Source organism: Rattus rattus, chromosome 1 (assembly GCF_011064425.1).
Source record: "Rattus rattus isolate New Zealand chromosome 1, Rrattus_CSIRO_v1, whole genome shotgun sequence".
Classification (NCBI taxonomy): Eukaryota; Metazoa; Chordata; class Mammalia; order Rodentia; family Muridae; genus Rattus; species Rattus rattus.
The window spans coordinates 209,693,455-209,836,832 of NC_046154.1; the positions used below are offsets into that span (position 1 = coordinate 209,693,455).

The window sequence follows — 143,378 nt, forward strand, 5'->3', positions numbered from 1 at the left end:
TGCGAGAACGTGCTGCAGCCTGGCGATTTTCCCCTCCTCCCTCTCCTCGGAGAACTCCTGGTCATCTGCCTGCTCGAACCTCTTCCTCTTGCTTTTCATAAAGAGCTCACACACCAACTGCAAGGCTGGAGTATTTGACAGGTCCTTAAAGCTTAAAGTCAAATCCCCACTCTTCTCCTCAGAGCCCTGCTGACTCTCCAAGACACCCGAAGCAGTGCCCACTCTCACTCCAGCGCTGGGATGGGCCACCTGCATTTCATCGTCAGTCTCTGACTGGGAGCCTTGCTCCTGGAGAGTGGGCAGCCTTCTCAACCTCCCAGGATGCTTTGGTTGTCTTACCAGGTCCCCAACTGTGGGGGTCCCCCTATGTTTTTGAAGTTCTTGGAAAGAGCCCTCTTGGTCAGAGAGGAAGTCTTCGGACTTGTCCCAGCTAAGTGAGCAAAAGCCACTGTCTTCAGGTGTTGACAGACTGTCTCTCACTTCCGCCGAAGAAGCAAGGGTTTGGCTTCCATGAAATTTGATTTTTGCTATGAGACTACTTACCGGAGTGACAGATGTGGTCACGTCTGCGCCATAGGTTGTTTGACTACCAGATGAGCCCAGAAGTTCAGGACATGTATTCTCATCACTAGCACTTAAACCACTGTCACTAAAGTGTGTGACAGAATCTTTAAAATCATTGCCTTCTATTGGAGACAGACATTCCACTTCAAATAAGCCACAGTCGTCTTTGGAATCATCAATGGTGGAAGTCTTGTGCTGAGAAAAATGTAGCCTTGAGTTCTGACTGCTGGAAATCGCATCCTCGGTTTTTACTGTGCTGGTGACCAATGGGCTAAAGTTGTCGTCCTTTGGGAAACCTGAAGTGCTGTCTCGCAAACGTTTTTCTAGGCTAAGACTGTGGCTTATATTACTTTCCAGAGAACTGCTTTGTGAATCAGAATCCCCCTTCAGAAGAGTCAAAGTCAAGTCTAGCCGCCTGCGTAGTGTGCATTTTTTCCTTCTGAGTTTAGGAGTCTCGCAAAGTTCTGGGCTTTTCTCCCTTTCCTTCCTTAGGGACACAGACTTCTTTCTTGGACTGGGAGATACTGCAGGATTAGGGAAACCTAGACGTGGAGTTTCCAGATGCTCACAGGTTAGCATTGGGTCTTTTTCTTTCTTACTAAAGCTGCAAGACTCTGACAGCTCGTGAGGGCCCCTATGCTTAAAGGAGGATGTGGGGCCGAAGTCTGGAAGGCTGGGACACCTGACTGTGACAGCAGAGGACCCCATGTTGCTTCCTGCTCTGTGGCTGGCTGAGTGCTTTTGGGGCATCTTCAAGCTCTCTGTTTTTACAAAGTAGACACAAGTTTATTCCTCCTTTGTGATGTGCATCCAAGCAGCTTATAACAAAATATATAATTTGTGTTAAATATAAATAGGAAATTATATGACTTTTTCAAGTTACTTAAAAATAAATCTTCATAATTAACTGTCCTATATTCCCTACTTAAAACACCACCTTGCTATAAACCATATTATATTCTGATTACTTGACAACCATAGGCTAAGCACCATGCACAAGTATTTTCTTGAACTGTTCTTAACAAAAACATAACAGCCTTATTTTCAGATTATTTTGTTACAGTATAATTTTAACTCGCGAGTGTACATTCGGTTGTAACGTTCTGGTGTCTTTGTGTTTGGGTTATTTCTTTTCAAAGCTCACTAGGTGAGGCTGGACTGTGGCTCAGAGGTTAAGAGCTTTTGTACGGCTCTCACCAGACTCCCATGCTCACAGTTGCCTTTAGCTCAGGCTCCACACGCCCTCTTTTATGGGCACCTGCACGTTCATAGTGTCTCTGTGTATGTCTCTATGGGCACTGTACTCATGCACATACAGAGACATACGTAATTAAAAACAGATCAGAAAAAAACACTATGTTTTTTCCTTTTTGCACATTTCTTTGTGGGTGGGTGATACAGGCAGACAGACACGCCATAGTACACTGTGGGATTCAAAGGACAGCTCCCGAGAGTCAGTTCTGTCTTTAGACCATATGGATTTGGTCATCTATGGTATGTAAGTTAAATGAGTAAAAAAGCACATTACAAAAATCTTGCTATGATAAACACAAGATCAGAGGCTCACTATTATAACACAAAGTGATTTTTAAACCTCTACAGCTTTGGGGCAGTTTTGACTTCTGATCCCCTGTGCTGTGGCTAACTTCTGCCTGGGAGGACAAGAGGATTCAATTCTGCTTTCTGCAAATTACACTATACTTTAAAACCACTTTGAGTTCCAAATATGGGTTACAATGTTTCCTCTCATAAATTACTTTCTCCTGAAAAAAAATTAAATTCAATCAATTTGTGAAAGTTGGAGCAAGAGCTTTTATTGTATTTTGTATTTGTATTGTATTGTATTCCAATGTGGTCAGTGACCTTCTAAAAGTTCTGCCACTTCACCACTAGGTGCCTCACCAGCATAGGATTTGGGAAATGGAAGCTAAAACCGTTGGGAATAAAATGCGAGCCCAGACACACGCTCCCTCGGAAAAACCACTGGCTCTGTCAGCTGTCATCCTCATCTTGCCTGTACACCAAAATGCCTGCTTCAGGCTGATGAATCAAACAAAGCTTTCGATTTAAAAAAAAAAAAAAGTTCTGATAAATCGCTCAGAACTGCTATCTACAAAGACTTAGGCCCAATATAAGTCAGAGAACTGCTTGGTTCTTGATATCTTACCACCAGTCAACCTTGAGTTCTTAAGACATGTCAAAGTAAGATAGGCTTCCAAATAACAAAATCTGTCATCTTTGCCTTTAAAGTCCATGCCAAGGAACCACCACTTAAGAGAAAAACCTCAATAATGAACGGAGCCCCCAGCAGCGCCCCGACTGCTACTGGAAGGGCAGCGGCGGCGTGCAGGGAAGGTCAAGTCGCTCGGAATCTCTCCGCCCCGCGGCAGCCGCACTCCGGGACTCTCTCCAGCTAGTCTTGGACGTGGGGGAACCGGAGCCACCCCCGGAGCTGCCGCGCCGTCTGCTGCGTGCGGGACTAACGGTCGTCACCCGGACGAGCGGGCGGGTGTGCGGGCGGGAGGCGCCGCTGGGAGGAGGGCGGAGCGGCTGCGGGCGAGCGGGCGGGCGCACCTGCGCCGCACCGCCCACCTGAGCCCCGAGTCTCCGCAGAGCCCGCCCCTGCTACCCTCCCGGGCCCGTGGACACCGCCCTCTCCACCTTCGGTCCGCGCGGCTCGCCCAGCTCCACGCCCTCATCCCTCCGCAGCCCCGCCCTGCCCCAGCGATCGGCCCCTCCCTGCATCACTGAGTGTGCCCAGGAGGAGGGCGGCGTCGGTTAGAAAACCTGAAGTGCCAGGCACCATCACTGGAAGCTTTCGCCCGATGTTCAGAGTTAAAGCATCCTGCCAACAGTTTTGGATGGTAAAGGCGTAAGTGTTCACAAAAGGTAACCATAAGAACTGAGAGGTATGGTTGACCTCCTTACTATTTGATTTGGGAGTAAGAGACAGGCAGTGGTCTCAGGGAGTCCAAGCTGGCCTGAACCTTGAACCTGTTCGATAGTCAAGGATGTTCTGGAATATCCTCCTGCCTTCGTCTTCCAAGTGCTAGTATATTCATTCTCTCTCTCTCTCTCTCTCTCTCTCTCTCTCTCTCTCTCTCTCTCTCTCTCTTCTCTCTCTCTCTCTCACACACACACACACACACACACACACACACACACACACACAGTTTTGTTTCGTTTGTGTCTTTAAGACCGTGTCACATGAAGTCCAGGCTGTACTTGAACTCCTGTTCCTTCCTCTTCATTCTACCTTCCAAGTTCTGGCACGTGCCACCGCACCTAGTTAATGAATTTTAAAAATAGTTTGTTTTTGCCCTTGTTTCTACATTGAACAAATATATAAATTTTGTAAATAGACCGAAAAGAAAAGTTGTGAGTCACACCCCCGTGTCTCTGCAGTCAGGAGGCAGAGGATTCCACAGAGACCATACCAAGTTTCAGGTCAGCCTGAGCTACATCGCCTCTGTCTTGAAAAAAAAAAACAAACCAAAAAACAACTAAACAAAAGTTATGCGTACATGAGTGACTGTTTATTGTTTTCAGACATTTCTTTTTTAGGGGTTGTACACATCTTGATTTTCATTCAGTGTTCCCTGAATGCATAATGTAGGTCAGACATAGACCTGACCCCTGTCAACTGTCTAACTGGTCTTCTCTGAGCAGAGACTCCTTTCTTCCTGGGACCACTGCAATGAGACATTTCAGCTAGGCGGTCTTCATGGTTTACCTTCCCCAGGTTAACATAGTTCTCATTCAGAACCTAGCTGCCACCTTTAAACCAGCAACAACCACTCCTACCCTCTTCTCTGAGGGTGTCTCTCTGCCTGGGTGCCCCTTAGGCATTGAAAAATAGGTTTAAAATATCCAAACTCAAATATTAAGCTCAAACTACATGCTAGTTATTTATACAAAGACGAATAGGGCACAGTGTATTAGTGAGGCTTGCTTGTAAACAGGTGAGAGTGCCCTTGCTCCCTAGGCGCTGGGCAGGTGTTAGCCATTAAGCTCAGCTGTTAAGAGCACTTGCTGCTCTTTCCTGAGTTTGGTTCCCAGCACCCTTACCACACTGCTTACAACCGCCCAGACCTGCAAGGCACCTGAACACACGTGGCATATACTCACAAAGATACACGTTTTAAAATGTTTTAAACCACTGTGTTTGTGTAAGCTCTGACTGTGAGCACTCCTCGTGTTCGTTTTCCTGTAGACAAAGATGGCGAAGGAGGCGACTTGACCCCTAGTTAGAAGCTACTGCACTCTCCCTTGCTGCCCTGATTGATGTCGTGTCTGTGCCAGCATCTACATACCCACCCCAGCAAGGCGCCTCGTTCACTACTATTTCTAGGGTTTTTTTTTTTGTTTGTTTTTGTTTTTCTTCTTTTTTTTTTTTTTTCGGAGCTGGGACCGAACCCAGGGCCTTGCGCTTTACTAGGCAAGTGCTTTACCGCTGAGCTAAATCCCCAACCCCATTTCTAGGGTTTTTTTTTTTTTTTCTACACCTTTTGCTATCCCAAGCCTTCGTGAACTTTCAGTGGCCCTCAAACCACTTCCATTTAAGTCAGAGGAGTAGCACTTCCTCCAGTGACCCAGCAGAGACTCATTTGACTGGGTCTAAAAGCGCAGTACTGTGTTGACAGAACCCACCCTCCTCTGGCCATATGAGCAGGCTATTTTATTTTATTTGGTGAGTTGCCTAGGAAACACTCTGCTGTGATGCTCTCCTGCTCTTGCAGTGGGCATAAGCTCAATAAATGTCCTCTTGTCTGCTTCTAATTTTTATTCATTTATTTTTATTATTTTTTTGATTGCGTGAGTGTGTATGTCGGCATGCACACATGTGCGCATTGGACAGTCATTGGAAAACCCAATAGTGTTTGTTCTCTTTTGGTTGTGTGGGTCGCAGGGACTAGGCTTGGCTTGTTAAGCCTGGTGATAAGCACCTGTACCTACTGAGCCATCCCACCCCTCCCTTGCCCACTTTGAGTAATGCAGCTGACAGGAGGAAAGCAACATGAAGCAAGAAGCAGCAGAGATAGCAGAGGCACCACAGCAGCCTGGCAAGGTGGCTGGCTGCTTGGTGGTTACAGAGCGGTCGGTCGGCTGAAGCGCTCCAGAGTACAGCAGGGGCAGAACAACACGGGTGGGGGGTAGAGAAGGGGAGAGCAGAGGCTGGACCGACATAGTAAGGCTGTGCAGGCCCCGGTGGCTGAAGAGTTCTAGAGAGCTGTCAGGATTTTAGGGGAAGGGTCTCAGATCCTGGATCCTGAGAATTGTTAACACTGGACACCTATCGGGGGGTGGGGTGGAGGGCTAAGGAGTTCAGACTCCCACTCCCTAGGCCCAAGTGGAATATTCATGGCCTGGTACCCTGGGCTACAAGAGAGCCATAGAGCAACCGGTGAGGCTACCCAAGGCCTGCAGGAGAACTAACACTAGATGGCGCCAAGGAGAACTAACACTAGATGGCGCTGCTTTTCCTGGCCCGCAGGCTGTTGCTCAAATCAGTTGGGCAGTGAGTGTTTAAGAGCACTGACTGCTCTTCCAGAGATCCCGAGTTCACGTCCCAGCAACTACAAGGTAGCTTACAACCACCCGTAGTGGAATCCGATGTCCTCTTCTCTTCTGGTGTGTCTTAAGACAACGACAGTGTACAGTATACTTACATAAAACAAATGAGTCTTTAAAAGAAAAACAAAGCAAAGCAGCAATGGCCAGCCCTCGACAAGCTGGTGCTGCTTATAGTTTCTATCTGGTAGAGAGGGTACGGCAGCCATCCACCTGGTAACAGGACAGGGCAATACTATAATGGTACAAAGAGGTGTCTAAGCCCTTAGAGGAGAGACAGTGCTGACTTGTAAGCTCCACAAGGTAAGGTGGATTTTGATGGGTGCATAGCAATTAAAGGGGAGACAACAGGGAACCCCAAACTAAACATGCAAGGACAGGAAGCTGTCAGCCACTCGTTGCAGACACTGTTGTTTCCTGCTCCTTTCCTCTGGGGCTCTCAGGAATCTGAATGACACTGATGGCATGTCACAGGCCGAGTGTGACAAATGCAGAAGAAGTTAAGCTCCTGGATACCCGGCTGGAAGAGAATGACGTCCCATTCACCTACAGCCACATCAACAAGTGACCGGGGCAACAGAACAGATAAACAGAGCAGACAGGGATGCTGGACCCCAAAGCAAGGCCAAGTGGGGTTCCCGGAATCAGTTGAAAGGCACTTCCAAGAAAGGGATACGAGCAATGGCATCAACAAAGTCAGAGCTAAAGGTAGGACATGGAATATGAACGACTTGACTTTATTGCCAGCCATGCATAGTGCCCTGGGTTTTTTTTCTTCTGATACTAAAGGAAAGGATTACCGTTCTCCTTTAGTAAAATTTATCTGAATCAATCAAAAGCTCATTTATTGCTCAAAAAATAATCTTAACCAGGAGTGGTGGTGCACACCTTTAATCCAGGTGTTTGGGAGGCAGAGGCAGCACAGACAGATCTCTTGTGAATTTGAGGCCAGCCTAATCTACACAGTGAGTTCCAGGTCAGCCATAGCTATATATTGAATTTATATAGATGTGGATGCTAGTGGTTGTGGTGGTGGTGGTGGTGGTGGTGATGCACCTGGAAAACAGGGTATTAGTAGAAAGGGCTGGTGAAAAACGCTCTTAAGAAGAGACAGATTAGTCTCAAGGGTTGTGGATGAATGTTAAGACTGAGTTTTATCCTGTGGGCAATGCAGAACATCTTAGAGAAAGGGATGTATAGAATGGAGGGGAGAATGGAAAGAAGTGAGGGTGGTGGCATGGAGACCAAGAGAGAGAGAGAGAGACAGAGAGACAGAGAGACAGAGAGACAGAGACAGAGAGACAGAGGCACTGACTTGAGACTGTGTTACTGGAAGATAACTAGGGGGTAAGGAAAACCTGGACCAACATGCTCAGTCAGCAGGATCAACAGCAGGGGGCAGGGGAGGTAACAACTGTCTTTGGAGGAAATATGGCACTCCTGAAAATTTTAGAAGGTACTTGTATAACCTAAAGAGCCAATGAACTCCACTAACACCTGTAGCACTTGTCTGACACTCCCACATACAATAAATGGTACTCTCTGATCTTCTCAAATAAGGCTTTGTTAAAGTCATTTCATCCCACCTTGGTCAGCAACGGCAATCCTCCCCTCTGCAGCATCTCCCCTGTGTATTTTCTTCTAAAATTCACTGTTATCTAGATAGGGACGGAGCTCTGCTAGTGGAATGTCTAGCTTGTATGAAGTGCTGGGATTAACATAAGCCCGGCATGGTGGCAACACTGTTGTAATCTCAGCATCTGGGAAGTGGAGGCAAAGGGACCAGAAGTTCAAGGACATCAGCTAGATATATTTGAGGTCAGTTTAGGATGAGTGAGAAGCCCACGCAAACAAATATGATGATACACTTAACCTGGCTTATACACTAACCTGGCGGAGGAGTTGCTCTAATCATGAAGATGGTTTTCCCGGGAAGAGCCTCATCCTCTCCATTCCAGATGTGCTGGCACCAGCAATTTCCCCAAATGTGGGAAACTAAACTGCATAATTCACGGTAGCAGAGGACTGCATCACAGTCTCCTTTGAAATATAAGGAATCCAATCTACTTAGTTTAGTTTTCCCCACACCAGTGTAAACAGGGAATAGCATTTTGCATATGGCTACAAATAATCCATAACCACTGTATTGCCATGCTCTCAGATTAAAAATACTTGTTTTTCAGGAGACTTTTTTTTTATATGTAAGGGGGAAGCATACCAGAAGCAGACATGATAGCTCTTTTAATCCTCAGAATGTGGAAGGTGGAGGAAGAAGGATGGGAAACACAAGGCCATTTTTGGCTACATAGCAAGTTTTTCTTTTTTAAAGATTTATGTATTTACTTTATGTACAGCATTCTGTCTGCATATGTGACAGAAGAGGGCACCAGATCTCATTACAGATGGTTGTGAGCCACCATGTGGTTGCTGGGAATTGAACTCATGACCTCTGGAAGAGCAGTCAGTGCTCTTAACCACTGAGCCATCTCTCCAGCCCTACATAGCAAGTTTGGAGGCGTGCCTTTACTCACTGATCTATCTTGCTGGCCCTGTCTTTTGCTTATCAGCCACAGTCTTTTGCTTCTTTGCTTTTCTTGGATCAAGCTCCCATGATAGAACTCTAAAACTTATTTAATTCCCATAATGTCTCGTTTTCTTTTGGGGCCTGTTCAGTAAAACATAATGACTCTTCCTCAATGACCTTGGCATTCAGGCTATTCGGAAGTTGTTATCACAAACATAAAAGAAACCCAGAAGAGTCAAGAAAAAAATGGCAACATGTTTCATCATAACCATCATATAAAGAGTTAAAGGCCTCAGGATGGCATCAGCCTGCACTGGGACAGTGATAACAGTGATTTCTGTCATGGGGTGGATGTTCATGAAGTTAGCTTCATGTTGTTTTTGATAATGGATTATGTCACATGGTGATTCTCCAGTTACTGCTAATAGAAAAGGGGTGGGCACTAGCACCAGTATGAACCCCTATGGAAATACTGGATCTTTTACTGTGACTAGGCATTACACCACTATCCTGTAGAATCCCAGGGTACATTTAATATCTACATGTGATGATCCATTCTAACCTTTATACATGTTTTGTGATAGAAAATTTGGTACTTGAACAGATTTAGAATCTAGTAAAAAGTTATGATTTTAAAAGTTACTCGTTATTTCAGCACTGGGAGACAGGAGGATCTATGAATTCCAGGCTAGCCTAGTCTACATAGCAAGACTCTGAGAAAAAAAAATACAAGACCTGGAAAGAAAGCTCAGCATTTAAGAGCACTTGCTGTTCTTGCAGAGAACCAAGGTCAGTGCCCAACTTCTAGGTGGGGCAGTGTATAGTAGTCTGTAGTTCCAGTCCAGGGGATCCAACTGTCACTTCTGATCCCTACTGATACTCACACATAACTCAAAATAATAAAATCTTAAGATCCAAGATGTCTTGCAGTATGAAATCCTTTTACGGTAGCCATGGGTTTAACCTAGTATTTATTGTACAGATGTACAGATGTCTAGTGTACAAACTTGTTTACCTCTTCCCCTTTGTTGAGAAGAAGTACTTTGTAACATGGCTGCAGGTCAAAATATGCTGTTAATCTGTATGTAGAGGAAGAAGCTGGAAAGTACTGTTGAAATCAGAAATTATTTCCTTTTGAAAGAAATTACCACTGTGAGCCCATGCGTGCTAAGCAAGCATTTTACTACTGAGTTAAGCCAACAATTCTTAAAAAAAAAAAAAAAAGGCATCTAGGAAGACTGGAATCTCTCAAGCTGGTCTGTGAATATTACAGATTTGAACTAGACATGAAACGCAAAGCCCAAAGTTGTTCTTTTGGTGAATGGAGAATGGAGAGAGTACAGTTTACTAAGATACCAGGATGCACACTGGGAGAGAAGCCATCACTTTAATAGTTAACGGTTTTCACTTGAATCCCTGAATCCCTTCACGTTTTCCACTCTATTTTTAAAATAAATGGTGCGAAATAATTGAGTGTAAATGTCCTGAACCCAACAGATTTTTACTGAGTTAAGTTTGATCTGTGAGAACACATACCACCTGTACTCTACTGAATTGGTCAAACACAGGAGGGAGAATACTACGAGAAAAGCTAAAGCCACCAACTAGTGGAAGTAATTGATGGAGTCCTTGTCCTTGTGAAAACCTTAGTTGTAAAAACCTTGGCTTCAAAAAGGAAGATGGCAGGCGTTGTGATTTGTGCAATTAATTTCAGCACTGAGGCGGCGAAGATAAGAGAACTGCGCCGGTTTAAGAGCAGGCTCGGCATGGGCTACATAGACTATCAAGCCTCGGGCTTCCCCTATCATTCCATTCCCCAACCTAAAATAGAAGAGAGGTGACAAGAGACTAAGAGAACTGGAAATTGAAAACAACAAACAAGCAAACAAAAACCTGCATGGGTATTGAACAATTTGAAAACCGTGATATTGGGAAGTGAAGTGTTGGTAGGGTAGCCTGCTGGTGTTCGCCCAAGCAATGGCTCGGTTAAGATTCCAGCAGCACCTGTTTGGCTTCCTGCTCTATCTGCCGTTACACAAGCACAGACTCTCGAATGCCGAGCTGTGGGAATGTTTTGCTACCCTGGAGAGAGGGGCAAATCAAAACAAAACCCTACAGGAATTAAGGAGAGAAACACTATAAACCAGTCCCAAAAATAAGCGCCCTAGTTCTTCGGTACTGCCAGGCAAAAAGGGAGGAGCTTCTTGCGTCATAAGTCAGCGCCGGAAGTTGGCGAAGCAGCGCCGGTAGTGTCTCTTGCTTCTAAGAGCCGGAGAAAGCGTTTGCGTGCTCAGAGAAGGGACGCTTTCTGGAGCTGCGGAGGTAAGGGATCGGCGGGTGATTTGGGAGGTAAATTGGAGGCAAAACCAGGAGAGACACCTGGCTTTAAAATATCCCTGGACGACCGAGAGCGGTAGCACACGCCTGCCATCTGAGCGCTTGGGAAGCAGAGGTAGGAGAATTCTGCCATCAACAAGCACCTTGACTTTGAATCTAAGGCTACAAAGTGAGTTCTCGGCTAACCTGAATTACAAAGTGAAGACTCTCAAAGCCTTCTTAAAGAACCAAATGCGTAAATAAAGATCCCCGGTGGAGTTAATGTTGAGACAAGCTTTGACGGAGCTACTGCTCCCAGCTCAAATCGGAATTCCTTTGCGGAGTGATACTGGACAAACCAACCTGTCCTTAGCCTCCGTTTCTTCGTTTGTAATACCCTCTAGGATCCTGAAGAGTAATAAACATTCATAATGTATTTACTATTGTTGAAAATGTGTTGTATCCTTCAGACCCAGCCCACATCACAGTTTAGGGGAAGTATATAGATAATTACTTTTTTTTTTTTTTAATTTCCCCTTCCGTAATATTGGGTACTGATTCTTGGGCCTCTGCATGCTAGGCAAACATTCTACTGAGTTTTTCTCTTTGGTCGGAAAATCAGAACCTTTTATAGCTTCTGAGAAAAAGATAAATAAAATGGGCATGTTTTGTGCGAAGGCCCTGTTACTCAGTCTTTGGCTCTCATTTCAGGCACGAACAATGGACACCCAGAAAGATGTTCAACCACCAAAGCAGCAGCCAATGATATATATTTGTGGAGGTAAGGTTAACATTTAAATAATGCTTTACTTAGGAACGCCCTCTCCCCCCCCCCATTAAAAAGCATCCTTCCATACATGAGTACAAATCTTTAAAATTATAACGTGGAGCACTTTAGCGATTGTTAATTTTAAAATCCCTCTACCTTATTAAGATTTCTTTCTTTTATCTGGAAAAGATGTACTGCCTACAGCTCTTCTTTCTCCTTGGTCTGTTCAGTAATAAGCATGTACTTGGATGTTTTGGTGCCCTGGTTTCCTCCTGTTGAAATATGTTGTTAATGTTTGCTTCTCTGGAGTGTTTCTCTTTCAGGCTTTGAATAAATGTGCTTTCTTTCCCAGAGTGTCACACCGAAAATGAAATAAAATCCAGGGATCCAATCAGATGCAGAGAATGTGGATACAGAATAATGTACAAGAAAAGGACTAAGAGATGTATCCTTTTAAGTATACTTTCTAAATGTGAAGAGGAAGTAACTAATACTTGGGTTGATAAAGACTAAGATCTGGGGCTGGAGAGATGGCTCAGTGGTTAAGAGCACTGACTGCTCTTACAGAGGTCCTGAGTTCAAATCCCAGCAACCACATGGTGGCTCGACCACCTGGTAATGGGATTTGATTCCTTCTGGTGTGTCTGAAGACAGTGACAGTGTACTCACATACATGAAATAAATAAACCTTAAAAAAAAAAACAAAAACAAAAAACTAAGATCTGATCCAAGTAGTAATAACTTTTGGGTTATTTTTTAAGCAGAGTGCATGTGGACTTACTAAGATTGAGAACTGAAAGAGTGGAGCCTCCACAGGAGGTATATCCAGATTAATTATTTTAATAGGATTTATTTTTCCCAAAACTTGAGGGGGTAGAGACAGGCGGCTCCTTGTGAATTCCAGGCCAGCCTGGTCTACACTTAGGATTCCAGGCCAGCTAGAGCTAGCTACTTAGTGAGACCCAGTCTCAAAGGACCAACTAGGGGCCTGAGAGCTGGATCTGCAGGCAGGAGCATTGCTGCTTTTTCAGAGGGCCTTAGAACCAACATGATTGCTCACAATCACAGGTGGTCGGATAGACCGACCTCTGACCTACCAGTGCGAGGGACCCAAATGGTACATATATGCATACAGGCAAAAGCACTTGTGCATAAAATAAACCTGAATAAAACAAATTTTAAACCCACTAAATACATTTTTAATTCATTTATTAAGGTTATCACTGACCTTCCTAAACCTCTGTGGCCTTATACTGGCTAGTTTTGAGGGTCAACTTGACACAGGCTGGAGTTATCACAGAAAAGGAGCCTCGGTTGTGGAAATGCCTTCAGGAGACCCAGCTGTAAGGCATCTTCTCAACTAGTGATCAAGGAGGGAAGACCAAGCCCATTGTGGGTAGTGCCATCCCTGGGCTGGTGGTCTTGGGTTCTATAAGAAATCCAGCTGAGCAAGCCAGGGGAAGCAAGCCAGTAAGTAACATCCTTCCATGGCCTCTGCATCAGCTCCTGCTTCCTGACCTGCTTGAGTTCCAGTCCTGACTTCCTTTGGTGATGAAACAGCAACATGGAAGTGTAAGCTGAATAAACCCTTTCTTCCCCAACTTGCTTTGTGTCATGATGTTTGTGCAGGAATAGAAACCCTGACTAAGACAGGCCTCAAACTCAGAGATCCACCTATCCCCCCACCACCACCTCTACCCCCCAAATCCGGGATTAAAGACATGTACTACCAAGGCCTGGCAGAGGTTTTTATATAAAGTAAATGTGATTAGCATTTTCATGTACCATTCATTATGGGCTTTCAGTAATATAAAAACTAGTTGATAAGTCTTTTTTACTTTTCAGGAAATCTTTGTTTTTAGTAATAGTCATTGTTGGTTATTAGTTTATGAACAATATAAAGTACGGAAGAAGAGATTAATAACTTAGTGGAAAATAGTGAGGCCTACAAATTGTTTCATGGTAACGGACACAAACTCTTAAAAATCATCAGTTGTTTCAGTGAGTTTTTTAAATTTATGTTTATTTTTTAATATTATTTATATTAATATATGTTATATTATTAATTTATATTATCTTGTATCCAAAAAAGTAAGCTACTGAACATGTAAGTAGTGTACGTTATTTTTTTAGATAATCTCTGATGGTCACAGTGAACTTCATTCTTTTGTTCATTTTATATTCAATTGCAAGCTTGGTGCAGGGAGTGACTTGGAAGCCTTAGTCTTACACAATTTTAAGTACTGTTTAAAATCCTTAACTCAATTCAACAGTGGTGGTTTTTGATGCTCGATGAAACGGGGGAGTTGAGGAACGTCTTCAGACATTTGCCTCGTTGATGTTTCTCTTTAATGTATAGCATTTAACTTAGCTTACTTAATGACTACAACTGTATACCTATGATTTCATTTTAGAAATGCCAATTATATTTTAATACTCTGTATAAAAGAAATTTCGGGTCAACATATGACTTAATTTATTGCTCTTGTAATTCCTCATACAGTGAAGATTAAAAGTGTTTCTCCAAACCATTTCAATTCAGTGTCTTGTTAAAAGGCGTCAAGCCAGGTGATTTGTGTTCAATGGGTCTGTCCTCTGACCTCCACGGGCACACGGAGGCTCGGGCATGTGCTTGTGGCGCACCCACAGAGATAATTAACTAAAATAGAACATTGAAAATTCTGAATGCAGCTTTTTAGAACCCTTTTCTAAAGGTCTGAAGAGATATGTCCCTTGGGAACGACTGTACTTTGTCAACAGCTCTAAACTCTCCAGAGTGCCACTGTACTTGCTGTCTGTAGAATTGTAAAAAGCCGAAAGGAAATAGACTTGGGCAGCGGGCAGAGGACCGGCTCAGCACTGAGAGCACTTGCTGTACTTCCCAGGCGTCTGGCTCCGTTTTCAAGCACCCGTTGTGTATATCCCAACAGACTGGAACTCCAGTGTCGGAACTGACACTGCCTTCTGGGTGTGTGCACGGTCCACACAGACCCACACACAGACTTTGGTATAGAAAGTGTTTCCTCAGTTATGCAGGTACACATGTTCCTCAGACCACAGAGTTCTGCGAGTTGGGTGTAGTGGAGCCTGTCTAATCCCAGTGCTTGGGAGGTGGAGGCAGGAGGATTCAGAAGGTATTCAAGGTTGTCTCTGGCTACGTAACTAGTTTGAGGCTAAGAGTGATTGACTACTAGAGCAGCCGGTGCTCTCCCATGGTGCTCTACTCTGTTGCTTTACTGTATGTCTAGGTTGGCTGTTTGAAGACCAGTCTTGACTCTGCAATCCTCCTGCTTCTGTCTCCTGTGCAACTGGGAGTGCAGGCCTACACTATGAGGCACAGCTTGAAGTACTTTTGCTGTTCAAGAGCTCTGTAAATTGAATAAACCTTGGCACCCCTTGTGAGCTAGCTGTGTAACCCTTACTAGGCCTTTCTTTACATATCTGTTTATTGGTTGCAATACTTTTTTTTTTTTCTTTTATGAGGACAGATATATTTTCCTTGCCCACAGTCTTCTTCAAGATTATTTTGACCTTTTTTCAGTTCAGCATAAATTGTATAGCCAGAAGAAAACATGAAGTGTGACAAAATTACGAACCCCATGGCATGACAGCCATTCTCGAGATTGTTACAGTTTTTCTCTGCAGGAAATCAGTGTTGTGGGAGTTCAGGTGGTTGCTTGAGACTCACTTTGCTGTCTGGAGTGAGCACCTGGAGCATACGATGCTGTTTCCACATAAGTGGGACAGCCTAAGGACTATCCTAAAGCTTGGGTCTTCATCCACAAATACACAGTTTAGCGTTCTCCCAACGTCAAGCCCTAAGTAAGTATATAAATGTAATAGCGTGATCATTGGGACTGGTAGCAGTGGCCCCTGCCCGCAGACTCGTCGAGACATAGACAAAAATAATTTACTGGATTCCCGTTTTGGACTGAGCACATACCAGCTGCTTTGTGCATCTACTTTACCAACTCTGAAATGTATTTAAAACGGAAGTAAATTTCTCCACAAAACGACCTCTGCTGCTTTATTCATCTGAATTGCTTCTATCAATCATTTGTATCTCCAGCACCTTGTTCCTCACCAACCTCTCAAGACTGCCTGAAAAGAGGAAAATGTGCCTTTCATTTATTCTTGTTCAAAGGACAGTAGATAAGTAAGCCTAGTGTGTAACACAGAGTCTGATGTTTCAGTGACGTAAATTTCAGTTATGTAGAACTAGACACCACTTTCCTTAGGAGTACTGCAGTCTATTGATAGCGTTTTAAGCGGGGTGTTGGAGGCACACACCTTTAATCTGAGCACTCGGGAGGTAGAGGCAGGCGAATCTACAGAGGGAATTCCAGGACAGCCAAGGCTACGCGTAGAAACCCTGTCACGGAAAATCAAAGCAGAAAGAAACAGCGTTTCACTTGCTGTAAAACAGACTGAAACCCAAAGGAGGGGTTTCGCTCTGGTTCTGGTCTGGGTGATGGCCGGAGTGGGCTGCGGCCTGTGAGGCCAATCAGCGGTGGCAGTTGGAGTAGCCAATCGCCGGGCAGCGAGCTTAGTCTCCGCCCAGTCGTGTTAAGCACCGGCTCCCGGTCTCGGGTCGCTCTCCGCTGGTCACAGTCAGAGACCCCGGTGAGCACCCGCGGGGCGTGGAGGAAGCGGGCCGCACACGCACACTATCGATGAACGTCCTTTCTGGTCTGGAAAGGTGATTGGAACTTCCCACCGCTGTGGTTCGCACGGGAGTGGAAATTGGGGTGGAGTTGCCGCACTGCGGTTTCCTGGGACAGCCATCTGCTTCAGCCCGGGGAACCTCAGCCCAGGCCAGAGGAACGACTCCCGACTCCACGGCTTGCAGGTTGGCCCTAGAGCTAGCTCCCGGGCTCGTCCCAGACACTTTCCCTGGGTCTGGCGGTGCCTGGAAACCGTTGCCATAGCTGGGGCATGCCACTTCCGTTTCTGGCTGCAGAGGGCGCTGGCCGCCTGGGTAGGAGAAGCCAGGTTTTCATGTTACTAGGGTTACCACGAAACGCTACAGCAATGTGCACAGGAGATATTACTAATACACTGATTAGGAAATATGGGAAATGAATCAAACTCGGCCAAGACCAAGGTTTTATATAGAAAGACTGAAAAGAAATACGGAAAAATTCTCTAGAGAACAAACCACCCTTTAGAAGCTGAGACTTAACTTTGAGGTATGTATGGAGGCGGGGGCTGGGGGAGGTGTCTCATAGAGCTCAAGCTGACAGAGTTAGTTATGTTTCTGAGGATGATCTTGAATTTATGTCCAGCCCCCAAGTGCTAGCTAGCATTATGCCACGCCAAGCTAACATGCAGCGACATTAAGAAAATGTATCCTGGGGCTGGGGACTTAGCTCAGTGGTAGAGCATTAAGAAAAGCTCCGAAAAAAAGAACCAAAAAAAAAAAAAAAAAAAAAAAAAAAAAAAAAAAGAAAAATGTATCCTGTAGAAGAAAAAAGCATAAAAGATTCAACATCGGGCAGTGCACAACTGTCTGTAACTCTAGCTCCTGTAATACAAATAAAGAGTAGAATTCTTCGGGTTTTCTCCCAATTCCTTTCAAACTTTCAGATTATGCTTTTGATCGAAAGCAGTCTTCACTCTCAGCCTAGAGGTATGTTTTGAAAGCTGTAGTCTAATTCCCTGGCTGCATCCTGTTCCAAAGTCGAACTTTTAACCTTTTATACCCAAGGCAAAGCCAGCAGCAATCTGCAGAAGCCTGCCTCCTTCTCCTTACATCACACTGCCAGAGAGCAATGGCCCTGAAACAAATGTGTCTGTGAATTAGACCTCTGCTACCTTTGTTTTTAAAATGACCAATAGTAGGTTTAAGTGAAGTGGCTTTTAAAAAGGAAGGAAGAAAGGAAAGAATGAACCAGTGAGCTTTGCCAGTGCTGCCTGGCATTCCTGAGAAATGTGTTCTCTTTGCAAATATGCATTTATATATGTAGATGTGAAATAGATGAGGCCCCACACTTTGCAAGTGCTGTGGTGCTGAGCTGTATTATGTGCTCTCTCTCTCTCTCTCTCTCTCTCTCCTGAGACAGTTTACTACTAGTAGAATTTTCTTTTCTTTTCTTTTTTTTCTTTTTAAGTTTTAATGACGAAAACAAAAATAGATCTAAGAGCTTCTGGAAAAAACATTTGTTCTTCCCTGTCTTGTATCGTTCCTCAAACTTGACCTTGGCCTTGCATCTCAGCGCTGGGTCTCTGAACACATCCTTGTGGGCAACAGTTTTCTGAAGAGTGCCTAAATAAACCACAAAAATGTTTCATCCAAATATGTCTGATGGTTCAGATGTCCTTCAGAATTAGTGGCTGGCGTGTGATGGGTCCTCTGTTCAGGCCGGCCTCTGCTGGATGAACTGAGTATGAACAGTCCAGCTGTATCAGGAAAGCAAACATAAATTCGAGGAGAGTTCCAGCCATTGCTGAATGAGGCTGAATGGTTCCTACCAGACCAATGATCAGTTCATTGCTCTCATCAATGCCCTGTACAGTTTACCTCCCAGTACGAAAGCTACCATTTCTAATCGCCACAGGTTTAAGGATGTTATTCAGTAGAATAAAAAAGAAAGAAATATTTCAGGAGAACTTGCAAAAGTCTGTGAATCGGGATTAATGTGCTTTTATTGCATGGCGTGAACATGTTTGTAATACGTGCTTTTTGTGCTTTTTCTTTTTAATTGTCAGCTTGACACAAAGGGGGGCATCCGGCAAAAGGGAATTAAAACTGAGGAATTGCCCCTATCAGATTGGCAAATCTGTGGGGTATTGTCTTGAGTAGTGATTGACATTGGGGGACCCAGCCGCTGTGGGTGTTCCTGGGCAAGGGGGGGGGTCAGTGAGAAAGGAGGCTGACCTGGAGCCTCGGGAAGCAGGCCAGTGAGCAGCACTCTCCATGGCCTCCGCTTCAGCTCCTGCCCCCAGGTTCCTGCCTGGAGTTTCTGCCCTGACTTCCCTCAGTGATGAACTGTAATCTGTGAGGTGGAATAAATCTGCCGCTTCCCAAGTGGCTTTTGGTCTCGGTGTTTGTCACAGCAACAGAAAGAAAGCTGGGTTTTGTTTTGTTCTCCCAAACCTATGTTTGGGAGTTTTCATGACAGAATAGACAGGTTTTATAAATCTGAAAGCTTTTTACAAGATGGGTTTTGTTTGTTTATCTCACTATGTATCCTTGACTGGCCAAGACTTGATGTGAAGACCAAGCTGGCCTAGAACTCAGGGATCCACCTGCTCCCAAACTCTGGTTAAAGGCACCTGGCCCTGCCTTGTGCTTTTGTTTAATTCCTTAGCTTTTGTAAGTTTGAGGAAAGCCATTAAGAATGTTCTAGAATAGGCTATTTTATCCTATGAGGGTTTGCCCGCATGTGGGTCTGTGCATCACACACATCTGTGTCTACAGAGCCAGAAAGCTTCAGATGACCTGGAAGAGAAAGGACATTCGGGCTGTGAGTCAGACCCAGGTGGTCTCCTCAGTCCCACGCTTAGCGACCATTGACCATTGTGTGCCAAGCTGTAGAGATGCTGGAGGCATTGTAGAGATCTCAGGAGGCGTTGTCCCGAGTCTGTGCAGGAGGACTTAACTTCCTGGTACCTACCACCAGCTTCACTTCACGTCAGAAGCCTGTGGCTCTGCTTCATCAAGAAAGCCCTCAAACTTGGTTTTATACAACCTGTAGTTTTTGCCCCATAACCTGTTTTGTCATTCTGTCAGGCCTTGGGTAAGGTGAAGTCTGAGATAACACAAGATGACAAATAGTTTGAGTCAGTTAATGTTGAGAGAGAAAGTTCAAAACAGACAGCCTTCCTCGTTGGAGAAAAAGAACACTCTATCCATTTACCTCTAAGAGTACTCAGGGCTACCTAGATTGAGCTAAATTAGTATATATAATATATAATTACATATAATATGTTATACATGATAATATAAAATATATTGTGATATAAAATATATATAATTGAGCTAATTAGGTTCACATCTTTTTTTTTCTATTATGTTTCAGCCATGACTGCTAAGGTTAAGGACCATCCACCACTGTGGGGCTTTGGAACAACAAAAACATTTAAAATTCCCATCGAACATTTGGATTTCAAGTATATTGAAAACTGTTCAGATGTGAAACAGCTGGAAAAAATTCTTTGTGTGCTAAGGTAAGCATTTGAAAAATGACTTCATGCTTTGATACGTCAGTTCTAATCCTCCATTGCCTTCAGGGAGGCAAATGAACAGTGGAAGTATTGGAGAGTTTTCAAATGTTGAAGCCAAGACATAGGTTCCTTGTTGGTTTGATTCTGTGGTTCTGGGCCACATGAGACATGGCTGACTAGGATCCAAGTGGGTACCCTGCTGGCCTCCACTGTGCTGTACACAGAGGTAAAACCCTGTATCAGATTTTCTTTTTTCTTTTTTTCTTTTTTTTTTTTCCGGAGCTGGGGACCGAACCCAGGGCCTTGCGCTTGCTAGGCAAGTGCTCTACCACTGAGCTAAATCCCCAACCCGAGGTAAAACCCTGTGAACGCAGCAGCGGTTGGGGAAGGCCCACTCTTTGGTTCTCTGAGAGCAAAGGGTGACTCACTGCTGCCAGATCCCAGGGAAGACAGTGGGGAGGCCTGAAGCAGGAAGTTATCAGAGCCCGGTGTTGATGATGTCAAACCTTATATGTGTATCCAGATGTAGTTGTTTAAAATGCAGGTTGAGTGCCTTGTTCCCAGTCTTTGTACTTCAGAAAGCCTGAGGGGGACGTGAGTGCAGTCGACTGTTAGGAATTTTAAGTCCCTGCCCCGTGGGGTGCCAGCCTGGGACATCAGTTGGGTTTCCTGAGAGGTGAGAGTTGAACTTGTGGCTCCTGAGCCAGCAGCCTTCCCAGGGTGCAGTCAGGATTTCTGACTCTTCTCTAGACCTTGCTTCTATTTTCTCTGACCCTTGAAAAAGCTCATGTATGTATATATGTATGTACGTGCAGCACATGTGTGCCAGTACCCACGGAGGCCTGCAGAGTTCAGAACTTCATCTAGCTTTCTAGGGGAGAAATTGTTTCTTGAGTGGTTCACTTTAAGGGTGTTTTGTCTAAGCTGTTTCTCGGCCACTTTCTCCTCATACATTAAAAACAAACAGCGAGGGACAAGGGCTGGGGATGTTTTAGAATGTTTGCCTAGCATTCACGAGACCCTGCGTTTGATTCACATCAGTGGAATTTGGTGGCAAATGTTTGCAGTCCCAGCATGAGGAGTACGAGCTCAGAAGGATTAGAAGTTCATGGTCATCCTAAACTACAGGATGTAGAAATCAGCCTGGGCTACAAGAGACCTTGACTGAAAATGAGATTTTTTTTTTTTAAACAGAAACTCTGTGAAATGGGAGCCTACATTATCTGTCAGCTTGTCGCTGATACTGAATTTCCAACATACATTTTGAAATTGCTCTGTACATGAAATGAACATATATATGTTAGGAGAGAAAATATTACTTATTCAAATTAAAAATTTATTATTTTATGCACATGGTTGTTGAGCCCGAATGTATGTCTGTGTGCATCCAGTGGCCACAAAGGCCAGAAGACGTTGGGTGGAGGGTGTCAATAACCTGGAACTGGACTTACAGAAGTGAGCTGCCACGTGGGAATGAGGCTCAGGTCCTCTGGAAGAGCAGCCAGTGCTCTTAACTGCCAGGCTGCCCCCCCCCGCCCCCCATGTGTTCAACCTTTAATGTGTATGATGCACGTTGTTTTCTTTGGAGTCTGCTGTAGATTTGCTAATAGGAATGGCCAATGTTCTGGCTGAGCCAGCATCCCCGCTCCAGCCTTACACAACCCTTGATATGAGCCCTGGGGTCCCAGGGAATCCAGTTTGCAAACCACCAGCCTAGAGGACCTCTAAGTAAGATGCTGGCTCTAAAATTGTAACTGCTTTTTAAGGTCTGGTGAAGAAGGCTATTATCCTGAACTCACAGAATTTTGCGAGAAGCGCCTCACCGGCTTGGCTCCCAGAAGTCGAGCTCTGAGGAAGGACAAGCCTGCAGCCACAGCCTCCAGCTTCCCAGCAGAAGAGTGGGAAAAAATCGACAGCGATCTAAAGGTAGAGCGAGCACCCACCCATCCCTGGCAGCGTGCTAGCTCTGAGCATCCGCTTAGCTCACCTGAAACCCTGGCCTTCCAGCCTGTCACTGACCAGCTCTTAGTGGTGACTACTTCCAAAGGAGTGGTGGCTTTTTAATTCTAGTCACGTATTGTGAATTTGTGGGTGTGAAGACTTTCTAAATTTCTGTATCATGTTCAACCACAACCAAGCCATCTGTATCTTTCCATGAGGATACGTGGGGCTGGTGCAGTGGTGTCACCTGTAATCCTGGCATTGGGGAGGCAGAGGCAGAGGGTCAGAAAGAGTTAACCCAGGTCACACAGTGAATTGGAGGCCATTCTTGTCTACACAAGACTCGGTCACAAAAACAAAACCAGAAATACTTGATACTTGGCTGTGGTTGTTTGTTTTGGATTTTCTTGATGATATCTCCTGAGTAAATTATGAGAATTCAAGTCATTTGAGCAAACAATTTAAAAATATTTTGTTTTAGGCTTTTTTGAGAGTGCGTGTCATGACTGGTCTTGGATGGCTCTGAGTTCCTAACCTGCTTCTACTTTCTAAGAGCTGGGATTACAGGCCGTGTCGCACGTGGATTCTTTGTCTATATGGCAGTATTTTTATAGAAAATCTTGGCATCAGGTAGTGAAACCTTAGCCCTGTGTTCTTAGTTAGGGTGACTGGTGCTGTGATGCAAACCCACCAGGGAAAGGGAGGGAAGGGTGTGGCTTACGCTGCCATAGTGCTGTTCATTACAGAAGGAAGTCAGGACAGGAAGTCAGACAGGATCGTGAGGCAGGAGCTGGTGCAGAGGCCATGGAGGGGTGCTGCTTACTGGCTTGCTCCCCATGGCTTGCTCAGCTTGCTTTCTTATAAAACTCAGGACCACCAGCCCAGGGATGGCACTACCCACTATGGCATGGGTCCCATCAATCACTGATTAAGAAAAACCCCTTAGAGCTGGATCTTATGGAGGCATTTTCTCCACCGAGCTCCCCTCCTCTCAGATAACTCTAGCTTGTGTCGAGTTCACATAAAACGAGGCAGCACACCTGTTCTTTTCGTGAGTTGGTTTGATTCGTTTAGGTGTATACAATAGTGTAGTTTTTATACACTAATGTGCTTATGTTTGGATTGAGACTGTATTGAATTCTTAGCTATTTTTATTATTGACACTGTATTACAGCCCAGGTAGGCCTCAGATGGCCAGTTCTCTTACCTATGTGTTTCAAGTGCTAGGATTACCGGCTGCCACATTTGCTTGGTGAATCAGTTTCAGAAGAACTAACAAGAACTAACATCTTTTTGGTTTTTCTTGAGACAGGGTCTCTCTATGTATCTCTAACTGTCTTGAAACAAACTAGGCTGGCCTTGAACTCACAGAGATCCAGCTGATTCCCACGTTCTGGAACTAAAGGCATGCACCACCACACCTCTCTATGAACTGCAATCTTAACAATATTGAGGCTTCCATTCATAAACATTGTATATTTTTCCATTCATTTAGCTCTGTATAAATGTGCTGGCTGGTACAACTTGACACTAGCTAGAGTCATCAGAGAGGAATGAGGGGAGAAGGGAGAGAAGAGAGATTGGGGGGAAGGCAGGGGACAGGAAGACGGGAGGGAGAGAGAGGAGGAGCTGAGAGTTCTACATCTTCATCTGAAGGCTGCTAGAGGAATACTGACTTCTAGGTAGTTAGGATGAGGGTCTTAAAGCCCACACCCACAGTGACACACCTACTCCAACAGGGCCACACCTTTTTTTTTTTTTCTTTTTTTTTTCGGAGCTGGGGACCAAACCCAGGGCCTTGTGCTTCCTAGGCAAGCGCTCTACCACTGAGCTAAATCCCCAACCCCAGGGCCACACCTTCTAATAGTGCCACTCCCTTGGCCAAGCATATTCAAACCATGACAGTAAAATAGGCAACATCATGAAAATTCTTTAAAAAATTCTTAATCTATCTACCTGTCTGTCTATCCATCCATCTCTCTCTCTCTCTCTCTCTCTCTCTCTCTCTCTCTCTCTCTCTCTCTCTGTGTGTGTGTGTGTGTGTGTGTGTGTGTGTGTGTGTGTGTGTGTCTATGTGTGCATGTGCAGCATGAGATCAGAGGACAACTTTAGGAGCCAGTTACCGTCTTTCATTCACATCCTGGGAATTGAACTTGGGTCATCAATCTTGGTGGCAAGCACCTTTGCCCACTGTCTCATATATTATTTTTGTATTTTCATTACACTCAGAGAGAGACAGAGACAGCAGAATGTTCATGTATGGGGTAGAGGTCAGAGAAGAACTTGTGAGAGCCAGTTTTTCCTTCAGTTATGTGTCCCGAGGTTGAACTCAAGTTCTTCAGGCTTGGCAGCCTTAATAGCTGAGCCATCTCATGCCCTCTCCCAAATATTCTTAGTGAGACTTGACTCTACAGTAAAGATAGCTAATAAAGCAAACCTGTGTTGTGGAAATTTATAACAAGGAAGGAAGGAGCCCCCAGAGAGGACATCGACCTGGACTCTGAAAGTTGCTGTGCGGTCCTTCCTAATGTGTGGTCAGTGACTTCCATCTCTACTGCTGTCCCCTTCTGCTCCATCCTTCTCAGAGTTGGGTATCAGAAATCAAAAGAGAGGAAGACACACGACACTTCCATGACCCTGAAAAACATCCGGGAGTGGAAGATCCTCTGCCCCCTGTTCGTGGCTCCAACAGCTGTCCTCACGGCGGCAAGGTAGGCCTTTCTGGAATAGGGGGAGCGGGACTGCAAGGCCTAGGAGGGGTCTCACAGGGATTCCGCTGTATGATCATGGACACCAGGGTGACAGAAGGACGTGTAACTCACCCTCTTCTCTTTTCCTTTCTCTCTCCCTCCTCCCCACTGGGGTATAGTACTAGAACTTGAACCTGGGAGCTCACACTAGACAAGACCTGTACCCCTGACCTATGGCTCCAGACCTATGTAACTTTTTATTTCAAGACAGTGCCTCCCTCAGTGTTCTAGGCTGGCCTTGAACTTGTGAGCCTCCTTTCTTAGCTTCCCAAAAGCTGGGATTACAGGACTGTGCCATCAGGCCCAGCTGCCCCTCGTATAAGCTGTATCTGATCAAATACTTCATACATTAAGTTACCTGCAGCATTCTGGAACTTTTAACATCTCTGAACAGTATGAAACAAGTTTTGAGGTTCATCTGCAAGCTGGTTTGGGTCAGGGGGGAAATGGCAGCAGTTACACTAAAGGAGCATGGGGCACGTTCCTGTCGATCCATGTAAAGACACCTGTGAACATGGATGGCACAGACTCGTCAGCTGCAGCCACCTCTGCAAATGTATGCACTCCTTCCATGGTCAGGGATAGTTCTGCAGTCATTTTTCTCAAGCACTGAAGATTTAAGACCTAATCAAAGGATAAGCCTGAACTTTAAATATGAGACTTTTTTTTGTTGTTGTTGTTCTTTTTTTCGGAGCTGGGGACCGAACCCAGGGCCTTGCGCTTCCTAGGCAAGCGCTCTACCACTGAGCTAAATCCCCAACCCCTAAATATGAGACATTTATATAGTTAATTTCTTTTTTTTTTTTTCTTTTTTTCGGAGCTGAAGACTGAACCCAGGGCCTTTAGGCAAGCGCTCTACCACTGAGCTAAATCCCCAACCCGGTTAATTTCTAAGTATTATACTTTTAATGAAGATTCACCATTATAGGCTTAGATCTCCCATTGAAAATGTTTAACATTGTGCAGAGACTGATTGGTAATTATACCTGAACAAGTGATAAGTTGCATACTTGATATTCTTGCGGACACTGTAATGAAATAGTAAAATATGTCATTATTGCTTCATTGGACTGAGACACCTAAGAGGCAACCGCAGTGCTCAACGGTGAAAACAACCTCAGTGCACCAGAGAGCCACTCAATGTCCTCCGTGTGCTAGGAACTAAGTGTTCTCCACATTATCCATGCCGCTGGCATCCACCTGGATTTCAGGTCCCTCACAGAAAGGAGAAGGAACGCAGTGGCTGACGGTGGGACACAAACAGTTCTGGCGACTCTCCCCTCAGGAGCTCCAGTTGCTCCCCTTGGGATATATGTGGTTGTTCAGGCATCCAGTCCTATATCCTATCATATGTTAGGCCGTTCACTCCAAACTCCTTCAGTTTCCTTCTGTTTGCAGGATCACTGGTATCTTCACCCCAGCAGGATATGACCAATCCTTTAGTTTTGGCCTCTTGGACGTCCGATGGGTTTCTAAGGAGGTCTTCAGTATGGGCATTTATCCCCAAAATATTTTCAAACTGTGCAAAGCTCATTGCAATGGGTGTTGTCCGAGATTTGAGTTCCATGAGTTAAGGGTAAATAGCAGAGTTTCCTTGGGTCAAAAATAATATGGGATATTTGTTTTGCCTCTGCCGAATCATTGTTCAAATGTCTGCATCAAATGAAGAAAATGCTATTCTTCTCTTTCCAGAATTTTCTAAAACAGTTTTAAAATTATATCCAAAAACACATTCATATCAAAATATGTCGATAAGTTGCCGTCCCATACTCCATCCTGTGTTGTGGTATGTATCTACCCATCCCCCATCACCATCATTTTCTTCAAGGATAGCCTCCAATTCATCCGAATACTCCATCTGTTTATACCGTTTGTGGCATGGAACAATTTTGGTTACCACAAACTGTTTCCCTATTGGTAGATAAGCTTTCACTTTCAATTCTTCCTGTGTAGCCCTCTTCTGGGTTGATTACACCTGTTTCCTTAAATTTTGATTCCTTGAGGACCAGGGTCAGGTACTCAGTCACTTCCAGAGCCTTTCCGTTCACCGTGTTAATCACATTCTGCATCCTGGGCTGGAGCAGCGATGGGGCACTGACAGTCCAGGCCAGGGAGTCAAAAACTGCCCTGAACTTATCCTGACTGGCATCGAACCCACCCCGCAGTGGCACTGGCTTGGCTGGGGGGTGGGACGGAGTTCCGGCTCAGGGGACTGAGGGAGAGATGGCTGCACGCGCCCAGCCCCCGCCTTCTTGAAGCTGTCTTTCGTCCCCAAACTATACTTAAACCCCTTCCTCTTCTCATACTCTCCCAATAGCCCCGCTGCCACCTAGGCCTCAGGTGACTCTGGTCTTTATCTGGAACTGGAATTAGAAACAGTTGTGAGCTGCTATGTGGGTGCTGGGACTTGAACCTGGGTCCTCTGGAAAAGCAGCATATATCTATCTCTCTAGCCCCGTGACGCAGTTTTAAAATGGCTTATAATCCATTAGTATAGACAGTTGTTGAGCAGCACCGTGATTCTCAGATTGCATCCCAGGGAATCCTACAAGTTAATGTTTGTTTTCCTGTGAAATAGAGTCGAATGATCACCCTGCCTCGGCCTCCCGAGCCACTGGGAAAGTAGATGGACACCACTGCATCAGCAGTGCTGATGGAAAACAGTATTAATACCTCACCTTCCCCTGTGTCTTCACATCACCACCAAGAATAAAACTGCTGTGCCTGGGCTTGAGTCAAGGCTGGGTGGGGCGCAAACCACCAGCACACACGGTGGAAAAACAAAACAAAACCAATTAACGTGATGCTACCTGTGGTGCAACGGCAAATTATTATTTTGTCTAATATTGCACCTTGAAGTCATGTGCTTTCAGTATTTTATGTGACAGGCTAAGCGAGAGCTGCCTACTGAATGGGAAACCCTATTTTACTTCGAATCTCAACAAAATTACTCGAGAGCCAATGAGATGGTAAAGGTGTCTGCCACCAATCCTGATAGCACGAGTTGATTCCAGAGGCCACATGGTGGAAGGAGATTTTGTGGTTGTTGGCTTTTAGATTTTTAAATTTTATTTTATGTGTACAGCGTTTGCCTGCATGTATCCATGTGTGTTGTGTGCATGCATGATGCCTGCAGAGGTCACAAAAGAGTATCAGATCCTCTGGAACTGGAGTTAGCTACTGTGGGGGTGCTGGGAACTGAACTCGGGCAGTTTGGAAAAACAACTAGTGCTCCTAACATTTGAGGCATCTCTCCAAATCCAAGAGAGAACCATCTCTCTTTGTTGTCCTTTGATCTACACACACACACACACACACACACACACACACATACACACACACATACACACACACACACCATATATTATTATCCTCTAAGTGGAATGCATTTTTCACATAGGGATATTAAAGAACTACACAAGAATTTCAGTATTCCCAGTTTCTTTCTTTAAAAATATTTTTATATTTAGTTACTTTACATGTTTTGCCTACATGCATGTATGTGCACCATGTGCATGTATGGTGACTGAGGAGGTCAGAAAAGGGTGTGAGACCCTCTAAATGCAAGTTACCAGTGTCTGCGGGCCAGCATCCAGGTGCTGAACTGAACCTAGGTCCTCGGCCAGAGCAGCCAGAGCTCTCACCTGCTGACCATCACTCCGGCCCCAGTACCCCACTGTCTTCTCAGCTCCTTTAACCACTAAGCAGTGTATTAGTTTTCTGACAAACTGGTTGGCTTTAAACAAGAGGAATGTGTCTTACAGTTCCAGAGGCAAGAGGCTGACAGCCAGGGTGTTGGAGGGGTCATGGTCCTTTGAAACCTCTAGGGGAAGCCCCTCTTTGCTTTTCTGGTTCTTGGTATTGCTGGCCATCCTCAGCTATGACAACTGAACCCTTTCCCTACCTTCATCTTCAGAGTCCCCTGACGCTTGGTCCATTCCTCAGGAATGTATGACGTGTTCTGTGAAATCAAGTACTCCTCTGTCTAACGGCTGTCATGCCTTCCTCCTGATTTCTCTGGGTACAGAACCTGCCCTGTTTTACATCGTCAATCAGCAGGTCTAGGACCTGGTCTGGAACACTGCACCCCTGCCAGCTCACTAGGGCCCTTTCCTGCAGTCTCTCTAAGGCGGGAAGGCAGGGGCACTCTTTAGCTCTCTCTGATGAGGCCTTTGTGGTTATGTCTCCTGCCACCCGGGGAAAGCACACAGCCATCAGTAAGAGGAACCAGCAGGCAGGGAATGCAGGATGTCTGAGAGAGCAAAGGTGGGAAGTCCTCCCTGCAGCACCCAGTCCCCGCCAGTGTGGCTTTTGTTGTTGCTCTTACTGTTTTGGGTTTTGATTTTTTGTGTTTTTGGAATTAGTCCAAGTTGGGTGTCTATCCTGACAAACAAAACAACCCTTACTAATCCAACAGAGTCATTATTGTTTCTCTAAATGCCTTGACGCTACAGGAATAAATGGGTTTAGTACTATTTTTATTTTAAGAAACCATCAATGACATATATGAGTTTTCATGTATGTCCTTAAAAGCCTATGACACTTTCCTTGGGATTAACTACACCATGACACTGGAGTTCTTCTAACCCCACAGGACCTGTTTTTCTGTTCCGTTCCATTTGTGTATCTTACAGCAGTGGTTCACAGTGCATTTATAATAAATCCTGGTGAGCTGAGGTTGAAGGAATCTGATCAAGTATGATTTATTCTTTCAGGAAACATCTTCTAAAAGTAAGACAGCTAAGAAGAGGATTCCAAGGGATTATGCAGAGTGGGATAAGTATGTTTTATATTTCTTTATTTAAAAGTTGTCTCTGAAAAACTCCCTACTATTAAACACTATGCTAATTTATAACATTATAAATGTTATAATACAATGATACAAGTGTCTCCAATTAACTTAGTAAAGTTACCATTTTACCCAACACTCCCCGGCCCCTTTCTTGTTTCTTTTGAGACAGGATCTCCCATGTAACCCTGTCTGTCCTCCCCGCCCCTAGCTGCTATGACTCTTAGCACTCACTACCACATCCGGTCATCTAAGCTGTTTTAATTCCATTTTTTCCATTAAAGCTGACTTTTCTGAATCCTTTTGTTATGAAACCAACCAGAAAAAAAGGTTATATTTAAGTCCATTGTTTTTGAGACAGGGTTTCTCTGTGTAGCCCTGGCCATCCTGGAACTCCCTTTGTAGACCAGGCTAGCCTCCAACTCATGGATCTGCCTGCCTCTGCCTCTTGAGTGCTGGGATTAAAGGCATATACCTCCAACATCCAATAAAACAGGTTATATTTAAAAGAAAAAGAAACTTTTTCTTACATTGCCTCTTACTGTGTAACTCTGGCTGGCCTGGAATCCCCTCCGTAAACCAGGCTGGCCTAGAACCCACAGAGATCCACCTGCCTCTTCGTCCCAGTGCTGGGCTTAAGAGTGGGTGCCTTGGTGCCAGGCAGTTGCTTAAGAAGGAACGCAGATGAGGAGAAACCCACGGCGAGTGTTTGGACACCCAGGACAAGTTGAGCATTGGAAATCTGAAAACCAAAGTCCAAAAATGTCCTCAAGTCTGAAGCTCTTTGAGCACTGACAGGTCAGTGCCAACGGATAATTTTACACCGTAAAATTATTGTTTCATTCATAAAATTACTTAAACTATTCTATGGGACTGTGCTTGGGTTACACGTATGTGAAGCAGGCATGAGTGTCACGTTTTAACCTGTGGGTTCCCCATAGATCTCATTTGGCATCTGCAAATATTTGCCAACACCAGAGAAAAGAATTTCAGCCAGGCAGTGTTTGTGCACACCTTTAATCCCAGCACTCGGGAAGCAGAGGCAGGTGCTGTCTGTGAGTTCAAAGGCCAGCCTGGTCTACAGAGTGAGTTCCAGGACAAGGCAGCATTCTGAGACGAGTCCTAAGAGTTTGTCCCAGACATTCCATCTGCAGACTCTGTGTGAGCCTTAAAGGCAAGGAGAACAGTGCTAAGGTCTGTTTTTGCTTGTATTGTACTAGTCTTCTGTTGTTATTTCAGATTTGATGTGGAAAAAGAGTGTTCAAAGATTGATGAGGATTACAAAGAGAAGACTGTCATAAACAACAAAGCTCATTTGTCTAAAATTGAGACGAAAATAGACACAGCAGGTAATAAGAGGAAAGGGGGGTTGGTCCTCTTCCAACCTTTTAATTACAGGAAACATGTCAGCCGAGGACATATTGTCCTTGAGCACTACTGATTTCCATGAATGTTTGTAGGCTTCGGCCAGAGTGGACCGCTCCTAACAAGTTTATTTCTAGTGAACTCACCATAGCTTGAGCTCGGACTTCTGATCCTCCTGCCTCCGTTATGTAAGTGCTCCGGTTAGAGGTGTGCACCACCGTGCCTGGCTTTAATAATGATGTTTGTTAGACTTTAAATAGAAACATACTTCTCTTAGAATATTCTTTTGTTTTCCATTTCCTTTTTCCAACCCTCTTTAGGAAACATTCTCATCTTTTTGCATCAAACAAAATGAGACACCTTTTCATCTGAAGTCCATACAAGCCCTCTAAAGTAATAGTTAAACCAGCTGTAAGAAAACCAACCCTAAAAACAAACGTAGCTAGAGGAGAAGAAATAGCCCCAAACTCGAGAGCTTGTATTTTGTTTGTTTAACCCATGGCTTTCTTCATTAATATAATTATTCTTGGATATGGCAGTATCGCTCGGTGGTGGAACACTTGTTGGCCTTGTCTGAGGCCCTAGGTTCTAGTTCCAGAGCCACCCTAAAATCAAAGCACTCAAGCATTCAAACATTGAGAGAAGTGTCTTAGGCAGTGTGCTTTCATGTGAGTTTATTTCTAGGTCTGACTGAGAAGGAAAAGAATTTTCTTGCCAACCGTGAAAAGGGGAAAGGGAACGAGGCGTTCTACTCAGGAGACTACGAAGAGGCTGTGATGTATTACACCAGGTCAGTGGGTTCTCCTCCCCTGTGGCTTAGTTCTGCCCTCCCCTCCCCTCATAGGGACTCAGCAAGCACAGGGGCTGCTCTTCCGGAAGAACCAGGTTCAGTCCTTGCATCCACAGGGCAGCTCTCAACCTGCTGTAATTCCAGCTCCAGGGGATCCAACCAGGCACCAAGCACACATGCGGTTGTAGATGTTTGCCAGCAAGACATCCACATGGGTGAAGTTAAAGTGATGGTTTAGTTAAAACCACATAAATAAACTGGATAGACTGTGTTGTTCACTCAGGGATTGTACCTGTGATGTCATGAGTTCACCCAGAGGTGGCCCCTGTGGCTGTCTCCCTCCCCACACCATCTGTTGAGTCTACCTTACCTTTTGTGACATAGCCCATGTCTTCAGTTCTTTAGAGGACTCTTCCCTGATCCCCCCATCCAAGTTACTGTACCCTGTACCACAGCACACCATCTTCTGGTTAGCAGGCTCTTTTAGTGCCTTACAGGCCTTCATAGCTCCTCTCATGAGTACAGTTCAGATTTCTGTATCTGGCAGCCACGGTGTCATAAGCTCCCGAGGGCAGAGCACACTTGCTCAGTTGCCTGATGCCATCTCCCCTCACCACCCAGTGAAGGGCTCGGCTCATAGCAGGTCTTCATCAGGACCTGCGGACTCTTGAAGTTACGCTGTTGTCCAGGAAGCATTCGTGAACCCCAAAAGACCACTAGGGAGCAATGCAATCACACTGGGGGTCTCTTTATTACAATCTCCGGCTTGGACTCTGTCCTCCAGCCCAACCCTGACGGAGCAGGACAGGAAGGCAAAGCAGCTGGAACCCTCAGCAGGACAAGGTTTTGTAAGAAAAGGGAGCAAGTGAGAGGGGTTGTAGACCGGCAAGCATCTGATAGGATGACTGTTGTAAGCCAACAGTGGGTGCTCTGAGGCAAGACCGGATACAATCACAGTCTGAAGGAACATCTGGAACAATCAAACTGATCTTTGCTTCACTATTGCTAGGAAGTAGCTAGAGAGTAATTCTGGGTGTGGGCCAAGGACAAGCCCTGGAGTCCTTCCTGGTAGTGGGTGCAGATTGGGTTCAGCTGCAGGCCAAGTTCTCAAGTCTTTTTTTTTTTTTTTTTTTTTTTTTCTTTTAATCTGGAGGCTGGTCCCAAGATGGAGTAGGTTTGGGTTCATGCAATGTCATTGCCAGGTTTCTAAAGTCACCAGTGCCAGCAACCACAGTGGCACACACTTTTGACCCCTTTGACCCTAGCACTGGGGAGGCAGAGGCAAGAGGATCTCTGAGGTCAGCCCAGTCTGCATAGTAAGCTCCAGTGCTACCTTAAGACAGGGCGTCTTAAACTCACAATTAAGCTGTATACAGCCTTCCCGCCTCCTTTGTAAGGAAGACTGTAAAGTTTATTTTTGTTTGTTTTTTGAGGTAGTACCCCATATATCAAGCTAACCTCAGAATGACCTTGGATTTCTGGTCCTCCTGCCTCCACTCTGATTACAGATGTTTGCTACCTTTGTGAGCCTAGGTGTTTCTTCTTTGATGGAGCCTGTATTCAGCTAACTGGAAGTAGCAAGGATACTCATGGGTACAGTGCAGCCTCCCATGTTCAGTCTGCAGACACCAGCCTGCCAGACTCATTCTCCCTCCCTCTCCCTCACTCCTTTTCTCATAGTTTTATGAGCCCAAGTTGGCCTTGAACCGCTGATCCTCCTCCTGCCATGTCTCAGGTGCTGGGATTATAAGCACCACTGTCTCCCAACTGTGTTTGCTTGTTTGGTTGGCTCGGGATGTGTGCGTGTTGTGAATTTCCCCTAGTGGACCCTGTCTGTTACCAGGAATGACGTTTTCTTTACCTTCCTTGTTGAGGGGTCAGCTAGTTGAAGAATTTTGGATTAGAGAACTGCAGTCTGCTGCCATCTAGACTAAGGCAGATGCCTCACCTTGGTCTAGGTGTGGCCCTTGCAGTTCCTGGGTGGATGTGGCTGTTGGCATACCTTAGATTCCTCACTGCGTGCACTCTCTCCTCTTCAGTGGGCAGAGTGGTGAGACTCCCCTGGGGTGGCCCATGTAAGGAGGATGACATGATCTGAGTGGGAGCACTCAGTGCCTGCAGTGCTGTGCTATGTGGTCTGTGTCATCTGAGAGGAGGGGCCTCCAGAAGATCTGGCTCTAGGCAAGCCTGCAGGGCATTTTCTCAATTAGTGATTGATGGGGGAGGGCCCAGCCATGGTGCATGATGCCATCCCTGGGCTGGTGGTCCTGGGTTCTATTAGAAAGCAGGCTAAGCAAGCCATGGGGAGCAAACCAGTAAGCAGCGTTCCTCCATGGCCTCTGCATCGGCTCCTGCCTCTAGGTTCCTGCTTGTTTGAGTTCCTGCCCTGACTTCCCCTAACGATGAATTATGAATCCTTTCCTTTCCTAGTTGTTGTTGGTCACGGTGTTTCATCCCAGCAATAGAAGCCCTAACGGAGACAGTAAGACAGCTGCTCATTGCCCATGCTCAGTGCCCTACAGACACTGGCCTAGCCTGGTCTCTACCAAGTCTTGGAATTCCTCTGTGTGCACCTTTCATGATCTGAATACATTGACCCTGTTTATGACTTTTCCCTCTATACAACCTCTGTGTTTAGTAAATCCTATATCTGGTACAGGTTATTGCATTTCATTCCAAATCACTTTTAAAGCAGCAGAAAGGAAGAGTTCCCAGTCCTCATTTTACTTGTTATTTTGTGCTGTATCTAATCTGTCAACCTTTGTGGCTTCCTCTGTAGTCCTCTTCCTTCTCATATTCTCTCCTGTTTCTTTCGGTTAAATTTCTTTGACTAAATAATTTTATGATGATTTCCTTATAATTAAACTTACTTTTAATTATAAACAAACTCATTATTGTCAGCACAATAGGAACTGACTACTAATAGGATATTAATTGTGATTGAGAACTTCACTTTTTTGTACTAGGAAACAATTCTCCAGGAGTTGAAAATGTTTTTTAATTTTTAAAACAGAGATCCAGCAGTGCTTACCTTTCTGTCCCCTCTCTAAAGGGTAAACTGGCTTCCAGCCTTTTACTGAGTGGTTAAGACTGTCTCGATGGGGGTTGGGGATTTAGCTAAGTGGTAGAGCGCTTGCCTAGGAAGCGCAAAGGCCCTGGGTTCGGACCCCAGCCCCGAAAAAAAAAAAACCAAAAAAAAAAAAAAGACTGTCTCGATGGACATGTCATGCACAGAACTGTGTTTCTGTACTTTCATGGCAAATGTTATCACAAAATACCACAGACCTAGTGGCCTGAACAAGATGTTTACCTCACATCTGAAGGTTGGAAGTCTAAGTGTAAGGTGAAGGCAGGGCTGGTTGCTTTAGAGGGGCTGACTTAGGCTGGCGGGTGTCTGTTCTGTCTTCTTCCTGTTGGCTCACAGCGTATGCCTGTCACTCATATCTGCCTCTCATCTCTTCCTTTTATAAGGATATCAGTTTTGTCAGACTAGAATACACACACTGTGGACCTCATTAACTTAATTACCTTTCTAAAACGTTTTTTTGGTGGTGGTTGTAATGACTAGTATTGTTTGTAACCTGGAAGAATCTATAATCCCCTGGAAGCTGGGCCCATGGGCCTGCCTGTGGGGGGTTATTATCTTGATTGTGTTGAGTTGGGACAACCCACCCACTATGGGTGCTACCATTCCCTGCCAAGGATCCTAGCTTGTATAAACAGAACGGGCACTTAAACAGCAGGGCACATCCATGCCTGTCTCTGCCCCCTGCTTGTGCGTATGGTGATTTTTCCCACCATGACGGACTGTATTTGAATGTGAACCAAAGTAAATCTTTCTACCTCCAGTTGTCAGGATGGGGTGTTTTATCATAGCAACAGGAAAAGAACCTGAGACAGCGGCACTGGGGATTGAACCCAGCAAGCGCCGAGCCATGTGTATCCTTGGCCTAGGTATCTCTAAAGCCCTCCACGCAGACATATTCATATTCTGAGACATCGTAGGTTTAGGATTTCAACATATAAATTTTAAGGGACACAGTTCAGCTCTTATACGGTCTAGATTTGCTTTACTTATAGTTTGTACCAGTTACTTGTGCATGGCTATGCCCTAAATACCTGAAAACAGCGCTTTACGGAGGGAAGGATTTACTTTGGCCCACTGTTTCTGAGGGCTGAACTCAAGTCTGGTGGTTTGGCTGGCTCTGTTACCTTGGGTCTGAAGTAAGGCTGAACAACTTGATGGCAGGAATAAGCTATTTACTTCATGGTGGACCTGACAGTGGAACATAGGAAGGAACCGGGTCAGGGATATCCACGTAGCGGGACTTTTTAGCTACACTGATTTGTGCTCCCTGAGGGTCGCACACTTCCAGCCACCCCCCTCCCCCAAAGGAACTCTTTGAATTCATGAATGGAACACACACACACACACACACACACACACACACACACACACACACACACATATACACACTAGCTTATTTTTGAAAAGCCTTAGCTACCTCAAAGGCTGGGCACTCCTAAACCTTCCACTGCTACCCCAGGCCCAATCAGGGAAGTGGCCAGTGGCCACCCACCCACATTCTCACTTGTCTGGTTGGCTTTCTCTCCTGCAGCTCCTGCATCCCATCCTTCTCCCCAACTCATGGAAATCTCTTCTCCCTCTCTCCCTGTGTCCAAACCTGTGCAACTCTACGGGTCCCGTCCCATGCCTAACCATTGGCCATTGGCATCTTTACTGATTGATCAAAACCAACTGGGGTCAAGGACCTTTAGCATTTGGACACAGAGATTGAATCAAAACATTAGAACCAGTCTCCAATACATCCACACACTGGGGCAAAGGGAGAGAAGCCAAGGACGTGATCCCTGCGACCTCCTTCCTTCTGTAGGCTCAGCCCCTGGTGTTTCCAGAGCCCCTGTCTCATCACTGTGTCACCAGCCTGTCAGGACATTTCCTGTTCAAACTACAACATGATCTCAGCTGAGCTCCTCTGTCTCTGAGCTCCCCGTTGCCGACTTGTGTTTCTTCTGTAGGAGCTTATCCGCTCTTCCCACTGCGACTGCCTACAACAATCGTGCTCAGGCGGAAATCAAGCTGCAGAGATGGAGCAGTGCTCTTGAAGACTGCGAGAAGGCCTTGGAGCTGGAGCCTGGAAACATAAAAGGTAACGAGGCAGCAAGTACCTTGTCTCGGGTCCAGCAGCCCACCTGAGGTACTTTGTGATGCCACTTCTTTCAGGAGAAGAAATAGTAGTTGTGGTTTGAATGTTTGACCCAAGGCAAGTGGCACTATTAGGAGGTGTGGCCTTGGAGTGGGTGTGGCCTTGTTGGAGGAAGTGTGTCACTGTGGGGATGGGCTTTGAGGAACTGTGCATAAGCTCCACCCAGAACAAAAGAAAGCCTCCTCCTGTGGCGGAGCCTGTGGAGGACAGTCTCCTGCTGCCTTAGCATCAAGATGTAGAACTCTCAGCTCCTTCTCCAGTACTGTCTTGGCCTGTGCACTACCATGCTTCCTGCCATGATGATAATGACTGAACACATGAAACTGTAAGCCAGAGCCAATTAGATGTTTGCTTTTACAAGAGTTGTCTTGGGCACAGTGTCTCTTCACAGCAATGGAAACCCTAAGGCAGTAGTGGAGAACTATGTAAGCTGCAGCTGTTACCTAGTCCTAGCATGGGTGACAGTCCTCTGAGCAGTCAGCTACCTAGTAACTACCTAATAACAAACCTGAAACCTGTAATTTTGTTGAGTTGCCAATATATACAACACAGTATGTTCTTTTTTTTTTTTTTTGGAGCTGGGGACCGAACCCAGGGCCTTGCGCTTCCTAGGCAAGCGCTCTACCACTGAGCTAAATCCCCAACCCCCACAGTATGTTCTTTATAAGGCTAAAACTAAGTTCTATAATGAGGGGCTTAATTTCCAGCTATTGATAGCATATTAAAACATTTGACACACTGTTTCTTACATTTTAGAATCATTGAGCCTGACTTTTTTCTCAATATACCATTTTACTATGTAAAGTTCTCTCATATAAGGGACCAAGGGACTAGAATGGTACACTGTTAGTGTTAAATGGTTTAAAATTATAAATTGAAATGTACAAAAAAATACTAACACAAAGTGCCAGAGTGCTCTGTTCCTGACCCCAGCTGATATGGTCACTAGGACCACATCATGGCTCTTCTTCATGCTAAGTTAACTTTGGGCTGTTTTGGTTTAGTTTCCGTGTTTGTTTTGTGTTTGTTTGTTTGTTTGTTTGTTTGAGACAGGCCCTTACTATATAACTCAGGCCAGCCCAGACTTCCAATGCTCCCACCTCACCCGCATGAAAGCTGGGATTTAGGCCTTTCTTACTGCCACAGCCAGCTCTGATTATTGTAGGATTAGCTGTACAGAGCTGGGTGACATGGCCCATGCCTGTTAATGCATGACAGGTAGGCTCAGGGGGACCAGAGTTTAAAGGTCATCCTTGGCTATACAGTGAGTTCAAAAGCAGCCTATGCTATGAGACCCGAAACACTAAACCAAATCAAGCCAAACACATGACCCTTCTCACCACCACCAAACAAAAGTAACCGGCTAATGTGTTTCATCTATCCTTGGCCAGTCAGTGCCTTCAAAATGTCTACAAGCAATCTCCTAAGTTTCCAGAAAATAATGAGCCATGAGCAGTGGTGACTGAAGGAATCCAAGCATTACTGTCCAGTGAGTGAGCAGTTCCCTGCTGTGGCACAGGGCAAGCATGGGGCAGGGCATGGGAAAGGGGCAGAGCCCAGTGGCAGGTCCAGACCGTGAGTAGCCTCAGTTGTTACTGCTGAGGGAGGTCAGTTCTCTTCAGATGCAGCCCCCGAGAGGAGACCCGTGTGATTGCTATTCTTTGCTGTGATAACACCATGACCAAGGCAGCATAACAGAGAAGGAGTTTGTTTGAGACCATCATGGCAGAGAGACCTGGCAGAAGGATCAAGCAGCGAAGTGCCCACAGCATTAACTGCAAGCAGTAGAGAGAGCCAGGTGGACATAGGATGAGGCTTTCTCTCTCACAGTCCCACCGTCGTCCACCAGGAAGGCTGCTGCACCTCGTAAACCTCCCCAAATAGCCCCACCAACTGGACCAAGTAGTCAAATGCCAATGCCCCCAGGGACATTTGTCCTTCAGACCACCATGTTGCTCCTGCATCAGTCCCTAGCCCGACACCCACCCACATTCCGACAGCACTAGGTGGACTGTGGGTTTTTGTTTTTTAAAAAGGTGCACATGGAATTGGAAGTGAGAAGCTGTTGGAGGAAAGAGTCGGAGGGAAGGGGGGAAAGGGTGGATTTGACCACAGCATGATACTCGTGTATGGAAGTCTAAAGGAATTTAAAAGGCAGGCTGGTACCCAATGAAGCCCTTCTGCGCACGGACCTGCTAGTGTCTCGTGCTGCTTACACTTTGCCTCTTGCTGGGAACGTGTTCGAACTATGTGACGCTACCATGGTCCATGTTAAACTACCGAGCATTTACCTTGGCACACTTTCAGCTCTCCTGAGACGCGCCACCACATATAAACATCAAAACAAGTTCCTGGAGGCCGTGGACGACCTGAGAAAGGTGCTGCAGGCGGAGCCTGACAACGACCTGGCCAAGGTAAGGATGGACAATGGTTTTTAAAACCTAACTCTGTAGTTTTCCGTTTCTGGTTTTCCTTATTTATTTTGGGGTTTTAAGACAGGGTTTCAGCATGTCACTGTAGTAGGTCTGTAGCACCCTGTAAAGACCAGGCTGGCAGTAAACTTACAGAGGCTTACTTACCTCTGCCTCCCAGGCGCTCGGATTAAGAGTGTATTGGGGGGGGGGGTAGAAAGATGGCTCAGTGGTTAAGAGCATTGACTGCTCTTCCAGAGGTCCTGAGTTCAATTCCCAGCAACCACATGGTGGCTCACAACCATCTGTAATGAGATCAGATGCCCTCTTCTGGTTGGTGTACTCATATATAAAGTAAATAAATCTTTTTTTTTTTTTTATGGCACCAGTCTTGTTGAATAAATGGTGCTGGGAGTGAAGCCACACCTTTCACAAACAAATGAAAAACTCTATAAAGTGTTGATATCTCCTTGAGGTAGGAGAGAGCAGGCTGTGAAAGGAAGCATGGCTCTGAGCCTGAAGAAGAACTTTCAAGACCAGGAAAGATGCGCTAATTCACTCTATTTGCAAATTAATAACATGGCTGGCTGATCGCACATACAAGGTATCTGCTTCATTGCTGTGAAGAGACACCATGACCAGGCAACTGAGAAAGAAGGCATTTCCCTGGGTCTTGCTTCCAGCTGCAGAGAGTGAGTCCATGACTGTCATGGGGAGCATGGCAGCAGGCAGGATGGGGCTGGATCAGTAGTTGAGAATGTACACCTTTGGTTTTTAAAGACAGGGCTTCTCTGTGTGGCCCTGGCTGGCCTGGAACTCACTCCGTAGACCAGGCTGGCCTCAAACTCAGATCTACCTGCTTTGGCTTCCCAAGTGCTGGGATTAAAGGTGTGGGCAGAGAGAGAGAGAGAGAGAGAGAGAGAGAGAGAGAGAGAGAGAGAACTAGCTTATATCTTGTCTACAACCAGCAGCAGAGGAAGATAGAAATCTCAACGCTAACTCCTACTGACAAACCTCTTCTTTTTTTTTAAGTATGATTTTTATTTATTTATTTTTATTGTTTTTTTGAATGTACATTTCAAATGTTATCCCCTTTCCCGGTTTCCCATCTGTAAACCCCAATCCCATCACCCCTCCCCCTGCTTTTATGAAGGTGCTCCCCCACCGACCACCAACCCACTCCTGCCTCCCCGCTCTGACATTCACCTACACTGGGGCCTCGAGCTTTGGCAGGACTAAAGGCTTCTCCTCCCATTGGTGCCCAACAGGGCCGTCCTCTGCTACATATGCAGCTGGAGCCATGGGTCTGTCCATGTGTACGCTTTGAATGGTGGGTTAGCCCCTGGGAGCCACTCTGTTCAATGGTGGTTGTTCTTATTGTCCTATTCTAACAGAGTTATCACACTCCCTGTCAAGCCCTTCAGTGGCTGTATATATATATGGGCTCCTTCAGGCCTTTCTCTGAAACTTCTCCATATCCTCCTATAAATATTTTTTTTGTTCCCCTTCTAAGAAGGACTGATCCACACTTTGGTCCACTCTCAGTTCAATGGTTGGCTGTGAGCATCCACCTCTGTACTTGTCCTATTCTAACAGAGCCTCTCATAGTGGAGCACGTGTCCTTGTTATTTGTTGGGGCATCTTTTGGGTATACGCCCAAGAGAGGTATAGCTGGGTCCTCAGGTAGTTCAATGTCCAATTTTCTGAGGAACCTCCAGACTGATTTCCAGAGTGGTTGTACCAGCTTGTAATCCTACCAGCAATGGAGGAGTGTCTCTTTCTCCACATCCTCTCCAGCATCTGTTGTTTAACTCTGTACCCTATTTTTTAATAGGGTTATTTGATTCTCTAGAATCTAACTTCTTGAGTTCTTTGCATATTTTGGATGTTAGCCCTCTATCAAATGTAGGATTGGTAAAGATCTTTTCCCAATCTGTTGATTGCCATTTTGTCCTGAAGACAGTGTCCTTTGCCTTACAGAAGCTTTGCAACTTTATTAAGTCCCATTTGTCAATTCTTGATCTTAGAGCATAAGCTATTGGTATTCTGTTCAGGAAATTTTCCCCTATGCCCATGTATTCATGGCGCTTCCCCACTTTTTCTCCTATTAGTTTTGGTGTATCTGGTTTTACGTGGAGGTCCTTAATCCACTTGGACTTGAGCTTTGTACAGGGCAATAAGAATAGATCAATTTGCATTCTTCTCCATGCTGACCTCCAGTTGAACCAGCACCATTGGTTGAAAATGCTGACTTTTTTCCACTGGATGGTTTTAGCTCCCTTGTCAAAGATAAGTGACCATAGGTGTGTGGGTTCATTTCTGGGTCTTCAGTTCTATTCCATTGCTCTATCTGCCTGTCTCTGTACCAATACCATACAGTTTTTTTTTATCACTATTGCTCTGTGATACTGCTTGGGATGGTGATTCTCCCAGAAGTTCTTTTATTGTTGAGGATAGTTTTCTATATCCTGGATTTTTGTTATTCCAAATGAGTTTGCAAATTGCTCTTTCTAACTCTATGAAGAATTGAGTTTGCAATGGAATCTGTAGATCGCTTTTGGTAGGATGGCCATTTTTACAATATTAATCCTGCCAATTCATGAGCATAGGAGATTTTTCCATCTTCTGAGATCTTCTTTGATTTCTTTCTTCCAAGACTTGAAGTTCTTGTCATACAGATCTTTCACTTACTTGGTTAGAGTCATACCGAATAATTTTATATTATATTATTATTAATAAGTATTATATATTTTATTAATATATTTTATATTATTATTACATTTTATATTATTTGTGACTATTGTGAAGGGTGTCATTTCCCTAATTTCTTTCTCAGCCTGTTTATCCTTTGAGTAGAGGAAGGCTACTGATTTCTTTGAGTTAATTTTATATCCAGGTACTTTGCTAAAATTGTTTATCAACTGTAGGAGTTCGCTGGTGGAATTTTTGGGGTCACTTAAATATACTATCATATCATCTGCAAATAGTGATATTTTGACTTCTTCCTTTCCAGTCTGCATCCCTTTGACCTCCTTTTGTTGTCTGATTGCCCTAGCTAGGACTTCAAGAATTATATTGAATAAGTAGAGAGAGAGTGGGCAGCCTTATCCACACCCAGATTTAAGAAGGGTTGCTTCAAGTTTCTCTCCATTTAGTTTGATATTGGCTACTGGTTTGCTGTAATTGTTTTTACTGTGTTTAGGTATGGGCCTTGAATTCCTGATCTTTCCAATACTTTTATCATGAAGGGGTGTTGAATTTTGTTACATGCTTTCTCAGCATCTAATGACATGATCATGTGGTGTTTATTTAAATAGTGGATTATATTGATGGATTTCCATATATTCAACCATCCCTGCGTCTCTGGGATGAAGCTTACCTGATCATGGTGCATGATCATTTTGATGTGTTCTTGGATTTGGTTTGTGAGAATTTTATTGAGTATTTTTGCATGGTTATTCATAAGGGAAATTGGTCTGAAGTTTTCTTTTCTTGTTGGGTCTTTGTGTGGTTTAGGTATAAGCATAATTGTGGTTTCATAAAAGGAATTGGGTAGTGTTCCTTCTGTTTCTATTTTGTGGAATAGTTTGGACAGTACTGGTATTAGTTCTTCTATGAAGGTCTGATAGAATTCTGCGCTAAACCCATCTGGTCCTGGACGTTTTTGGTTAGGAGACTTTTAATGACTGCTTCTATTTCTTTAGAAGTTATGGGACTGTCTAGATGGTTTATTTGATCCTGATTTAACTTTGATACCTGGTATCTGTCTAGAAAATTGTCCATTTCATCAAGATTTTCCAGTTTAGTTCAGTATAGGCTTTTGTAGTAGGATCTGATGATGTTTTGAATTTCCTCAGTTTCTGTTGTTATGTCTCCCTTTTCATTTCTGATTTTGTTAATTTGGACAAATTCTCTGTGCCCTCTGGTTAGTCTGACTAAGGGTTTATCTATCTTGGTGACTTTTTTCAAAGAACCAACTCCTGGTTTTGTTGATTCTTTGTATGGTTCTTTTTGTTTTTGCTTGGTTGATTTCGGCCCTGAGTTTCATTATTTCCTGCCATCTACTTCTCTTGGCTGTATTTACTTCTTTTTGTTCTAGAGCTTTTAGGTGTACTGTCAAGCTGTTAGTGTATGCTTTCTCCAGTTTCTTTTTGGAGGCACTCAGAGGTATGAGTTTTCCTCTTAGCACTGCTTTCTTTCTGTCCCATAAGTTTGGGTATGTTGTGACTTAATTTTCATTAAATTCTAAAAAGTCTTTAATTTCTTTCTTTATTTCTTCCTTGACCAAGTTGTCATTGAGTAGAGCGTCGTTCAGCTTCTACGTGTATGTGGGCTTTCTGTCATCTTTGTTGTTATTGAAGATCAGCCTTAGTCCATGGTGATCTGATAGAATGCATGGAATTATTTCAATCTTCTTGTATCTGTTGAGGTCTGCTTTGTGACCCATTATATGGTCAATTTTTGGGAAGGTACCATGAGGTGCTGGGAAGAAGGTATATTCTTTTATGCTAGGATGAAATGTTTTATAGCTATCTGTTAAATTCATTTGGTTTATAACTTCTGTTAGTTTCACTGTCTTTGTTGAGTTTCTGTTTCCATGATCTGTCCATTGATGAGAGTGGGGTGTTAAAGTCTCCCACTATTGTTGTGTGAGATGTAATATATACTTTGAGTTTTAGTAAGATTTCTTTTATGAATATACGTGCCCTTGCATTTGGAGCATAGATATTCAGAATTGAGAGTTCATTTTAGTGGATTTTTCCTTTGATGAATATGAAATGTCCTTCCTTATCTTTTTTGATAACTTTTGGTTGAAATTCCATTTTATTGGATATTAGAATGGCTACTCCAGCTTGTGTGTTGGGACCATTTGCTTGGAAAATTGTTTTACAGCCTTTTACTCTGAGGTGGTGTCTGTCTTTGTCATTGAGGTGTGTTTCTTGCATGCAGCAAAATGCTAGGTCTTCTACATATTCAGTCTGTTAATCTAAGTCTTTTTATTGGGGGAATTGAGTCCGTTGATGTTAAGAGATATTAAGAAATAGTGATTGTTGTTTCCTGTTTTTTGTTGTTGTTGTTGTTAGAGGTGGAAATATGTTTGTGTGGCTCTCTTCTTTAGGGTTTGTTGCAAGATCACTTTCTTGCTTTTTCTAGGATGTAGTTTCCTTCCTTGTGTTGGAGTTTTCCATCTATTACCCTTTGTAGGGGTGGATTTGTGGAAAGATATTGTATAAATTTTGTTTTGTCATGGAATATCTTGGTTTCTCCATCTATGGTAATTGAGAGTTTTGCTGGATGTAGTAGCCTAGGCTGGCACTTGTGTTCTCTTAGAGTTTGTATGACATCTGCCCAGGATCTTCTGGCTTTCATTGTCTCTGTCTGGAATGATTCTGACAGGTCTGCCTTTGTATGTCACTTGACTTTTTCCCTTACTGCTTTTAATATTCTTTCTTTGTTTTGTGAATTTGGTGTTTTGACTATTATGTGATGGGAGGAATTTCTTTTCTGGTCCAATCTATTCGGAGTTCTGTAGGCTCCTTGTATGTTTATGGGCATCTCTCTCTTTTTTTTTTAAGGTTAGGGAAGTTTTTTATAATTTTGTTGAAGATATTTACTGGCCCTTTATGTTGGGAATCTTTGCTCTCTTCTATACCTATTATTCTTAGTTTGATCTTCTCATTGTGTCCTGGAGTTCCTGTATTTTTGAGTTAGGAGCTTTTTGCATTTTGCATTTTCTTTGTTCTGTCAATGTTTTCTATATTATCTTCTGCACCTGAGGTTCTCTCTTGTATCTCTTGCATTCTGTTGGTAATGCCTGCGTCTATGACTCCTGATCTCTTTCCTAGCTTTTCTATTTCCCAGTTTGTCCCCCTTTGTGATTTCTTTATTGTTTCTATTTTTGTTTTTAGATCCTGGATGGTTTTATTCTATTCCTTCACCTGTTCAATTTTCGTGTTTCCTCTTTAAGGGCTTCTACTTGTTTACCTGGGTTGTCCTGTATTATTTTAAGGGAGTTATTTATGTCTTTCTTAATGCCCTCTATAATGATCATGAGTTGTGATTTTAAGTCAGAATCTTCCTTTTCTGGTGTGTTGGGGTATCCAGGGCTTGCTGTGGTGAGAGAACTGGGTTTTGATGATGCCGAGTGGCCTTGGTTTCTGTTGCTTAGGTTCCTGTGCTTGCCTCTCACCATATGCTTGCTTCTGGTGTTAGCTGGTTTTGCTGTCTCTAACAGTGGCTTGACCCTCCTGTAAATCTGTGTGTCAGCACTCCTGGGAGACCAGCTCTCTCCCTGCAGGATTTGGGTACAGAGAGCTGTGGCACAGGGTCAGCTCAGGGCACAGACATAAACCAGAAGTATCCTGTTCCAGACTGTTCCTCCATTCCTGTGTCTTGAAGGCTCCAGGCAGGTTCCTCTTGGGCCAGGAATGTGAGCAGAAATGGTAGTCTCACTTGTGGTCTCAGATGCGTCAGCACTTCTGAGAAACCAGCTTTCTCCCAGCAGGATCTGGGTTTAGAGTTGTGGCAAAGGGTCAGCTCTGGATGCAGGTAGAAATCAGAAGGGACACAACTGTTCTAATAAAGTTTAACCTCCTAATCCTTCCCAAAACAGATCCACCAATGAGGGGCTAAGTATTCCAATATGAGTTTATGGGGACCATTCTTATTCAAACCACTACAGTATCTTCAGTCAGACAGGAGGGGCTTTTACCCACAGTCAACAAAGCTCCTCTTATTCCCAAGTCCCACGCTGATTATACAGAGTAACCTGTTTTAGTGCTGATGAATGTGTGTGGTGACTGAAGAACCAAATTTTTAGGATACCAACCGTGTACGCACACACATGCACACACATGCACACACACACACACACACACACACGCACACATGCACACACACACATGCACACACACACACACGCACACATGCACGCACACACATGCACATGCACACAGCAATAATGTTAATAATTTTTAGAGGCTGAGAGATGATTCAGCAGTGTAGTCAGTAACATTTGCTGATCTTCCAGGGGACCCAAGCTAGGTTCTCAGCGCCCCCCTCAGACAGACTACCACCACCTGTAACTTCAGCTTCAGGGGATCGACACCCTCTTCTGACCTATGCAGACCCCAGCATGTGTGTTGTGTACACTTGTACAAGTAAAATAATTTTTAATATTTAATGGGAAGGATCAATATAAACGTCTTTCTTTCTAGATGGCATAAGCTATCTCAGAACCTTGAACACTGTCCTTCACAGCGCGTGTTTGTCTGTATAAACTGCCCATCTGTGTGCGTGTCTGTACACAGAAATCCCTGAGAGCTCTCCAGCAGTCAGCAGGGTTAAGTGAGGGCGAGGAGTTTGGGCGACTTGTTTTCTTCCTCTTTTTTAAATGTGTTTTATGTGTATTGGTGTTTTGCTGTATGTCTGCACCACAGACATGCTCGGTGCCTCAGGAATCAGAAGGAGAGCATCATCTCCCAGGGCAGGAGTTACAGACAGTTGTGAGTTGAGCCCAGGTCCTCTGCAAGAGCAGCCAGTACCCTGAACCCCTGAGCTGTCTGACCAGCCTGTTTCGTATCTATTTTATGTTGTTATCCACTTGTATGTTTGCTTATTTTATAGTGACATAAGCATTTTAATCAGACAAAACAGTGAAATTGTTATAAAGATGGCTGTTTTTAAGTTTATTCATTTTAAAGTAGCTTCATATTCTTACCAGAAAGAATGATTGTTTTATTAAAAGAAAAACATTTAATTATGTTGCAGAAAACCTTATCAGAGGTTGAAAGAGAGCTGAAGAATTCAGAGCCTGCCTCTGAGCTCCAAACCAAAGGGAAGAGGATGGTTATTGAGGAAGTCGAAAACTCGGGAGATGAAGGTGGGAAGGGAGACGGAGATGATCATGAAAATGACAGCGTGGATATGGGTGAGGCATCTTTCATTCTGGTTATGCAAACTGTGTTTTCATCACAAGGCTTCGGTGGGGTGGGGGTGGGGGTGGGGGCTCTGTTGTTATGGAAACCTTAGTTTGCCAAACTTGCTGTAGCTTTACCTTAAAGTCTACAGTCAAGTTTAAGCGCTGCTTTTCTTTTCTTTTTTTTTTTTTTATTGGTTCTTTTTTTCGAGCTGGGGACCAACCCAGGGCCTTGCACTTGCTAGGCAAGCGCTCTACCACTGAGCTAAATCCCCAATCCCACTGCTTTTCTTTTTAAATTAATTTTTACATTTATTTTATGTGCTGGGTAGGGACACATGTAACACATATGTGAGGGACAGAAGACAGCTTGTCAGAGCCAGTTCTCTCTTTAGTACATGAGTCCTGGGATCCTGGGATTGAATTCAGTGCCTCAGACCTGCTGGCCTTTACCTTTACCTGCTGGCCATTCTCCCCTCCTCTTCCTCCTCCACTTTCTCCTCCTCTTCCTCCTCTTCCTCCTCCTTCCTCCTCCTCCTCTTCCCTCCTCCTCCTTCCTCCTCCTCCTCTTCCTCCTCCCTCCTTCCTCCTCTTCCTCCCTCCTCCTCCACTTTCCTCCTCCTCTTTCCTCCTCCACCTCCTCCTTCTCCTCCCTCCTCCTCCACTTTCTCCTCCTCCTCTTCCTCCTCCTCCACCTCCTCCTCCTCCTCTTCCTCCTCCACTTTCTCCTCCTCCTTCTCTTCCTCCTCCTCTTCTTCCTCTCCTCCTCTCCCTCCTCCTCCTCCACTTTCTCCTCCTCCTCCTCATTATTATTATTGCTGTTGTTGTTGTTATTCAGGGTCTCACTGTTCTGGAACTCACAGAGATTCACCTGTCTCTGCCTCCAAAGTGCTGGGATTAGAGGCCATGCCTGGTCACCATCTTTTCTTAATACAGTTTAGTATTGTACTAGTTAGGGTTCTCTAGAGTAACAGAACTTATAGAATGTGTCTCTCTGTATATAGAAAGGGGATTTATTAAAATGACTTTCAGGCTGAGATCCAGCTAGCCCAAACAATGTCTTCCTATGAATGGAAGGTCCAAGAATCCAGTAGTTGTTCAGTCCATGAGGCTGACTGTCTCAACTGGTGTTTAGTACATGCTGAAATCCTGAAGAAATAGTCCCCAGTACTGGTGAAGGAGTGGGCTTTGCTAGTGACACGAGGGCAGGCAGCAAAGAGCAGCACCTTCCTGCTTCCGAGTTGGTATGGGTTGCCAGCAGAAGGAGTGGCCCAGAACAAAGGTGGGTCTTCCCACCCCAAAATTTAGAAGTGATTCTTCCCACTTCAAATTAAGCAAAAACCCCTCATTCGTATGCCCCATTTTAAAAATTTTAGTTAATTTCAGATGTAATCAACTTAGTTGACAACCAAGAAAAGCCATCACAAATATAATCTCCAAAATTTATTTTTCCCTTGTATTCAGAGTTCTTGGCATCCATTTACTCTAAGTGGCTGTGCCTACGTGATGCCAGCCATTTGCAACCCAACTTTGAATCTGCTCTGTGTCCTGAAGCTGGGATCACACGCATGCACTACTGTGCTCAGTGTCCCATGGACGTTTAAATGGGTCCCTTACCTAACTGCTGTGTAGTAGAAAGTCACCCGCACTGCGGCCCCTTCTGACCCATCCTCTGAGGTGGCAGACACCTCAAGTGTGCTGCCAAGCCTGGGCCTTATCCAAGTCTCACCCACAGGGTTTTCCCATCCATGTCGCAGGCTTTATTATTGCAACAGCAAGTGTCTTCCACAGCACAAAGGTTTTTAATCTTGTTGAAGTTACATTTACTCAATTTTAGAACATAATTGTCAATGTCTTATCTGTGAACCCTGTGCCTAGTCCAAACGTATGAAGATTTTTCTTCTGTGTTTCCTTCAAAGTTTTTGTGGATGTTGTCGTTAAGACAGCATCGCACTGAGTAGCACTGGATGGCCTGGAACTCCCTTTAAACTCAAGTATGTCTGCCTGTTTCTGCCTCTATCCCTTCCAAGGCTGGGATCAAAGGTCTGGGCCACCACACCTAGCCTGCTTTTCTAAGATTCTAAATCACCTGTTGAAAACTGTCCTTACTATTCGAATCGCCTTTACTCCATGTCAAAGAGCTAATTGGTCAATCTCGTGGACAGCAGCATTGTGGGAGTCACTGTGTTTAACTGACCCACGTGTCTGTCCTCCCTGTACGTGTTGTCTTAACCGGCTTCACAGTCACCTCTTCAAGCCATGACATGCTGGTGTGTGCTCCACCCTTGTCATGAGACCGGTGGCCTTTGCTCCCTCACCAGCACACGCGATGTCAGTGTCGCAGGCTTTTCTTTGTCTTTTTACTTCTTTTCGTTGGTATCGTTTTGAGACAGGACCTTACCCTGTAGCCCAGCCTGGCCTGGGACTGATGTCAATCCTCCTGCTGTAGGCTCCTGAAGGCTGGGGTTACAGACATGGGACACTATGTTCAGTGTTCCGCCCATTCCTCATTCCTGGTGACTTTTGAGTTCCTGGTGGCTCGCTTCCACCTCCCAAATTCAGGACTGCAGAAACCTGTCATGGTGCCTGGGACGTTTCTTCACCGAAAGATGGCGTTTTAAGGGTGGTTATGAGGTTTTTAAAGGCGGACAGTTCTTAGGGGGAAACCAGTGATGTTGTTCTTTGTTTACTTTGTTCTGTTTTGTTCTATTTTTTATCTTAACTGGAACATCGCTTACCCTGCGCCACCCCCACCCCGTGTGTGTGTGTGTGTGTGTGTGTGTGTGTGTGTTTATGAGAGAAAGAGCAGACAGTTGAACTAGTGATGTGCTTCACAATATTAATTACTTTCTGAGGAAACTGCAATTATAATTTCATATGCCTTTTTCGTCTTGTTTTGCCTTGCTTCGTTTGAGATAGGGTCCTTGATACATAGTACAGGCTGGCCTTGAACTCATAGCTGTCCCACCGCCTCTGCCTTCTGAGTGTCGGGATTACAGTTGTTTGCTACTCTGCCTATCTGTCTTACAGATCATACAGTGGGATTTAGGAAGATGAAGTTGTCCCATTGGTACAGTTCTGGGTCAGATGGCTGGAATGTAGCCCCGTGTCTCTGTGAGTTCCGTCTGTATACTGTAGTGGTTGGTAGGGGCAAACTGTATGCAAAGAAGTTTCACTAAACAATGCTAAACACCACCAGGCTCTGTGTGTGTGTGTGTGTGTGTGTGTGTGTGTGTGTGTGTGTGTGTGTGTGTGTGTGTGTGTGTGTGTGTGTGTGTGTGTATGTGTGTATGTGTGTGTGTGTGTGTGTGTGTGTGTGTGTGTGTGTGTGTGTGTGTGTGTGTGTGTGTGTGTGTGTATGTGTGTGTGTGTGTGTATGTGTGTGTGTGTGTGTATGTGTGTGTGTGTGTGTGTGTGTGTGTGTGTGTGTGTGTGTGCTGTGCTGACTTTATACTACTGTGAGTAGAGATCCAAACCAGGATGGTTGTGGCATGTTACAGACCAGGTCTCTGCCCTGTGAGAACCATTTCTGATCCTGACACTTGGTCCCCTTATCGAGATTATCTGTAGATTAGGGGATGAGTGAAGTAAGATTCAGAAAAGAGAAAAAAGTCCTGGCAGAAAACCAGAAACATTAAGAGTTTCCTTTTATCAGCCATCAGAACAAAGGCAACACAGAGCAGCCAGACCTCGAGGAGTCCGTTCTCGCTAGGAAGGAATTAACACAACTGGGGGCTTGTGCTGGCCGCAGCCACAAGATCCGACTGATAACATTGGAAAAGAGGTCCCTGAGCCTTGGACATGAGACGAGCATCTAAGCTGCTTTTAGGAAAATAATGTTCTATTACAGTCTAGAAGGGTAGTAGCAAGCTCGAATCTTTGCATGTCTGATATCAAGACAGTCTAACAAAGAATTCCTCATCATTACAGTTTATGTTCCAGGGAACTTCGGGGAGCATGGAAAAAATGGAGCAGGAAGTGTTTTATCCTTGGCCAGGGCAGCTGCTTGGTTACAGATTCCACGTAGAGTGGCCTGGCCCAGCTCTTTAGTGTTATTTCTTCCTTGAAGAGCTCATCCATGTATACAGTGTTATCTCAATAGACCGTGCTCCCCACAACCAGCTCTGTCCCAGGACTCCCTGTCATGTCTCCCTCCCAACCTCTCACTCCACTTCTCTGTTTTCTTTTCTATGTATTTAAACCACCAAGTCCAGTTGGTGTTGCCATAAGCATTTGGACATGGGGAGGCAACCAATGGTAAAACTCAAGAAAGTGGCTCTTCCTCCCCCAGCAGCCTTCTGGGATGGTGTGGGGAGCACCTACCTTGCTAGGGCTGGGACATGGGGAGCCCCTCCCTTATCCACCCTGGAATTTTTAACTGGCTTGATCTTGTTCAGGTCTAGTTTAGGTAAGCATGGCTGCTGTGAGTTCATGTACAGCAGCCATGGAGTGACCAAAGGACAGCATTTCATAGCCATTGCTGGCATCCTGTTCTCTCTGCACCTGAACTGTGGGTGTAGGTGTGCTGACATACGTCCCCTCTGTGGCCGAGCACTCACGGTCACTTTTGCTTTTAAAAAGTAATGCGCAGTTGAATTAACTGCTACCCAGCACAGTAAGAACTTTCTCTGAGAAGCAAAAATCTATGACTATAAACAGATATTTAGGAGGTACTCTAACAACATGAATATTTATAGGAAGAAATCAGTCCAGTCTCCTGAGAGCCTGGATTTCCTAATCAGTAGTCTTTACCCTACACCACGAGCAGACTTCCTGCTGTGGGCCCCACAGTTTCCCACCATTTCGTCAGAGAGCAATCTTTGCGTGCAGGTTGGTGTTACAGCATGCATCGCCCAGCACGGGGTGAGACCACTGTCTTTTCTCCCCTAGCATCCAGGCTAGCACCTTTCAGCAATGTGAGGGCCAGCCTACAAGGAAGATTTCCTGGTCGCAGCTAGTGCGAGGGTCTCACCGTCTAGTTGTGGTAGGCACAAGAGCAATGGCAGTGGCCTGCACGGTTCTGGGGGCCTTGGGGGCCTCTGGTCAGTATCTCACTCACTGGGGATTGACCTGTCAGACCCAGTTCATCCCGATGGAAGGTGCACAGAGGCCACACAAGTGACAGTTGCTGAGCCCCTGTGCTGTGGTGGAAGCTGAGACTGCACAGTCAGCAGACTCTCTTACCAGTCCTCCTGCCTCTGCTTCACAGAATTTGTATTAAGAACTTGTGCCAGCTGGCCAGAGTGCCTGCTCTCGCTCAGAGCGTCCATCCATTTGTCTCTCTTCTTCCCTAGCAGGACGGTGGGAAGTGTTTGCTGCTGTGGCTTTGGTGTTTCTTCTCTTAGACAGTCTGAAAAGCAATCAGACTCAAAGAGCATCTGAGCCTGGCATAGTAGCTTATGTCTACAATGCCAGCATTTGGGAGGTGGATGAAGAAGATCAGAAGAAGTCACCCTTGTCTACATCGCAAGTTCAAGGCCAGCTTGGGCTCCATAAGCCCAGTCTCAAAAACCAAACACACAAGTGAACATCTAGTTTCTTACACTGCTGTTGTTACTTAAAGTGAATTATAAGAAAGGTAAAGTCACTCACAAACAGAAAAATAACATAAATATTTCTTTTCTTTTGCCCTAAAATTCCACAGGATGTGGAAGTATAAGATAGATATTTCTAAGAGTTGCAACAATATACAAAATCATAAAGACCAAGATAAACCTCATTTGCATAAACATGATGACACCACTCATTTCTTTTGAGTGCACAGGAACCACTGAAGGTGAACTCCAAACTAGGACAGCAAAGGGTCAGGCGAGCTTCCGATATGAACGGGTCACACGAGTATCACAGAACGCACAGGCACGTTAGTACACAATACTAGGGGATTACTAGTATAATCAGTTATTGTTATGAAAATTAAATGCATTTTTTCTATCAAAGTGGCCAAGATAGAGGAAGAAAGTAACTTTACTGTAACTTAAAATGTTTTTGAAAATACTGATACACATTTTTGACTATAATATATTTAAATATCTTCTAATCTACATGACTGTGGGAAAGGCACAGTCAGAGATGGTCTCTCTCTCTTCTCTGTCCTCTCTCCTCTCTCTTCTCTCTCTCCTCTTTCTCTCTCCTCTCTTTTCTTCCTTCTCTCTGTCTCTCTGTTTCTCTCTTCTCTCTCTCCTCTTTTCTCTCTCTTCTCTCTGTTTCTTTCTTTTCTTCCTTCTCTCTCTCTCTTCTCTGTTTCTCTCTTTTCTCCCTCTTCTCTCTCTCCTCTCTTTTCTTCCTTCTCTCTGTCTCTCTGTTTCCCTCTTTTTCTCCTTTCTTTACAGGCTCTCTATGTAGTCCTGGCTGTTCTTGAAGCTCCACTCTCCGAGGCTCTGAAGCTGGGGTGGATGGAGTGGGGGTGGTGGCATTATATTCGGGACACTTGCCAGGGGAACCATCAGAGAGAAGCACCTTATGAGTCTGTTTAGTAATATAGGACGGCCATCCTGCTCCGGGCATTTGCCTAGAATAAATGAGACCCTGGCTTTCATACAGCCATAGACTTACACCCATACACACACACCACACACATAGACATACACGCACGACAGACATAGAAACACTGTACACACACCTGTCACATACATACAGGCATGCACAGACACAAACACACATACAGAGACACGGTACACACAGAGACACACAGAGGCATACCCCACAGGCAGATACAACACTTGGTTACATTTTCAACCATTCCTCTCCTGCTTGTGTATATTTGGGAAGAAGGGCTTTTGGTTTAAGAAGCAATCAGTCACATGCTGCTGCTCCTCAACATAATTTTCAAATTTGGCTGATTTTGGCTAATTTGGGGACTTTCTATCACCCCTCAAAGCTGTCTCATCCCATTAGCAGGAACCCCACCATCCATGGCTCCATCTGCCCACCTCCAATCACTAGTCTTTACTTTTTTGTTTCATACCAATGTAAACATACAATGTAGCTTTTGGTCTTACTTTTTGCAACAGGTCTTACTATGTAGACCCAGCTGACCTGGAACTTGAGATCTCCCACCTCTGCCTTCTGAGTGCTTGTGTGCACCACTTTTGAGATTGATTGATTGACTTTTTAACATTGTTACAGTTTTCTTCTTCTTCTGTTTTTAAAGATTTATTTATTTTGTATATGAGTACACTGTAGTTGTTTTCAGACACACCAGAAGAGGGCATCAGATCCTATTACAGATGGTTGTGAGCCACCATGTGGTTGCTAGGAATTGAACTCAGGACCTCTGGAAGAGCATTCAGTGCTCTTAACCCCTGAGCCATCTCTCCAGCCTCTCCTTCTTCCTCTTCCTCCTCTTCCTCCTCCTCCTTCTCCTCCTCCTAGCTTTATTTTGTTTTATGTATGCAAGTGTCATATTTGCATGTATGTAATTATACCACACGCATACCTGGTGCTCTCAAAGCCCGTCAGACTGTCCTGGAAATGGAATTACAGATGATTGTGAAGCACAATGTGAGTGCTGGGATTTGAACTCAGATCCTCTGCAAGAGCAGCCAGTGCTCTTAACCTCTGAGCCACCTCTACATTTTCATTCTTTAGCGACATCCCTCTTGGTCACAGTGTGTGTCCTTCAGACAATTAGTGTCTTCCTCAGATTTTCTCTTTTTACCTCTTCCTTATCTCACTCCTAGCCACTCCTCCTTATTCATTCACTATTGTTCACTATTGCCAGTCCCTTCCCCCCAGGTGCTCTCCACAAGAGACTCTGTGGGTTATCCTTTAGGTGGATTCTACAGGGATCCCTCAGGGACCTGGGGATCTCACCTACACCCACCTTCTGATAATCCTGTTTGTGTTTGATGAACCTTTTTTTGTTTGTTTGTCTGTTTTGATTCATTTGTTTTTGATTCTCAGCAAGCAGGCGTGCCCATCCCCCTCCCTCCCTCGCCGCCCCCCCTCTGTCTGCTGCAGCTTGTGCCTGCACCCAGGGGCCTCCCCTGAGGGCTGGAGTAGTAGCTGCCAGTGAAAACTGGAGCTTTGCTCTGTGGTCCTACTGGATCCAGTCTTGTGATTTATTTCCATTATCAAAAATCTTTTCTACTGTTACAATAATTGAGCCTCTTTTGCTTAGTCATTCAAATTCGGTATGTTTTATGAACCTTGCATTTGAGCATAGTGGCTCACTCCTGTAATCTCTAACACTTGGAAGGCTGAGGCAAGAGAGTCATCATGAGTATGGGCCAGTCTGGGCTATGTATGAGATCTGTATTGGCAGCCCTCAGGCTCAGTGCCCGTGGTCAGTGTCAGTCACAGTGAGTTTTCAGGAGATAATGTGGTTCTCTCTGCTCTCTCAGACCTTCCCACTTATGAAAGAGGATGGAAAGCACAGCCAGGAAAAGTCAGACTAGAAATTGTTTAAAAGAACGCTTGGGAACATGGGTATTTGTGAGCTTTTGTTTGTTTGAGATGAAGTCTCAGTGGGCAGCCATGGCTGTCTTCCGGCTCTGCCTGTCTCTGCCTCCATTTCACCACCAGTCTTTAAAATCTTTTTTAAAAAAGCATTGCTTTCTCTGTGAGTTCAAGGCCAGCCTGGTTTACAGAGTGAGTTCTAGGGCTTCACAGAGAAACCCTGTCTTGAAAAAAAAAAAGAAACCAAAACGAAGAACAAGCCTTCATTTGAGGTACTCGGTCACTCTGCTTCAAATACTGACAAAATACACAGATACCAAAACAAACAAACAAAAACCCATGCCTGAAACTTGCAATTGAATTAAAAGATCTTCAGTTTGAATAAGGCATCTGAATAGAAAATTCGAGGCTTTGTTTTCATTTTTTGAGATGGCCTTATGTAGACAATGCAGGCCTGGAACTGGTCATACATATCCTCCAGGAGCCGTGATTGTAGACATGCGTCACCACATACAGTTATGAATGGAAAGTTTACCATTTTAAAGGCCTCATTAAGCTTACATACTCTTTATGATTTTGCTGAATTCACTTTGAAATGAATTGAAGACTTTATCTTTCAAATGACCATTTTCTCCCAGTTCGTTCACATAAGGAAGATGGTGCCCTGAACTTGGGCATATAGTCATCACGGTGTGAATCAAGTTGTAGTGACTTCATTCATTCCTGAATTGGGAATAAATGCAAGCTCTACCTGGACAGATGTCGTCTGTGTAGGAGATGGCTTTGAAAGGCCAGCAGCTCCCAGGCGCTTGCTCTCCAGAGGTTAAGGGGTTAATCTCCGCTCGCTCAGGGCAGATGGACGCTGGACCCGGTCCTGGGGTTCCTGGGGCAGGCCGAACTGGACGCCCACTCGGGGTGGCGGGTAGCTGGGACTCCGCCCGCGGGGTGGCGCCGCCCGCACCCTCCCGGCTGAATCGCGGGACCGGGATACACTCACCTCCCGTGCGCCCTTCCCTACAGCGGCCATGGGCAACATCCAGAAGAAGCTGATGGTCCGGAGCGAGGGTGGCAGGCGGTCGCGGCGGGCCCGGACACCGGTGCCCCGAGCGGAGCAGCAGGGAGGCCAGCCAGAGACAGCGACGGCCAGTATCAGCGACAACCACGACCCGGAGCAGCGGCGAGCCGCAGACAGTCCCGGCGACCTCAAGAGCCGCGGCAATGAGCTGTTCCGCGGTGGGCAATTCTCGGAGGCAGCCGCGCAGTACTCAGCGGCGATAGCGCAGCTGGAACCCACAGGTAGGGGAGCCGCGGTGACAGGCGCTGGCCCCGCATTCCTTCCCGCTGACTAAGGGCACGGTGAGCAATACCTCGGATTGCGGAGCCTGTGCCGGCCAAGCAGGTTTGCACGGGTCTCTGTCCTACCTTCCTGGTGTGGCGGGTGCAGGTAGGTTCCTGGGAGCTCTGCAGGATGAGCAAGCTGTAGGTCTGACTGCAGTGCTGCTGAGACTGCAGTCCTATCGTTTTTTGGACAACTGTGATAATGCTAATGGGTTTTAACTGTGTTTAATTAAATGTGGTTTTAGGAAGTGAAAATGCTGACGAGCTAAGCATCTTGTATTCAAATAGAGCGGCATGCTACCTCAAAGAAGGAAACTGCAGGGGCTGCATCCAGGACTGTGACAGGTAAACCTGCTCCAGGTTTGTCGAGAGGCCATGTGAAGAGGGCAATGTTTAATATCCCAAGTTTTCTATGTAAGAGCCTAGCTTCCTAAGACTAGTCATAAGGTGTGAGGAGAATGTAAACCCCCCCCACACACACACATACACACACATACACACACACTATTGAGAATTATATAAACTTTTTCTCTCCCCTTCTCCTGCCACAATCAGTGCCTTTTCCCTCTCTTTGGATCATGGGAGATAACTTGCTCCTGGCCACTTGCCGCCAGGGTAACTTCTACTGGATTTTGCTCAGATTGTCTCCAGCAAGTATTCAGGCTCAGTATTGCCCTCCAGATCAACTTCCTTGGCACCACCTGCTCCCCAAACTGGACCACTTCCTCCCTCCCACCGCCCTGTGTTCAAGGCCTTTTCCCACCTTATTCTACGTAAGGATCATACACTCAGCTCTGCTCAGCTGCTGGCCTACATGGTGGGTTTCTCCAGGCGCCCTGGTCATCGGCAGGCTCTAACACTGGTCCTGACCCTGTAGACTCCCAGCCCATTCAGTGTAGTTTAGTCTCTTGGCCGCTATCGCACCTTGCTCATAAATGGTACTCAGTAACCTGCAAGGCTGATGGATATAGGCACATGAATCAAACATTTTGTTTTCTTTTACCATTAAGTGATAAACCCTTAGGCAAGAGGTTACTATTTAGCACATCTGAAAACAATAAGAAGTGATGCTCTAGACCGACTGTCACAGGGCCTGGTTTCCTCCTGCTGCTTCATATAATTAGAGTGTGTCACACCTTTCCCTCTCGGAAGTTTGGACAGTAAATTTATGAGCCGAGTTTACAAGGCAAACAGTTGCCTTCATTTACTTGGTCACTTCATTGGTTGGACTAAGCTTGGTAGTGTCTGCTTCCAGTGTCTAACGCAGCTCTACACTGCTCGGTCGTGTCGTTTTGTCACTATTACAGGTTGGTTTAATAGCCCAGCATTTGTATTTTGGTTTGGCCTGTCTCCATCCACAGTTATGCTGGCTCCCATTAGCTCGTTGCTACGTTTTTAGGGTTTTATGAGCTAATGGACATCAGGTGAGCAGCTTGAAGTCCGTCGGTCATGGCCTGAGTTCCTCTACTGGACTCACGATCAGTGATCAGTTGTTGTGACTGGCGGTGAGCGTCCTCTCATCCAAGCGCTCCCTTCTAACGTGCTTCCTAAGAGGACACTGAGAGGGGACCAGGCCCGTGTCAGGGGGCGGGGATAGGAGGAATGAGTCCTGGGGGAGAGCAGAGGACCTGCTGGGAAGGGAGGAGGGCCTTAGCTTAGAGTTGTTCTCAGCCAAGGAATGTGGTTCTGCTAGTCAAGGCTGACCTCTGTGTAGGCTGACCTAGTTAGGTGTCTTCTTGGATACCTGGTGAGAGTCCCAGCAGGGTGCCTTGGAGATGGTACCTAGTGGGATGCTTTTATTCCCAGATTTTTCATTTATTTATTTATCTATCTATCTATCTATTCATCCATTCAGTCAGTCAATTTACATCCTAGTCTCAGCCTCCCTCCTCTAACTCCCCCTCACACAGCCCCCTCCTCCATTATCCTATCCCCTTCTATGGGAAGGGGGAGGTCCCCCCTGGGTACCAACCCACTCTGGCATCTGAAGTCTCTACAGGACTAGGCACACCCTCTCCCACTGAGACCAGAAAGACAGCCCAGTTGGGATGGGACCCACAGGCAGGTAAGAGTCAGGGTAAAGCCCCGCTCCATTGTTGGGACCTGCATGAAGACCACGCTGCACATCGGCTACATATGTGTGTCTGGGGAGTGAGGGGCTAGGTCCAGCCCTTGTGTGCTCTTTGGTTAGTGGTTCAGTCTCTGGGCGCCCCCAGTGGTCCAGGTAGTTGAATCTGCTGGTTTTCCTCTGGAGTCCCTATTTAATTTTCAGAAATAATCTTTGCTTTCTGAGGGTTCCATGAATTCTTATTACTGATAAGTAGTATTATAAGTCAAACTTTGAAAGAGATGCCCGGGGTCATGCCTCACACCTGTAATCCCAGCAATTGGGAGATGGAGACAGCAGGATTAGGAGCTGTAGGATATCCTAAGCTACAGAGTTTGAGGCCAGCCTGGGCTACATTAAACCCTGACTAAAAACAAACAACAACAACAACAACAAAAACCCAGACATTTTAAACTAGAGAAACCTTTTAACCTGTGAAGATATTGTTTATAGGATTTAATTTTTTAAGGAACATTTTAAATTATGTGTGTGCTGTTGCCCCTAAGCAAAAATGTGAGAAACAGTGTTCTAAAAAGTTTTTTGTTTATGCATAATTCTTTATCAGCAAAAAAACAAAACAAAACAAAAAACCCAAACCACATCATACTTCTGTTTGTCAGAGGATTCTTGAAGTTATTGGAAACATGTGTACTCACACGAATGCACACACACACACACACACACACACACACCATCTCTGGACAGCTTCCTTGTTCAGAACATCTAGCTAGGCTGAGGTCTAGTCACTCTCTGCCGATGCTGGCTTTTGCTGCCTTCTGACAGACTGGCCCACTGACCTGAGCAGCCAGCCTCCAGGCGAGCTGTGTTTTCATATTCGCCACACCTGTCTGTGGTTGTGGTTGGAGATGGTTTTCTTCAACAGCATATCCATTCATAAGCTCACACTCATTTTCAAGATGTGGTCAAGGAAGGAAAAACCTGGTCCTTCATTTCCTATGTTAGGAAGTACTAAGAGTTTTGTGTCCCAGTCTATCAATTTGAGATTCCCAGCTTGGGCCATCTTGACTGGTTCTGTGGTGTCTTGAGCAATGAAAGCTGGAATGGAGGCGGCACGGGTGTGGCAGGGACACCTCCACTCTCTGCGCTCACAGATGAAGTTATCTTTAGGGATACCGAAAGGCCTTTGTAGATTAGACAGTGCAAGATGACAACTCGTGACTAGTAAACAGCTGTAGGCTTAGCCCCCGATTCTCCTCGCTCTTACAGATTCCCTTTTTATAGTCAATAATGGCCCACAGAAAGGGTTAGAAAGCTGATACAGAAAACACCATGCAAGCTCTTGTGGTTTAGTAGTAAGTCACCTTGTTAAATATATGGATGTGATTAAGAAGTGTGAGTGTGTGTGCATGTGTGTGCTCTGTGTGCACATGTGTGCTGTGCGTGCATGTATGTAGACCAGGGGTCAGCATGCAGTGTCCTCCACAGCCACTCCCCATTTTATTGTGCAAGACAAAGTCACTCACTGTGCTTGGAACTGCCTGCTTAAGAACTCTCTCAGACTGGCTGGCTAGAGAGCCCTAGCAAGTCCGTCTTCACCTCTTAAGCTCTGGGAGAGCAGGCAGATAGGTGTGATTGGTTTTACAAGGTGCGGGAATCTCGGTTCCATTTCCTTAGCTGTGAGACTTTATATATATATACATACATATATATATATATACACACACACACACTGTAGCTGTCTTCAGACACCAGAAGAGGGCATCAGATCCCATTACAGATGGTTGTGAGCCACCATGTGGTTGCTGGGAATTGAACTCAGGACCTCTGGAAGAGAGTCAGTGCTCGTAACCACTGAGCCACCTCTCCAACCCAGCTGCAAGACTTTTATTTCTAATCTGTCCACAAGAGTCTAGATGCTTGCTCTGGGGTTGGGCCATCTTGGCTCTGTCGGGCAGGGGGGATGGGGGGGTAGGATGCTGATGTAGTACTGGGGAGCTCACACCTCCTTGTGGCCCGAGGACAGCAGAGTGATTTCTGGTCAGTGGGTTCAAGGACAGTGGCTGGCTGTTTAACACTAGGTTTGTTTCTGATAGAAATCAGGTGTGATGCATGGGGGTCCAACACCGCAGTCTGCATTGCTAATATAAATTAAAGGATCCTTCTCCTGGCAAGCGACAGTGATATCTTGTCCTCTTAGGGCTCTGGAACTTCATCCGTTCTCAGTGAAGCCTCTTCTGCGGCGAGCGATGGCCTATGAGACCTTAGAGCAGTACAGGAGCGCGTATGTGGACTATGTAACAGTGCTGAAGATAGACTGTAGGATCCAGCTGGCCAGCGACAGCGTTAACAGGTAAGCTAGTCCTAGGCTACCATCTGGGGTCCACCTCTGCTGTAGAAGGATCACACTACACCCTTCCCCTTTAAGAATGCTGTCAGTGTCTGGGTTTTCACTCATTCTCTATGAACGCTCTAAAGTTAAAGGTGTTGAATCAGGACCTCTGACTTGGACTCTGAGTTTATGGACTCAGAGAGCTTATGGACTCAGAGAGCTTATGGACATGGACACAGAGAGCTTATGGACACAGAGAGCTTATGGACTCAGAGAGCTTATGGACACAGGAGCTTATGGACACAGGAGCTTATGGACACAGAGAGCTTATGGACACAGGAGCTTATGGACACAGAGAGCTTATGGACACAGAGAGCTTATGGACTCAGAGAGCTTATGGACACAGAGAGCTTATGGACACAGGAGCTTATGGACACAGAGAGCTTATGGACACAGGAGCTTATGGACACAGAGAGCTTATGTACACAGGAGCTTATGGACACAGAGAGCTTATGGACACAGGAGCTTATGGACACAGAGAGCTTATGTACACAGGAGCTTATGGACACAGAGAGCTTATGGACACAGAGAGATTATGGACACAGAGAGTTTATGGACTCAGAGAGCTTATGGACACAGAGAGCTTATGGACACAGAGAGCTTATGGACACAGAGAGTTTATGGACTCAGAGAGCTTATGGACACAGAGAGCTTATGGACACAGAGAGATTATGGACACAGAGAGCTTATGGACACAGAGAGCTTATGGACACAGAGAGATTATGGACACAGAGAGCTTATGGACACAGAGAGCTTATGGACACAGAGAGCTTATGGACACAGAGAGCTTATGGACACAGAGAGTTTATGGACACAGAGAGCTTATGGACACAGAGAGCTTATGTACACAGGAGCTTATGTACACAGGAGCTTATGGACACAGAGAGCTTATGGACACAGAGAGCTTATGGACACAGAGAGCTTATGGACACAGAGAGCTTATGGACACAGAGAGCTTATGGACACAGAGAGCTTATGGACACAGAGAGCTTATGGACACAGAGAGCTTATGGACACAGGAGCTTATGGACACAGAGAGCTTATGGACACAGAGAGCTTATGGACACAGAGAGATTATGGACACAGAGAGCTTATGGACACAGAGAGCTTATGGACTCAGAGAACTTACAGAGGGCTTATGGACACAGAGGGCACAGAGGGCTTATGGACACAGAGAGATTATGGACACAGAGAGCTTATGGACACAGAGAGATTATGGACTCAGAGAGATTATGTACACAGGAGCTTATGGACTCAGAGAGCTTATGGACACAGAGAGCTTATGGACACAGAGAGCTTATGGACACAGAGAGCTTATGGACACAGAGAGCTTATGGACACAGAGAGATTATGTACACAGAGAGATTATGGACTCAGAGAGATTATGGACACTTGTTTGGGGTTTTGCTTTTAATTTGCCTATCTTCTACCTGGCAGTGCTCGCTCGCTCTCTCTCTCTCTCTCTCTCTCTCTCTCTCTCTCTCTCTCTCTCTCTCTCCTATGTTTTGTTGAGACAGGGTGTCTCTGGGTGGCTCTAATCACTCTGTAGACCACGTTGCCTTCAGACTCAGAGATCCGCCTGCCTCTGCCTCCCGAAGACTGGGGTCAAAGGCATATGCTTCCATACCTGGTCCCTCTCTTCCTGTCCTCACTTTTTCTGTCCTTTTTTGCAGCTCTGGGATTGAACCTGGGCCTCACACATGCTAGGCAGTTGTCCTAAATCTTTAGCCTTCAGTCAGTTCTCGAAGGTATCTGAGGTGCTGACAGGGCTGAGGGCCTGATCCAAAGGTATTTAGGTCTGGAGAGGTAGCTCATTAGAGAAAGCACTTGTTGCACTAACCCGAGGACCAGCATACAGTTCCCTAGAACCTGTGTGAGTGCCTGGTGAGCATGCTTGGTGCCTGTCACCCCAGCACTCAGCAGAAATGGGACACCCCAAACTGTTAGCCAGACTAGCTGATAGGTGAGCTCTGGGTTCAACTGAGCAACCTGCCACAATAAACAGTGATTGAAAAAGACATCTGATGTCAGCTTTGGGCCTTGCACTGGCTGGTTTTGTGTGTCAACTTGTCACAAGTTGGAGTTATCACAGAGAGAGGAGCCTCCCTTGAGGAAATGCTTCCATGAGATCCAGCTGTAAGGCATTTTCTCAACTAGTGATCCAGGGGGGAGGACCCAGCCCATTGTGGGTGGTGCCATCCCTGGGCTGGTGGTCTTGGGTTCCATAAGAAAGCCAGCTGAACAAGCCAGGGGAAGCAAGTCAGTAAGTAACATCCCTCCATGGCCTCTGCATCAGCTTCTGCTTCCTGACCTGCTCGAGTTCCAGTCCTGACTTCCTTTTAGATGAACAGCAATGTGGAAGTGTAAGCTGAATAAACCCTTTCCTCCCAACTTGCTTCTTGGTCATGATGTTTGTGCAGGAATAGAAACCCTGACTAAGGCAGGCCTCTATGTGCACACGTGCACACATGCATACTCACACTTCCATGGTACTTCAGGAAGCCAAATAATGGGCTGGAGGTTTGTGGCAGTTGGCTGAATGGCATGAGGAGTAGAGGGAGGCCATGTTGAGCCTAACATCTCAACTTTCTGCATTGTTCTTTTTAAAACATAAGATAAGATTTACAGAAGACCAGACACCTTCCAGGGCACAATCCATGGCATGTGGTGAGCACAGGGTGATTGCTTCCCCTGGTCTTGTGTGCTTCCTGTCACCCTCAGGCAGCCCTGACCGCACCAGGCAGTCACTCTCTCCCTCCTCGGTCCTGGCAGCCAGCAGTCTGCTTTCTGTCGCATGGATTTACTCATTCTGCATAGTTCATAGAGGTAGAGCTGTAGACTGTGCTGTGGTGTGTGGCATGATGCTTCTGCACTCTCCATGGTGTAGGGTGAGTCAGCGCTGAGCTTCTATGGAGATGTCCTAGTTATGTATGCACAAATCATATTTTTTATTAATCTGTCAGGCAGTGGTCATTTTGGTAATTTGCACCACTTTGCTATTACAAGCAGTGTGTGCATGAACACCGGGATAAGCTTCATTTGCCCTCCAGTGTCCCCTCCACTGGTGTGTATGTAGGAAGGGAATTGCTGGGCCCAACACTGACCCCATGTTTAACTCTCTCTGGTTAGTATTGAACATTTACCTAGGAGGATAGTTGCAGAGTAGTTGACTTTCAGGCTGTCATTCTCTAATGGAATTTAAAAGCTCATTTTATTACATGAGGAACCTGTAGGTTTTCCGTGTTCTTAAACTATCTCACTTCGTTTCTGCGATGCTACACGTGTGCTTCCCATTTACTAAGCCTGTCATGGAAAATCAGACACCAGCAGCTTTTTTTTAAACATCTGTACTTTGTTTTTGCCTTTTGTGAACATCTGCCCCTCTCCTCTCCAGGAGTCATGGCTGCTAGACTCCTTGCTTACCCTGGCAGCACGGAATGTCTTTCCTGCCACCTCTTCCTTCCTCTTTTCTGGTAATAAAAATTTTGCTCTAAAATTCTTTTTTTAAAATCTTTTTCTTCTACAGTTGTGGTTGGTTATACATTAAGTTTCAAATGTACATTTTCATACCCAGCCAATAAGATGTAGTTATTATAGCTTCAGTTTATGATGGAAATTTCTGTACAAGAAACTATAGGAAAATCATGTATATTATAATCATCTACATACATATAAAACTTTTTACAAAAAGGTATGTGTAATCATAGACCTAACTAAGAAATGCAGCTCATTAGTTACCGCTCAGCCTTCCCAACTGTGCGAGGTGCAGTGAGTTCTAGATCAGCGAGGGACACACAGAGAAACCTTGTCCCAAAACACAACAAACGAAAAGAGAAGAAAAGAAAAGAAAAGAAAGTTGTCTACTTAAGTAATCAATGCCACCTTTGACAAATCCTTTGGAGATGTTTTAGTTTACCTGGCCCGCATGGTTTTCTACATCTAAGATAAGCACAAAGTTACAGCTTGGTCAGTTTGACTTGTTTGTTTTTGTTTTTGAGACAGTGTTTCACTGGATAGCCCTGGAACTCACTCTGTAGCCCATGCTGGCCTTGAGTCAGATCAGCCTGCATCTGCTTCCTGGGTGCTGGAAAGGTGTGCGCCATCACACGTTAGTTAGTCTGACTCTTGCTCGAACCTTTGTTAATATAAAACATTGATTCCTTGATCAATACCAACAGTTCATTTTTCTCTTTAGAATAACAAGAATCTTAACAGAGCTAGATGGACCAAAATGGCGGGAGAGACTGCCCCCCATCCCGGCTGTGCCTGCATCTGAGTCTCTGAGAGTTTGGCACCCTGCTGCTGAGACCCCAGACCAAGATCCGTGTCCCAACAGCTGCACGCCCAGCATCACAGGTATGGAGGACTGCCCATGTTTCCTCCAAAGGCATCTTGAGCTCCACGAGGGAGCAGAGGCTGAGCTGCGGTGTCAGACTGGGGTCTAGCTTTCCTTCCTCCTAATGCATCCTTGTGTACAGGAAAGGGGCAGATAGGGAGTAGCCATGCCAGTGGCGGGGTCTCATTGTGCAGCTGGCATTATTGAGAGGAAGAAGAATAATTATGCTCTTCAGGAAGCCATGTGGCAGTGTGAAAAGAGCAAGGACGATGTGCTAAAAATAAACCAGAAAGCTGTTCAGGGCTGCTAGACGGCTCAGTATGTAAAGGTGAAATCTGTACAAACCGTCTCCAGGACCCATGGTGGAAGGAGAGAGCACAGTCCGACATGTTTGCTGTGGCACATGCCATCCACAGTCACACACATCACATGTACAGATAATACATTCTCAAGTTCTAATATGCAGATATATTGTAGGAAAACTTGGATGCAGAATAATATCATACAGGCTTTAAGGTTCGACGCTGTGCGGCATATATGTATTGAATCTTTGCGTTTTGAACATTTATTTTATGTGTATGGGTACTTTGCCTGCATGTATGTATGTGTACCACATATGTGCCTGGTATCAGAAGAGGGCATCAGATCCCATGAAACTGGAGCTACAGGTGGTTGTGAGCCACCATGTGGGTGCTGGGAATTGAACCCCTGGTCCTCTTAAGAGCAGCAAGTGCTCTTAACTGAGTCATCGTCTCTCCAGTCCCTAGGTTTTTAAAATTGTATGTATGTGGGAGATCTGAAGTGATGACGTGTGTGCTGCATATGAAGCTTGGGTCCTCTCCGAGAGCATAGTGCTCATAACCACCGAGCCATGCCTCCAGTGTCCAGCTTTGGGGGTTTTGAGCGAGGGTTTTCACATGGTCCAGATTGGCCTCTAACATAATGTGGAACCATGACTAACCCTGAATGCTGGTCCTCCCCCCTCTCCCTCCCAGTGCTGGGACCTCAGGCATGCAGCACCATGCCCACTCACTGATGGTAATGGTGTTTGTATCTGTTTCATAGACTTATTCTGCTGTAATTCCAGCTTCAAGAGATGTCTAAAGTACTATAGCCAAGTGCTCAAAGAGACAGTGTTCCTTTGAATTACTGGAAACTGTGGGCTTGTGGGTTCACTGAAGCAGCCATGTGTGAGAGTGCCTCACATTGTCTAGTTGCCTGTGTCCGGGTAACTGAGTGACTGCCTCCATCTACACAGTTCTTGCTCCTGTTAGTGTCTCCAGATTGCCAGCAGGGAAGAGAAGACATGGCAATGTATGTAACACAGTGGCTCTGCACTCTCTGACATGTGTAACACAGTGGCACTGCACTCTCTGACATGTGTAACACAGTGGCACTGCACTCTCTGACATGTGTAACACAGTGGCACTGCACTCTCTGACATGTGTAACACAGTGGCACTGCACTCTCTGACATGTGTAACACAGTGGCACTGCACTCTCTGACATGTGTAACACAGTGGCACTGCACTCTCTGACATGTGTGACACAGTGGCACTGCACTCTCTGACATGTGTAACACAGTAAGTGGCACTACATTCTCCAGCGTGTGTAACACAGTGACACTGCACTCTATTCTTGTAATTTGAAAGTAGCAGCATCATAACTATTCATACATTGGGCAGATTCTCTTTACCTTTATGTTTTGTTCCATTTAGCCTATAGCCTCATGTGCGAGGGCGTGACTGCAATGGAGAGTTTACTGATGATTGTTCTTTTTTTTTTTTTTTTTTTTTTTTTTTTTTTTTTTTTTTGGAGCTGGGGACCTAACCCAGGGCCTTGTGCTTCCTAGGCAAGCTGATGATTGTTCTTAAAAATTTATAGATGTAGCTTTGCGCAGTGGCAGTATCGTAGCCAATGAGGCTCATCCGAGGTGCGATTATTGCTAATTGAAAGATTGTATAGATGTATTTACAGGAATGTTTTCTCTATATGTTTATTTTATTGATCCCATAGATGAAAAAATGTTTCAAGCCCTTAAGGAAGAAGGAAATCAACTTGTAAAGGACAAAAACTATAAAGACGCCATTAGTAAATACAATGAATGCTTAAAGATTAACAGCAAGGCATGTGCCATCTATACAAACAGGCAAGTCCTTTCTGATATGTAGGTCTTGATTATCTTGATAATTTTGTTTGTTTATTTTATGTGTTTTGGTGTGAGGGTGTCAGATCCCCTGGAACTAGAGTTATGGACAGGTAGGAACTGCCATGTGGTGGCTGGGAATAGAACCCACATCCTCTGGAAAAGCATCCAGTGCTCTTAACCATTGAGCCATCTCTCCAGCCCAGTTTTGATTATTTTAAAATAACTTTTGAGAAATTAACTCAGCTCATTAATCCCATGTAGTGCTTCTAGGAATCAGTATGCAAGCTGTTTTGGGTGTCTCTGAAAGAGCTGGACTACAGAGGTCAGAGAGATTGGGAGGATGAGGTCTGATGACATTGTCCATGGTCGTCTTTGGTTACTGAGCTTGTCCTACTCTGGCCCTGCGCTGTCTGCTTGGTCAGGCTACAGTGAACTGGATCTAAGCCCTGCTCAGTGTAGAAACTGGTGTGGAATTGAGGTGGGGGTGACCAGTGTCATTCAAAATACCGTCTTATGGGGCCATGTCCTTTTGCTTCGGAAGTACTAAAGGCCAGTCTTTTTTTCTTTCTAACAGTGAGGACTGGTATGCTGCTCCAGAATGCAGCCTATACTATCTTTACCACTTTTGATTCTTTGGGGTTTGGCGGAAGTAGGTAGGGTATGTGATAACAGAAAGAATGAAGGATCAGTGTCGGACATTCTTCTAGCTACCTTTAAAGCTCTATCCTTCAGCCTTTTATCAGTGGCTGGGAATGGCTCTGGTTTGGGTGAAGACCTCGCTGCCCCTGGCTGTAGTGACATGGAGCTCAATGCCTGGGTCTCCTCTCTGCAGGCTTCCCGTTGTCTGGTATCTTGCCTTGTGGGGTCTCAATCCCTTATTGTCTACTTGAGTTCTAGACCAGCTCCTCCTCCTGCCTCACATTTGGCCCCACTCAACTCCTATCCTTGTTTCTCCTTCCTCATTGGAGAAGCCGAGTACCCTGGGCCTTCCTTTCCTAAGCAGGCAGCAACCTAGAGTGGGCTCACCTCTAAGTACTCTTCAGAGTGGCTGGCTGGCTGTCCCCTTACCACCCTCAGCTCCTCCCCCTCCCAACCCCTGCCTTAGGCCACTGTTTTCTTCTGCCATCTCTCCTCTTGTCCCACTCTCCCAGTTGTAGCTAGAGTGAGCTTTCTGACACATGCCAAGCATGTCACCCCGTTATACGCTTGCCCAAGTGAGCAAGGCCTTTGTGATCTGGCCTGGCCCCACCCCTCCATTCCAGCCAGGCACTGCTTTGCCAGGATCATCAAGAACACCATGCTCTGCTCTGGGAAGGCTGTGCCCTGACTGTGTCCTTGGGCTCCCTACCCCTCTGTCCCTCTCCTCTGTTCCCTAACTCTTAGTCCAGTGCCTTGGCAAGGTCATTCTCCTTCACACACCCAGATAGATGAACTGGTCTTCAGTTATGCCTCCTGGTTGCTGTGCTGCTGGCTCTGCCCTACAAGTTCTTGGGCCTCAGCTGGGAGCTTCCAGACCCATCTTACAGATATCACTAGAGAGGCTCATTCGCTTCCCTGTTTCCACCCAGCTGCATCCTCGTTTTGGATCGGGCTGTAATTTGTTTGCAATGGCCTTCCCAGTGATGTGATTTCATCCCCTGTGAGAACAGCAGAGCTGGCTTCAGTTGGAGCAACCAGAGCTTAAAACAGCCTTAACCCTTACTAGCGACTCCTTCCTTTTAAAAATGCTGTAGAAATTATTTTAGTTTTTTTTTAAGATGTTTTTATTGTGTGCATGTGTGTGTGGTTGTGTGGGCATGTGCACATGGTTATGTAGGTGTATGCACATAGGTGTGTGGGCATGTGCACATGAGCATGTTTGTGTGCATGGGTGTGTGGGCATGTGCACATGGGTACAGAGGACAGAAGCAGGTGTCAAATCCCCTATAGCAGGAGTAACTAGCGGGCAGTTATAAGCTACCCTGTGTGGATGCTGGGAGAAAAACTCAGGTTCTCTGGGAGAGCAGCATGTGCTCTTAAGTACAGCTACCCTTCCCAGCCCCACTGGCTGTCTAAATACACCGATCTGCTTCCCTCTCCTTGCACTGTGCCAGGGCTCTCTGTTACTTGAAGCTGGGACAGTTTGAAGAGGCAAAGCTGGACTGTGACAAGGCGCTTCAGATAGACAGCAAGAATGTGAAAGCCTCTTACAGACTCGAGCTCGCCCAGAAAGGACTCGAGGTGAGAGCATGTCTGTCTTGGTGTGTGAATTTCATCTCTGAATAGATCAAGTGGTTTCATGAAGGTCAGGGTCATGCCCTGAGAACAGGATTGACTCCTGGTGTACACTGACCTGCTCAGCAGCCTCGGCACGGACTTCTAGTTGTCACCCTCGTCTCTGGTGTGGGTCAGGTAGTTTCTAAGCTCCTGTCCAGCTCCATTTCAGGCTGTAGTGAGCATTTTGGCTACAGGTTTCCAGCCCTACTTTCCTAGGGTGTCAGGGAACGTTCACTTAGGAGAGATGGCTTGTTGCTGTTGTGTTACTGTGTAAATACGAGGGACTTCCAACGAAAAATAGGATTAAAACAACAAAAACTAGCAATGCCCTCAGGTTCCAGCAGAGCCTGAGGTTGGAGGTGGAACACCTGCTGGTGTGTGAGCCACCCAGTGGAAGCTGGGAGAACTGCAGCCGAGATTTAGATGCCTACAGGGGCCTGGCCCTAAGCTAGCTTGGCTGATGGCCTCTGTAGGACTAGAGTGGCATTCTTCTCATACCATATTGTGAAGAAAGAAGGCTCTGTATAGATGTGCTTTCCTTATGCTAGCTCTCCTGAATGGGAATCTTTTTTTCCCCTTCTGTTTTACAAATATAGGGTGTTATGTAGCCCAGGCTGAGCTCTCACTCCCTAGATGGTAGAGTCTGGCCCTGAACTTGGTTCTCCTGTCACCATCTCCTAGGTGCTGTTCCACATAGAAATAAGGGTCACTGAATGTTCAAGTGTGAGGAAAAACGTTTCTGGATGTGGCGGCTTGAAAGAAAACGGCCTCTACAGGCCCATGGGGAGGTGTGGCCTTTGTTGGAGGAAATGTGTCACTAGCAGGTGGACTTTGAGTTTCAAACACTCAAACCAGGTCTAGAGTGACATTCACTTCTTGCCTGTTAAACTCTCAGCTCCTTCTCTAACACTGAGGCTGCCTGCATGCTACCACATTTCCTGCCATGACTAAATTTCTGACCTGAAAGCCAGCCACAATTCAGTGCTTTCTTTAACAAGAGCTGCCGTGGTCGTGGTGTCTGTTCACAGTGTTCACTGTTCACAGTGTTCACAGGTCATGGTGTCCTGTCAACACAGGACGGACTCCTGAAATGTTTGTGGGGAGGGACGTTACAGCCCTTCAGTACAGGACAAACTTCCTGCGATGTGGCGTGGGGGCAGAAGGCCCGATTCACACAGGGTTCACTCTAGCTCAAGGTGGTCTGGAACTCAGTATGTAACTCAGGCTGGCCTCAAACTGGTGCTCTCCTGCCTCAGCTTCCCAAGTACGAGGAGGGCAGTTGGTACATGCCCCTGGCCTCTTTCTCCTCTTCTCTTTATCTCCCCTGTGAGTGTTCAGATGTCTACTTCATGGGCAGCCATCAATCCCACAGGGATAGAAAGCACCTCACACACCTCATTTAGAACTCTCTCCAAATATGGATGCATCCTAAGGGATTATGGGTTAGAACTTCAGCTATGAGTTGGGAGAGGAAGGACGCAAACCGAAGCTGCAGGTGAGGTGTTATCTCAGGGTTATTTGAAGGTGACATTGGGAGGACAATAAGTATAAAGTGTGTGTGTATGGGGGTGCCTCCTAGGCCTCGGAGGTGAAGAATAGCCAGATTGGGGGGAAGGTAGTTTTGATGTTTAATGTGGGAGTCCACTGAACGGGAAATGTGGAGGGTTTGTGCACCAAAGCAACAGTTCTGCTAGTCCTGGCCTATCAGGAGGCTCTGGATCCCACATCCTCTCCGGCTGCCTAGAGCCAGACCTGTGCCCCCAGCAGCCAGGACAGATGCAGCCATGTGAGGCGGTGGCTGTGGCACACACTGAGTCTGTTCCGCAGCCCTCCCCTCCCCCTTACTGGGAACATACTAATCCATACGCCTCACATAAAGACCCTTTAGTTCAAGAGACTTCTTCACTGCGGACTTACTCTAGGCTTTGGGCCAGCGTGGTGCACATACACTGGAGTGGGGAAGGAGGGAGAGAGGCGGGGACGGGGGAGTTTCCCTCCCTCCCTTCCCTGTTCCTGCTTCTCCCTCTTACTTGCCCACTCCTGTGTATGCACGCCTGTGCATGCTCACACGAGTGTGCCAGCACACGTGGAGGTTGGAGGGTAGCCTCGGCAGCCAGTCTTCAGCTTTTATGGTGTTTGGAACAGGGTTTCTTATTCACCCGTGTGTGTGGCACAGTGGACTGGAAGGCTTACAGGCATCCTCTGGACGCTGCCTCCCGTCTCCCTGTAGGAATGTCGGGGATGTGTGCATGGTATTCACTACTATACATTACTGCCCGTGTTCTAGGAAATCTGGTCTTAGCTCCACGCTTTCTTTCACGCAAGCATTCTTGCCCAAGTAGCCGTCTCCCAACCCAGTTGTGTGCAATTTCATTTTTGCCAGAGCCACACTCTGGTCGAAGCTCTGCTCTTTTGCCGGCCCCTCCCCTCCAGCTGGTCCCGCTATTCTGACAACCAGAGAAGGGAAGCCCCTCCCTGCTATGCCCATCTCAGTCTTGCCTCACTTTATTGCATCAAGACAACTCAGATATACTTGCAAGTTGTTGCTTTTTATTTTTCCCTCTGATGAATCGGAGGAACCTCAGAGGACAAGGACAAGGTTGCCCTTCCCATCTCCTCATTCCCATCTCCAAACAAAGGGACTGCTCTGTGACTACTGTGGACTGGCAGCCCTGTGCCTCATCCCCTGTGCCCCCCCCGCCCTGTGCTGTCCTGCCCCTCTGCTGCCCCGCCTCCTCTGCTGCCCTGCCCAGTAGGGTCTGTGGTGGTTAATATTTATCATCAGTCTGATTAGATTCAGCATCACCATGGAAATACACCTTTGGGCGTGTTTCGGGGGATTATCTAGATTATGGTGAAGTGGGAAGACCCACCCTGAGTGTGGGTAATGACAGCTCGTGGAGAAAGGGAACTGAGCACAAACAACCCTCACTGCTTCCTGAGAGAGTATGGTGGGCTACAGCCCGTCCCAAACTCACACCTTTCCTGCCATGATGACTGAACCCTGAAAATCGGAGCCAATTTTAGGAAAAGTAACCCGGGCTAGTTAGCTCACACCTGTCTTTCTCTCATTCAGTGGTCAGTGGATGGATGAGAATGGACGACACAGAAAGTTGCAGTGATGGAATGGAGCCTGGCTGGCTGCTGCCTCTGTGCCATCTTTACTGCAATGGAGGCTTGCCGTCATGTGTACTGTCTCACGGCATACTCACCCTCTTCCCACTGTGAATGGCACTGACGGAAGTCACGTACACACCCTGCACTATCAACTGTAACCTAGGCTAACCCAGGAGCCTCTTACCCGTGCACACCCTTGCACACATCACTGTCACCCAGGCTAACCCAGGAGCCTCAGCCTTGTACCCATGCAAACTGTCCTATGATCTTATTTTTTAGAATTGCCGGGAAAGAGTGGCGGATCCCAGTCAGGTTGTCCTCCTAAGCCCAGATTCCAGTGAAGCAGCCAGGCACCTGGACACTAAGAATGACACAGCACCTCCCAGCAGAGAGAGGGAGAGGAGGAGAATTGAAATCCAAGAGGTATTTGTATTTTATACTCTTTTTTTTTTTTTTTTTTTTTTTTCTTTTTTTTTTCGGAGCTGGGGACCGAACCCAGGGCCTTGTGCTTCCTAGGCAAGTGCTCTACCACTGAGCTAAATCCCCAACCCCTGTATTTCATACTCTTGAAAGCACCCTGCTGAGACTATACACAGAATCTAAGGTTATTTCCTGTGAACTCAGGACTTTTTTTTTTTTTTTATCCTGATTGCCAATGAAAACAATTGTGAAGTGACCCAGTTGTGAAGACAGAATTTGCCCTTTGATGCATCATTGGCCACCATGTTTCTCAGCAGGGGCCATGGATAGGGGTGTCCCAGGGTGGGGGATGTTGTTCTCACTGCCCTGGAGCCATAGGCCATAGGCGTCCCTCGGAGTAGACATGCAGAGATGAACAGGACTTATCTTCAGCCCTGCCAACCCTGGCGGAAGCTCTGCTCTTCCGCGGCTGACTTTCCTTTTTTTATTGTTGTTGTTTTGGTCACTTAGACCAAGCTGGCCTTGAATTCAGAGATCTGCCTGTCTTCGCCTCCCCAAGTGTTGGGATTGAAGGCACACACCATCCCTCCGGGGGTCCTCATCTCTCTCCTTTTTTTTTTTTTTTTTTTTAACTCTTCAATAATCTGGGCTTCTCCAAGACAGCCTGGCCATCACATTTACCTCTGTGATTCCTAGAAAGCCACGTGGTTTGCTTTGCCATTAATGAAGAATGTCAAGACATAAATTCCTATACATCTGTGAATGCTAACTTTCTATTTACAGTCTGACATTTCGACTAAGAGGCAACAGGTCGGAAGCCATGATTTTTTTTTTCCCTTTAAGTAAGAAAAGAGTGTTTTAAGAGACACAAAAAAATACAGGATCATTTATTAAATATAAGGAAATGGAAATGAATGTAAAATTAATCCTGAAAACAAAAACTAATATAGGCCTTCAGATTTTTTTTTAATGTAGAATATCTTCTAAAAATGTCTTATGTTCTAACTTCTCTTTCTTAAAGAAATAATGTATTTTAAAATGTATTAAAACTTGTATTTTCACTTAGAACTTTCCTGAAATACGGTGCGTATCTCTCAGTTCACAGTGCTAAGTGAACTTGGGCATGTGCCTGTAGTCAGTGTCCTGACATGCTGTAATTTCTGTTGGGAAGGTGGATGACAGCAGTGATGAGGAACCTGAGCGACCCACAGAGGCCTCTGCCGTGGAAGACGGATGGTCTGCAGAACAAGCCGGGAAGATGGAGGTCTGCAAGCCTAGGAATGCCTATGAGTTCGGGCAGCTCCTGACCACTATCAGCGCCAGGAAAGACGAAGAGGCCTGTGCACAGCTTTTAGCCCTCACTGCTTCCCAAGACCTGCCTGTGTTGCTAAGTAACAAACTGGAAGGGGACATGTTCCTCCTCATCATGCAGTCACTGAAAAGTCACCTTGTGGCCAAGGACCCCTCACTGGTGTATAAGCATCTCCTGTATCTGAGCAAAGCAGAGAGGTTTGAGGTAAGCGGCAGTGTGCCTGGGAGGGAGCCTGCTGTTTCTGGGTTCTGTAACTTTGAAAGTGTTGCCTATGCTCACAGGACCCTTCCCCTCTTCCAGATGATGCTGGCACTGACTAGCAAAGACCAAAAGGAGCAGATGGCGCAGCTGTTTGATGGCCTGTCAGACGCGCAGGCTGACTGTCTCACGGCAGAGGATATACAGGCCCTAAGAAGGCAGTATGTGCTTTAACTCGGGTGCTGAGTTCAAAGCAGTCTCTGATGGAGTTGCATGGGTAAAGCCACACCCAGAAGGACCCATTTGGACATCAGACGTTATACTTATTTTTGTATCCAGAACATGTATATTCTACAATCTGATTCTTATTTATTGTAAATATTCTCTTCTGTACTAGAGCCAATACCTTTATATTTAATAACTATATTCGGAACTTGGCAAACACTCTAATTTATAAAACATTTTCTTTTAATGACCTACCCATAAAAACTTAAACACGTTCTTCGTTGTGGCAATTCTTTCAGGTTTGACAGGAACCCAGGTCTTCCGTTCTTTAAAAGCAAATGTTAGTACTGATAACTCCATCACTTTCTACCCACTCAGATGCACAAAATCTACTTTAGAGATTGAAACAACACTTGCATCTTTGAGGTCATTATTAGTTTATTAACTTAGAGCCCTGAGGGAGTTATTTTTTTCTAATATTTTTACTGTGACTTTCTTCTCGTTTGTAAACCTTTCACCCTACCTTTGTATTTGAATTGCCACCCTAGCCAATAGTCGCCATTCACACGCCCCCCCCCCAAATCTGTTTTCTGCTTGGTTTCTTTACTGTAACAAGTGAGAAGTCACTGGATGTTCCCTTTTCTGGGTTAAAGGTATTCCCTATGCAATAAACAAACATCCAAGTCTTAATTTATTTAATGTGTGTAAGCCTGTGTGTCTGTATGTGTACCTTGTGCATGCAGGCTACAAAGGCCAGAAGAGAACACTGGATTCTCTAGAACTGAAGTTAGAGATGGCGATATGCCTCCTGGTACTCAGTTTTCCCTCAAACCCAGCCATCTCTGCAGCCTCAGTGCAGCTCTTACCCAGTGTCGTCATAGCCTTCTGTAACCCACGAACAGGAACTTTTTTCCAGGTGCATTCTGTTGTTCATGTTAAAGTTAAGGTGAAAGGTGAACATTATTTTCATATCTCACCTTTTACAATTAGAATATTTAAGACCTGTCGTGGTACCTTTCAAACTTTGTCATTTCCTACCATCTCAAGCAGGTCTCTCTCCTTTGTTCTTAGGTGGAAACCTACTGTAGTTGATTCTCTAATCCGTAAACAGTTTGTAGCCAGTCTTGCGGGGAGAGGGGGGCAGATCCCTGAATCTAATTTCTTCCCTTTTGTTTCTTTGAGTATGACTACTAACTGCCTCCAAGGCCCTGAAGGACCACCATGCCTCCTGAAAAATTCCCAGAACCTCAAATGACACACCAACGGACGTTACCTCAGCGGCAAAACCATGCCTCTGCTAGAGCATGAAGCAAATCATAGCCAGCTGCTGCGGACAGTCCAAAGTAGCCCATATCCCCGTATATAGGATTTGAATGAAAACATTCTTATAATATTCCTTTTTTTTTTTTTAAGAAACCAAAATTCCGGGTTGGGGATTTAGCTCAGTGGTAGAGCGCTTGCCTAGCAAGCGCAAGGCCCTGGGGTTCGGTCCCCAGCTCCGAAAAAAAAAAAAAAAAAAAAAAAAAAAAAGAAAAGAAACCAAAATTCCAGAATTATCACCACACATTTTCTCCTCCTTAATGTTGTTTTTTGTAAATAGCAGATGATGAATTGTTGCATGTACATTCATGATGGCAGTCTCTTAAGAAGATATCATCTACGATATCATAGATAGCGTGTTCAAGTATACTCTGCTGGTCACATCACACAGCAAGCATGACATTTCTCTGAATAGGGATGGATGACAAATTGCATTCCTCCATGTTATTGAAAGAGGATAAGACAGGCTATGCTATTACACAGGAGTACCTCTCCAGGAGAGGCAGAGGCAGACAACTGACTGGTGCTGGAGCTCTGGCGCCCCCTCCTGGGTCCTGTCCTGTGACAGCTCTCAGGTGCAGCTGGCCACAGGGATCAGGTCAAATCAGAAAGCTCCAGTTATTGAGAAGACTGAAGAAAAGAGTGTCTGAGTCAGTCAGCTCTTGTAAGCCCTCAAACAGCTGGAACGCATGGCCAGTCCACTGGCTGAGAAGCTACATGTGCAGAAACTCATTAATACTGAAAGGGACTAAACTATTTATGACCCTCAGAAAAAAGCACTGGTGGTGAAAATCCTTGGTTTATTCTTAGTTTGGAGGGAAAAGCCAATGATATCAAATATAAGGCTCTCTAGCAGAAAGTCATTGGAGTTTTCAAGGGCCCTGGGGACCACAGGGACAATGGCATGAAATCTAAGCCAGATTGTGAAACAGACTCCACTCCATGAGAAAGAGCTAAGAAGGATTAAATTGCTTTGCTGCAGAACCTTCAGTGTCACACACAAGGGAGGGTGTCCAGCACCCGGGCCACATGTGACAGGACAATGGAAAAGCAGCTGGATTATCTGTCTTCCCTTGGAGTTTTAACAGTGCCCGAGGGAGGTCGCTGCTTTATGCTTCTCTCTGTCTCTCTGTCTGTCTCTCTGTCTGTCTCTTTCTCTCATGAAATAAGTAATAAGATGTACTTATTTCATGTATGTGAGTACACTGTAGCTGTCTGCAGTCACACCAGAAGGCGGCATCAGATCCCATTACAGATGGTTGTGAGCCACCATGTGGTTGCCGGGAATTGAACTCAGGACCTCCGGGAAGAGTAGTCAGTGCTCTAACAGCTGAGCCATCTCTCCAGGCCGCTCTTGTCTCTTTTACGTCAGTATTTTCATGTGTGCAGCAGGAAGAATGACTGTTGTTTACAATGGAGTATGTCGGGAGCTACTTCGGTCAGTGAAGTTTCACCCCGTGCTACACAGGGGTTTACTAAGATGCCACAAGAAAAGAGAATCGGTCCTGGCAAGCGTGGAGGAGCTGCAGCCACAGTGCTGCTGAGAAGAGACGGTGGGCTGTTAAGTTTCTCAGAAACTAACATAACTGCTGTTGGCCCGATAATTCCCCAAGAAAATAAGATATATAGGAACATTATCATAAAAATAACAAAGCAGAGATCACTGAAATGTCCACCACCCACTGACTGAAGTGACAAATGTCCCAGCCACACCAGCGCATGCTATCCAACCAAAAGAGGAGTGGTGTGGGACTCGGACTCACGGCTGGATGAGGTGCACTCCGTGCGTCTGAAATACAACGTCCACATGGCCAAACCTAGAACCTGTGCAAGTCTGTGCTTGGGGGGAACCACAAAACACGGGGATGGTGGCCAGGAAAATGCCCTGCAGTCAGAGAGGATGGCCACGCAAACCTCTAAACAGAGTAAAAACTACTGAAGGTCACACTTTAAAAAGGTGTGTTTCATGGTATGTGAACTGCATCTCAATTTAAAAAAAAAAAATGGGAGAAACACAAAAAACCCAAGCAAACCTGGGGGTAGGGGTGGGGATGGGGTGGAATCTGCCTAGGTGGTAGGGATTGAGGTAAATCCCCAAGGCCTGACCAGTCCTGAAAGGCAACAGTTTGTGCGTTGGGGGAACTTACTGAGAGGAGTAGAAAGCTAAGTAATAATGACGTAAAACAGGCTAGGATGGCCACTCACGTTCCTGCCTCACACTGTACTGGAGGGTGAAGTCGGTACAACAGGACCAACAACATTTACAAAAGGCTTCAGACTAGAAATGAAGAAGTAAAGCTTCCCTTCTGGTATTTCCAGACGTAATTTCAAACATAATTCTCAACATATAAAATCCTAAAGACTTATAAGGTTATAGATATGACTGTTAGAAGACTGAAAATCAATGTATAAAAACTACAGTATGTTTGGAGCAATAAAAACTGAGGCTTATGGGAAGGGTGTCGTGGTACATGCCTTCAGTTCCAGAGAAGGAGGCAAAGGTACTTGGAGGCCAGCCTGCTCTACAGAGAAAATCCCAGGTCAACCAAAGCTACACAGTGAGATTCTATCTCAAACACCAAGACATAGAAATAAAAATAAGCAAAGACTGTAAGTACAATTCAAGGCTAGGGAAGACTTTGATCAAGATCAGGTCTGAATGATACAATCAGACAAACTACCAAGACATCTAATACATGCAACACACACATATAAACACCTATAAAAATCAATCAATAACAAGGCGTGGTCTCCTGTGAATGTAATTATAATACTTGGGAGGCTGAGGCAGGAGAGTCAATACTAGCCTCAACTAACCAACCAACCAACCAACCAACCAAAGGACAACCCCCTCCCAACAAAACCAAACAAACAAAAAACCAGAGCTAAAGCCCTGTAAGTAAAACAGAGAGGCTGGTGGGATGGCTCAGTGGTAAGGGTACTTTGTGGCACAAGCCCGGTAACCTGAGTTTGTCTTCAGGACTCAAATAAAGGTAGAAAACAGAACTGACTTTAAAGAGGTCTTCTGATCTATATTTGAATGTTATGTGTTCCCCATCAAATATTAATTTTTAAAAGCTAAAAAATTTGTTAGTGTGTCAAATGTATCAAGAATGCAAGTAGCTTTTCTCTAAATTCAAAGAATTCCAAAACACAATGTTCACGTAAGCATAAAATACAAGTTGGGAATGGTGGTGCATGCTTGCAATTCCACTCAAGAAGCAGAGACTAGAGGACTCTGTGAGTTCAAGTCCAACCTGGTTTAACATAGTAAGTCCCAGGACAGCTAGAACTAAAAAGAAAAAAGATAAAATAGAATCCACAGGGAGGAGGGGAATAAAGGTGAAGATCTGACGTGGAGAAAAGGTTAGTTCTAATATTGCTGGTTGAGAAATTCAGCAAACATATTTTCTTTGGGCTAGATTAGAATCATCTAATTGGCTGGATATTGATGAGTTTTTCTACACAGCAATGTGATGGCTTTTTATAGTAAAAATTACATCTGGAATCAAAGTCCAATCAGGTGGATTCACTTGTGAGGGATTGTTGGAATTAAATCCTCTGAAATGTGAAGACCCATCTTTAACCTGGATCTTGACGTAGGAAGATCTGCCCACCTTTACTGCAGGCTGTGCCTTTTGGGGGTGGCCTGCATAGAGAACACTTCAGCAGTTGACAGAAGTCAGGCCTATTCCTTCACTGGCTTCTCAGGATTCTCCTATACAGAGGAGTGGCTGAGACAGCTAGCCTTGTGGACTGAACAGCATGGGATTCTTGGAGTTTCACTGGTAGACAGCCATTGCTGGGCCACAGCCCGGTCTCCTTTTCTATTCATATAGACCCATTCTGTCAATTCGGTCCCTCTAAAGAACCCAACTAACATAGCAAATGAGTAACCTACTGTTGTAAAAATTCCTGTGCACACACCAAATCCATTAGTATTTACATTTATTTCATGTCTGCTGTTTACACACTCATTACTGAACAAAACTGGAATGCAAACAAATGTACACACAATAATGAGCAGTATCAGCTAACAGAACTGGCACTAGTGTTATCTAAGCAGACTAATGGACGCAGCGAGAATGGCGGTACAAGACTGCAGCCCGGACATTTTCCTTGTTTTCCAAAAGAAAATGCTCAGTAGCACCATAATGGTAATACTTAAAAGAAACACCAAAGGTGGAGTACTTGACTGCTGTAAGGTTAGCCTGCCGGGAGCTGTGGGGAAGTCAGTAGTGTAGCCAGCATTGTGGCCAACTTCTGCTGTGTCAGCTGATCATCCTCCGTAAACAAAAGCAAAAGGAAACAAAGCCACACGTAGACCTTTTGAATAAGCTTGGTACAAGCTCTGCATTGTTTTGATTTCATGGTTCAAAAAGATATACATGTTAAAAATTGAGGTTATGTAACGTTAAATTTACTAACGCCTGAGTGTGTCTTTGGTAGGTGAATACTTTTTCAGTGTAGTTAATAATCACATTCATGTTTACCTATTTCCTGTACTTTTCTATATAATCCAAGGTGACTAGAGAAGACATTATGGGAAATGATAGAGCAAATCCTCAAATGACGAGGCTTATAAACCCAGTCTCCCCTAAAGGCACCAAGGATCAAGGGCACTAACTTCCCTTAGCGACAGGTGACTGTAATACTTATGTCCTAATGGGATTTTATTCTGCCACTGTCAGTCAGTTACTTACTTTTACCTTCTTCTTCTAAAATGGCATCAACAATACACGAGATATGTAACAGTACCAAGTATTTATTTCTACTTCAGAGTTGTGCAAACACAGCCACACTCTTCTCAAGTGTCTAAGTATCCATGGTTACCAATGGGCTGCATCAAGCTTTGTATCCACACTGCATATGAAGAAATGAAGTGTAAGCTCAGTTATGAAGAGAAATGTTACAAAGAGATCATACACTGAGTAATCTGCCACGTTCCATCCCTTAGTGGTTTCAATAAAATGTCACTAACCACTTATCCCTAAGCCTCAATCTTCCTTAAGAATGCCATAGAACAGTGTTAGTATCATAAGATTATAAATTAAGCCAAATTTCTATCTAAATACACAGGTATTTGTGTCAAGCAGTGTTTTGTGACAAGAGCACAAAACATGCCTTTTTTATGTTGTTATTCGCGCACTAATGCACTTTAAAGCCTTCATTTCCTCATTTGGTAATTAATATCCACATGAAGCACAATGCTTTGCTAGACATACAAAATGTATTTGCATTATGATTATGAAACCTGGCTTTTGCTGGTAACTTAAGCTTAACAGTCGCACATGGTTCAACCAGCTCCCACAAGGTTGTTCAGTGGTTATTCCTCTGCGGCATTCGTGGGCCTAAATTTCAGTCTGAACAGCAACTTTCAAGTCTGCTGCCTGGTGCGAGTGGTTGTTATTTGTCTCTCTCAGGGCATCGCCAAAGCACACATCCACAGCTGCCTTCCCCCCACCACTGCTGGTGGCTCGCTCATCTGCAGCATGGCTCGGCTGGGGCACTTCTGAACAGGAAGCAGTTTTGGAAAGCAGAGAACCGCTACACTGGTGTGGTGAATTCTCCAGACGGTCATTTTCTACCTCAGGAAGGGTGTTCACAGCTGCGAAGCGGGCGTGGCAATCGCTGGAACCGTGACTACAGGACGTTCTCATGCTCTCTAAGTCTGAGCAGCTAAATTCAGAAAAATGACTCGAGTGGGAGTCTGCTACAGACGGCATACTGTCACTGAGGGACGGCGCCTCAAACTCACTTGAGTTAGTGCTCTGTTGCTCTAACAACTGTGCATCCATGTCCTCTCTGGTCTCATTTATCTTCGTGTTACCCTTTTTCCTCAGTTTACCACTTTTTGACTTTTTTCCTCCTGTTGCTTCTTTGGACCACTTGGTAGCACTGGATTTACCTTCAGGCAAGCCACTGGATGACCCGCTTGCATGGCCTCGGGCAGCGCCGCCGTCATCCACACTACTGCTTCCGCTGTTGTGTCGGAACTTGAATGGCTTTGACTCAATATCCACTTGCACTTCCATACTGTTCCCTTCTCTGAAATGAAAGTAACAGAAATAAAACTGCTTCTGGCTTCACTTTTATTTCTGTTCGGATGAGAACAGAGGGAGAGAGGCTTTTCTATGAACAATCTGAAGCCTATATACAGAAGTTGTTTCTATGAACGATCTGAAGCCTATATACAGAAGTTGTTTCTATGAACGACCTGAAGCCTATATACAGAAGTTGTTGGGACATTTTAATGCAGGTTACAGTCTACTGACATAAAAGTACATAGAAGAGGACTGTCCTTACTGTGTTTGACAGGGTGTAACTGACTATGCAACCCTGGCTGAGCTAGAACTTAAGAGACCTGTCTGCCTCTGCTTCCTGAGTGTTGGGACCACCATTCATTAGAAAGAATGATTATATGTATGGGTTTGCACATGAACACACACACACACACACACACACACACACACACACACAGAGCAGAGGCCAGAAGAGGGCATCAGATCCCCAGAAACTGGAGTTACAGGTAGATATGAATTATCTAATGGGGGTTCAGCGTAGAACTGAACCCAGGTCTTCTAGAAAAGGAGTTAGTACTGCTGTGCCTTCTTTCCTGCCCCTTAACCCAACCAGGCCAAGTTCCCACTACAGTGGGAATAACATAAATAGCTATAAACCAACTACCAGGAATAGCAGATGCCTCATTACCAAGAGCTAAAAATAACCTCCAACAGCACCAAGTCTTGCGCTAGCATGGTGCCAGCTGATTGTAAATGTTTGACTGGGTTGTATTTTGAAGTGATTTGGTGGAAAATTGACCATGAAGCAAGCAAGTAATAAACTAAGCGCTTCAATGGGTAAATGAACTGCTACTCAGTTCAACAAGTGGCGGATATTTTACAGACTTCTGAGCCTGATGATGGAGAATTTAGCAAGGATCACCTTTCTCTTCTGATCCAAGTGACGACTATGAAGAAGCGTTGAGTCAAAGTGAACGTGGTGATTCTAAAAACCAAAGACAGGGTTGAAAGAAGGGGCGTGCCTGTGCCCCTCAACCAAGGGACAGGGGAGATGCTGGTGTCATCAATGAAGGATGGACTAGGAACACTGTGGCACCAAACGTGGATCTAAGCTTCAGTGAGAATGATAACAGGCCAGTGAACATTCCAGGTCACATCACTGAAGAAAGCACAAGCGTAGATCTTCTCTCCTTGTTTATCAGGGACCCCAGGCCACCATTTCCCTGAAATTCCATCTGGAACTTCAAATGACCATGTGTGTGCTGTGTCCTGTGTGCATGGAGAAGCACCTCACATACAACAGGCAGAACCCTGGAGTGTCATACAAGGACAGCCCACACAAGAGAGTCAAGGCCTAGGCTCTGGTGTGTACGCTACAGAAAGTAGCTAAGCATCAAGGAAGGCTCTACCTGTAGGGTAGCCTGGCACACAAAAGCCGAGCACTGGCGATAGAAGCAAGGTGGGCCTAGTTTCTACAATCCCTCCAAGTTTAATCTAAATCTAACCACTGTTATACATGTTAGGAACAGAAAGTCTCTACACTTTTTTTTCCCCCAAAACGTTGCTCAGGGGGCCAGGTTGTAGATTAATTACACTTAGAGGCTCAGTCTGGTAGGGTTAATGCTTCAAGTTTAAAAACAGCAGTAGGTACATTTCCTGCTTTTCTGTTGTGGGCACAGCCATCAGCATCTTGTACCTAAGAACGTTTTTCATCATTCACCAACCTGAGCCCTCTGCTCACCACAGGCTGGCCCCACTCTCACAAGCACACATTTACTTTTTACCTTGATGGTGTTCCTCCTCTGAGCATCTCACTGTTTCCTCAGAGAATGTGCCCACTGATAGGTATAATTCCTTTTCATTTAAATTTTTAAAAACCTTCTGATCTTATAGGAAGAAGCGCTCTCTCTTTCTTACCTGTCCAGAGGGATGTAAGAATTCAGAATGGACCCTGCCATCGCTTTGGTGCTGGCATTATCACTGACTGTCCCCAAGCTCACTGTGCCCGATTCTCCACTGAGGCTGCACCGCTCCTTCTGTACGTCGGCTTGTACTTCCAACCTTAGAGAGAAGGCGCCATATAAACCCTCCATCACTTATAGCTCAGCAATCATAATACGGATCTTTAAATAAGTCACTAAAAGCTTCAATATGACATTTTAGACACTGCAGTTCTTCAGTTCCCATTTGTTTGACGATACAGATAATAATGTCGTATACCGAACACCTATCCAAGAGAGTCAAACATGGCCACAAGGAGAAACATCTTAAAGATCTCCATACTTTCACAAAGATACAGCCCTTTGCCATGCTTCCATACACAATACAAAGTCAGAATACATTGACCAATAAACATAATAAATCAACAAATATATATATATTTTTAAATCCTCTACTAACTGCATGTGGTGGCAAACACTTTTAATCCCATCCCCTTAGGAGACAAAGGCAGGCTGGTCTATATGTTGAGTTCCAGGCTAGCCAGGGCAACACAGTAAGACTTCATGTCAAATAATGAAAAAAAATAAATAAAAAAAATAAAAAGGGTTCTAACAGCTTCAGCTCTTATCTGATTATGTAATAAGAGGTTACAATATATACCACAACAATTAATTTCTGACCAAACTATAAACTTCCTAAAATAAATAAAACTGATCTATCTTTTAATTCATCTACCTTCCTTCACATAGAAAAGCTAAAACAGAAATGGTGAATCAGAAAAACAAACAAAACAAGGTAAGACACATTAATTTTCCTCCTATCTCCATGGGTATAACTGAGACTTAGTGAAAGATGGCCATTGTCATTTTAGGATGACTCCACCGGTTCCCCAGGCCTCAGGCCAAGTTTCCCACTTTCCCTCCCTCCCTCAGACAGTCTGTCCGTCCGCTGTCCCACAGAAGCAAGGACTGGGCAAAGTACGGCCTTTCCTTCACTCACACAGCTCCAGCAGTCAGGTGAGCTTCACCAGCTGCAACGCTGTTTCTCAGGACTTAGTTGTTATCCCACCAGTATCAAATGCAGTAAAAAAAAAAGACTCCAATCACCTTCCCTAAATTTTGTTTTTAACCTTAGGATAAGTATTGTGCTCTGTGTTTACACTGTCCATGGAATTAACATCTGGTCTTTGACAAAGCAAACGGCTTGCACTTACCTGTTGAAACAGTTTACCATGGCGCTTCCTGACAGGCTGCCGGTGATACTAGCCCCAGCTAATGCCATGGTGCTGGCTGTTTCACTCAGGTTGTCTCTCATGGTGCCTATTCGATCCATGTGGCTTCCACTTGCACTCAAGCTGCCAGTCAGACCGCCCACACTTCCTTCTCCTATGCTAGGGTTGTGCCTTGCTTCTGCTACTGATGTTGTATCTAACATAAGATAATTCCAGAAATGAAATAAGAGTGATTACTCATTTTCCTGTCTTCAACTCCTACATGATTTCAGAAAGACATCAAACTACAATGGACAAATCACACCCACGGTTAGGCATAAAAAGAACTACTTCAGGGTATACAGCTAAATTTGAGACTGGCCTTAAGCGGACGATGTCATTTTCGTATTTTTTTTTGTTCGCTAAGCCAGAAGTTATAGGAATTTTAAATGAACTGGTTAATAGGCCTCCCTGGCCAGCATGAGGTTCCAGTGGGAGATCCTATTTTTTAGATCAGTAAGACAAAAGTTGATTTCTAGATATAGTTCACGGTTCTAATTGTCTATAAACTATTATAAGACATGTTAGTATTAGGTTGTAACTTTACAGCACTATTTCATGCTTTGTGTTGAGGAATTTACTTACTTATGCCAATATTTGGGTTCCTAGTACACATCCAGTGATAATACAACAAAGCTATCAGTACCAGTGTCGGTAAGAGAATGAGGAAAGATGGCCATTCACATGTGTAAGCCCTGCACAGAGCTTTCAGGAAATGACCATGAAGCCACATTCTTAAGACATTCAAAAGCAGGGACAAATGTGTCATAAAATTATCTGAGAGAAGAGCATTCCAGGCAGAGGAAACCATAACTTAAAAGCCTAGAGACAGGGGTGTAATTGCCATCTTCGAGAAGAGGTGGGGTAAGACACGATGGGAAGGGGTGTGTGCAGATAGTCAGGGCAGGGCCTTAACAAGGTCTTCCGACACCCTGCTCTCCATGTAGACAAGAGACTTCAAGTATACAAAAGAGAGGGTTCTGAGGAGCTGGCTGAAATACTTATAGAGATGCACAGAAAGTACAAAAAGGCTTCATTCTGAAGACATCTGCCTAAGACAAACACATGTGACAAAAATTGCTGGGTACAGAAAAAGCACTGTTTAAAGCAACTGACACTTCTCCTGGCAGTGCATAAAGCCTTTCATTCTTTGTGCTTTCCACCCAAGAGAGTCCTAATTTGTATTTCTTTCATAATAAAGACAATGTCTGATTTTACTTCACTTCTCACATCCGTTTCACAGAACTTCACAAGGTACTGAGCACAGCACTGTATGAAAAGGTTCTCCCTCCCATAGGGCATTCTCAGTAAAAGTTAAGAACCCAGAACCACCCTGTCCTCTCACATTTGCCTGCTTTGGGTAGCTTCTCTCATAGCTGTGCTTCTGGATGAACACTATGGGCTGTGAAGTATGTGCCTTTAATCCTGTCTCCTGGAAGCAGCAGAGCCAGCCTGTTGGATACAGCAAGTTCCAGGCCAGCCAAGGCTGCAGAGTAAGACCCTGTCTCAGAGTGAGAGAGGAAAGAGAAGGAGAGAGGAGGAGGAGCAGGAGAGTGTGAGCCTGCATTGAACACAATGAGCCTAGAAAAGAAGATGGCACAATGAACACACGTGTCCCTATCTGGCAAAAGGACTCACCTATGGCTGTGTTAGTCCCACCAACGTTTATGTCGTTTTCATCATCAAATTCAATCCTGACTCCCTTCCCATTGCCTGCAGAAACTCCACAGCCCCCACTTCGGCAGAGGGAAATTGGGACAACACCATAGACATAAGCTAACATGATAGGAACACCAATGCCTAAAAGGGAGTAAAATCAAGTCATTAGAAACAAAAATAAATCACAGAAATATGATGTCTATTTTCAGGAGGTGTACAGAGTCCTAAAGATCTGGCTAGAACACAGCAAATGCAAGTTTCCCAGGTAGCCTTTGGGTAGCACATGAGGGACAGACAGAGTCTGTGAACTTTTTAAGTGCAAGCTTCTGAACTCAACCGGAGGAGAAGGGCTACCCACCAGCTATCCTAACAGGTTCTTGGGGACTGAACCTAGGGCCTTATGTGTATGTGTGAGGGAAGCGCCGTAACCCTGAGCTACAGCCTCAGCCCTAAAACTAAGTTCTTGAGTCAGTCTACAGTACTTTTAATGACGCTAATTGAGAAACCTTCTGTAGGTTCTACTTAAAACTGCCTCTTCATTTTAAAAGTAATCTTTTTAGCAAAAAATTATTAATAATCCCCTTTCTATCAAATTTCTAAGATACGAGGCAATGCTTTAAACCACATTCTTACCTACGGTCACTGCGGCTACCACTGGAGACACGATCACAGACAATGTCACACCACCCGCTATGGCCAAATTCCGCTTGTGTTTTGAAACATCTTTGCCTTCATAGCGATTATGAATCTTAAATTTAATGGGAATGGAAGTTTAGAGAGAAAAAAAATTATATATTTAGTTCAGATGAAACAGTCCTACTAGTACAAGAAAGCTAAATTAATTTCTTACACAATTCCAGTCAAATGCCGTACTTCAAGGTAAACCACAGTATCACAAATTGCCCCTTATTAAGGACCTGGCTACAGAAGAAGGCAGTACAGTTTGAGTCAGACGTTCAATGTCATTCTTGTGTACATTACTGCCTCAAAGCTGGCCTAGGCCATGAGATTCCATCCCACAAAAACAATACTAGAGGTTTCATGTGTTTCTTTCTAAATAAGACTCCCTGAATCAGCCCCAGGAGAGGTTTCTGTAATCGTTTTTACTAAGAAAAAGTTGAGTCTAAAAAGGTGCTGTCTGAAACAACAGATTTTTTCCAGACACCTTTTTATGATAAAAATATTAACACAATTATCAAAATCCTATCTAGTTATTTACAGTTCAAATAAATAGAGACAAAGTATTGGTTACCTAGGAGTTAAATCTACTTAGCATCATTGTACAATTCACATTAGTAAACAGAATTATTGTCATAAAAATGGCTTGTGAGTTATTAAATGAAACTGGGAAATACTTTAGTAGCTTTGTTCTTGGGCCTGTAAGAGCCAAACTAATGAAGGGCATTTTCCCATCTGTTTCAAGACATCTTGTGAACAGCCTCCAAGGCACACAGGTCCTCTAAAGTAAAGTGCTAGGTCCTTCCTACTGTTTGGTTCTACAGCTCCTTTCCAGCCCATTCCAGGACACGGTCCTGCAGCAGAGCAAAGCCAAGCTACACAGATGCAGGGTAGATCTGGGAGGTGACAGGAAGGGAAGGAACCCTCTGTCAACTGTTGCTCCCCCTCCCCCTTTCCTTCTTTTCTTTTTAAACAGAACCTTGCTATATGTATAGTCCAGGCTGGCCTCAGACTTGAGGTAATCCCCCTGCCTCAGCCTCCCAAGTGCTCAGACTATAGCTGTACAGCACAGCCTATCGCTTTTGGAGCCTTAGGCACCAGTGTGGACACACTGCCCCATTGCTTTGGTTCAACTTAACTTTCTGTTTGCTTTCTGTTTTCCTTCTACTAGTTCCTTTCCTTTTTTTAGAACTTTATTATATGTACATGGGTGTTTTACCTGTATGTATATCTGTGTCCCATACATGAACCCTGTGGCCAAAGAAGCCAGAAGAGGTCATCGGATACTTTAGAACTAGAGTTAAAGGTAGTTGTTGGCTGCCCACTGGTACTGAGAACTCTTCCGGAAGAGCAGCCATCTCTTAATCACTGAGCCATCTCCCGGCAGACCCCACACCTCTAGTTTGTTAACAGCTGGCCTCAGGCAGCTCAAGCTCTCCTCAACTCATCATGATGACCCTGAGCTCCTGCTCTTCCTGCTTCTACCTCCTAAAGATGGGGTGATAGGCAGGCCTAGCCTGTTCGTTATTCTCGGCACATCTACTTTTTGTTGTAACTAAAAGCTGTTTTCTGGCACTTTCTTGGCTTACTAGGTTTCCCTGAGCTGATACAATCCCAAATATCACAGAACATCATTTAAAGGAAAACTAATACATCAACTTGCCCTTTAGGTGCATGGTGCATGTATGAACAACAGCAGACACTTCGTGTGTGTGTGTGTGTGTGTGTGTGTGTGTGTGTGTGTGTGTGTGTGTGCGCGCAGGGTTTGCACTACAGACTAGGGTTAGCCTCCTGAGTACTGGAGTTACAGGCTGACTGTCACTCTAAAAATCTTTTGTCAGCATGTGCAGTCTATCTCTTTCCCTTCCACTTCTAAGTACCTAAGTAGTTTTGCTTTCAATAAAAATCTTTTTGGTAAACTACATGAAATGTTATTAAAATAGAATCCTGTGCTGCTTAGTGTTTTGTCAACTTGACATAAGCTAGAATCATTTGGGAAGAGGTAACCTTAACAGAGAAAATGCCCACAGTAAACTGGGCAGTGGTGGTACACACCTTTAATCCCAGCACTCCAGAGGCAAGAGATAGTTGATCTGAGTTCAAGGCCAGCCTGGTCTATAAAGCAAGTTCCAGGATAGCTAGGGCTTCAGAGAAACCCTGTCTAAAAAATAAAAAATAAATTTAAAAAAAGGAAGGAAGGAAGGAAGGAAGGAAGGAAGGAAGGAAGGAAGGAAGGAAGGAAGGAAGGAAGATGCTCACACTAGATTTACCCATGGGCATGCCTGTGGGGCATTTTCTTGATTAATGATTGATGGCCCAGCCTACTGTAGGTGGCTCCACCACTGGGCGAGTGGTCCTGGGCTGTATAAGAACACAAGCCAGTAAGCAGAGTTCCTCCAAGGAATGCACTCCAATTCCTGCCTCCAGGTTCCACCCCAACTTCCTTCCATGATCAAACGTGATGGGGAAGCCAAACTAAATAAACCCTTACATCTCCAAGCTGCTGCTCTTGGTTATGATGTTTTCTCACAGCAACAGTTCTTACACTGGAGACAATTTATCTTTTGTTCTTTGTAATGCTTTGAATCAAACCCAAACCCTTGTACATGCTGTATGCTCTACCACCATGCTGTGGCCCTAACTCACTGACAGTTACTTGAAAGCCTTCTGAAATAAACACTTAACTTAGAAATATAAATATTTATGCTCCTCACCAGTCACCAAAACATTTTTTCTTTTTCTTTTTTTTTCTTCCTTTTTTTTTTTTTTTTTTTTTTTTTTATCTGGATCTAACAGAAAATCTCCTAAAAATTAGACAAAATACCCTACCAATCAGCTATATACCGTCCTATGAAAACTAATTAAAAATAATGTTGGTTTTCCTCTCTTTTTTGATTGTATTTCAGGGCTAGAAGAGATGGCCCAGCAGTTAACAGTATATACCGCTCCTGTAGAGAACCAAGTTTGACTGCCAGCACCCCATGGCAGTTCCTAACTGTCTGTAACTCTCATTCTAGAGGATCTCAGAAGCACCACACACACACATGATACACAGGCAAAACCCTCATATCAATAAAGTAAATGTAGCTGTCTTACAGAAGACCACTCTTATCCTAACTTTAGTAGCACAGCATAGAAACAGAATTAAAGGCACAATGGGAAAGTCTGATTCAACCTAAGTGTTTCTAACAACAGTGGCTGTGGTGGCTTGTCATGTCAACTTGACATGCAAACAAGAGTCATCTGAAAGGAGGAAACCTCAACTGAGAAGATGCCTCCATAAGATCCAGCTCTAAGGCATTTCCTTAATAAGTGATTGATGGGGCTCAGTGATGGTGGGTGGTGTTGTATCTGGGCTGGTGGTCCTAGGTTCTACAAGAAAGCAGGCTGAGCAGGCCATGGGGAGCAAGCCAGTAAGCAGCACACTCCATGGACTCTGCATCAGCTCCTGCCTCCAGGTTCCTGTTCTTGCTTCTTTCAGTGATAGAATACAATGTGAAAGTATAAGCCCAATAAACCCTTCCTTCCTTGCTTTTTCTTTCTTTCTTTCTTTCTTTCTTTCTTTCTTTTTTTGGTCATGGTGTTTTACTGCAGCAACAGAAACCCATGCTAAGACAGCAGCCATCTGCCAACAGCATGGGCTCCCTCTTGAGTCAGTACTTTCTCCAGGACTGGGTGCCCAATGGCTAGACTAAAATTTATGACAGACTTCATAATACAGAATTAATTTACCTGGACTCAAATCCCTGCTCCACCCCTTTCTATGTGATTAAAGGTCAACTATATATATAACATTTCTAAACCACACTGTTGGGCAGGAGATGGTTCAGAGGGTACAGTACTTGCTGTCAAGCCTAATGACCTGAGTGTGACCCCTGAACAACAGAGTTGAAACAGAAAACCAACTCTAGCAAGTTGTCCTCTAATCTCTACTCAGGGGCTCACATACATTACCATAAAAAGTAAATGTAAACCTCATTATTTCAACACATAGATTAGAGGCTAAAATACCTAGGGTGCTATATTAGGATTAATCAGGCTGAGTGTGGTGAAACACACCTTTCCTTTGGGAGGCAGATGGAGGCTGATTTCCAAGTTCTAAGCTAGCCAGGACTACGTAGTGACTACGCAGGGACATCCCTGCCCTGCCACCACCCCCAACCCCTCAACCATAGTTTGGGCTTTTCAATTGTTTTTTTTTTTCCGGGGCTGGGGATTGAACCCAGGACCTTGCGCTTCCTAGGCAAGGGCTCTACCACTGAGCCAAATCCCCAACCCCGGCTTTTCAATTGTTAATTTCCCTATGAAAACTACTTTCTTTGTTCTGATTAGGTCAGGATCACATAATTCCTTGACATTCAATTAATTTAACTGAGATGGCAACAGACTTCTTGTTACTTCATAAATTATTTCATTAGCTCTTCAAACAGTTTCTTAGCTAATGACAAATTAAATCAACCTTTATAGGAGAGTGGTAGGGGTTTGCAAAGGCTGGCATTTCGATTTCCAGCAAAGACTGTTATAACTTGTAAACTGTAGTTATTAACAGCAGTCACCTAATAGAGGTGGGAAAAGCTTTGAATTTAAGAATAATGAATTAAAGAACTGGTTAATTATTCTTTGCTTGAGGACATGCATTCCCTAGCTATTAATTTCTATCTTAAAGATCTCACAGAAATAACTTTACAAGGATATTCTGGAGAGGACAATGTCAATTATCCCTCAAAACTTCATACCAGACACTGAATCTATAAAGCACAGACTGTAACAATTTTAAATGGTTGTTTTTAACATACAAAACACTTGAGTTTACTGTATAAAATAGGGTCTTTTGTTGATTTACTTATTTATTTTTGAGACATGTGGGTTGGCTTCAAGCTTCCTATATTCTGAAGATGACTTTGAACTTCTGATCCTTCTGTTTCCACTTCCTGAGTGTTGGAATTACAATATGGGCCACCACACCTGGTTTATATGTGTCCATGAAAAATTCTACCAACAGAATTATATCCCCAGCCCAAACCACTGATAATAAACAATTTAAAACCAAATTCTGTGCTCAAACACAAAGCAAAGAGCCCTCGTCACTAAGAAGACACCAACAGTTTTAGAATGTGCTGGGGTAGGAAGAGGCGCTTACCTTGCGGCCCACGTACACAGGAATGCCAATGATCATGGCGGGGATGGCAATGCCAGCTATGAGAGCGATCCCTACGGGAGCACCGACCAGGGTTCCCAGCTGCCACAGGATTTTCTTCTTTCGGCTCCAGGGTTTCTTCCCCCAGAAAGTACAACCTGAGGGACTGAGAGAGGAATTATACAGTAACTGTTAGGAACCAGCGGGACAAATGACTACAACTCATCACAGCAACAACTGCAGAAAGAACTGCCTCTCAGAAAGAACTCACCCCCTCCTTTTCTTACTTTGGGTAAGCCAAAAACTCCACTTTAAGTTACAGGATAGGATAATGCTAACTATGACTTAGAGTATATCCTTACTTCTCCATGACCTTGCAAACCTCAGTTCTGAAGAATACTGATGATGTAAATACAATACACTCATTTTACCACCTTAGGCACAGTTACAGATTTACCTCATCAATTCACCTTGGGACAGGCAGTGGTGGTCCATGCCTTTAATCCTGGCACTTGGGGCCTGCCTGGTCTACAGATCGAGTTCTAGGACAGTTACACAGAGAAGCCCTGCCTCAAAAACCAATTTAATTAACTAATATTAATTAACCTATCAATCTTGGGGACTAAATGAGACATTTTATTTATAAGAAAATTAACAGCTGGATTAATTGCGCAAATATCACTAAAGCGCAATGATAACAATGAAAAAACAAAGGAACCTTTATTTCCTATTTTTATTAATTCTAAGTTACTTAAGTATAATTTGTTAACTTTTAAGCTTATATAAATAAGAATAAAATCCATCTTTTTATGTATCTTAAAAATCTGAGGAATAAAATTACTTAGGCTAACATTGTTTTCAAAACAAAAGCTCTAATATACAGTATAAAGTCTGTTTATACATAAATCTTTCTTTCCACAAGCTTACCTTAGATAATGTAAATCAGAGATTTCTTTCATACACAACCAACAAAACTCACAGCCACAGACAGCACACGTCATGTGATTACAGCTCCCATCGTTCATCTTTATTATATAAGCAGCACATCGTGGACACGGCTTTATATCATCAGCTGTAAGGGACAAAGAGACACTAAATAGAAAGCACACAGAAATGATGTCCAGTACATTAGCAGTCTTAACACTACTCAAACAAATCTTTGCAACTAGAATTCATTAAGTAGCAATTTTAGACTTTTTGTTTTTAGTATGGAAAAAATATACTTTGTATTAAATTTTCAGGTTGTAAACATTTTTAAACATTGTAGCAAAGCAATGAGAACAAAGAATAAAGACAACAGGGAGTTCAGAACTGTCTGCTCCTCTTTCAGTGAAGAGGCACTATTGGGAAGTGGCCACTTCATATTCATCTAAGGCACTGAACATGAACCCCAAGAACTCCCCTTTCTCTTGCAATAATAACTAAGAACACTATAAATCATAGAGAACAGCTTCCCAATAGTGCAACCATTCTTTTTTTTTTTTTTTTTTTTTATTAACTTGAGTATTTCTTATATACATTTCAAGTGTTATTCCCTTTCCCGGTTTCCGGGCAAACATCCCCCTCCCCCCTCCCCTTCCTTATGGGTGTTCCCCTCCCCATCCTCCCCCCATTGCCGCCCCCCCCCAACAATCACGTTCACTGGGGGTTCAGTCTTAGCAGGACCAAGGGCTTCCCCTTCCACTGGTGATCTTACTAGGATATTCATTGCTACCTATGAGGTGAGAGTCCAGGGTCAGTCTTTAGGTGGTGGCTTAGTCCTGGATAGTGCAACCATTCTTATCCTCATGACCACTAGTGAGTGGTCTGTCTTTTCTGTTCATGATTCAAGTGTCATGAGTGAAAGTATACTATTACATTGTTACAAAATGCTCAACAGTGCCAAGTAAAAAGTCCAGTGGTAGATAACCTTAAGCATCAACAAAGGATAAGAGCTTTACCACTATTCTGAATTCTAGCTGTTCTCTAAGTCCCAACCTGCACTGACCAATGGTTTCCATCCCCCAGCTATATCCTCTATCGTATGTGCAGTTCCGAAAATGTATTTATAACGCCAACCTCTGAGTTTAAGTATTTGTTCCACACTATTATTTTTTTTAAGAATTATTTATTTTATGTACATGAGCACACTGTAGCTGTCTTCAGATACAGACACTAGAAGAGGGCGCCAGGTCCCATTACAGATGGTTGTGAGCTACCATGTGGTTGCTGGGAATTGAACTCAGGACCTCTGGAAGAGCAGTCAGTGCTCCTAACCGCTGAGCCATCTCTCCAGCTCATGTTTTCTGCTTCTTAAGCAGATAGGAATAGTATTTCTTTTTGAAATATATGTTGTCTTAGGTATAACAGCCAGCTTGTTTCTCATCCTGTGCTTAAAATTTGTAATGCAAGTTATATTCCTGGAGTCATTTAAATAATAATTTATAAATGCTTTTTATATTCTAGACATTAATCATTTATCTTTAGCTGCTTAGAGCCATTGGTTTGCTCAAAATAGCTTGAATTTTTAAAATACTAATGTGAGTCTTACTAATTCTTAAGTTATAAACAGCTTTAGCCTTACAAGAAACACTGAGAAAATTTGAACTCTTTGATAAATCAGTTAAAAACTGAGCATAAAACTTGTAGAAAGGAAAACAGAATATTAGCTTATTGTTTAAAGTAACAGCATGGGCTGGAGAGATGGCACTGACTGCTCTTCCAAAGGTTTTGAGTTCAATTCCCAGCAACCACATGGTGGCTCACAATCATCTGTAATGAGATCTGATGTCCCCTTCTGGTGTGTCTGAAGACAGCTACAGTGTACTTATATAAAATAAGTAAATAAATCTTTAAAAAATAAAAGAAGCAGGAAACAAAATTGTAACTTAGTAAACATCATGAAATTATGTTTGGACTTCTTGAGAGTCGGGGTAACTCTATTGCACAGTTTTAGAGTGTGAACTTTGTGTGTAACAATACTGTATCACAATATCAGAAAGCTGAACACAGGTACATACCATCACATCAAGGTTGGATGAGACAACCCAGTAGGAGGAAAAGTGTCCCTCAGTGGTCAAAAGAGTCAGAGACAGCCCCAACTTCCACTGTTAGGAATTCCACAAGAACACCAAGCTATTTATCCATAACATATATGTAGAGGACCTAGGTCAGACCCCTAAAGGCTCTCTGATCTCTGTGAGCCCCCATGAGTCCCAGTCAGTTGACTCCTCTGGTTCCTCCAATCCTTTCTCCCCCTCCTCTGCAGGACTCCCTGGGATCTGTCTAATGTCTGGGTGTGGGACCCTGCATCTGCTCCCATCAGTTCCTAGATGATGTCTCTCTGGTCTCTCTGATGAGAATTATGCTGGACTCTGGTCCCAGAACACTCTGTGGGCAGGACAAACTGTAGATCAAAGGTTTTTTGGATGGGTTGGTCAGGAACTGAAATTTTAATGTGTCTGAATCTGTAAAGACTGTGGGACTTTTATTTATGTTTTTAATGAACAATCTTGGGGCTAAATAAGAAAGGAAAGGTTGTAGCTTAATAGTGATATGTTTGTGTGTCAAGTTGACAAGGGGTCTGTTGTACTAGCTGATCTTGTACATCAATTTGATGTCAGCTGGAATCATTACAGAGAAAAAAGCCTCAGATGAGGAAAGGCCTCCATGAGATCCAGCTGTAAGGCATTTTCTCAACTAGTGATCAAGGTGATAAGGCCCAGCCCGTTGTGAGTAGGGCAATCCTTGGGCTGGTAGTCCTAACTTCTATAAGAAAAGTAGGCTGAGAAAGTCATATCCTTATGACAAGCCAGTAAGCAGCATTCCTCCATGGCCTCTGCATCAGCTCCTTCCTCTAGGTTCCTGTCCTAACTTCCATTGGTGATGAACAGCAATGTGGAAGTATAAGCTAAATAAACCCTTCTCCTCGCCCCCCCTAAATAAAATCACCAAGCAATCTCTATGTGTCAAATAACTTAATTTTTTTTTGAAAATCAGATAAGGACTAGGCAGAGGGCTCAGTGAGGAAAGCACTTTCTTCATATGCGTACAAGTCAAAGTTTGAATCCACGGAAACCACATACAACTAGACATAGCCAGGGGAATTCCTGGAAATTCACAGGCCAGCTCTACTAACATACACAGCAGAAAAAAACAAGACACCTGTTTAAGACAAGCGAAAGGTAAGGACCAACATCCACATTAGCCTCTACTCTCCACTCATTTGCCCATCTACACACACACACACACACACACACAGTATATAAATACAGACACAATACCTGCTGCTCCAGACTCCTGGCTGTAACTAATGGATGAAGAACGTATGGTTCTTAAGCGTAAACTCTGGGCTCTTTCCTGTCGAGCAGCATCACAGGTCTGGTTTGGATGCCAGATCTGTTTACAGTGGTAGCAAAACTCTGTTCCACAGCCTTCTCGCCCACAAGTTAATTTTGGACAGCTGGCACATCCAAAGGCTATCACAGCATATCTAGGAAGAAAAGGAAAATGATTTAAAATGTGACATAAAACAAAAGCAACTCAGTAGAAATTTAAAAAGAATTCAATTAAAATGCTCAGAAAACACTTTTCATATATGCATTAGTAAAAAAATCATAAACCACAACAATGCAACCAACATGAAAATAAGAAAAAAACGACAGTTTATCAATGAAAGTATATAAATACCTTTTTTTTTTTAAGATTTATTCATTTATTATATATAAGTACACTTTAGCTGTCTTCAGATACACCAGAAGAGGGCATCGGATCTCTTTAAAGATGGTTTCGAGCCACCATGTGGTTGCTGGGAATTGGAACTCAGGACCTTTGGAAGAGCAGTCAGGGCTCTTAATCACTGAGCCATCTCTCCAGCCCACAAATACCTTTTAAAAGTTCTAAATTCTTTACTTTTTAAGTTTTAGTCAGGTATGGGTGGGGTGCATGTCTTTAATTCCAGTACTCAGAGGCAGAGACTGGCAGATCTTTGTGAGTTCAAAGCCAGTCTGGTCTAAAGAGTAAGTTCCAAGACAGTCAGGGCTATAAGGGAAGCCCCTGTCCCAAACCAATAAACAATAACAAAAACAATAACCATGTCATATAATAACTTCGTGGACTTTTACTGGAAACGAAATAGTCTTGGGGAGTGGAGTTGAATGAAGACGGTGAGTACATTTACAACTGGCCTTAATGCCTTTCTCTCAGTATTTTTGATATTTAAAATTTTTGAACTTAAATTTGGGTACTGTTAAGACACTTGTCCCAGAGAAATTTTCTTCACATCAACTTTCCTGGCAGATGTGTTCATAATAGCCCCAACTGAAAAGCCCCCCCCCCCATGTTCATCAACCAGCAAAGGATTAGGCTGTCATGCACACCACAGACTCATACTCAAGTCAAAAAACTTACAGACGTAACAAGAGGTAATCTTTGGGAGATTATGTCGAGTTAAAAAAAAGGTCATTTGAGGTTGGGGATTTAGCTCAGCGGTACAGCGCTTGCCTATCAAGCGCAAGGCCCTGGGTTCGGTCCCCAGCTCCGAAAAAAAAAGAAAAAAAAAAAAGGTCAATTTTATAAAGTTACAAACTACATGCCTGCGTGTGTGTCACACTTGAAATGACAAGATTTTAGAATTGGAAAGTGATTAATGACTGCCAGGGTTCAAGGGAGAGAGTGGGAGGGAAGGAAACACACAGACAAGATGAGGGATTATTGCCTTTTAAAAAAAAAACTGGGCTTTTTGCTTGCTTGTTTGGTTTTGTTTTAAGTTTGAGACAGGGTCTTACTAACTTGCTCTCTCTGGGGCAGACCTTTCGATCCTGCCTCAGCTTCCTCAGTTACCTGGTAGTGTGGGGCATCAACAGCTGGCTGGAACTGGCAGCATAAAGATTGTGCCATCCCTGACTGTGATGTTAGGCATACGAGAACCTATGCCCAATACAAAACTCTAGGTAGTCCAGCCCACATAAGTTGGCTAGTACACATAAAAAGGGAAATCTGGGTCAAACCAACAGACTATGTGTGGTGATGTGAACGGTCCACGCTCCGCCACCCCACTCAGCACTTGAGTGCTTAGCACCATCTGTAGTACTGTTTGGGTGCATTAGGTACGTCTGTGGTCTTGCTGGAGGAAGCACGTCACTGGAGGTGCGCTTTAAGGTTTCAGAAGCCATGTGTCATTCCCCTTCGACTCTGCTTGCATGTGAGATGCCAGCTCTCAACAGTTCCTCCCACCATACCTGCTGCCCTGCTCCCTACTGTGATGGTGACAGACTCATCCCGGGGCACAGCGTTTTATCATAGCAACAGAAAAGTAAATAACACACTGAATCTACGCCAATTCTTCTACGGCAGAAGTGACATCATACAGTGATGCTCTTCTACAGCTTTGTAAAATGGGAATGGGGAAGAGAAACACTGCGACACATGGAGCAGTTCTAGTCCTGTAAGTGCATATACATGCACTTATACAAATGAACTGTCAAAGTTTAGAGCTTTCTAGTTCTCACTGAAAGCAACATCAAATAATTCTATCATTTAAGTTTTTGTTCTGTTTATTTTTAAAATACCAAACATTTCCTGGAAAGTTAGGGGAGTTTTGATGTTCCTCTTGATACTGGCAATAAATTTAAGTAATAATCATAACTAAGACTATAAATTTCAAGACCATCTGCATAACTGTACAAAACTTGAAGAAGCAGGACTTTCCTCCCTTTCTGATTTACTGCTTCCTTAAACATCCTACTCTTCAAAATCAAAGTTTTCACCTTAAATTCTGTCTTACTTCTGGGAGAATTTGTTGAAATAGTACAGAACTAATGGCAATTTAAATAAAAAGGGTAATTAAGCACAATTTCATTTCCCTAGATTTTAAGATAGCCAATGAGGGGCTGGAGAGGTGACTCCGCAGTTAAGCACTTGCTGTTCTTACCGAGGGCCTGGGTCACATTCCCAGCACCCACAGCCGTAGAGTACTTCACAATGGTCTCTAACTCCAGGCACAGGGGATTTGATGCCCTCTTCTGGCCTCCATAGAAACTCATACACGGTATTGCATACAAGTGGTACACAGATTTACCGTGCAGGCAAAACACTCATATACAAAAAATATAATACTTAAAAAATCTTTTTAAAACAATAGCTAACTCACCGCAGTCTCAGGGTGGTGGAAAGAATCTACATTTTGTTTTCAACTCTAAAATATTTATGATTTAAAGTCGTTTTTATATAAAAACAATAATTTCAGCGAAAAGTACAGGCATTTTATTCTAAACTTCTATATCTTATCTTTCATTACAGAAATGAAGAAAGCTAGAAGAGGAGCAGAATGGGATTTCGGATGAAATTTGGAGGCTAATTCTAAGACAGCCATTTTGTTTATCTTTTTATAAGATGGCAGTTATCAGGGATTAGAGAGATGGCTCAGTAGTTAAGAGCACTAGCTGCTCTTACAGAGGACCCACATTGGATTCTCAACACCCATTCACATGGTGCTCAAACTATGCATAGAAATTTTATGTTAGTGGTAAAGTTTTCTATAAGTACCAGTAACATCTATAACATTACAAGCTACATAAAAAATATGTCCCTAATGTCTAGAGAGCCAGTAAGAACAATAATGTAAAATAAAGGAACCTAACTAGTCTTCTGTCCTCTGTGGTTAAGACTGTCAACAATAATCAACACCAATTTACTGAATAGCCAAATTAATGAGGAATAATTCTTTACTAAATTTATATAATCTTCATAAATTTGTTTTTCCTTATTGTTTCTTGGTATTCCTATCTCTATTATAAGGTGTATTCTATTTTAATACATAATGTGGCAAGTAAATAACCCATGTATATTTTCTTGTTATTTTTTTCCTTTTATAACTACCTCTAATCTGCCCCAATTTTGTGTGGGTCCCTTAGATTTAACTGTCCCAGTTTTTGTTGGCCAGTTTCTGATACTTAGGAAATAACTTGTATTCTGGAATCTATGAAAACCACATTTTTCTTCTACATGATGTACACAAGATTTGTTTCTCTGTGTTTTACAGTAACATTACATGTAATATTCTTAGAAAGGTTCTTTTGGGTAAAATGTTTTGTCCATCTCAAAATCTAATTTCAGAAGAATGATTTGCAAATCATTGTATCAGTGAAAATACTGTGCAAGTTGGTCCACAGTCTTGAGTGATAGTCACATCTAAGCTATTCGTTTAAACATGATACAGTCTCTTGCTCAAGATATCTGAAAATAGAAAATCAATCCTATTTTTTTTTCTTTTTCTTTTTTCTTTTTTTTCAGAGCTGAGGGCCGAACCCAGGGCCTTGAGCTTGCTAGGCAACGCTCTACCACCGAGCTAAATCCCCAACCCCAATCCTATTTTTCTAGACAGAGAGTATAACTCACCATAGATCCCAGAGTTTGATTCCACCATTATAACTGGAAGTTCAGTTAGCCTTGGCCTAGTTGAAGAGGTAGCCTCTTTTTACTCACTTACTTACTTACATACATACATACATACACACACACACACATACATACATACATACATACATTATTTTTGAGGCAAGGTCTTATGCAGGCCTGGCTGGTTTTGACCCTACTATATGGCTGAAGATGACCTTGAATTTCTGACTGTCTTGGCTCCACTTCCTAAGTGCTAAAATTACAGGCATGCACCAACACACTCAGTTTATACGGTGCTGGAGATTAGACCCTGGACTTCATACATATTAGGCAAGCACTTTACCTACTGAGCTACACCCTTAACCCCTTATACAGTATCTTTAATGTAAGATTTTATTGTAATAGACACTCTATAGTATTGAAAGCATAATTCATATTTGATACTAGACTGTATCTGAGTTTTTTACAACTAATGAATTCATGCTCTGTTAAGTTTTTAATGCTTTACATCACAGAGTAACCACTGGTAGACAATTGTGTGTTCGTAGATTTGCCCACAGAAAATATGTAACTTTTTCATTTAAAATTGGGGAATTGAGGTTGGGGATTTAGCTCAGTGGTAGAGCGCTTGTCTAGCAAGCACAAGGCCCAGGGTTCAGTCCCCAGCTCCGAAAAAAAGAAAAAAAAAAAAAAAAAAAAAATTGGGGAATTTAGACTATATATAATCTAAAAATTTATTCAACAAGTTCTTGAAAATTAGTTTGGTTCAGGCAATGAATTCTGAAACTATAATTTGATAAATTACATCATAGCTTTTCCTGGACCTATAATGAAATAATATAGAAATTCAGGGTTTTCTCTATTTATATAATGTATGGGGTACTAATGTTATGTTAAATTGTACTATGCCTGGCTTTTAATATTTAGTAGTCTTGTATGTGTTTGTTTGTGGTAAATGTAGGCTGTGCGCACACACAGAACTTGGAGGCACACGCATGTAAAGTAAAGGCTGATATAGCTGTTTTCATTCAGTAACTCTCCACTGAGCTTAGCTAGACTGGCAGCCGACGAGCTTAAGACCCCACCTGTCTCTGCTTGCCTCCAGCACTGAAGTTACAGGTACGTCTACCACGCCTAGCTTTTTTTTCCACATGGATTCTGGGGATACAGACTCAGAGCCCCATGTTTGCTTATCAGTAATTTTGCCCAATTGAACTGTCTCCTCCCCATCATTGCTTTTATATAAAGGGCATATAACTTAGTTCTGACAACTAAAGATAATAAGTGTATGATGTGTAGGCTGCTGTTACACAATAATCAAATATATATACATATGCAAAATCATTTGTTTTAAATGCTGAGAAAATGACATGTTATTTAGAACTTGAGATAAATGAATTATTTAACTCCTGTGTGTATCAAATCTTGAGACCTGAAAATGTCCCCATATGCACATGAACTCGTGGGTCTGTGGTATAAAAAAAGGGTCATTTATTTATGACAACAAATAACCCCAACACAAACATTCTGTAACCCCCAATAAAAACTGCTCATGGATGGGGAAATCCAACTTGCTTATAGCTTAATCCTGACCCTACCATCTTAGTAGCTGTCTTCACACAGTGCAAGTGGAAATTTAACAGAGACAATATAAAACAAGTTAGGATTTCCAACTTTTAATATTTAATATGGTATATACCCAAAATGTGTGAGTGAATAAGTTATTGGGATGTTAAGACTGTTCTTTAGACTACAAGGAAATTCTTATTTTATCCCTAGTGAAAAACAAAGTAAGCAAAGCCAAATGATATGTTCTCACCCACAGTCTGGAGCCGGACACCACCTACAGTCAGGATCTGCAACAAGCCACCGTCGAAGCATAAATTCTTCATATTTTTCCATTAAGACATCATCACTTAATATCAAGCGAATGTCATGGGGATTAAACCGTTCAGTGCATTCTGGACAACTGATATTAACTCTACTTTCAGAGATTTCTATCCTTAGGTACTGTCGTAGGCAATCCACGCAAGATCTATGGTGACATGTCATTATATCAGGAAATCTGTCTTTAGAATGCCGCAAAAGGCACAAAGGACATTCTATAAAGTCTCCAATTTGTTTGCTGATGGACGTCAATCCATTGTCAGAAGAGGCGTTTGTAGAGAAAATGGAGTTCTTCTCAGCACACACTTCAGAACGTATGCTTTCTATACTTGCAATTCCATCCACCCCACCAGTGAGCTCCCTCGATTTACGTTTGTTGTCCTTCTTCCTCCGAAAGAGAGAGCCTATTGAAATTCTTCTCTTTTTGGGTGCCTTTTTGACAGAAGGCAAGCTCACAGACGAAGCAGACGATTGGAGATCTCTATCTGAACCCATTTGCTGATGTAAACTCATGTCTAAAATGCTCATCAGAACTGAGTCAGAATCAATGTTCATACACAGTCCTTCATTATACTTAAAAATAAAACTTATTTCTTGTTCTTGCATTCAGATTAAATCATAATGTAAAAAAGATCCCATTGGCTTCTTCAGAGAATCTTGAAAAAGTTCAAGAGAAGACTGTTGTCACAGATGTCCTAAAAAACAAAAACAAAAGTGTATTTTTATGTGTATGTTTTTATAATCTTGCAGGTTCTCTGTGAAAAATTTAACAAGTATGTTCTATAAACATTAGCTTAAGAATTAAAGTCATTAGTCTACAGGAAAAAATATACAGTGAGTGCCGAAATAGCAGAGGACAGCCTGTAATCCTAATAAAAGATTTTCTACACCTGAGCTGAAACAATCGTTATAAAAAGTCTTAGATAAACTTTGATTATCTAAGATAATCAAATCAACCAGCTATCAATGACTTAAATGATTCCTCACTGCCTTTAATTTGTTTTTGCTTGGGAATATACATGCAAACACAAAAAGCTAAGAACAGTTTATATCATAATCTTGAAGAAAAACATCTGGGTAGAGGGTCTATTACATTCCAGAAACAATCACTTGCTAAAAATTTCGAATTATGGTAATATGGTATGTTGTTACACTGGCAACAGACCAATGGAACAGAATGCAGTCTTTAAAAAAAAAAAAAATCACATACTATATTTGATTTTTAACAAAGGGGACAACGCTGAGCATCATAAATGGTCTTTTTAAAATCACTGAGAGGGAATCACTAATTTGACGTATGGCTCACCCCATAAAAGCATTTGCCTCACAACCCTGAGGACCTGGGTTTTACTCTCTCCTCAAAGTTGTCCTCTGAATTCATGCATACACCTTATCATGTGAACATAGAAACACACACAAAAAAATTTTTTTTTAAATCAGTTACAGGAAATTCACAAATGTAAAGAAGCTTTTAGGAGACAAAGGAAGAGGATATTTCAACAAGACAGTTTCTTAAACAGACTATTACAAGTGCTAGTCATAAAATAAAAGATGGCTAAATCACAAAAAGGCAGTCAAGAGACTTTCTTTACTAAGCATTAAAAGGCATAGGAGAACACACACATACAAACAGTGAATAAAAAGAACAGTATCCAGAACAGGCAAAAGAGCACTTACAAGTACATAAAATAGACAACCCCAAGAAGAATGGACAGAGGGCCCAACAAGCACCTCACAAAATCATTCTAAATGTGCAACACTACTAATGGTCATTACAGCTACACAGAGAGGCCACTACACCTAGAAGGTGTCAAAACTAGGAGACTGGTATTTCAGATGCTGACAGGGATTTGGAGGGAGCACTCTCTCACAGAGTGGTGACGAGTGTGATGCACAACTGCTTTGGAAACTTTTAACAACGTCCACCAAACTAAAGCACATGGACACCCAGCACTTTTACTCCTAAACAAGACCACATACGATAAACCAGGAAACCTGTTTTAAAAAAATAAGCTTACTTACTATACAAGTAGATTTTATACAGCAGTACCAATAAAAACAAACAAACAAAAGAACCAAAAAGAAACTACGTACAATCTGAGAGCTACACAAAGATGCTAGCAGTAGTTTCGAGAATTACCAAGAAAAAAAACTCAAAAAAAAAAAAAAAACCCAATTCAATAACAATCACAACTTAAAAAATAAAAACTCAAACATTAGATACCACCACATTTGTGGTTGTTTTAGATACCAACAAAAGTTGTAAAAGGGTTGTTACAAGTGCAGTGAAACAATCACCTCATGTCTTGCATAATGTGGGGGAGCTAATTTAGCATTATTTATTGAAGAGAAATATATTCTTAAACCCAGGGACCCTACATATAGAGTTCAGCCTTCATATTAAGTAAGAATACATATTACAAATAAATATATCTATTGTTTAGTTAGTAAAAGGGAGAAAAAAGCAAAACAACAAAATTTCCACTTAAAACAAGAAAAATAACATTTATGTATTCAACTGGCATTTAAGTGAACTATAGTTTAAATGTAAGCTATGGAAAGACACAGAATGCTGAGCAATGACAATTGCAGAATAGTGGGATACAATTTTTGGTATTCACTTTCTCTCTTAAATTTAAAATGTGCCTCCATGATTTGACTGCACAGACCACTGACAACCGTAATACTAAAAGCTATTTGTTATGCCCTCACTTAAAAATAAATTCCTATAGGTAGCCTTCTGCCAACTGAAACCATGTTTTCTATTTCTCATTATGTTACAGAGACAGCAAGATTTTTTATTTCCCTAACAAAAGTTTGTTTGTTTGTTTAGTTAGTTAGTTGTGTGGGGTTGTTTTGTTGGGGGGGGGGGTTCTATGAAGCCCCACCTGTCCTGGACTTTGTAGACCAGGCTGGTCTTAAACTCAGAAATCCACCTGCTTCTGCCTCTGGAGTGCTGGGACTAAAGGTATGCACCATCGGGCTGCTTAGAGTTTTTGAGACAAGTCTCACTATATAGTCCTAGTTGGCCTCTGTAGCTCACTGTAGATGGCCTCTAGTTCCAGACCTTGTCTGTCTTGAAGAAATAAGGCAGAGTGCACTAAAGAACTCGAGTGATCTCCTCCAACCTCTACATGCATTCATGGGCACACATGTATCTTCACCCAAGTACATATATACATGTACACACATACCTCATCATTAGGTCCTAGATGCTGCCCCTGTGGAGAGGGAATCAGCCATGCCTTCGTTATCTGGTATCTTCCCTAAACTACTAAATTCCTAAAATGTAGCAGCCTCAAAATAGAGTGGGACAACAGAATTAGCTTCTAAAATTACAGCCTTATGTCCATCTAGTACTTTCACTAAACTACTACTTAGAGAGTTCTCCCTCTAAATTCAGACTCCCGCCCCCAAAGTTTAGAAAAGGAATTTTCTTTGTTCCCTGGATTGCTGCTGGATATCCTAACCCAGCTTTCTTCATTCTAAGTGGCTAGCATTACTAAGATATCCTTCTCAGCACACCTCTTCCTGTGGAACCTGACAGCTTTATAATTTAAATTTCTCTCAATCTCCCCCACCCCAGGTGTTTGCACTGTACAGCAAATACTATTTTAGAATAAGAACAAATGATAATGAATGCAGAAAGATTCCCAACTGATTTGTTAAGCTACAAAATACTGATCTGTGAAGAAAAGCAGCAGTGGGAAAAGAAGTTAGATTGGTAAGAGAGCAGGATCTAAATCTACAGACCGAGTACAGAAGACTACACATCCATGTGTGTGAGCAATCCACTAATCTACTGAGGGCCCAGACAGAGAAAGGAGAGAAGGTTAGTTTACCCTCCACTTGAGCTACATATCTTTCTCCCACTCTCGCACATGTGAGCTCCAGGTTTCCAAGCTTTTTGAACTCAGACCAGGACTTATAGCACTGGTTCCTCTGGTTCTCATTTACACTTGGACTGGAACTATACCAGTTTTTCTCAGGGCTAGCTTACAGACACTAGATCATGGTGTATGTTTCTGCCTTCATAGTCACGTGAGTCAATTCCTGCTTTTAAAAAAAAAAAAAAGTCTTTTTGTGTTTCTCTGGAAACCCTAATACATGCACCCTCCATGATATCAATACCTACCTACATAGTGAGAGCCTTCCTCTAAGAATGGAAGTATGAACCATAACTAAAGAAACTAGAAGACTCTGGTTCCTGAGACAGAGTGAAATGTAAGTAGACCTATACTATGTGCTTTCATTTAAAAGTGTCACTTCTTAAACATCAGTGTTACAAGGAACTCCAGTCATCTGTTAAAGTGAGAAACATCTCCTTTTCTCATTTAGCACAATTCCAACAAATTACCTACTGCAACTGCTGTACAGACTTTCACTCTTAAAAAAAAAAAAAACCAAAAACGAAAACCTGGCTACAGAATTAGCTTTATCAGTAGCAACAAAGGAACACTAGTGCCCCCTGTCCTTTTAAAGCATTTCAACAAGGAGAAGCAGGTCAGACAGCTTTCTAACCTCTAGTCCAGTGTTTATACTCTCTCACCTTGATTCCCTTATCTATCTCTTAAGGAATGTGTAGAACCGAGAAATTAAATGTAGCCAAGAGGTAGTCAGCTGAGGCTGAGGCAGATGGAGTTCAATACCGGCCTGATCTACATAGCTGAGTTCCAAGACAACCAGAACTACATTTCTTATTTCAAAGAAAAAGGAAAAGAAAGGAAGAAGGGAAAGGAAGAAGGGAAGGGAGGGGAGGGGGAGGGAGGGGAGAGGGGAGGGGAGGGAGGGGAGGGGGGGGGAGGGAGGGGAGGGAGGGAGGGGAGGGAAGGAAGGAGGAGGGAAGGAAGGGAAGGGAAGGGAAGGAAGGGAAGGAAGGATCAATTCAAAACAAAGGTGTCTGTACCATGGGTAAAAGCCACATGTCCTAAAAGCCTAGTAAAAGTACTACTTTGTTGTTGTTTTTAGGATTTGTGTGTGTGTGTGTGTGTGTGTGTGTGTGTGTGTGTGTGTGTGTGTGTGTGTTGTAAGAGGGTGTCAGATCCCCCAGAGAGCTGGGAAGTGAAATGGAGTCCTCTGGAAAAGCAATGAATGATTCTTAACCTCTGGACCATCACTCTGGTTCCCTAATTAGTTTGTTTTGACACAACCTGAATGTATTTAATTTGACATATTGTTTTCTTACACTTGGTAAAAATTATAAAAGTTGAAGATTTGCAACATCTAACCAATGCTCATAATACTGATTTATATAAAAATTAGCTCTAGGCTCTAAATAATCAATTTATGAGCAAAGCATCTTACAGTCTTAGAAGGCTCAATCCATACAGATTTAGAAAAAGTTGTATTGGTCACAGTCCTAGTACAAACAAAAGCTCCTACTGGAGAACTAGCTCAGCAATTAAAAACACTGGCTACTCTTGCTGAGGACCCATGTCCTATCCCAGCATCTACATAGCATTCATAATCGTCCATGTAACTCATTTCCTAGGGAGCTGATGCCCCCCTTTGACCTCTGCAAGCACAGGCACAATACACCCAAACACATAAAATAAAAATAGTTAAATCTTTAAGGAGGAAGAGGAGAAGAAGAAAAAGGCTATTCTCAGTTAACTAAATTAAAGGGTGTACTTAGAAAGTCAGTGATTGGGTTAAAAATGAAAATCCAATGAAGATTAAGCTACCCACATCCCCTTAGGCAAAAGCACAAAGGTAGTTGGTCTCCACTGCACTCAAAGGAATAAATACCAAATTTTTCTCCTCTAGATCCAACATCCAATATCCCACACTAGGCCCTCAAATTTGACTAAACTCAACTAAAAGTCAACAAACAAGAGGACAACAAAGGCAATTCTTAGAGGTTCACCTCCTGAATCACAAAGAAGGGTGAATGAAAACTGGACCTGGGGCTGGAGCAATGGCTCAGCGGTTAAGGACACTTGCTGCTCTTGCAGAGGACCTAAGTTTAGTACCCAGCATCCAAATGAGAGATAGCTTGTGATAACTCCAGTTCCAGGGATCTGTTTTCTGACCTCTACAGGTTGAAAGTACACACATTGTGATGTGGTACACATGTGGTGTCAAAAAACACTCACATACATAAAATAACTAAAATAAATGGGGGGGGGGGCTGGCTGGCGTTAAGATCTCTGTATTATGCAGTTCTGCCTGTCCTGGAACTATGTAGACCAGACTGACCTTGAACTCAGAGATTCACCAGCCTCTGCCTCCAGGGTGCTGGATTAAAGGCAAGCACCACCGTGAGAGGCCTGCAATGTTTAAAACAATTCCTGGAGGGTATGGCGAAGGTGGCAAACCAAAATAAATACCCAACATCAGAAGAGAACATGGGAGCCAAGACCTCAACCATTTTAGTGATAACAATACTCTAGGAGGAGTTTGTGATCTCAATTACAAATACAGACACATCAATCACTCCAAACAAAAGTTACAAGGATAATGTGAAAACAACCTCTAATAATGTATCTAATGAAACCGAGCATTAGCTGAGGTGAAATGTAAGATAAGCTGTGTCTGTCTCACTGGTACCTTACACAATGTGTAACTTATAGAAAATTGTATTTGCTAAATAAATACTTTAGGTTTGCAAGTGTGATGCGTTATTAAACGAGTGTTTTTACATGTAAAATTTTAAACCATGAAAACAATCTTTTTTACTCTACAAGTACTATAGGATACAATAAAATGTTAATTATGTAAACTATCAACACAACAGAATTTCAAGAATTACAGATTAAAAGTATCCTATTGATAAACATCTCCTAATTGTGTACCTAAATGACTTATAATTCATTAGAGGTAACTTTGGAAATGAGGAAGGCTAGATTTTTTTAAAAAATGTCTGCAGACCAGGGATAGGGAGACAGCTGTTAGTGAGTTCACTCCCCACAAACCTAATTTTAAAAAAGAATGGTATGCTAGTGAGTTCATTCCCCCAAACACACACACAAATATATATCCAAACAAAAAGTTTACAGATTAATACTTCAAGAAAAAATTCCTGATGGTGGACTTTCCCTTATAATATGAAAACCAAGTTTATGTGTGTGAGTGTGCGTGCACCCACGTGCACATATTCTCTATGAACTCAGATCATCCAGCCCTTCAGACAGATAGCAGAACTTCAGTCAAGCCGTGAGCCTTCAAAGCATACAGAGTCTGGATAACAGATGCTAAAACTTGTTTTCTTAAGTCTAACCATTTTTTTTCTAATTTTCCTACCCCTCCCCACACCTTTAAAAAAAATACATTACCCCTATTCAGCAGGAAGAAGTTGCAGAGAGTCATCATCCCAATTCCTTGGGTTTGGGTGTCTGGTTATGGTTATTTTATAAATTATAGATAGGCTATCATTTTAAGGGATAATTTGGAAATGGTCATAATTTTTAACAAGGAGGAAATATATGGGATGGATTACTAAATTTATTCTTAAACAAAGCATTGTATAGCCATAATCTTACATTGATATTAATCTTTTATAACTGATGCAAAATTGAAGTTATAATTTCTTACATTGGTACTGAATTTATATATTGATACAGGTTTAAAGTTTTCACTGGTACTAATTTTTATATTGATATAAAATTTGAAATTAATTTAGTACTCTTAGATAGGCAATGTGCCTGTGCAACTAATTTAAGAATACAAGGCTTAGACCCAGTCCTTCTAATAGCTGCTATTACAAACTGTTTACAATGATTAAGCAATGCAAATTAAGGGCCAGCTAGTAACTCATGGTCATATTAGATTCTGATTTAATTATAATAAGGCGCTTTCATTATTATTCAATTAGAAATAACTAAGAGTAGTCAAGGTTTAACAGTTCAGATATACCTTATATAGTCTTCAAAAGCATCAAAAATCCACAGACTATGGCATTTAAAAATCAAGAAAAATTTTAATAAGAAACATGTCGGCTCTGCGTTACCCCCTTCATGGTTCAAAGAAGACACTGAGCATCACAGCCTCCATATGGAGTTGCTCCAGTTGTGGCAAGAGAGCTGCTGGGCAAGAATTGCCCTAATTCATCTACAGACAAAAATACAGTCTAGGAAAGGACACAAAATGGCGGGATAGTCAACAGCTTGGGTCTGCCAAGACAGAGTAAGCTAGTCCTTTGCAGTTCCTGATTCACTTAAGGTCTGTCAAATGGCTCTGGACCAGAAGACTGAAGACAGATGATACTCCAACATTTTGAGGAATAGGCAACTGTACAGGTAGTTAGGCGTCTCTGAAAATTATTTAATTTTATATATATATATATATATATGTACTTTTATACACACACACATATATGTGTGCTTGTATATATGTGTGTGTGTGTATGTGTGCGCGTGTGTGTATATACATACACACACATGAACACACACACTGTCATGTCAAGTATCTTTTTTAAAAATTATATTCAATTGTACAGCAATTTTTCAATGAGGAAATTTTACAATTCACATCTTTGTTTTTATGACCTTTGGTTTTTGCCCATTTAAAAAGGCTTACCCATTTCAAGACTATACTTTTAAAATTCACAGACTGGTGATAGCTAAGTGAGCAAGGAACTTGCCACCAAGGCCGACACACTCAGCTTAATCCCTGGAACCTACATAGTAGAAGGAGAGAACGTCTACTTATGGGCAATGGCACAGCACCCACTCATTCCACCATAAGTAAACAAACATAATTTAATGAATTTTGGGGGAGGGAGAGGATTAAGGTCTCACTGTGTAGTCCTAGCTATATAGAACAATTGGCCTCAAAGTGGCCAATAGCTATGCTCATTTGTGTAGCCCCCAACCCCATTCATTAACTTGGCAAGCTTTTATTATTCTACCTTCAATTTTATCACCTTTTTATTTTGCTACCTTCTATCTGCTGTAATTTCCATCCTGTATGTGTGTATGTAAATATGCAACATTTTAGTGAGTGCCCGTAGAGTCCCTAAAAGGATGTTAAATCCCCTGGACCTAGAGTTCCAGACAGCTGTGAACAGTCTGATGTGAGTGCTGGGTTCCAAATTCAGATCCTTTAGAAGAACAGCAAGCACCCCTGACCCCTGAGTCATCTCTCTAGTCTGAAATGTCTTTTCTCACCAGTATAGTCAGTCATTTGGAAATTTGGACTACATTGTTTAAATACATAAATTTCTTGAAAGTAAATACATGTTTTCAGTCTTCTTACATTTATATAGCTAAGACAGGCCTATCTCTAGTGATCTATTATTAAAACTAGAACAAATACCTTCACAACATTACTTATAAATTTATGGGAGAAAGGGGACAAATCATTAGCATAGACGAGTATCCACTTTTAAAAAAATCCACTCCAGGGGTTGGGGATTTAGCTCAGTGGTAGAGCGCTTGCCTAGCAAGCGCAAGGCCCTGGGTTCGGTCCCCAGCTCCGGGGGGAAAAAAAAAATCCACTCCAAATTTGAGAAGTACAATTTTCCAAGGCCATATACATACCTTCTACACCTAAGATACTTTCTATGATTCCCAGAAACAGAAACTACAAAATCAGCTTAAGTTACCCCCACATGCCAAAGCCTCCCAAAAAAGGTAGGTCTTGAACAACTTCACCTACTACATTTACCTATATAAGCCCAGTTCTTTCCTAGAAAGTAGAACAGAATGTAATTTTAATCATATCCATTATAAATAATAGTCATTACTGATGAATTAGAAAACAGTATATTGCTATAAAAGGTAATATTCATTCAGTTGTGGGGGGAAGATTAAAAACATTCTGGCTAGCGCATTCCAGTCTCTTTTACATATTAATAGGGAGAAAGTAGATACTTAACTATTGACTCCTAAGGGGCATTAACCTAAAGAATACCTGAAAAGCAGCCACTAAGGTAGGGGATAGTTAAAAGGGTCTAAAACCGTGGAACCACTTCACAACAACTATTTTGGTGGAAATATGCCTTCTAGAGCTGGAAGTGAGGGTTAAGGCAAGCCTAGAAATGGAACTTGGGAGTAATATTAGAGTGATGTGTCAAATCATAACCATGGGTGGAAATCACCAAGGCAGTAAATAGAGAAAGGTGGGAAATTAGGCCTGTGGCATTCCAACATTAAGGTACAGGAAAAGTGACAGGAAATCTCTTAGTAATGACACTTTAAAGAGGCAGAGCCTGTTAGCTTATCTTTATCAGTTGATTTACCCAGTTGATTCATCGTGCCGCCGCCCCCCCCCCCAAGTATGAAGGACACCTTAAAAATGAAGAGCAAAAAGGGAACAAACTGGGAAAAGAGGGAAGAAATGACAGGTGCAAAAGTAACAGAACATATAAGATATAATCTATTTCCTGTTGAGGCTGGAGGTTATTAACACACTTCCCAACAGGTCTAAAAAAGGATTAGGCTGTAACTATCTAGTACCTTATAATCATAGTACATGACAGAAAGGGACAATAAGCACAAACCTTTGGGTTATTGAAGATTTTTGATTATATATTTGATTATATATTAGTGAGCGATGTCAAATCACCACACACTAGTGGTGTTTAAAGCAACAGGTATTTACTTTCTAAATTCTGAGATCAGAGGCGGGGCTGTGTTCCCTCCTATACTCTTGAGGAGATTCTGGTCTGTCCTCCTCTAGCTCTGGGTTTGGTTGTATCACTCCAATCGAAGTCTCCTGGTCACCGCCTCCTCCCATGTCTTCTATAATTTTCTGTTTTCACCTTAAAAGGACATCTACCTCTGGATTTTGTGGCACCCTGGACCTTGTTTTAACGGATTCCAACAGATGGGGGAGCAGGCCTTAGAGGTGGTAGCAGGACACTTCATTTCCAATGATCTTGCTGGGATTTCTTCTGTTCTTTACCAAGCTAGGCATAGTAGGACAAGGTGCTATCAATGAAAGAGCTCCTCTGCAGAGCCCTGTCTTAGTAGCCAGTGCTGCACATGCCTAATTAGTTTACACTGATTCACTGTCACAATGGGCTGCACACTCTCCATCTGACAGGCTACAGGCGGGGAAAAGGAAAAGGAAAGAGGCACAGAATAAAGCAGAACAGAGAGGCCTGGTACCTTTCAATCCAACTCAAAATCCTGCTACAGCAGTGCCAACTCTGTATATGGCTTCAAAAGGTTTTTTGCTTTTGTTTTTTTAAAAAGAAACCTACCAAGATGACAATAAAAAGACAGAGAAGGAGCACGCCATACAAAATACTGTGGAGGTGAGAGGATGAGAGCAGCCTGTTAATCATACTGGAGTGACATAGGGCATGGACTAAATAAAATTTATTACAAAAATTAGTTTCACTTTATTTCTTCAACTGGAAAATCTTAACTCACAACTGTGGCTCCCAGTATATTCCATAAATAGCTGCCTTGTGCTGAGAATGTGGCTCAGCTGGTAGAGTGCTTTCCTAGCATGCAAAAGGCCCAGAGTCTGAACCTCAGCACCACATAATCAGAGTTTATAATCCCATAACTTAAGAGAAGGAGAAGGGGGTTGGGGATTTAGCTCAGTGGTAGAGCGCAGGACCTGGGTTCGGTCCCCAGCTCTGGAAAAAAAAAAAAAAAAAAAAATTTAAAAAAAAAAAAAAAAAAGAGAAGGAGAAGGATCAGGACATGCCCGCCTGGGCTATGTGCAATGAGAGAGGAGAGAAAAGAGAAGGGCAGAAGAGAATGGAGAGAGAAAAGTACCCGAGAGCACGTCTCACACGGTAGATATTTTATTCACTTAGCAAATACATATTCAATACTAAAATTACTTCACTGTGCACCATACCAAGATTATTTTAAGTGCTCTAAGTATTAAGATCTTTGCATGAAGAAAGAGAAGAACCGTGCCACCACAGAGCTTACATTACCTACTATACATTCTCATGTGTGGCCATGCATAAAAATAGTAAAACTTGCAATGTAGTAATATAGTAATATAATAATTACAAATGATAAGGTTTCATTTAGAAATTATCAAATGTAAGTCTGTAATTCCAGACTAATGACAACTTGCCTTGTGATACAGTAAGTTTTAGTACAGAATACTTATCCAGAATGTTTTGTTTTTGCTTTTTTGGTTTTGTTTTAGAGAAAGGATCTCATTACGTAGTTCTGACTGGCCTGAACTCTGTATGGAGACTACGATGGCCTAGAGCTCGGAGATATAGTTACCTCTGTCCCCTGCCACCATTACCAGTTTTCTAATAACCTGCCCTGGCTTCTTGGTCCTCCCTAACTAACTTGCTCCTTCCTTATGATTCAAGTTTAGAAGTCCAACATGCTAGCTACTCACAGTACAAGAGCTACTTCACTCTTAGGGGTCACTGGAGAGGGGTGGAATATCAAGAGACAACTTCGGCTTTGTAAAGACACAGGTCTGAAGTTTCTTTTGGGCTTAAACAAAAGTAGTTTCTGTCCCAAACTATGCTTCAAAAGTCAATGCACAAACTTATCTTTTAAGCTAAAACAGCTCACTAATTCTCTCCTGAAACCTTCAGACAACAAAACCCTTCTAAATAAATCTTCTAAAACAAATCAACAGGGCTAATTAATAACTACTGTAACTCCAGTTCCAAGAACATCTGACGCCCCCTTCTGGGCTCCACAGAAACTGCACACATGTCCTACACAGACTTACATACAGGCAAAAATCACACATGAAAACACACAAAAAAAATAATTCTTCAGATATTACAATGAAAGCAATATAATAATATGTATTTTAAAGGCACTCATATTTAAAATGTGTTTTTCCCATTCTCATATATCAAGTATGACATTTGACAACTCTATAGAAATAATGAAGTTTCCAAGTCTTAAACACCTAAAATTATTTCAATGCCTTTTTGGTTGAAGTCTGCCACCATCTGAAATACAGATGTGCTAGGCAATGAATATTCTCCTTCACTCTTTAGCTGCACAGGTGCACTCACTTATGTTTCAACGTTATGCACCTTCCATCATTTAACAAAGAATTGGCACAGTGACTTAAAAAGAAAGGAAAAGTATTCCTAGTTGGAGGGGGAGAACTGCCTAGGTAAAGAAAATTCAGTTATTCTTCATAACTAATCTAATTAATATTTGCCAGATAGGAGTCAAGCAGTCTCTTAGCCAGAGTGCTCCCTATATGAGCATGAGCCTTTTAAGACTGGCTATTTGTTCTGAAGAACTAGCCAGACAAATGGAATCAATGTTCTATGCAATCAAATATTACTTTAGAAATTCAACTTTGGCTGTTAGCCCAGGATGCCCAAGGACTTTTGTTTTGTTTTGTTTTTTAGTTAAACCTCAACTATAAAAATCAATAAAAGAGCGTAAGCTTAGTCATTAAGAACTGGCCTGCATTTGACAACTGTCACCTACAGTACCATCTGGAAGACAAGGAACAATCCTCTAAAATTTTCTGTTTTCTGAGTATGGACAATATAAATGAGTAACTATGACATAAAGGTACCCAAATTTATCACAACCTTACTCCAAGCCAAGTACTCGACTCGGGACGTTTACAAGTGATCACAATTATTTTGTCTTCTCCATTTCTCAACCTTCAGTGCCCTCCAGATGATGGTGATGACTGATGATTGGTGTTACTGTTGCTGCTTGCCATGGGGTCTAGCTAAATTGCTCAGTTATCTTCTAACAATGTTCCCACCTCAATCTCTAGAGTAACTAACTACATTACAAACAGATACTAACAAAGAGGTGGGAGGCAAGTGATTAGAGAATATGTTTATGAGGTGGTATGGGCTGACTAAAAACTAAATGATTTCTGAGCTATAGCTAAGAGTTTAGGAAAACCCAAGGCTTGTCATGCAAATATACAAGATCCTTTTCAAAAGACAAAAAAGAAGAAAAAATAAAAGTAAAAAGCTTAAAGCTTGTCTCAAGCAAAGAGGGCGGAGGTAGTAGGATACTTGCCTAGCTTATGTAAGGCCCTATCCTCAGGACTAGCCTCATACACACCCACACAAACACCTGCCTAAAATTATGCACACATCTATTTAATGGGATGTAGATCCCATTACAGTACAGTGGTGTCTCCAAGCCTAGCAAAGGGGAACAGGCCTTTAATACTATCAGGGGCAAGAACCTAGTGAGTTCAAGGCCAGCGTTGTATACATAGCAAGATCAAGACCAACCAAGTTACATAGTGAAACCCTTTCTCAAAAAAAAAAAAAAAAAAAAAAGTGGGGGGGGCGGGGGCACGGCAATGACTCCTGAATACATTATACTCACAACAACAGCAAAAGTACTGTTTGGACGCCGTGTTCAAACATGGCAAGTCAAGACCATTTACTTTCTACCTGGTGCTTAAGTATCTTTAAAAACACTTAAATAGAAAATAATATGGTACTATCATTTTGCCAGATTAAAAAAGGCACCGAAAATTCAACACATTGCCACAAATATTCAAAATTAAATTCTAACATTTGCTAGGCAACAGTATAATGAACAATTCTTTATAATTTTAATGTTCGACCGAGGCATCTCCAAGACGAGACGTCTCATGCAGCTATTTCAGTAAGGCACAGGCTTGTTTCAACTTCTAAAATAATCCTGCAATTTAAAAAAATTAACCCTATGGGGTTCTAGAATGAGAATCGATAAAATATTAGAAAAAGTACACTCAGGTTAGCTGCCATATGCATTCTTCCTCAGAAAGACACCTTCCAATGACATTAAAATTTTCCATGGTCACATGAAATTTAAGGTTACACTGTATACAGTATTTTTTTTAAAAGGCTTGCTTTTGTTTTGCATAATTTGGTTTGTAAGTCTCAAGACTTAATACCAAATTTTTGTCCATAAAATTGTATGTACCAAGTAAAGAACATTTGAAAGTAAGGACATCGCCATTTTCTAATTATTTACATTTTGATTCAATACAGACATTTCCGTGTTAAATAAGCTTAAGCAGGCAAATATGGAAATGACTAGAATTACAAACAGAAGCAGTAGGATGTGCACAGAGACCGGTTTACAGCAAAACCGGAAAGGGAAAAAAAGACAAGTATATCGTCACACTACATACAATGAAAAGGGTCAAGAAATCCAGGTTAAAATAAGAAATAATCAAAGACTAGACTGACAGGTACACACATACCAAAGTAGAATGAGGAAGATCAAAATATTTTGAAGGCACCAAACAAGGGAAGGACAGCTTTCATGCCTCCCGTTTGCCTTTCTAGCCAACCACTAGGTTTGAAAATTGCAGCGGCATTTAAAGGCCGTCCTTTCTAACATTACCAACATCCTGCGACATTCTCAACAGTAAACCCTACACAAAGTAAAGCATCGTCGTGTATTTCTATCTCCAAGGGCGCCAACGAGCAAAAATTAAACCTTTCTTTCTCCCATACATAGGCTTTCACCATCCTCTTCCCTCTTTTAAGCTGCCCTTGTCTCAGGATTAATGAACCCTAAACCACTTCTTCCCATTAATGGAAATGGAAAAAGAGAAGAGAGCAACAGCAGAGTGGAATCCCAGATCGAAGGGAAAACTGGCAATTCAAAGTGGTGGCCTCACTCCGGGTGAGGGCAGGGAACACCCCGGAGGTGGAGTCCCGGAAGACCCCCGTTCACTCGTTCATCCCCAGGCCACACGGCTTTCCCCGCCGGTGCCAGAGCGTGTGCGCGATCTTCGATCGCAAAAGAGGCGGTCATCTCCCCGCCGCCCTCCCGGGCCCCAGGCGGCAGGCATCGGGGGCGAAGTCCGCGGCGCCCAGTGTGCGGCGAGGCCCAGAAAGCGTCCCGTTAGAGCCGATTTCACCCGTCAGGAATGCGCTCCGCCCCCGCCGCCTCCCTACGGCGGCCGCCCTCCGGTCTAGTCCGCTCCGCGTCCCCGGAACGCTCGGGGCAGCGCCGCGGACAGCCACAACGCCGTCGGGGCCACAGGCCCGGCCCCCCACGTCCCGGTCCACACCCCGGAGACGGCCGCGCCGGTGTCCCAGCCCAAGTGCGAGGCCTGAGCGGCGCCTCGAATCCCCATCCGTAGGGGAGCCGCCCGGCCCCTGCGGCTCCGGCGCCTGCCGTACCTCAGCTCCACAGGGCGGCGGCGGCGCGGGGCGGCCGGTGAGCAGGCCCATCCCGCGGAGGCAAAACGCGGAGGAAGAACGGAGGACGGCTCTTCAGCACCGCCGCGGAACCTTCTCAGCTAGGGAGAGAGCTGCCGGTGGAACGGTTGCGGGCGGCCGCTTTCCCGAACTCCCCTCAGTGACTCCAGCCGGACCGTCGCAGCCGGGAACCAACACAGCAACTGCCATTCTCCCCCGCCCTCGCCCTCAAGCCCCGCCCCCTCCACCCCCTCCTGCCCCACCCGGCGTGGCCCCGCCCAGCGCGCCTTGCGTCTTGGCGTCACGCCCCGCCCCGTCCCCCCCCACCTCGGCCGGCCGCGGTTATCTCTGGGACGCGGTAGTAGTTCCTTGGCTTGGGCACGTTCCCCTCGCGCTGCGCGCTCTCGCCGCCGTCCCTCCCGCGGGCTGCGACTCACTCTGAGTGCGCCGGGCCGTTGGGCGGGAGACGCCCTTCTTGTAACCCGGACCCGGTCTCCGTGAGGTAACCAGAGGGGACGGCGGGAGCCGCGCCCCAGATGGAGCGCGTCCTGGAATCGAGGACCCTGTCTCGGCTTTTCGCAGCCTGTTTTCACCTCTTTGTTTCTCACTGTTCACCTGCTTGAGTGGCGCCCTCCTGAGAGCAGAGCCAAAGTGTGGAGGCCGGGTTCTGTTACTCTCAGACTCTCGGTCCCCAAAGAAATATCTCCGCCCTTGTCAGTCTCTGATATAGTCAGTTACTTTGCCCGTGTGTTCCATTCTCTTCCAGCTTTTGATCCAGTCAGACACCCTTTGAACTTTTCACCTACACAAGACTTGGTATTGACTAGTTGAATAAACAGATTCTTTTCCTTTCCGAATCACATCCTCTCCTAGTTTATTTCTCTTGAAGACTTAGATCATTTCCTTAGAACACTGAGAAATGAATGTGATGGATGCCAAAATGTCCATCCACCATCTGTTACTTAAGCTAAATATATCACTCGATCCTTATTTTAGTGTGTCTAAACTAGAAACTAGCCAAGGAGCCATATCTTTTCAAACCCCACTTGGCCTCTTTGGTAACCCAGTAAATTTCCCAGTTAGAAACAGGGTAGGTGGTTTAGTACTAAGTGTCTCTGACCACACATCTTAAAGGGAGTAATTGTGGATAGGATTTTCATTTATTGGAAGTTGAGAGCCATTATGTGCATATCTTTAAATGCTACCCAACGGCTGCCAGTACCCGATAATCTACAGGACACTTTAAGCCTATGGATAGTGCAAGAATAACTTTGCAGTATAGATGGGTTAATGGCTGCTGGTAAGGGGTTTTGAGTAAAGAATTTTGGAGAATAACAACGGTCCTGTACTCTGTCTAGTTGTCATAATTCTGGGAAGTTAATTTTTTTCTGTCTTCCTAGAGATCGGAAGGGTCTGCTGTTACTAGTCCAATATGCATCTTCTGAGAAAGAGATATACCTGAAGGACATCTCCACTTAAATCCATGGAGGTACCTTGTGCTGGATAGTTTTAACATGTGAAACTAAAGTCATATGAGAGAAGGGATCCTCAATTAAGAAAATACCACCATAAGACTGGGCTGTAGGCAAGCCTGTAGGGCATTCTCTTAACCATTGGGAATGGTTCTATCACTGGGCTGGTGGTTGGGGGTTCTATAAGAAAGCAGGCTCAGCAAGCTATGAGGAGTAAACCAGTTAGCAGCACCCTCCACAGCTTCTGCATCAGCTCCTGCCACCAGGTTTCTGCCCTATTTGAGTTCCTGTCCTAACTTCTTTCAGTGATGAACAGTGATATGGAAGTGTAAGCCAGATAAACCCTTTCCTCCCCAAGTTGCTTTTTGGTCATAGTGTTCCTGGCAGCATCAGAAAACCCAAGACAAACATAGCTCAAGTCTGATATAGACGGGGGTTTATCTAAAACAAACCTCTCTCACTCAGCCAGGGCCGAGCTCGAAGTCCAGGGTTCTCCCCAGACTTCTGCCTTCGGTGACTGCCACTGAGGCCCACTTGCTATGTCCTCTAAAGATTGCTCTGTTCTCTGTGCTGGGTGCCTTTACCTTTAGGGCAATACTCCAAGTTTGGCTGCCTCCCCAAAGAGCACTTGGAAAACTGAGATGCCTCGCTGCCATATATCTTTTAAACTCCTACATTCAAGACTAGCAACCACTGCTACATACTCACCATTTCTCCTTGTATTAATGCAAAGAAGCTGTTTGGTCCCAGGTGGATTTTTGCTGCACTCTTCCTGGTTTACCCGTAGTAATTTGTTCAACATTGGCTCAAGAAATATTGGTGTCTACTACATTGAAAGGTGATCAGAGCCTTCCACCATCTCTCAGTCTCTCTCTCTCTCTCTCTCTCTCTCTCTCTCTCTCTCTCTCTCTCTCTCTCTCTCTCTCTCTCCCTATCAGCTCCAGAGGTGAACACTCAGCTGTGCCACTCCTGTGCTCTACCATCATAGACTCTAACCCTCCGAAAACCTTAAATCCTCAAGAGAAACTAGGAGGAAAAAAAAAAAAACTACTTTCTTTACAAATTGCATTGGTCACGGTGTTTTGTCACCATAGCAATAGGGAAACACCCAAGGCACAAAGTAGCAGAATAAAAAGCACGAAGCCCAATATTTTATTTTGTTCTCTCAAATGAATGCTAACTCTTCTGATATTTGAACATGAGGATGTTTGATGACCAGAAAGTGCAAGGTCTTGGCAAGAAAAGCTTGCCAAGTTCAAGGTAGATACAGGGTAAAGCAAAGAGAATCAGAGCACAGGGTGATGGTGGACAGATGGGTAGCTCGGAGCCAGATTACTGAATACCTGCAAGGATGTGGTAAGGGGTGCTAAGTGATTGGTAAATACCAATAGATTTTATAAACGTATATAGCATCTGTGCTACGTTAGAAACCTATCACTCTGGCTACTGTGGGTCAGACCATGGCAGAGGAAGACCAAGAGGCTGCCGAAGGGATCTAATAAAGAAGGCATAGTTCTAGCCAGGTTGAGACTGTGGGAACAGAAAGGATGGTTTGCATATTTGTCTTGGGGTATAATTGCTAAGGCCTACATGGAATGCAATAAAAGTGGGGATTGGGAGAGAGAAGAGTGGGGTTAAGTAACAGCTCCTCCCTATTGGGTGCATGCTAAGTGACATGCCCTGCTCTGTCCTGTTAACATTAACCCTTTAATTATCACAGGGCCCCAAAGATAAGTGTTGATGTTAACAACTAATTGACAAATGAGAGACATGATGTGAATTGCTCAGTTACATAGCTGGTGGCAGCAGAGCTGAAATTAGATCATCTGGGCTGTCTGCTCCAGAGCTCCACCCTTCTGCCACACGCCCGTCCCCAGCCCCTCCACCAGACCACAATCTGGGTGAGAATTTCCTCAGCTAATTATTCTTGATAGTACCACAAATACTCCCTCTTGTCTCCCTTCTCCTCATACTTCCCTGGCCTTCCTACTGCCATTCTCTTTGTAGGTGTCACCTAACTCTGTAGGTGTATCTGTGACTATAAACCTGTCCCCTCTCCTCTGCCTGGCTCCTTTTACTAGTCTGTACTGGTCCAGCTGCATAAGCCAAGCCTATCTGGTTACACAGAAGCCCTAAAAAGGACTACATTATTATTTTTTGGTCTTTCCCACTAAATTTTGATGCCTGACATATGGAAAAGAAGAAGGAAGCAGGGGCTGGGGACTTAGCTCAGTGGTAGAGCGCTTGCCTAGCAAGCACTAGGCCCTGGGTTCGGTTCTCAGCTCCGGGGGCGGGGAGGAAGGACACAAAGAAGCCTAGCTGTGAACACAGGACCCCCAGAGAAACACCGATGTCTCTCCCCTCTCTCAGGCATAAGCTTGGCTGAGAAATCCTCACTCTAGCCAGGCGTGGGAGCACACATCTTTAATCCCAGTACTCTGGGGGGGCCAAGGCAGGTGGATCTCCATGAGTTTGAGACCAGCCTGGTCTACAGAGAGGGCCTATCTCTAGCCAAAACAAAACAGAAAAAAAGAAAAATCATTGTAACCTGATGTGGTGGCAGCTGCAATCCCTGGAGTGGGAAGGCTGAAGGTGAGGCGGCCAGCCTGGGCTATGAAGCAAGCCCCCCACCTCACAAACAGATTAATGAGCTAATTAAAGGAGCTGCATTAACACAATGGCCAAATGTATGACACAAAGAACATTGTAGAAGTCTTAATTCTGTCTGAAGTCACTAGAGGCCAAGATGCTTTGTTTTAACTGAGGGTGACCTCGAACTTCTGACTCTGCCTCCTCAGTGTGGGAATATAGGCATGTACTACACAGTCTTCTGTGGGGCTAGGGTCTAAACTCGAGACCTTTTACATTCTGTATAAACACTTTACCAACTGAGCCACATCTCCAGCCTCATCGTCATTAACAAACCATGAAGGGGTTGTCTTTGGCCTTTGCTTTCCAGAAAGACATAGCAGACTCTTAGCCAGCACACTTGAGCAATGTCTTCCTGCTCTCCCTGTGTGTCTAGCTGATTTCCAGATTGGCTCAGCTGTCTTTCCATCAGTGTCTAGAAGTTTCTTCTTATACAGTTCCCTCGTATAAAGTTCTTATCTGTGAAGTTGCAAAATTTCCAGTCTAGCTGTGGGTCCCTGGGAAAGTTGGGAAATTTCTGTGAACCAACCACAGTGCCAAGACCAATGTGAGCCTGTGAAAGTTGTAGCCTAACTTACTGGAGAGATGCCATGGATACAGGCCACGCTGCCAGTGACTCAAGAGTGTACATCCCAGTGGCCCTGTTTAATGTGGCCATCTAGAACATGGGGACAGAAATATCTACCTACTGGTTGTTATCGGGACTGAATGAGTAATAAAGTAGCAGACTTGGCTCCCAGTTCATCATTAGAAACATTACCTATGGTTCCTAAGGTAGGGAAATTCACTGGGGTAGGGATACTCCAAAGAGGAGTGTGAAAGTGGCCCTGCTTGGGCTGGTCTCCGGTCAGGACCCTATGGGGAACGTGCAAGGAGAGGCCTTTGCTCTTCCAAATAGAGAACAGGTCCCTTAGCAAGTCCTTCAGATGGCTGAAGGCTGAGCTGCTCAGTTTATTCCATCCCCTGTCCCCTCAAGCCCCACCTTCATCGAAGGGCTCCTTTGAGGCTGGGGACGTGGGGTAGGACCTCATAAACAATTTTTAGGGTACCATTTCCCAAAGCGGAGCTTAGAGTTATTTCCAGCATCACCTGGGGGTGCTTATTAAAATGCATTCCTGAGTCTATCTCAGAATAATGGAGTCATTATTGATGAGGCTGGAGCCTTGGGATCTAGCGAGTATTTAACAAGCACGCTGGATAAGTCATACCACATGTTTGCGAACCACAGCCGAAGAGCTTCATTATGGAAATGCACTATTTCAAGAAGTCTTCTTATACTAGATTTCTCCTTGGGTCTCATCACAGAATGCTGAGGGAGAGGAAGGTATTTCCTTTTTCATGGAGGGCCCACCTACCCATTGTTCTGACCCTCTCTAACCTCTCGTGGAGACGACCTTCATGCCACGGTTCCCAATGTCTTACCCGTCTTTCTTTCTTAATTGCCTTTCCTGATTGTAGGCAAGCACACCTGTAGGTTGACGTCTACATACAGGTGAGGACTGGCACAAGTTAAGACGAGGCCTGTAATTGGACAGTAAAAAGTAAGGTGGGGACAAAGTTTTTGTCAGGCAGGAGAGGAGAGGAGGAAGGGAAGAACCGAGATGGAGGCAGAGAAGGACGATCCAGGTCTGTGTGGCCTTAAATGGCCACAGGTAGTCATGAATATTTTTTAAAAGATGAGTTTTTATAGGTCGATTTTATCATATTTAGGTGAGAGGTTTATATCATTATTAATTGGCTCTGAGTTTATTGTGTAGACATTTGTGGTGTTTAAATTTACTATTATAAATCTGATTGTTAGAGTTTTGATCTTACCGGGTTGTTGGGAGTTGATATTATAACCATTAGGGGGCCGATGCTGGGAATACATACAGAACACAGCCTTCGGCAGAGCTTCCAGAGGGTAGCTGCCGCTGGGACCAAGGGACGGTTGCTGGGAATGTGGGCAGTCTCCAGGAAGAGAGCCTCGAGATCGGCGGTCTCTGTATGGAACTGGCATGGCGGCGACCCGCCTTGGGAGCTAGATGGATGGAGAGATGGCTGCCAGGCTCAGAGAGTAGCCCACAGCAGAGTGAGATGGGATGGAACTTAGCGGGTGAGACACTTTGCTGACTGAGGTGAAAATACCCCACAGATGTCGTGTGGCCTAACCATGTCAGCTAGTGAGGATTAGAGATTTATTTCAAATATTTTTCCACAACGCGCACCCAGTGTAGGTAACCTGGGCCAGAAACTCCAGAGTCAAGTCTAAGTGGGGCAGGTGAGACTCACCCTGTGCTGGACAGGATGTGTCTGGCTCATTAGATCCATACCAGCATCTGTGAGAGTAGCATGCTGAGGTGTGACCAGCAGTGACTGAGGTGACCAAGTAAGTGTTCCAGCTTGCTCAGCAGACATGTTGCCTGTGGCAGAGGCTTGATTGCTAACAATATCTTCTTTTATTTTCACAGAGTCCTGGATTAGGCACATCTCAGAATCCTGGTAATGAGTCACTTCCAGGCTGACAGTCCCTTAGCCCCTAGACTACACTCTGCCCTCCCTCTCCAGCTCCCAGTCTCCTGCTGTGGCTCCTTCCTCTCATCCGCCCTTAAAGAACTCGCTTTGGGTTGGGAGAGGTGGGTTGTTTGTTTGTTTGTTTTCTACTTTGGTATGTGAGTTTGGGTCCTCATGAAGCATTGGTAAGAAATCATAATGGAATCTGTTGCTATATTTCCCCTATCTTACAATGCCTAAAAATGTTTTTTCTTTGCTTTGAACACCTGGCATAATTGTTTCCCTTGTTTATAATTATTTGTTTTCCTCTTGTGGGTCTCTAATTGTGGAAGTGACAATCTGTCCCTTGATTTAGAGAAAGCTTAGGTGTGTATGCATGGTTCCCTCCCAGTCCATGTGTGTATATCTGACAACAGAGTCTTTCGTGTCTAACACACTGTGGCTGAGTCCTCTGTTCCCATTTCTTCCCCAGCTTCAGATTATTCTGATCGCATTATATGCATCTGTAATTCATCTTCTATCATTTTTAAACAAAGGGGCTATCTTATTTTGTGTCTATATACCAGCAAAACAGTCCTAATTGTTAATTGTATAAAGACCAAAAGGGATTATAGCCAATGCATAGAAAACATACTGTCCCCACTTATGAAATATAATCTTAACAAATGAACAGCGCTCCAATGTTGGCGTTAGCATTCAACTACAGTCCTATCTAAAGAGTGGAAACATTCTGAACAAAAACAAACAAGCTTGGAGTTAGGCTGGATTTCAGACTGGAACTTTTTAGGTATGACTCAGAAGCCTGATTCAACGTGTATGATAAGAGCGCGCATACTGGATTGCATAGCCTAATTACCCAGCATTCAGAGTGGCCAAGCATAGTCCTGTGCTGTTGGAGAGAAGAGAAGAAAGGGCATGGATGGAGAACTCAGACATGGGACTCTGCAGTCCACGCCCAGCGACGACCTGTGAGCAGATGTTTCTGCTAGAAGCACGTGACCAGTAACAGCCCGGGAGACTTTTCTTGCTGCTCCTGATGATGCCATGGAGGCCTGAGGGCTGGTACCCTGTGCTGTGCAGCAAGTGCAAAGCTGAGTAAAGAAGTTTATTGCAGCCAGGGGGAGTGGCACACACTTTAATCCCACCATTTGGGAGGCATAAGCAGTCAGATCTCCATAAGCTTGAGGCCAACCTGATCTACGTAGGAGTTCCAGGCCAGCTAGGACTCTATAGTGAGACATGTCTCAAAACAAACAAAGAGGCTCATGTGCTGTCAGATTCTCAGAACCTTTCCAGCCAAAGGGGTGACTTGTTAATATGGAGGGCAGACGGATGACCTTAGAGTATGGTCCTGTAGGCACATTCCTCCATCTTTATGACAATGATAAGCTGCCTTTTCCTCAGGTCTCTGTGAGGTCTAGGTGAAGTAATAAACATGAACACTAAGCCTTTAGCACGATGCCTGGCACGTAGGAACAGCCCAGAGTCTGATGCCGCTCACAGCCGTTATTTTAAAATGCGTGGTTATTAGACCAAGTGGTTTTCATTTGAAGATGACGTGTCATGGAAAGTTTTTATAGAAGAAAGAAAACCCTATTCCTCCCCATAATGTCTTTTCAGAAGTGCCGTCTCTTTTTCTTCTGAATCTCGTATTATCTTTATGAGAATCTCAATGCCGAAACAGTAGGGAAATAAAAGGTATTTGATGAAGGAGAAGGCAGTAGAAGAAGGCAGCTAAGTACAAAACGCCTGCTGAATCTCAAGAGGAGCTTTACAGTGCTCCCACCTCAACCCCCACCCACACCCTCACCCTCCCACCCACACCCACCTCAAGCCCCACTCGCACCCCCTTCCCCTCCGCACCCAATAGGGTCTGTTCCCTAGAGCTTTACTTTAGCTGTGTGTAAGCCACCCAGGGGACTCACTCACAATTCCAAAACACAATTCTATTTCTAGTATGGTTCCAATTTTCAAAATCCCATCTACTTTTGCCAGGGGAATCCCATTTAAAAATGTGTTAGAGGAAGGCATATTTAATAGTTATTTCCTGGTAAATGTGGTCAAAGGTCCAAAGGGCTACTTGAAAATCTAAGGGGTATAAAAAGAGGTGGCATGTAAGACCTTGAATACATTGGCTGATAGAGATTTGGTGCTAGAAGTCGGGGGGGGGGTTTAGCACCTTTTGTTGAGTTATCAAAATTCATATTTTGGAATTTTCAGAAAACATCACATGTTTGGAGGAAAATTGACTGTGCCAACCAGCATTCCTAAAAGCGATCAAAGAAAACACGCTTTTCAAATAGTTGGATAGCTAAGTCAGGGAGAGAAATAGCTGCCGTTGCAGGGCCAGAGATCTCAAGACAATTTTAAATTGTTCCTAGGACTTTAATATCCTGTGATGAAAAGGCAACATTTTGTACAATACATCCCAAGGACAGGAAGAAAAACTGAAACCCAGAACTGCAATGTTTCCACAGCTTTGTTCAAATAAAAACCCTCCCCACAAAAGTTGCAAATGTAATGTAGTTGCTTCCTGTCAGAGGAGGGGGCTGGCTCATTCTAGACCGTGTGTCCTGTTGGTTCTTTGAACTCTTTCCTGTGTTCAGTGTTGAGTACAGGAGGAGTAATTCCAGAGCAAGCATCCTGGGATCAGAAACTGTGCTAGCACCATCTACTTTCAAGTATATGACCCGCCACCTAAATTCCAGTACTGGGATGGCTGGAGTGGTTGCTTGCTCACAGAGAAGTTTCTTCTGTCTCCACAGTAGTCATCCACTGGTTATAGACCCAGAAGGAGAACAAGTGTGCAATCTTTGTTTTTATTTGATGTAAACAATGGATTCCCTTTGAGAAGGTAACCCAGAAGAGAGTCCAGGCCCCTTTTATTCTCTCTTCCCCCTAATCCAGATCCTAATTCCTGATGTCTATTCCTACCTCTCCCCGAACCGGACAGTGAGTTATTATCTTCTAATTAGGAGTGTCTTCAGATAGATTTTGCACAGGCAAAAGTTTGTGACCTATGAAGCTGAAATATATAGATCTATGAATTTTCTGGGGGAGGATAGAATAAAGCAAACGAACAGAGCCTTGTAAGAAGACATGGTAGGAATTAGTTCAAAGGATTCATCTTTAATCGAAAATCATAAAAGGAGACCACATTTGTACTGAAGTCACAGAAATTATGAGGCTGAAAGGTCTTAGCAGAGGGCCAGCTTTAAGATCCTTCAAAGAGATGAAGATGTGTGATTCTAGATCTTTCTGTTCGGAGCCTGCTAATTTGTCCCTCTGTTTGACCTGACCAGTCCCACAGCCTTGGATCCTGCCTGGATTGTTTCAGCATCCAGGAGTCTGGTCCTTGACAGCAGCAAACCTCCAGCTTGGGTTACAAACCTGCTCACGCCCCGAGAGCTCACAGTCAGCCTGTGTTGACCAGATCTCACTCCATGATGCAGATCCCACAATGCATCCCTCATCCATAGCATAGAAAACACATATAACCCAACTCAACTAGATGGTGACCCCAGTACTGCAGAAAATCTCTATGGACATGCATGGACAGAGTATGTATTTGTTATACATGTTCATGCACATATATGTTATATACATACAGAAATCTGAATAACTCAAGTTAAATAGATTTAATTATTTGATAGATTTTAAACATTTCCTTAATTCATTTCTTCCTTCTCCCTTCCCTTTCTAGTTAATTTTAAAAGATCAGGCTACAAACTGGACATAGTCATGTTTGAATATTCACATAATAAAACCTTGAGTTGGGGAACTGGCCTAGACACCACAAAGCTTTTCACTACACTAGCACAAAGCCCTTAGAGAGATTGTAGTTTTATGGTTGCTGCTTGACCTCCACCCTAACCCACCCACCCGTGGCCGAGACTCTCTCACCTCCTTACATACTCTGCCTCATTCCTTGTCATTCCCCTCTTCTAGTCCTCACTGTTCCCATCCGATTGCCTTCTAAGCCTTAGGAAAGTGGAGATTTAATTCTCTTTATAGGGCCAGCATGTAACCTCAGATAAGCAACCCCTCCAGAACACAATCCCTGCCGTAGCTGTTTGGAGCATCTTCCTCATATCTAAGTCTTTAAAACTCACACGACACAACAGTCCTAACTGAGAATCAGCAATGCTGTATTCACTGTGTTAGGCAGTATTCATTACAAAAGAGAGCACAACATATCCAAGCCATGCCTTGCTTGCTAGCTTTCTGTTACTCTAACAAAATGCCAGAAATAATCAACTTATAAAGAGAAAAGGTCTATTTTGGCTCACAGTTTGGGAGGTTCTCACCTCTAACTAGTTGATCTTACTGCTTTGGACCTATAGCAAGGCAGGCCCATTCTGAAGGGAGCATGTGGTAGAGCTTAACTGCTCACCTCATGACCAGGAAGAAAGATAGGAAGGGGCCAAAATGCCACAACCTCCTTCGGGGGGTGTGCCCACCATGATCTCAGGACCCCCCAACAAGCTCCTCCTCAAAGAGATTGCACCAGTTTCCAACAACACCATTTTGGGATCAAGCTGTTAACCTGGGGAGCCTCATGGGGGACATTTATTCAAACCATAGCAAACCAAACCTCACGAATTTGACAGTCTAGTGACAGACACAGAGGCAGCCGACAAATTTCTGATTGGCTGAGATAACAGCTTATCTGCCTTTTCACCATGCTGTGTCTGTCCCTCTGTGTCACTCGACTTCTGGAGGGCCACTACCCTCCCTCCTGTCTCAGAAGAGCTGGCCCATTTTCTTCTCAGCAGTCCTTGAATTCATCCCTCCTCCGTGTTCTCACTCCTCATGCTTCTCAGTATTTATTACTCTGAAATACCTGGTACTCTATTTTTACCCTTGAAACAGCCTGCGCTGTACAGAAAACCACCAAAGAAATACTGAGTGTGTTTGGTAGAATCTTCAAGCATCATTTTGGCAGTTTCCTCAAGAACCATTTTGTACTTTTATCCTTTTGAAATTTGTGTGTAACCTCAAATGATCAGGATGGGAGCCAATAGATTGATATCCTTGGATCTAGATTACACATTCCTCCAAATGGTTTCTCAGAAATTGTGTCAGTTTTTTTGTTTTAAGGGATTTTATTTGGATTGTCTTCTAGGTACTTTCTGTTGCTCTGGAAAAATCCCACACATCTAGGTTTACTTTCTGTAACATTTTAGCCTAGCTAAGAAGTGTAAAGAAACATTGCTCCCATTCTGTGCCAGTAAGGAGGAGAGTTTTGGACTCTGGGAATCTTTACAAAACACCCTATAGATCTCATCTTGTTATGGTTATCCTCTGGGAGGTCAGGACAAGGTGGCCCTAGTGGTACTAGTGGTTTTTCCTTTCCTTTTCAAATGAGTATTAGCCTTCCTTTGGAAAGCATTTGATTCCTCTTTTTAACGAATACAAAAGGTCATTACACAAAACAGTAGTGAAGAGAGTCTACGAGCGTGTGGACAGTTCTGTCCCACTGCTGCTCTTCAAGGCACCAATATCTGACACTGCTTGAGGTGTTGACCCAAGCTGAGTGAGTTTCTGAAGAACTGGGAAATCCATCTGGGCAGACAGGCAGGCACTATCAGCAGGGGAGAGATCTGAGTCAGGGGTGTTCTGGGGGTGTGTGTTGGGGGTGTGGGGGTGTGTGTGGGAGTGTGAGAGCCAGAGCACGTGGCTCTTTGGTAAGAGAGGCATTTCCACTGTGGAAGGCATTCGTTAAGAGATGCGTGTGTAAGGGCTATCCCAGGCATATTGCCACTGCCCTTGGATGCGGAGAGAAGCTTTATTTTGCCTTCAAGTATCACAGTTGTATAGTCTCATCCTGGATCATAACTGGAACTTTTCTAGAACCTTAAAGTACTTAGAATTGTTATTCCCGATAAGACCTACATCCTTAATACTTTCCTGCTGGGGTTGGGGATTTGGCTCAGTGGTAGAGCGCTTGCCTAGCAACCGCAAGTCCCTGGGTTCAGTCCCCAGCTCCAAAAAAAAAAGAAAAAAAAAATACTTTCCTGCTGGGTATGGTGGTACGTGTGTCTGAGCACTCAGGTGAGTCTTTTTTCATATTCACGTCTATATTTGTATTATATACATGTATCATATACATGTGTGTATACATGTATGTAGGTATGTGTCCAAAAGTGAAGGTGCCCTCAGAGGTCGGAAGAGGTCAGGTCATCTGGAGTTGGCATCATAGGCAGCTATGAGACCCCTGCCATGGGTGCCGGGAACCGATTTTTTCATGTGGGAGCAGGCTCGAGTGGGTGGGAGGGTGGTACTGGTGTTGAGATAGCCCTGGGGACTAAGTAAAGCAAGTCTGTCAGGGAGAGATCAGTAGTGGAAATCATGAAGTACAAGGGGCCTCGAATTTTAATAACGTTAATGTGCATCTACATGAGACAGGTTCCCGCTGGTGCTCTTGGATCCGTGGGTGGGAGAGAGCTTAGGGACAGAGACATTAGCATTTCAAGACCCCTCTAGAGCTGCTGTCTTTTACTGTCCACAGGAGAAAGGCCGAAGGTACCAAAGTGTTTGCCTGCCCAGAACAGCTGGCACTAGGCAAAAATGAAAGCAGAGGTTGACGGTGACTAATTAAAATGGCAGGTCAAAGTTCAGGTACACATACACAAACATGGGGGCAGAGAGCGAGAGCGAGAGCGAGAGCGAGAGAGAGAGAGAGAGAGAGAGAGAGAGAGAGAGAGAGAGAGAGAGAGAGAGAGTGAGTGCTGGCTAGTGAGGCCACCACACACAGTCAGTCATTAGCAAGCAGTAGCCACCATAGTTTTTGGGAAGCAGGCACGAGAGCCAAGCTAGACTGAAGTTTCTGTCTACAGCAAGGTGCAAAGATTTCCTGTTTCTCAAGTTGTATTTTGGCAAGTGACTAGATGAAGTCCAAAAGAAACAAGAAGAGATTTGAAAGAAAAAGTAGAAAGTCCCATTTGGCTTGAAATACACAATTTGCATAGTTACAAAAGGCCTCCTAAGGAAAAAGATCTGCGATTTGGTGGCTCCCAAGCTCAAAAATGAGTGAAGTATGACACAGTATCAAAGAAAAAGGCAGTGAAACCTTAAACCATGCTGGCAAAGCATGGTGTCCAGGTAAACTGAGTGACCGTCCCACAGCAGCAGCAGCAGCAGCAGCAGCAGCAGCTCAGGCTTTTATTATCAGATTTTAAAGGTAGACAAAATGAGGCATCTGCCTGTAATCTCAGCACTTAGATGCTGAGGTAGGAGGCAACCTTAGCTCCTGAGGGTGAGTCCAGCTTGGGCTATATAGTTAGTCCCAGGCTAGCTTTTGAATAGAGAGTGAGACCTTCACCCCTACACACACACACACACACACACCCTAAAAACAACAACAACAACAACACAGAAAAAACAAGGAGGAGGACTGAATAGACTGAAAGCTGTCCTAGCATGAGTTCAAAGCCTCAGGACACACATGACTGTAACACCAGTGGCAGAGACAAGATGGTCCCTGTAGCCTAGCTGTGGGCTCAGTAAGAAACTCTGTCTCAAAGGCTTAAAGTCAAGGGTGGTAGAGCAGGACACCGGATGTCCTTCTCCGGCCTTTGCATGTGCATGTACAGACACATATACACCAAAGTCTCTACCCCCACCCACACGTGGGGGTGTGGTGGGGGTGGGAGCATGAATCTTGAGAAAGATAAATAGGTCACAGAAGAACTATGTCACCAGATATGTGGTCAAAGAACTGGTTGTGCTTGACTGAAAGAGAAAAGACCGGGCTGAAATGAACTGTTGCTGCACAAAGGATCCTGTGATGAAAGAGACGGATTTATAGTTATCCCGAGGGCAAGCTGAGAGTTGGACTTGAGCTTAATGAAAAGCAGCCATTTAAAGAATCAAACCTGCATGACGACATAGTACTCCTACACCCAGAAGCAGTCACTGCTGAATGCGTCCCAGGGAGGTTAGAGTGGCTTTGTAAGGAATTCTAAGAGAGTAGGCTTTGTAGGGGCACTGGGGAGGTAGAACAGCAGAGGCAGTGCCTGCTCAGATGGCCTACCAAGTCGAATGTTTCTGTCCAGTGTCGCTTTCTGTCCCTTCCACTGTTTGTCCCATGTCTCCAACTTCTCTTCCATTTGGACATTTTCACCCTTTAAAGATGTTTGTTTGTTTGTTTGTTTGTTTGAGATGGGGGTCTCACTAGGTAGTCCCAGCTGTCCTGGAATTCACTATGTAGACCAGGCTGGCCTCAACCCACAGAGCCTGCCTCCTTAGATTAGGGATTAAAGGTTGGCAACTCCATGATGGGTCCTTTCTATTCCTAAGGGAATAATCACCGTCTGACCCTTCCATTCGCTCTCAGAATAGAAGGTAACACTTTTTACCTGTTTAGTATTTTGGTCTTGGGCCAGTGAGATGGTTCAGCAAGTAAAGGCACTTGGTACCAGCCTGATAATCTGAGTTTAATACCCAGGACAGACATGACAGAAGGACAGAACTGACTGATTCTCCCAAGTTCTCTTTTGACTTCACGAGAGTGCCAAGGCATGTACACACACACACACACACACACACACACACACACGTAAAATAAAATAATAAACAGGACCTTGATTTCCCCTGAGACCCACCATCACCCTCTCTCCTCCCTCACTTTTGGTTCTTAGATTAGATTTATGGCACCTAGGAAAGGTCATGTAACATTTGCCTGGCTTACAAGTGCCTCATACATTGATTATTTCCGGGAAAGTGAAGTGACCCAAACTGACCAGTATTAATTAGTTCAAAGATCTGAACCATAACTGTTAGGGAAAAGTTGGGGACTTTTTTTTTTCTCGGTAAGCTGTAGTAGATAGAAGTGTTGAAAGAAAAGGAACTCAGCCCATTAAGGAGGATATGGGGAATGGAGAAAGATAAACCCCACCCACCCTGATATGCCCCGCCCACCCCAGTAAACACTGCTCACCTTGACTTGGATCCCTTGTCTCTTGAAGCCAATGTGTCCTTTCGGTTTTAAACTCACCCAGTCCTTGCTTCGTGGCCTGACGAGATCTGACTCCTGCACACCTCTCCAGCACAGTTTCTTTCCACAGCCCTCTGGTCTCTGTCTGTGGAGCTACTGCACAGGGTGACTGAGGGCCCAGAGCCTGGCCTTCTGGGTCTGCTTCTGAAGACTGACACATCTCCCAACACACTTTCAGGAAACATTTCACTCCTAAATGCTCGAGCTGGCCTTGCTCACCCCCCTGTCCTGTCTGCAGTGTGTCCATCTCTTTCCTCTTAGGATTTGGATCCCAGGAGTCATGTAGGTCACACTCACTAACCCCTCCTAAACTACTTAAACACTCAGAGCCCACCTCTCAGCTCCCGCCATCTTGTTAGAGACTCAGAGGGACACGAGCCCGAGTGATGGCTTGTCTTGGGAAGAATTCACATCATGGAGAAGAGGAGAAGACCATCATCATTCTTGGGTCAGGGCACATTCTGTTACTGGGATGAGATGCTGGAGACAAAACTTGTAGAAGAGGTTCTTTGATTCTGGTTTTCATTGCTTTGAACCTATGATAAGACAACATGTTTTAGAGGGGACAAATCGTTCCCCTTATGGCCAGGGAACAAGAATGAAGAGAGACTACTGCCCCTTCAAAGGGATACTCTCACATGACCCAAAGACCCCAAAATTTCCCTCAGAGTTCTATCATGTTCCTACAGCACTCAGCATGGGCAACCCTTTAACACGAGTCTTCAGGAAACACCAAGTTTCTAACTGCTTCAGCTCCTAGTCACATGTGCCCACTGTAGCGTCTTCTGAGACATCTTATTGAGAGTAGATGTCTAAATCCACACAGAGCAAATGGGGCCAAAGGGTCTCTCTTGCTCTGTTCCTCAGTTCCTACCCAACAACCCTTATCCTTGGCACATGATAACAATCAGCGTTTTATGTCCCGGCCCAGAGCAAGTCTGTACATACCCAAGAACACAAGTATGTGTCCTCCCCACCCTGCTCTTCGTACATAGGGCTGGCCTTTGCTCTTCTTTTTCTTCTCAGGAATAGCCCCTGGAAGCTGGGTATTACTGGCACATGCCTACAATCCCAGAATTTAGAAGAAGGAAGCAAAGGGAACAGAGGTTAAAGGTCATTCGTGACTACATAGTAAGTCTGAGGTCAGTCTAGGTTACATCAGATACTCTCTTCAAAAAAAAAAAAAAGGAACAATATTCTGGAGAATATTAATTCAATTAATATTACTTCAAAACTCTTTTGGCTGGAGCCACTGTCATGGAACCTGGACTCTGCAACCGGGCGCCTGATACCACCCCCATTGTGCACCTGTGGTCCCTTTTGGTTCCTGATCCAAAATGGCAACCCTCAAGGACCATCAGTGTCTTAATGGAGGACTTGGCAGCTGAGCTTGCCCTTGTCGATGTCATGGAAGACGAGCAGAAGGGAGAGATGATGGATCTCCAGCCTGGCAGCCTCTTCCTTAGGACACCAGAAACTGTCTCCAGCAAAGACTACAGTGTGACTGCAAACTCCAAACTGATCATTGTCACAAGGGGGCCGACAGCTGGAGGGAGAAAGCCGGCTCAATGGTTCAGTGAGACCGGAACATCTTCAAGTCCGTGGTTCCCACGCTGTGAAGTGCAGTGCGCACTGCAAGCCGCTCATTGTCTCACCCGGTGGATATCTTGACCTACGACCTATGTGGCTTGGAAAACAAGTGGCTTTCCCCAAAACAGAGTTATCGAGAGTGGTCGCGATCTGGACTCAGCTGGGCGCTGTTACCTGATGGGAGAAAGGCTGCGCGTTCACCTGCTGAGCTGTCATGGATGGGTCCTAGGGGAGCATGGTGGCTCCAGTGTGCCTGTGTGGAGTGGCGTGAATGTTGCCGGTGTCTCCCTGAGGAATCTGAACCCAGAACTGGCCACCACCGATGCAGATAAGGAGCAATGGAAGGAGGTTCACAAGCAGGTGGTTGACAGTACTACGAGGTGATCATTTTTGTTCATTTTATTTCATATATGACTCTGCGCGCTCTCTCTCTAGAGAGAGAGAGAGAGCGCGCATCTTTCAGTATTTTCACTTTTATCATTTTCTACTTTCATCTTGTTCTTTTCTATTATGTTTTCTGTGTATATGTGTATGAGTGTGAGTGTGCATGTATGAGCGTGAGTGAATGTGTATATAAATGTGCTTCTGTGTATAGTGTGTGTACGTATACATAAATATGACTGTGTAAATTAGTGAGTGTGTGTATGAGTGTGAGTGTGTATATAAATATGAGTATGTGTGAATGTGTATATAAGTGTGTGAGTATTGTGTGTGTGTGTGTGACTGTTGTGTGTGTGAATGTGTGTATGTGTATATGTAAATGTGTATATGAGTGCAAGTGTGTTGTGCATCCATGTGAGCTCTCACCACAGTGCTCTGGTGGAGATCAGAGGACAACTTGTGGAAGTTTTCTCCTTTCACCTTGTGGGTCCCTGGGCTTGGCTGCAGGAGCCTGTATCTGCTGGGTCATCACAACGGTCATTGCCATTTTGGGTGAAAATTATTTCAAAAACTGTTATGCACATCATGGCAGGTTTTTTTGTGTGTTTTTTGTTTTGTTTTGTTTTTTTTACAAAAACAAGGTAAACACAACTTGACCCATTTTAAAAGACTCGATGTTAGCATCATCTATGTTCGGTTTATAAAAGGGCAAGATGGAGCCCGATTCTTTAAAGTGTTGTCAAAGTCTGTAGAATTGAGTGTTTCTTACTCATAGGCTGTTCCCCTGGCCCCTTCTGCAGGTGACAGACCGTAAGCTCACTGCCCAAGCTGCTGAGAAGTGCTGGAGAGCTGGGCTGTTTCGGGTGGGCAGAGTGAACACATGACTACACACAGCCATAGCCTTAGGCTGGTCAGCTCTGTACAAGAACAGGTGGGAGAAGTTCAGCCCAAACCTCAGATGTGGTCCACAGCCTCCATGTAGAAATTTTGAGTGAAGAGATTTGCAACAGGAGGTGCCTTAGTTTGGGTTGTATTACTGTGAAGGGACACTATGACCACTGCAACTCTTATGAAGAAAAACATTTAATTGGGGCTGACTTACAGCTTCAGAGGTTTAGTCCATTATCATCATGGTGGGAAGCACGGTAGCATGCAGGCAGGCATGGAGCTGGAAAAGGAGCTGAGAGTTTTACACCCTGATCCTCCGGCATTAGGAGACGGTGAACCACACTGGGCCTAGCCAGAACATGTACAAGACCCCAAAGCCCTCCTCAGCAATGACACACTGCCTCCCACAAAGCCACACCTACTCCAACAAAGCCACACCTACCCCAACAAGGCCACACCTACTCCAACAAGGCCACACCCACTCCAACAAAGCCACACCCACTCCAACATAGCCACAGCCACTCCAACAAGGCCACACCTACTCCAACAAGGCCACACCTGTTCCAACTAGGCCATGCCTAATAGTGCCATTCCCTATGGGCCAAGAATTCACTTGAGTCTATGGAGGTCATTCCTATTCAAATCACCCCCCAGAGGGTTTTGTTTTGGTGTACAGAGACAGCCAAAGGCGGTAGAACAATCAAAATTATGGGAAACTAGATATTCTGATGCTTAGAAGCTGTGGTGCAGAGACAGATTGCAGAAGTCACACGCCCAGATTCCTTCAGCAGTGGGGCTGGCAGTGTAAATGAGAGGAGAGTGTGGGGACCGGCAATGGGCGTGGCAAGGGCCTGAGGACCGCCAAGAGCAAGCTGCAACCTTGCAATGCTGCAGCGGAACACCACACAGGCCAACACACAGGCCGATTACAGTGCAGGTTGAAGTGATCCTGTGAGCTGCCTGACTGCCTTTTGCAAAGTGGCTCAGGCAGCCGGCTGGGGGCAGCGGGAGAACCTTTTGGAAGACACAGACAAGCCCGAAAGGAGAGGGCAGGGGAAGGTGATTGACAAAAACCAGACAGCTTCTAAGGTCCTCTAAAATCCCACTCACGTGCGGTAACCTGGGGGTTCCTTACGTCGTTGGAGGGAAGCCCTGGCTCTTCCGGCCGCTTGCTTGTTTTGCTGGGTTCCGGGAGGGCCTGTGGAGCCGAGAGCCCTGTTTTTATCCTTATTTATTAGCTTCTTCCCTAATATCAGATGTAACTTAAGCTGTCCCACAGAACCAAGAGTCTCAGGAAAATACTCTTAGAAGGCCCAGACGTGGCACACTCCTGGAGAATTACTATGCCCCTATTTATAGTTTTGATTTTCCCTTTTGTGCTAGGCTGTCAACTGTCACTTCTCACTGCTGTGGTGTGCTTGCTTCTGCTGGTTGCTCTTTGTAAAAGCTGCCGAGGGTCTTGGACACTAGGTCTGGAAGCTTGACCGGAACTTGGATTTTTGTTGGTTTGTTTGGTTGGTTTTGGTTTTGGTTTTGGTTTGTTTTGTTTTTGAGTAAATAGGTGAAGGGGGAAAGCTGACTTTCCAGAGCGTGTAAATTTTCTCAGTGCAGTTCTTATAAAAGTTAAGTGAATGATCACAGATGTCTAGTGTCACGTGACAGTTAGCCTATAATAGTTTGAAAACTCGGTCTGACTGCTCAGCTGCTAACCTTGTTTACTTTTTTCTCTGGGCTCTAATCCAAGCCATGAATGACTTTCCCAAAGCATCCTTTGGTTCTGAGGAATCAAAACACAGTGGAGCCAGCCCAAGTACTGGGAAGGAGATTCATGTTGAGAGATCAAACGACCCAAGTAGAGAAAGTGTGTGAGCTCAGACAGCTTGTCCGTCCTCTTCATTGTGTTTCATTTCCCTCTTAGAGGCTATTCTATATCTCTGCAAAGTGGTTTTTGATGTCGTTGTTTGATTATGAGACAAGGTCTAGTTGGACTTAAAACTCTCCCTATAGTTAAGATTAGCCTTGAACTTCTGATCCTCCTGACTCCTTGGTGATGGAATTGCAAGTATATACCAGGATGCCTGGTTTATGCAGTGCTGCGTCTTCAACTCAAGGCTTTAACCCAAGGCTTCACACATTCTTACTAGACAATACTTTATCAACTGAGCTACCCTTAGACTTGGACTGCCACACTTCTGAGTAGGTCAACTCTTCCCACTCCACGTGGTCTTAGCCCAAATTCAACCCTTCATGACCTCATATCTTCAATGCCAGCACTGCCCAATTCAGCCCTTGTGTATGAGAATATGCTTGCCCTAGTTTGGGCTGAGTGTCTTTCCCTGGGTAGATTAGCCTGCCAGGAGGACGAGCAGGGAAAGGCCCTATTATTCAAGGAACATGTCAGGCTGCAGGCAGGCTGACCCAGAGAACTATTTGGCAGAGATGAAATGACAGACCATTTGACCAGTGTCATTTCAGAGCTGAGGGTGACGTCAGATATTTTGTTCTTCACTCCTATGTCAGCCTTCGCCCATCATTTAAAGTCCCACTTGGCCATTAAAAGATATAGTGCAGAAGAACAAATTAATGAATTAAAAACAGATATGATGCTTGGCTTTTGATGGCTACTTTATAATAGTAAAAGTAACTCAAGACAATGATAGATACAGTGCTCCAGAAACCTCATGTACTATAGTAAATATATAGTAATATATATAGTAAATATATAGTAAATATACCATTTTCCTTATTATTCACAGGGCTTCCCACCTCTCGGTTTCTTGCTTTGAAAGAAACACACCTAAGCCAGTCGCTATTGTTTAATCCACTTTTGTTTGTGTACCTTAAGTTATTTTACTTTCATGCAAATGCACACAGACATACAGATTATGTATGATACCATGACTCAAAAGCACGGATTAATAATTGGATCGGGGATTTGCCCCGGAACTTCACCCGGACCTCTAACTCCCCAAGTCCTCGCTCATCAATTTCACTCACCTGCACGCTCCGCTCCTGGGCCAACTGGATCTGAAACCTCCACGTTCCTCAGCTTCCTCTAGGTCGTCCTCTCTTGGGTTTCATCACTGCTGTGCTAGAGATCTGGTGCCCATGTCTAGCTGCAGTGGTTACACCTCCAGGATTCCAACTTCCTGGGTCTTTAGCATCACCTGCCTTCCATTTATAAGTCTGCTCCAAGCTCTTTCCCAGCCTCCTTCTTCCCCTGTATCAGACTATTGTGTTGGGGGGGGGGGCACCACTTCTACTCTGTTTCTTCCCTTTGGTTCCGTGTGAGGAGGAATTCATTTCTCATGGTGAATCTCAATCTTTCTGCTTCTCTTGCAACCCATCACACTACAGCATGTCTCTTTAACTGCTCGCCGCTCACCTCAACAGAAACACTTTCTAATCTTCTAGCCTCTTTGCATAGAAATTGAACGTACCACAGACCCAAATGTAAAACACAAAGCCACAAACCTTTTAGAGAAAAATCAGAGAGCCTGGAATCGGGAGGGTTTGAGAGGGAATGTGAAACTGTGACTCTTATAAGAGAAAGAGGGATTCATTAGATGTCAGTGAAACGTTTAAGTTCTTCAGAAGACACAAGAGAAAACAAAAAGGCAAGCCACAGACTGAGGAGAATGCTCGAAAAATGCCTGATTAAGAATTATAATTAGGGTTGGGGATTTAGCTCAGTGGTAGAGCGCTTGCCTAGGAAGCGCAAGGCCCTGGGTTCGATCCCCAGCTCCGAAAAAAAAAGAACCAAAAAAAAGAAAAAAGAATTATAATAATTCAGAATGTGTAAGGACTCTCACAATCGGGAGTTGGAGAGATGGCTCAGTGGTTAAGAACGCTTGCTCTTTCAGAGGACCCAGCACCAACATGATGGCTTGCAAATGTCTATAGGCAACAGGTATGCATGAGGTACAAATGCATACATAAAGGCAAAGCACTCACAAACAAAAATTCAAAATCATTTTTTTCTAAAGACTCTCCCAATCCAATAAGAACAAAACACCGTCTTTTTAGAAAGCTAAAGGTTTGAGCAGTCACCGCTGCACGGAGCAGGTACAAAGGTCAAGCAGACAAAGAAATCCTCCGTGCACTTGGCAGAATGCACATGCAGTGGAACATGCACTAAAAGCTACAAGGACGCACCACCGTGCAGGTGATGCTCCAGTTACAGGTATCATGTCAAACAAAACTGCAAGCCAACATTAATATTCTCAACCTGCCAGACACCATAGCTTAGCCCGACTCATCTAAAACTGCCTAACACAAGCTCATTTTATAATGAGGTACAGAACAGCTCATGTAATTTATCAAACATCTGTACACAGAAGGCAGCAGCACAGTACAGTGTAGAATACTAACTGTGATCTCACAGCTGAGGCTCCTGGACTGTGAACAACTCTCATACTATATTTGCTAGCCCAGAAGGTCCAAATTAAAAACTCAGAGTTCAATTTCCACCAACTAAGTATCAATGACCTAGTATCTAAAGTCAAAAGCTAAACTTTTAAAAATGGTAATATTCAGTTCTGTGGAAAATACAAAGCAAGGAACCTATATATATCTTGGAGAATATACATATACATATACATATACATATACATATACATATACATATACATATACATACACACACACACACATACACACACACACACACATATATATATGGAGAGGGAGGGATAGAAAGAGATCTTCATCGTGTGTGTGTGTGTGTGTGTGTGTGTGTGTGTGTGTGTGTGTGTTGGCACCTTTCTTATGACATTCAATGTATGTCCAACAGCCCCACTCCATAGGACTCATTAATAGAAGTGAAAATATATGCCCACACAGAGACCGGCATACTAATTAAAATTGTTCCAAACTGGATATCTGTCAAATACGAAATGAGATGTGATGCAGATATACAATGAAATGCTTCTCACCAGTCACACAGAATGAGCTACATGCAACAGCTCGTTCTCAAAAGCACAGTGTTAAATGAAATAAGTCAAACACCAAAGCTGCGACTTGGCTACCAAGCAAAAAGCTTTCTGCTTGAATGCTATTTTCATGACGTTCTGAAACAGTCAACACTACAGAAACAGAATCAGGGAGTATGAGGACCGAGGCTAAAGGAAGGGGATGTCGGTGGATGCTGAGACTGCTGTATAGTTTGTTGGGTTGTGTGTGGTGGTCCCTCATGACTCATGGAGCTGTAAGGCTCATATAAAATTGTTTAAAACAAAATCTCCTATCCTAAAAAGCCAAGCCTCCCAACATGCCTCCTGCTCTATT

The 143,378-nt window shown here is 44.0% G+C and overlaps 4 protein-coding genes, 1 non-coding gene and 2 pseudogenes across 9 annotated transcripts in view; 5 read left to right on the plus strand and 2 right to left on the minus strand.

Moving 5' to 3' along the window:
* Fbxo43 (F-box protein 43) overlaps positions 1-2,950 on the minus strand; it is a 13,654-nt gene extending 10,704 nt beyond the window's left edge. The window contains exons 1-2 of one of the 3 annotated variants that reach the window (XM_032890822.1): positions 2,732-2,950; positions 1-1,382 (exon numbers count right to left, since the gene is read on the minus strand). The exon at positions 1-1,382 is cut by the window's left edge and continues 122 nt beyond it. In XM_032890822.1, the coding sequence (XP_032746713.1) occupies positions 1-1,314 (1,314 nt within the window). In that variant the 5' untranslated portion in view covers positions 1,315-1,382; positions 2,732-2,950. The remainder of the gene's footprint in view (positions 1,383-2,731) is intronic. The other 2 variants (XM_032890821.1, XM_032890820.1) reach the window with 2 other exon arrangements.
* A 5,067-nt stretch (positions 2,951-8,017) lies between these two features.
* On the plus strand, positions 8,018-8,180 carry LOC116890555. Its single transcript, XR_004386729.1, has one exon. It is a non-coding gene; the product is annotated as a U1 spliceosomal RNA (small nuclear RNA).
* Positions 8,181-10,887: 2,707 nt separating this feature from the next.
* Positions 10,888-14,281, plus strand: Polr2k (RNA polymerase II subunit K). 2 transcript variants are annotated; one of them, XM_032914474.1, is made up of 4 exons: positions 10,888-10,981; positions 11,687-11,756; positions 12,097-12,189; positions 14,018-14,281. In XM_032914474.1, exons 2-4 carry the CDS (start codon positions 11,696-11,698, stop codon positions 14,038-14,040), a joined length of 177 nt encoding a protein of 58 aa, XP_032770365.1. In that variant the 5' UTR covers positions 10,888-10,981; positions 11,687-11,695; the 3' UTR covers positions 14,041-14,281. The 2 variants fall into 2 exon arrangements, with proteins under 2 accessions (XP_032770365.1, XP_032770372.1); XM_032914481.1 differs by having other exon boundaries at positions 10,899-11,111.
* A 2,024-nt stretch (positions 14,282-16,305) lies between these two features.
* Positions 16,306-76,005, plus strand: Spag1 (sperm associated antigen 1). The gene is made up of 19 exons (XM_032914494.1): positions 16,306-16,593; positions 19,766-19,913; positions 21,677-21,836; positions 24,437-24,562; positions 29,317-29,381; positions 30,630-30,739; positions 31,440-31,545; positions 36,586-36,716; positions 39,081-39,187; positions 46,955-47,114; positions 56,520-56,795; positions 57,083-57,182; positions 61,103-61,255; positions 65,490-65,650; positions 67,646-67,778; positions 69,872-69,998; positions 73,431-73,574; positions 74,743-75,087; positions 75,184-76,005. Exons 2-19 carry the CDS (start codon positions 19,768-19,770, stop codon positions 75,313-75,315), a joined length of 2,682 nt encoding a protein of 893 aa, XP_032770385.1. The 5' UTR covers positions 16,306-16,593; positions 19,766-19,767; the 3' UTR covers positions 75,316-76,005.
* On the plus strand, positions 67,518-67,676 carry LOC116890305 (annotated as a pseudogene).
* Positions 76,006-80,557: 4,552 nt separating the features above from the next.
* Positions 80,558-119,758, minus strand: Rnf19a (ring finger protein 19A, RBR E3 ubiquitin protein ligase). Of its 2 annotated transcripts, none has more exons than XM_032914505.1 (10): positions 119,604-119,758; positions 103,530-104,292; positions 97,597-97,805; positions 94,262-94,406; positions 93,338-93,500; positions 88,153-88,267; positions 87,499-87,660; positions 85,804-86,017; positions 84,567-84,710; positions 80,558-82,674 (listed from the first exon to the last, which is right to left on the minus strand). In XM_032914505.1, exons 2-10 carry the CDS (start codon positions 104,201-104,203, stop codon positions 81,978-81,980), a joined length of 2,523 nt encoding a protein of 840 aa, XP_032770396.1. In that variant the 5' UTR covers positions 104,204-104,292; positions 119,604-119,758; the 3' UTR covers positions 80,558-81,977. The 2 variants fall into 2 exon arrangements, with proteins under 2 accessions (XP_032770396.1, XP_032770403.1); XM_032914512.1 differs by lacking the exon at positions 119,604-119,758 and adding an exon at positions 118,673-119,294 and having other exon boundaries at positions 81,978-82,674.
* Positions 119,759-136,595: 16,837 nt separating this feature from the next.
* On the plus strand, positions 136,596-137,207 carry LOC116884476 (annotated as a pseudogene).
* The last annotated feature ends 6,171 nt before the right edge of the window (positions 137,208-143,378 follow it).

Excerpts from the sequence above, each read along its gene's own strand:
- Rnf19a (XM_032914505.1), bottom strand. The coding sequence starts at position 104,203 with ATGCAAGAACAAGAAATAAGTTTTATTTTTAAGTATAATGAAGGACTG. Across the intron at positions 94,407-97,596 it reads CCAGGAGTCTGGAGCAGCAG|CTGATGATATAAAGCCGTGT; the intron begins GTATTGTGTCTG and ends TGTCCCTTACAG. Across the intron at positions 88,268-93,337 it reads CTGTGTACGTGGGCCGCAAG|ATTCATAATCGCTATGAAGG; the intron begins GTAAGCGCCTCT and ends ATTAAATTTAAG.
- Spag1 (XM_032914494.1), top strand. The coding sequence starts at position 19,768 with ATGACTGCTAAGGTTAAGGACCATCCACCACTGTGGGGCTTTGGAACA. Across the intron at positions 39,188-46,954 it reads CTGACAACGACCTGGCCAAG|AAAACCTTATCAGAGGTTGA; the intron begins GTAAGGATGGAC and ends ATTATGTTGCAG. Across the intron at positions 56,796-57,082 it reads AGCGCAGCTGGAACCCACAG|GAAGTGAAAATGCTGACGAG; the intron begins GTAGGGGAGCCG and ends ATGTGGTTTTAG.
- Polr2k (XM_032914474.1), top strand. The coding sequence starts at position 11,696 with ATGGACACCCAGAAAGATGTTCAACCACCAAAGCAGCAGCCAATGATA. Across the intron at positions 11,757-12,096 it reads AATGATATATATTTGTGGAG|AGTGTCACACCGAAAATGAA; the intron begins GTAAGGTTAACA and ends TTTCTTTCCCAG. Across the intron at positions 12,190-14,017 it reads CAAGAAAAGGACTAAGAGAT|TGGTGGTTTTTGATGCTCGA; the intron begins GTATCCTTTTAA and ends TCAATTCAACAG.